Source organism: Temnothorax nylanderi, unplaced genomic scaffold, assembly GCF_030848795.1.
Source record: "Temnothorax nylanderi isolate EJ_2023f unplaced genomic scaffold, tnyl_v1.0 TNYL_tig0131_pilon, whole genome shotgun sequence".
Classification (NCBI taxonomy): Eukaryota; Metazoa; Arthropoda; class Insecta; order Hymenoptera; family Formicidae; genus Temnothorax; species Temnothorax nylanderi.
Genome location: NW_027249193.1, coordinates 380,973 through 515,667, shown reverse-complemented (window position 1 = coordinate 515,667; position 134,695 = coordinate 380,973). Strand labels below are relative to the sequence as shown.

Here is a 134,695-nt window from a genome sequence, read left to right as displayed (position 1 = left end):
GAAAAAAAATGAAGGGAGAAGGCGGGAGATATTCGTATTTTAATGATAAATTTTGGCTCTTTGATCAGGTGAATAAGCCAAAAGCTCATGAAATGAATAGTCTGGCCAAAAGTGTAACAAAGTAAATGCAAAATATTTTCAGCAGTAAAATAATATGCCGTTGCATAAGAGATCATTATTGTATCAAAAATTTCGTACATTGTAAACAGATAACCATTATGAAATATAATATGATGTGAAATCACAATACTGTCTATATCTATTATTTAATCAGTGAAAAATATCAAAAGATAATGACATTAGCTTGGAAAACAAAAATTACAAATCAAGAGACACGGTAGTGTCTCGTGCCAAGTACACGCGGAGCGAGACCGACCGTGACTCTTTTACGCGACGCGACGGGTTGCGAGTACCCAGATGTTGAGATCTCGATAACGAGTGAACGGATCAAGTTCTAAGTAGGCTTGATCGATAGCTTGGGGTCGACTTTGGGGGGGTATCTCCTATAATATTTTCCGCTACGTGCCCTACGAGCGGAGATATTGTGACGCAAAGTCCAAATGTGAAAATTTTTTATTAAGATACGTCTACGTCAACGCTCTCAATTCAATATATTATAACATACATGTAACAAACAGATAACAGAGAAATGTCGCTTTCACTTTTTCGACACTGGCGGCGCAGGTATCGCCAGTTTCGATATCGCGCGCGTATTTCGATCGATTATCTCGTAGGTCGGGTATATATTAATTCGATACTTGACTCTACGTTTCGCAGCTAGTAGGTAAATTAAATTAGGTCGATAGACTTATCGGTCAGGAGAAATATTTCTATTTAGGTAAATTAGGTATATATATATAATACATATTGAGTCAATTGCTTCATGTTTATCTGGAGAGATTTCGTATCCTTACATCGTATTACCACCGCTGCCGGAAAAGAAGGAACCCTACGCTTGGCAGAAAGTGCCGCTAGGGAATTTAAGTCGATTTTATGAATCAAGCTTGAATTCGATGTCTAGGTATCCTAGGTTGCCGATGACGAGGTCCAGATAGTGCGCTTCATAGTTTTCGGTGTCCAGGTGTAATAATACGTTGAATTCGATGTCTACGTGTCCCAGGTTGCCGATGACGAGGTCCACATAGTGCGCTCCGTAGTATTCGGTGTTTACGTGTATTAATACTTTGAATTTGATGTCCACGTGTCCCAGGTTGCCGATTGCGGGATCCAGATAGTGCGTTTCATAGTTTTCGGTGTCCAGGTGTAATCGTACGTTGAATTCGATGTCTAGGTGTTCCAGGTTGCCGATGACGAGGTCCACATAGTGCGCTCCGTAGTTTTCGGTGTCTACGTGTATTAATACCTTGAATTCGATGTCCACGTGTCCCAGGTTGCCGATGACGGGATCCAGATAGTGCGCTTCATAGTTTTCGGTGTCCAGGTGTAATCGTACGTTGAATTCGATGTCTAGGTGTCCCAGGTTGCCGATGACAAGGTCCACATAGTGCGCTTCGTAGTTTTCGGTGTCCAGGTGTAATAATACGTTGAATGCGATGTCTAGGTGTCCCAGGTTGCCGATGACGATGTCTAGATAGTGAGCTCCGTAGTTTTCGGTGTCTACGTGTTAATACCTTGAATTCGATGTCTAGGTGTCCCAGGTTGCCGATGACGAGGTCCACATAGTACGCTCCGTAGTTTTCGGTGTCTACGTGTATTAATACCTTGAAATTGATGTCTAGGTGTCCCAGGTTGCTGATGACGAGGTCCAGATAGCGCGCTCCGTAATTTTCGGTGTCTAGGTGTAATAATACCTCGAATTCGATGTCTACGTGTCCCAGGTTGCCGATGATGAGGTTCACATAGTGCGCTTTGTAGTTTTTGGTGTCTAGGTGTATTAATAACTTTAAATCTAAATGTAGGACACGTAGATATCGAATTCAAGGTATTAATACACGTAGACACCGAAAACTACGGAGCGCACTATGTGGACCTCGTCATCGGCAACGTGGGACACCTAGACATCGAATTCAACGTATTATTACACCTGGACACCGAAAACTATGGAGCGCACTATCTGGAACCCGTCATCGGCAACCTGGAACACGTGGACATCGAATTCAAGGTATTAATACACCTGGACACCGAAAACTATGGAGCGCACTATGTGGACTTCGTTATCGGCAACCTGGGACACCTAGACATCAATTCAAGCTTGATTCATAAGAATCGACTTAAAAATCCCTAGCGGCAGAATTAAATTATGTCATGACATAATAAAAATCCGCTGAATTAAAATTATGTCTAGACATAATAAAAATTGGACGAATAATAGTAACCTTTCGAAAGTAGAGGTTTTAAGCTTGAAATTTAAATTTAATTCATTTTTAACAAAGTTACCGCTGCTCGAGTTTTGCCTATTTTTAAAGATAATTTAGTGTTCCTTCATTTTGTTAGAAATGTTATTTACTTTACTTAAATATTATAATTTTTATGTATTTGTTGTTATTGCTATTTTGTGAATAATAAAAAATAAAAATAAAAATGTTTTGCAGATCCTTGCTTAACACTACAAAATAGGTGATATCAGTACAAAATTACCTTTTTAAAAAAGGTAAAAAAAAGTGCCAAGTACACGCAATGTATTTGTAAATTCAATCGAAAAATTATCTCACAAAATTGTCTCACAAAAATTGTCTCACAAAATTGTCTCACAAAAATTGTCTCACAAAATTATTAAATTACAAAATTGTTATTTATTCAATCCAAGTGATACCTCGAAAAAACCTAAATAACAGTGGTATATATTAAAAAAAAATACGTGAAATTATTTAATACTGCGCCAATTACAAAGAGAGAATATATATATATATATATATATAATATATATATATACCTTAACAAAATTATTTTTATATCACGAAATTGCGTTACCAAACTCAATCTAAGTGATATATACCTTAACAAAATTATATCACAAAATTGTTTTACCTAACTCAACCTAAGTGATATGTTATTTCAAAAAAATATATGAAATCTTTAAATTACGCCAACTACAAAGAGAATATATATATTGCTTGAAAATAATTGTAGTGCAACTACTCTTAAAAAATAAAACAAAATTGTGTTACCTAACTCAACCCAAGTGGTATGTATCTTTGTATTCCTGAGGATCTTTCTATCAACCCAAGTGGTAGTAGTTTTAATTCTCCTTGATAAAATTATAATATTACAAAGAATCATTTAATCATTTTAATCACAAAGAATTAAAGAGGTAACATTATAAAATAAAAATATTTAATTAGAAAAACAAAGAATTATTTGATTTTAGATAAATTCAGAAGTAAATAGTTTTCGTAAACTTGAAGTCAACCTTTCGCACCGCGCATACACAGTAAAAAATTTTGTGTCAATGGAAGTCCACTCTCAATTTTATGTTAAAATAACTCATTCATTGTGTTATTTTTGACATTTAGAAATGTTATATCGACATTTATAACATTTCTAAATGTCAAAAATAACACAATGAATGAGTTATTTTAACACAAAATTGAGAGTGGACTTCCATTGACACAAAATTTTTTACTGTGTAGACAAAGTTATAAAGATCGATAAATAGCACGGACGTTCAGAAAGATCTCAATCAAATGTCGAAACGTCGCACTGTCATTGTTCCACGATGCCCTTTGCCATGCTGAGACGATCGACAGAGAAGAACGCCACAAAGCTCGAGCCGGCTCCTTGTCGCGTTCCAGTGATTTCGAGGGTTCGTCGCCCGCGTTCCCCTCTCCCTCGTCCTCTTCTCTCCACTCTTATCCCGAAAGGAATTTAATCAGACTACCCTTCGAATCGAGTCGACTCGAACCGAATTGAATCGAATAGCTTGTAGCGGCAGGGGCGAGAATTTCTTGCGGCGAATGAAAAGACACCCTCACGAAATATTTGACGAGTTTGAGCGAAAATAGCGAACTACGCGGAAAAACATCGACGGAGAGAAAAAAAAATGAAGGGAGAAGGCGGGAGATATCGTATTTTTAATGATAAATTTTTGGCTCTTTGGATCAGTTGAGATAGCTCAAAAGCTCACTGAAATGAATATGTTGGCCAAAAGTGATAACAAAGTAAATGCAAAATATTTTCCTGCAGTAAAATTAATATGCCGTTGGATAAGAGGATCATTATTTGTCATCAAATAATTTCGTACATTGTAAACAGATAACCATTATGAAATATACATATGTATGTTAAATCACAAATAATGTCTATATCTATTATTTAATCAGTGAAAAATATCAAAAGATAATTGCACATTAGACTTGGAAAACAAAATTACAAATACTTAAAATACTTGTTATCCTTTGATAATGTTAACAATCTGTTAAAAGTCAATTTAATTGGGCAGCCAATTCAACTTTATAATTTAACGATAATTTAATTGGGCAGCTAATTCAACTTATTAATTTATAAAGTAATAAACTTTTTTTTGCGTTTTTATGTTAAGAATACATGACCTGGTACAAAACTAGAACGAGGTATTTTACGTAATTATTTCTCGATTAGTGTGTCGCCTTGAGCGCCGCTTATTTTCTCTTCTTTCCATAATGTTTCTCCCCTATCTCATGTTAATTTAAAATATCGTATTTTCTCAGGTTGAACAATGCTTTTCAAATATTAAAAAAATAAACAATCACCCATATTCTGTTATCATGCGACTCACAAAAATTCTGTTTCGAAATAAGATACGTAATTTCAGTAAAGTGGAGCTAATCAACGATAAGATATCGTACTCTAAATTTTGTTAAATTATCTTTATTACACAAAGCATCAAGAATTAAATAGACCATTTCTCGTCGATTAACATAAGTTCTCGTTGCCTAATATTGTACAATAAAGGAGAATTCCAAATCCTCTGGAGAAGATAAATCACATTGAAAATTGTAAAAAACGATGTTCTTCTTTTAAATTATTTTATCATATGTATGTGTATATATATATGCGTACGACTGAATATCGCAAACATAACTCGAAGAACTCAAATCTCGTGACAATTCTCTTAACTCTTTAAGATCTGACTTATTCGCGTGAGACCCGTGATTATTCGTCCAATATTCCGAATATTGTTTCCAATCAAGCGCGCTTTGTTCTATCACGTTTATTGCTGTCGACACGCCAAACCCGATTGCCGCGAATAAAAAATAACGACTTCACGGGCCTCGCGGCGCATTTTTGCGGGAAACGTCGCGCCGATGAGAGTGAAACGAAATTCCGTCACATAACTGCGAATCTTCGGTTGTTCCCGGTTTGGTTGTGTTGTGACATAATTCGATTTTACATCGCGCGAGAGAGACGCAAGCAGGGCATGATTGACATTGCATTCAGGAGACGCTTCGCAGGGCTCATTTCGATCGCCGGAAGAACGAAGCTTATAATTTCTCTCGTAAAAGCCCCTCTCTCTCTCTCTCTCTCTCTCTCTCTCTCTCTCTCTCTTCGTCATTGTCTCTCTTCCTCCCTTGTTTCCTCGAGCCTCCTCGGTTTCGGTCGCGCAACACAATAACGTGTAATTACGCGATACACATATACAATTACTGCAGTACGTTCAGCGCAAGCGGCACTGCGTAACCGCTGCTATTTCAAGCTGCGGCTAAATCGCTCCGGTTAGCCCCTGGGGGGGTTAGAACGATTCTCAGGGGAGAATATGCGCTGTTAACATTTTCTCTCTGCGCGAGTAACTTAACACTTTAAACCTGACGCTGCCGGCACCTTCGTGGCATTTCAATCGCCAACGAGCCGTGAATTTATCCTCTCACGTATTATATAATTTATGATTCTTCCAACGAGAGAGACCGTTTATGTTTATACCATCGCATCTTTGCTAAAAATAAATGCGTATACACACCTCTGCGATTAACGCGGATTCCTTTTCCTAAGACGTCTATCAAATTGTTTGGCATCTTCTTGAAAATGTTTCTGATAGATTTCTCTAAAATTTTGTAGTACAGACTATTACTCTGATCCACTCAGAAACTCTTTAAGAAATGCTTTAGTATGCTCTATAGCATACCACCTAGAAATTACCTGTTCCTCAACACATTCGCGCGATGCTTTTGTATAAGTGCATTCATGTGTTTCTAATTCTGATCAATATATGCAAAATTTAACCATTTGAAATATACTCGCGGAAAAAAATCATATATTTTAATACCGATATATAAATACTTTTTAGATACAATAAATAAATTCGCTTTTGCCTCCTTTGGTGTCTACAAAGTTTGTTCAATTTCCTGTTCAATATCATGTTCAATTCCTTGATTATAAAAAATATTTACAGTTTATTATTTTACGTCTTTTATTTTATTGTATACAAAACATTTTGAATTTTATCTACTTTAATATTTTTGTATTTTACTATAACATTCCATATTATAAACAACTGTATTCCTTTTTGATTTTGAATTTAAAATTTTTGCTTTATTAACCTTTAAATCAATTATATTAAAATATGCGATCACAGATATTTTTTCCGGTTATTCAATTACCTCGTTATTTCACATAAGAATATATGAATTTCTAATTTATTATACCAGAATTTCATTGTAAAATCAATTCTTTACGTAGAAGTGAGTTAATAAAAAGAATTGCGCGCATAATTTGTACTGAAGAGTTAAAGATATTCCCATTCACTGCGCCGCGAGCTATGCGATACTGCTGGTTCTCGATAGCTCGGGGTCACTTAACTGTGGTAGACTCATTGCGGAAAATTGCATTTCTGTCTGTGATAAATCGTCGAGGCGCGCTGCCGTGCTCGCGCGAACGGAAAACTCGATGTCTTGCTCTCTCTCACCGAATCCGACGACATTCTTAACGCTCAGATTAAGACCGTTCCAGACGACTCTTTTAATGCAGCGTTCTATCATCCGATGTGGCGTCCCAGACGCGAACGTCTCGGAAGCGATTCCGGAACAAAATTTCATTTCGCAAATTTTGAAAGAGAAGGTTTATTAACTTTCTGAGTTTCTGGCACGACGGGTGTGTAACAAGTTAATAAACGATTTGAAAAACACGGGATATTTGATTAAGGAATTCTATATATTTTTTTAGTATATACGTGAAATTTCTTGAAGCTTTTGACATGTTATTCGTATGTGCATACATATATGTAATCGATCCAAACGGTTAATATTTGCGCATAGCAATTCGCCGTATCAATTATCTAGAACGCTATGGTTCGAGCTATATCCCATATTTTCGAAGCATTTCTTTTCACTAAATCTCCTATGGAAGTATGAGCACAATCGTTAAAAGTACATGATTATAAATACTATATATAAATAAATAATGAAAAAAGCAAATTTAGGTTAGATAGATTTCCAGAAATCATATAAAAATTTAATGATCCTAACCGATATAAAATTATCAACCAATCAAAATATTTCAAATATCTCTGAAAACTAATACTCTTTAACTAATTCTAATGACGATCTTTCATCACTTAATTTTGTATACCTCTATGAATAATATATAGAATTGAATGAACCTTCATTCAAACAGGAATACTGTATTAATGAAGCTATTTTTAATTATAGTTGTCAAATTCACGAGCGAGAATAATAATCGAAAAATGTCGTAAAAATCGAAGATTAATGATCTCTGTAATTAAATATACTTAGAGAAACCTTTATTTTATATCAATAAATTTTAACTTTGCACAAAGTTATAAAATAATCCAGTTTATACATAATAATAAGAAATCATTGCTACTGCAGTATCCAATCTGTACACCTGAGTCAGAATTCGCGTGGCTCTTATCAAATTTTCAAGACGTTCTATCATCGTGTTGCGCGAATGGCTTTCAGACGTAAAGTATTTCCCATGATTTTACTTACTTCCCTTTCACACATCGGATCCCGCCCGGCGCGAGCACGATGCGAGCGCGTCGAAGAGAATCCGCCTTCCTTTCAAAACCAGCTCCATCCGTCTCCTCTATGGGGAACTAAATCCATTAGACATTCGTCTTCTTTTTTTTCCGCGAGATATAGGTACGAGTACGGCACGGCGCAAGCAGTAAAGCTGATACGAGAAAGACGCGAGAGACGCAACCGTCCCTTGGCGAAGCAAGACCGACTTATCGCGAGTATAATAACAGGATAAAAAGAGTACCCGGCAAATTAAAGTATCGAAAAGCCGCGTACGCTTTCTCGGATTCGATTTATTTATTTTCTTATCGATTTTTAAGAATACAAAAAGAGTACATAAAGAAACGTCTCTTTTCTTCGTGACTTTTCTTCGCTACTTGATATTAGTTTACTTTACGGATACAAGATTACTTCGTCTCTTCGATTGAATCCTTATGCGGATTAAGGGACAGGGCAAATTGCTCCCACAAGATTGACGCTAATTGCAGGTCGTGACGTGAGGGATGTTGTAGGTCGGGATGGCATACGAGAACAAGGAACTTTGCTAATACGACTACAAAGCATCCCGCGCTCGACATTACTGGACATTAAGATCAGTTTTTTTGCAACATCGATCTTGATTCACTAAAAAAGATGCTATTTTTATATTAAACAAAATGCTTGACTTCAAGCAAATAGAGAGGCAAGATATTTTAATGATACAAAAATATGTTAATTTAAAAAATAATGTTAATTTAGCTGTAAAACATTCTTTAAAAAGTGTTAATATTCTAAATTTTATATTTAAAAGAAACATAACAAATAGGTACAAAGCTCATTTATTATTCCATCTATTAAATTATCTTCCTTATCTAGCAAAAAATCTAGCTTTTTACAAGAAACTAATACTTTACATAAAAATTGATAGAAGTCTTTTTTGAGTTGAGAGGAAAGAACAATAGGTATATATTCAGTATCATATGTTATCAAAAGTAAAAGTAGAATATTTCATTGTTTTATTCCTTCTATAAAAAAAGGGAATCTGAAATAGTACTAAATTATTTTTGGTCTATTTCATTAAAACTATATCGCCGTCAAACAATGTATTTTAATAATCATAATATTGACGTTAATATTGTTAAGCGATATTCCTTAACTAAAATTTTATTTTGCAAACTCTGCGATGCAATAATCAATTACTCGACGAGAAATAATCGATCGGCACGAGGAAGCCCGCGAGAACGAAGGGCGGGAATATGGCAATCGAGGAAATGGCCGTCGACAGAAGCGGGAACGATTAGGGTGCTTCAAGGGCTCGAACGGAGGGGAGGTCGTATTTGTCACGGTTGTTCAACTCCGTGGAATCGTGCGCGTGTTGCGCGTTTCCTTCTATGGTGGACCACAACAGGCCTGGGAATGACAGCTCGTTACGAGGATTTTCGGGGAAACATGAGCGTTCGGATTGCGTTCGTTGCTAGAGGATCGCTTTTACACGTGGACCTAGGCTCGCCGTGATTATCGGTCAGTCCTAAAAAAACACTCTTTCTTGTTGCAAAAGCATTCCTTTTTTCAGAAAAAGAGCCTGTGCAAGATGCTTGTCGGCGACGCGGGAGGTATCTCGAACAAAAAGTTGTAAAAACGCAATATACCGTGACGAATTGAGATAGGCGTGAACGTCGTTTTTCAGAAACATTTTTCGTGTATAAAAACTTAAATCAGAGTTTTCGATTTCCACAATTTTTTAACAAGATATATAATTAAATATTATAAATAGTATCAAAAGTTCTTTTCTTCCTATTGTTACATCATTAATAAAAGAGAATTTTTACGTATTTATTTGACAATAAAGATTATATGCTGCGATACTGTAATATTACAAAACTCATTTTCTAAAATTGAGATAGCAACATGCTATCTTGTTTCGTTTATGTTTGTGGTTGTAATTGTATATGTTCACTGTAAATCCAAGTGTGTTATTTCTACACGCATAAACGTTTAAAAATGACACGTTTGACTGAAGCTCGTTTTACATGTTTTGTTGCGTATTAAATTAACACATTTAATCGTATTAATACGTTCAACCGTGTTAAATGACGTCATTTAAAACGGCAAGAAATGTGTAAAGAAGAGCTCCAGTTAAAATAACACACTTGGATTTGCAGTGTCGTGACTATAATAACATGATTACTTGCAGCGATATAGATGGATGAGTACCTATTGTAAAACAACCTATTGTAATTGGAAATTCAATACGCGTCGACTGCAAATAAAATTTCAAATGATTCATGTCTCTAGTAATATAATATTCTATGTCGAGAGATAAAGGGGAGAGAGAGAAGCGAAATTTTATTTCACGGATAGAAAGTCGTTTTCATTTAATTAGAGACGCAAGCTTGATGCACGTTAAACTAATGATACGGATTCCTTTTCAAGCATAGTAAAATTTATTTCAAATTCTCACTAATCTATTGTTCGTTGCATCTGCAGTGGTTCTACTATGGATATTCTGTTTCAGACAGTTTCTGACAGACGAATATACACGAGTATGTTTTTGCGAGCAAAACACGATTGTTGCAAACGATAAACCAGTCGATTATAAAAGAGACAAAAAAAGACAGACATAAAAATAGAAAATTTATTACGCAACGGCTGTTTGCAAGCCGCTAAATAAATAATGCTTTTCCATGAAAGCGAAAATTGTGATAAAAGCGTAAAGCTTTCGATCATAAAGACACAAACATTTCAAACTTTAATTCAGTTGAGAATTAACAATTAATTACATTAATTATTACAACATCAACGTTATTGGAATGAGCTCCATTACCGAGTTTTACAGAATTGGAATCAAAGTTGAAAATTTTTAATCAGTCTTTATCAAATAATCTTAACGTTTTTTTTTTTTAAATTATAGTAACCAAATAAAAAGTTAAACGATTAAAAATAAAAACAGTTTATACTTCTTTTCTTTTTCTAAACAAATCGTGAATTAAAAATTAGTGTATTACGCAAAATGAAATCGATTCAAGATATTTCTCGGCAAGAAATTACGATTAGAAAGGCTTCTCGCGAAAGAGAAGCCAAGCTCTACACGCAGTACTAGACGCCGCATCCTCTCGAGTTTGTTTCCACCCCTCGTTTGCCCCCAGGAGCCCTTGGCCTCGCTGGCTCCTGCCACCTGCTAACCCCTGGCTCGCCTGCGACACGTCAATATTCGCCATCCACCCTCCGAAAACCGCCGTCCCCACCATCGCTACCACCCCAGAGGCCTAAGGGGCGCAGGCGCTCTAGATAAACCAGACTACACGATGGAGCTGCTGGTACCGGAAAACAAAGTGCCGCGCTCGGATACGCTCGTAGCGCTTCGTACGAATCCCGTGCACTTAATAAAGTCTTCGTGTCGCGAATGCCAAATTCATTTACGAGCCATTATTTACAAGAGAACGTCTAGGTACAAATTTTGTATATAAACGCGATAAACTCTCAACTTTTCACGATTACGACTATATTATGTTTATACAATACAGAATTCCATTTAATCAAAAGTAAGAAACGGATGGATCAATTAATCATATATCGATAATTTGCGATAACTTGCTTAAATGCCCTATTAAAGTTTCATAGAATTCGATATAATTCGGTACGCTTCCAAAACGTTTCTATATAAGATTATATTTATTATTTACCGAGATAAATAAGGTAAAGCTTTTGATGCAATGCTACTATACAAATAATCCGTCTATTAATTTCCCTGAAGATGTAATTTCTCAACGTAATGAAATATATGTATGTCATTAGATGTATATAAAAATAAAAAATCGGTCAATAATTCTCCAAAAAATAATCGCAGTGAAATAAACAGAAAACAATAGCGTATTAAATTCCGCTTTACACATTCATAACAAATTCGCATTAAAGTGTTTACGACACATATGCGTCCACGTGTCAAGCAAATACAAAAGTCAATAAGCGGAGCGCATAATCGAATATGAGGAAGCGTTATCTGCAATCAAATTACAAGATCAAATGCAGCGCTTGTATGCATTTGATGTATCGAACTTTGGCGAATTCGGCCGCAGAGGCTGCGAATTCGATTAAACCTCGGTTTATAATTCACAAGACAGATGGAACTTAAGGGCACTCCATGTGCGCTTTAAATAAACATTATAATAAATGCGAAATAGCGGCAGCACGTGACGTTAATGTGCGCCGATACTCCACGTCAAGGTTGGGGCAAGCAATTATTTTAAAAACCGATCAGCTTCGCTATCGATCGTACAATCATCGATTTAATATCGCGTTGCTATTTCCGTGATTATTTTAAGCGAATCCTAACTCCCCGAATGATCGTTTTATAAAAAACGCAAGAACGATTCTTAGAAATGCCTTTATAATGAATAGATTAGCATCGAAAACAGACAGTGAGCCTCCCCTCCAGTCAACTCATCCTATTTGCATCTCATGTATCTGGCACGTGTTATACACGTTACATATCCATCACGCAATATCGCAATTTTTCCCGGCAAACTAAGCGTCGCATTTGGAATGTAATATCCTTGAAATAGCAAGTAATAGAATACACGCAATCTAAAAATCACGGAAAATCTAAAAAAAAACTCATTCTCTTTCAAAGGTATCATTTAATTTTAAAAAGACCTTTTCTCTTATAAGATAACGAATAAGAGAACGAATAACAAATGTAATCTTCGCCAAAAGTTCACGCACGTGTTAAAAGAACCTAAATGACCGAATTGTGCTATTTGGAATGAATGGAAATTGCTGCTCTACGCATGTGAATTGGAATTTTCGTTTCAGAAGATTACTCGCACTTTGCGATTCAACAGATCGTTTGCTATACTCTACTCCACTTTCATTGTACAATAAAATTCTATGATTTTTCCGGCGACGCGCACCGGAAGTCGAGAGGTCCGGTAAGTAAAGGTCCGTGGCGTGATCAATAAATATTTCGCGTATCGTGAAAAAGAAATAAAGGAAGTCATCTATATTAAGGAGCGCCGTGTGCGCCGTCCTTACATTCTCGTTCGAGCAATTCTTTACTAATGGAATTGGCACCGGGGAAAATTAGTTAATGCGAACCGGGCTGGCGGAAATTCTTTTCGTCGGAAGTGACCAGCCAACCGACCCGGCCGTTCACGCCACCTTCGAAACAAAAGCGACCGAAATAAATGGTAGGATCGGTATTTCTTAACGTTCAAACAATCTAGACTCCGTGTAACGCGCAGTTGGAGAAACGGCTCGCTTTTCACAATTAAATCGTCGGGGAAATTCTGTTAAAAATTAAAAATGACCTCGCCTTTAGTTGTTTCACGATCTTATGCAAAGCATTTAACGCTCATTTCTTTCTGACTCTAAAATATGTCAAGCAAAAAAGCAAAAATCGCCACGTCTATTCTGCCCGTAATCTATTTAATAATCTATCCAGCTACACCTTTGTTTAAAGCGATGATTAAAAAAAAATAGATATGAATCGAGGAAGCTGCGACGCTCGCAATCGAGAATATGTTCGAGCCGCACTTGTTCAACGGCGATCTCACACATGCAGAGTGGACCGAAGAAATCCCCGAAGGTTCACACGAGCGGTAAATATCGCGGGGGCGTGCGAACCTGCGCCCAGGTTCGCCTCACCTCACCTCACCTCCGCACCCTGCTCTCGCAGCGCCATTGCTAACCCCTCCTACGGCGGGGTTCCGCATCCCCGCCTCGCAAACGTCGCCTCGTCGACTGCTTCGTCGACTGGCGTCAGCGCCGTCAACGTCGTCGTCGGCGTCGTCGTCGTGGTGGTCCTCGCGTCGACGTAAGTTCCGGCGACCAGGCTCCCGCGAGCGAAGCTGCACGGCAAGAACGGCACGCAAATACGGCAAAATCCGCGATTATCCGCGCGCATCTCGCGCGCACTCGCGTGTACCGTGAAATCTCGCGCGCTCCGCTCCGTGAACCGGAAGTGCGGGAGGGAGAGAGAGAGAGAGAGAGAGAGAGAGAGAGAGAGAGAGCTCAGCACGTCGAGCGGTTTAGTGTTATTGTTCTACTGCTGTTAACGAGTGTTTTTCATTGTAGCGATAAGCGTTATCTGAGATCTAAAGCGATCTCCAACGAATTCCGAAGGAGATTTCTGGGACCCGGCGATAGTTTGCATCCTTGTCACGTGGCGAATGTGACGAAAACACGTCGTCGCATGGCTGACCCAAGGTAAAGGCACTTATGTTACATTTGTCACGGAAGATCCATATTTTGTACACACATTTATCATATCTTTTTATCTTTATTTTGCATATCTGATCTTAACGACGCTCTCTTGTTAATTTTCATCTATCTTCACGAAGAGAATTTGAAATCTATTTTTTTATTGATATTTTTATGAAGATTGACTGATGCTTTCGCGCGTAATAACATTTATATTAGAATTCTTAGCTCCATTAAACATTGTTTTAATGTCAATTTCCTAGAGGAATTCAAAGTCAATTTTTCTTTAGCAGAAATTTCCAAGACATTGTGTACGTATAAACAAAATCATAATTTATGAATTTAAATATATTACACAAACTACGTTATAAATAAATTACAGAAAGACTTAAAAAGCCATGAAAGATCATGATAGACGTCAGAAATTATCATACTTATACAGATATCATCATGGAATGTATCATGCGTCTAAATTTATATTCTTAAATTATATGTCTTTTTAAAAATTCATGAAAGTTTGATACATATCAGTATACGCGATATATATAGAAATAGGTAACATTACTAAAATATCAATAAGAAACTATAAAAAGACAGTTTGCCGAAGCAAACGACTCACTACAGGAAGTTCCTAAGAAGAATAATTTATGATTTTCTTTTTTTCATCAACTGGCTCGAGCTATTCAAAACTTTAGTACCATAAATATTATATTCACTCGTTTTCTTACTCGCATATCTTACGTCCGATACTTCTCTGCCTAAGCCCTCATCCTTGCTGGTATCTCGACGTAGTGTAACCAGATGCACTTGGGACGAGCTATTAATATGAGAACCCTATTTCGGTCTGTGGTGTGTTTACAAGCTCGAGCTTGCCCCGTGCGTGAAACGGAAGTACGGCGGATTCGCTCTTACATACGACGCGTTGGAAAGTCGCGTTTAACCCAAGTCCACGACTGCCCGTCGCAATTTCCCTGAATTAATTAGATCGCGTTCGTCATGTCAGCAAGCCCGGCAGCTACAAAGTTGTACATAGAAAGCGCATGCCAATCAACGTGTCGTTCACAGAAAGGAAAAGTACCATGAAAAAAAAATGCCGCGCTAAGAAAAGATCGTTCGCTATAATTAAGGTCGCTTCCTGATTTAGATAATGATTCGCGGCGAAAATGATATCCATTACCGTTTCTTCTCGCAGGAATTAAAGGCCGCGATTTGCGAATAGTGATGAAATAATTAACCTCGAACGAATGAATGTTTGCAAAATTGACATTAATTATTTCTCCAATGTAAAATACGCAAATGTACAAAGAACACGTATACTTCATAAGATTCACATATACTTTAAATTCTAATAAAAATTATGCAAATCAGACGTTTCCAAGTTACTTATGATTTAACATCACGTCACTGAGCTTTTATGAAAACAAAGACATAATTACAATTTTGCAAAATTTCCATATAACAGCTCGAATTTCAAAAATTAAAAACAAACCTAATAAATGTACGACGGATGGGAATTGTGTTCTAAATCTTTTATTTTATTCATTTTTGTCAACAATAATTTGTGGTTTTTCCATATAGTTTCTATTTAACTGAACACACATATACCCGCCTCGAATTTGTTTATACATCACAGCATTAGCAGCTGACGCTGTTTGTCTCACAACCCAATTCCCAGAACTTTGAAAACATCTCTCGTATTTCGATATTTCCTTCGCTATCAATAAAATGTTCCAATTTCTAAAAGATATTAAGACATTTCTCTAAAGATATTACAATTTCTATGTACAAGAATTATCCTTCAGCAACGAAGGAAAATCCGGAGCTTTGCCGATGGTTAAATATAGATAATCAGCAATGAGATATGAGTACAAAACCACATCGTCTCGTGTGTTTTTATGGAGACGATAAAACTTCATTACTGACCGTCTCCCAGAGTTCCTTTTCTCTTCGTTCTCTCTGTATTCGCGACCCAAAGATGCCGAGTACATGGTTGCGTAATGCTCAACGGAGGAGAAAGTCGGCCTTACGAGGACTGCGGAGTTCTGTTCGTACACGTGGAGTGCGCAGACGTTGGTTCTGTAACCGCGATCACCGAGCGTTACACAAAGCGCAGATTTCCATCGCACTTTCGACGGATAAAACACTCGCGCTCGGCCGCATTATCTCGCCCGCTTATCTCCACCGTCGAGTGCTCGGAAAATACGCGATCCACACTTTGACGTGCGCTTTGTTGATTTTCCTCGCGTAACTCGAAGTTTCGATCGTTAAAATAACAATCTCATTTTTGCGCCGCAGTTCCAAATAGATACTTTATTTGAATCGTATCGGAAAACTATGCTGTCATTGTCGCTAATTGTTTCACGCAAAAACATATTGATGAGAGTTTTAGAAATAAATTTATATATTTCTACTATAGAAAAATTAGATTATACTATATAATTTTATCTCTTTGCGGTTAGGCCAAGAAAATCTTGATTTAAATATTATTCAACCTATGATAAATCTGACTGAAGACACGCAATAATCACTATAGTCGTATTCACGGTATCGTAAAATAAGATAAAGTTAAAATCTTTTCTGGTATTAAGAATTACAAAAGGATTCCGTTAGCACAACATATGATTCCATACGTATGAGCAGAAATATAAGAATAAAAAATAATTGATGATGCCTTTATTCAGTGATGTCTTTATTCAAGACGCCTGCCACAACGATTAATCAAAACTTTCTCAGATCGGGATAGCCATCGATGGACGTTTCCGGAGAAATGTTAATGGAAAGGAAGAAGAACGCGCTTATTTGTTAAAGCAAGCTCGTCGACAGGGCGCTTTTGATTCAAAGACAAAGCTCACTTTGTCTTCGCGTAATCACCGCACCGATCCCGATACGAATGACGGTTGCAAGGAGACTGCGCTTTTCCCACGAAAGTACACTGCCAAGCGTGTCTTTTTACTGTCAGATATTCTCGCGGCCGTAACGATTCCCTTGCAAAGAAGTCTTCAGCTCGAGCGGGATAGCTCGTTATACTGTCGTGCAAAAGAAGAAACAGAAAGCGATAAAAAGTACATTTTTCAGCATAGCTTGTTCCGAATTCTAAAAAGGATATTTATCTTATGATATACGAGTTATGTCACAGTATCTCACCGAAATCATAAACTCTGTGGCTTCTTCATTAATTTACAAACTACAAATCTGACAGAGTCATGTAAACAGAATATGTAAATGTAATATGTAAATGTGTCCCATATTATTAAATTTGTAATTACTCCTACGTGTTAATATCGAGATTGCATCGCTCAATCAGAATTTACGCTTGTTTACATCTTTAGCCGGAATTCTCGCATCAAAAGAAACTCGATTTATGATTCAAAGTTATAAGTTTCTTCCGGAAAATAAACCGGGAACAGATCTATATAAAATAATGTTTTCTATCAAGTGCTGGTTTTTTGACAAATTCGGAGTCAATTTAAGACTATTTTAAAACAAAATCCATACGAAAAATCAATTATTTGTTCGTATTGCCAAACCTTAATGGACGTCGCAACGCTGCACGTTAATGATCTCTCAAGGTTTAGACGTCATCTTATATATTTAGCAAAATTTCTGCAAGGTTTAATTCGCGAATGCGCTAATACCTGCGAACAACTTGTTGCCTTTGTCTCAACGGTCTCAACGTCTCGTCTATCGGGAATAAGAGCGGCTGTTATAACACGGTGTCATAAGATCGTGCGGCAGGCCTCACAGGTAAAAATTGCATTTTCTCAAGAAAGTCGGATGAATCATGCCGCGGTGCACATCGTCAGCGCTGACGGCGCGCGGCGTAATTCCTACGGCCATCTTCTCTCCTCGAGGTCCTTACGGCTCCTGGCCTCTGGTTACGGAGCGGCATAATAAGATTTCGCCGTGTGTTTCGCTCGCTCGCTAGCGCGGTAAACTCGAGAGTCTCCTGAGAAAGGAGACCGCCCGCTCCGTAATTACGCTCTCGATGAGCCGCTAATTTGCCGTCGACCTTACGGCTAAAATTGTTTCAACAGCGAGCTTATGGCGGTCGAGACGACAGGATATTTAATCAGTATTGACTCAATGATTTCAGAAACGCATTAAGTCACGAATATTGGTCTTAAGGATAAGAACTTTCTTTCTCCCGCTCAAAAACATAATCGTCATTGTTTAGATTATTTAGAAAGCTCCAATCTCTGATACTGCCTCACTCGAAATTCGTTTTACAATTATCAAGCTTAGCATTCATTCAGACAAATTATTTAATGCTAATGAGATATGATACATATTCGACGAAGATGTATATTCAGATTAAATGTAAATTGTGTTGTTCCTACGACAGGAAACTGTTCGATTCATCTATACTTTCACTGTTTAAATCAGAATCTCACGATAGATGCTTTCCGTAAATCCAGTCTCGTGAGAACCCAACACAAACTCTGAGCTCTTAGAGCAAAAAGGTCGGCTACCGTAATATCGCCAGCGATTATATTTTCGAGACCATTGACTTTCGCAATTTGACGGTTCCTACGTTCGACAGCCGTCTTTGTGTTATGACGGAGGCTAAGTGAGAGGCTTCGAGGTCTCGACTATACTTTACGCTATCGTTTATTCGGGAAATAGCCTTGTGAGGAAGACACGCGATAAGACGACAACATAAAAGTGCTATCTCTACGAAACGCAACACCTCGATATCTACGCGCACGTAGTAGGTGTCGATGCGTTCTGCGGAAGGTGAGATCTCCTCTTTCTCCTCCTTCGCTTCTCCTATGTATCTTCTCCTCTTTCAACTTTCGATCGCATTCCATTTTATGCGTCGGCGAATCTAGGTTATCGCTTAGACGACCATCGTCGCGCGCGCCTATATCGGTTTCTGCACCTAAGATACGCGCAAACCGCCTTAAAATGCCTGGTAACGATATACGAGTTTCAATAAAATTTTAGAAACCTTCAAAAAATCGTTATATATTCGTTGTTTAAGCAGTTAATTATATACGTTTGAGCCGAATAATTAACGGAAAAATATACGTGCAGTAATATTCAGATAATTTTCCAATTAAGAGTACAATACGTCGCGTGATGGAGAAATTCTGCCGAAAAAGTTTGAAAATTCTCGCGACGCGAAGGTGGGACGAGAAGAACTCGGCAAAAGATTTCGCTCAATGAAGATGTCTTCGCTCTTTTACCTTCTCAGGTTTTTACTAGAATCGCCGTCGACGTCGACGTGCCTTTCGTACTTTACACAATCTTGCGAGATGCCTGTACGTGTCTGTCGTTTGGATACACTGATACGGATACGTTCGAGAAAACTTGATGCTCTGACAGAACGCTATTCCACTGACGGGCGGACTATTCTAACATTTTATTTAAACGTAAGAACACGTGAGAAGAGCATTGTAAAATTGTGCTGCCTTGTATAGAATCATCATGTATCGATATGTCTTTTTAACGTTGAACAATTTTTGGAGACAATTAAAAAATTATTTGAAAAATGAGAACGCTAATCGTAATGAAATTTTCGATAAAATTGTATTCTTTTATTTTTTTTTTAATAAATTTAATTAAATAAAATTCGGTTAATGCTAAATAAAAATATTTAACTGCCAAGGAAATGTTACATATGTTACAGATAACTATCTAGCTTTAAATTAATGTGTTCAAATAATTTAAATACATATTTGTTGTGCCTTGTTTAGTTGCACACTGTTTAAAGTAGTGGACGAATACAAAATCGATTATGATACAAAGATCTTGTCTAACTCAATAAATGCTTTTTCTCTTTCTAACACAATGACTCTCAGCTATATATTTATATCAGATTAATATCTCCACTTACTTTGAATCAAATTATTTGACCCGCCCGACATACAGTTCAACTGGCCGCGGATCTCTGGGATAGCGACGGCTAGTTACAGCGCAGTTGAAGCGGCGTGAAACGCGAGGCGCGAAGGCACGAGGAAACTTGAATTAATAAAGCAAAGCTTACGAGAGTGAGAAAGAAAGAGAGAGGGAGGGAGGGAGAGCACAGGCAGCGACCGCGCATGTATTTATAGATCATCTTGCAAGTAAGCCACTTCGGTCGCGTTCAATTACGCTTCTTCCGCGTCGTTCCGATATGCCCATTTTGGCCCAATCTCCGTTATCCATTAACTCGATCGTTCGACGGCTCAATTTAAATCGACGCGGTTATCGACCCGAGGAAAAAGAGTAGAAGACATTGCACGAGTGCACAAACGAAAAACAGGTGCATCCTTTTTATGAAACGTAATATACTCACAAGAACTTCGTGCCGAAAATGAGTGAGATCATAAAAACATTTCTAATGGTCTTGATGATAAGATACCCATTTTACGGACTGAATCAGAACTTTAAAAAATCTCTCTAAGATGTCGTTTATATTCTGAAATGATAACATTTCATAAAAGCATGATTTTAAGCGTGATACGTGATACGGGTATATTATTCGCGTTTACTGACTATAAGAAGAAGCAAAAACTTGTGTATCTTTGCGGATTAATGACGAAGACTGAGAACACTCGGCGAGGAAGATTTTTCATTAAATTGAGCTACAGCTCACAAGCATCTTTTTCAACCCAATCTACAGCCTAGATACAACGAACTTAATGTACTCGGTTACAACCGACGGTAGCCAGTAGCGTCAGTAGACTACTTGTAAACCGAGCAGCCGAAGTTTAAACTATCCGCTCCTTAGGGGCTCAAGTATCCGACCGTGTACTCAGCCAAGTGCCCATGGTGAGTGTATACTAGAAACGCAGAAAGGAAAACTTTGTTTTACGCCCTGGGCTTGTTGTTATAATTTAAAGTTCGTTCCCATATAGATCTCCAAGCGAGTTTGAACTTAAAAAAGGGATCCGTTAGCGCGTCGTAACAACACAAATGTAGAGCAATGTTTTGCTTCCTACATTACCTTGCAACCACTCCTACTGCTCTGCCTGCTTCTCGCAAAGCAGGCGAAAGATTGGGCGAGAGCGAAAGCTTGATGAACCATTTGGGAAAAGCTCAGAAACTATATCTACACGAAGGAAAAAACGGTCTTCCAGCCGAGTGCATGATTAATATCTGGCAAACTTAACAAACCGCCTCGCCACCGCCGACGTATATACATTTTGACGATGCAGCGTCAATGTAACACGAAGAACTTGCCGTTCAAACGACGGAAACAGCGCCGTTCAGACGAAACAGTTAAATCCGGCGCTACATTTTACCAATATAAAATTTAAAAGAGCTAACAGGAATTTCTGAACGTAGAAATTTCTTCTATTTACTCTGAGTATATTTAAACAATGTTGCAAATTCATGAAGGTAAATCATTTTATGAATCCAACTAATTAGCACTGTGCTTTTATCTTCTTTACATGTTTGTAAAATTGATTTATTTAATATTCGCGAATATATCTCTCTTTAATATTATTATAATATGGAAATATATTTCTGTTACAGGTATTATATGTATAAAATTCCATTATGTACTCTTTTTAGATATGTTCAGATAGAAGAAATTTACGATCGGTTTATTACATCAACGCTATAATCTTACGAGTTAAGAATTAATTATGACGGAACGTAGATTTCTACCATCTTTAATGACATGTTTAAAAAACATATAATTTATGACCGTCTAAAATAAAATTATACTCCTGCGGAGTTTCACCAAAACCTCATGGTGACGTGAAGATTTCTGGCACGACAACAAAACCAGCTGCCACCTGTGAGTCGTGCGAGGCGGGTAATATGATACACCGGTCATGATAAATTCGCGATTTAATGATAACAGCAAATGGCGGTTTATGTCACGATAAAAACCAATTAACTTCGCGGAACGTTGACTGAAACCGAGTAAACTGTCGTCGCTTGCAAAGGGCAACGGATATTAGTGCACGAAGCATTAATTAAATAATTCTGCAAAGGTCGGCTCCTTCATTCCGCCACGGTATCGTAATGTCGTTCTAAAAACGGCTATCTGAGATTTCACGATCGTGATCCCGATTCCACGTAGATTACGCAATTGATCCATTCCCTCGTAAAACGGAAAAAGGATTTTAATAGCAACTCATTGGCGTATATTAGATATCTATTGCGTGAATCGAACTTAATACGATGAAGAATCGAGATATTCTGTTTTTATTCCGCGAAGCTCACATCGCTCGTGGTTAAAGCTTCCAAGAAGTGAAACTCAGCGAGGCGCAATGTTCTTGCACTCCGTCGTGATTACTCTCGGCAAACGATGGCATTTAATCTTCACGCGAAATCGAAGAAGCTTGTAAAGCAAATCGCGTTCGAGGTCTTGCACGCGGGATACACTGCCTCGACGATTGATGGTCTCACGCGTGAAGGAGACGCGAGGGGAAAGAAAACAGCGGATAGACATTGACCCTTTCTATAGATCTAGGCTTTTACCCCCTTGGAAGTTTGCAATGTTGTCATTAAATGTACATTAAGAACTAATGCACCGCCCATGTTCAGTCACTTTCAATTTAATTCAGTTTTTCCCTTCTATTTGTGCAAAAAAAAAAAATATATATATATGGATCTATTCGTCAAAATCTTGAAACTTTGTTTCAAAGCAGTAAATAATTAAAAATATAAAAGATATTTCTATCGAGTATACGATATTTCGCGTACAGTGGCATTAACGAAATTAGAAAATACTGGACTTGGTTGGGCGCCAATATCGACTTCTAGAAATAAACGTCGGGTTATCGTGTTGTAGAAAAGCAATTAAAGAGAAGTAGCTACGAGACGGAGAACGGAGCTGTAAGAATGAAAGACGATGTGGAAGGCTGTGTCGAAGTCAAGTGGTAGGACGATTTATCGAAGGCTTTCGGAAAAGACGCAAAATAAAAAAATATTTAGTCACGCGGAATGTACCACATCCTTTTGTCGAAAATTCGGTTTTATTAATGACGTTTATATGAATCCAATTGTATAAAGAATTGTATAATTTAAGTCGAATATAAACACCACGTTAACTAAACTTTTTTATATGTTCGTCAAATTTAAATCCTTTGTTTCGTATCTATCATAATTAGTATCTAATTTATGATCAGATAAAAAATGGATTTTCTCATTCAGCAAGACAGTTGAACTGTCTAACAATATTTTTTAATATTGATTATTCGCCAATGCATTTGATCGTAATAAATGGATTTAACTCACCGATCTGCTTCAAGCTACCGAGTCGTCGTATGAGGTCGTTGCTGTAACATATCGCTGGAAGAATTTCGCAAATAAATACGAAATGTGCGGACAGATCTGTCGTAAGGTACGATCTGCAGAATTCCGGATCTCTGAGAAAGCTGCAGACGAAATTGCATTATGTCGTCCGAGAGACCGCATCCAACTTTCCGTCCCTCGAGGGCGTGGGAGACTCGTGCCGGAAAGACGGTGACGTTGCCAATTTAATATCCAATTACATGCGCCGCGTCTATGCCGTATTATCGACCGCGAATTATGTCCGCGGGGAACGCTGAAATCAAAATTAAAGCAAAAAATTAAGTCACGGAATTAAAAATACAAAATTAAATTATAAATTTTGCAATGCTCTCTCTATTGCGGGATACACTTCTTTTTATAAAAAAAAAAATATATATATATATATAAGGAGGGAGACATATATAAATATAATAAATAAATAAAAATACAAACGCATTAAAAAATGTAAAAATACATAGTTTAACATATATAAAATAGGATAATATTTTTATATTTATTTATATGTATACGCGATAGATTATATTGTCTGTTTTTCTCCATGCCGAGTTCGCCAATAACAGAATGCGTTAATTACAAATATAAAACCTTTGCATATTATTATGCATAATAATTTGATGTTATATCGAGAGCATAATACAAGAGACATAAAATATCATAATATTATCGCATAAATAAACGAAACATACTATATAGGATAACGCGTTTTGATATACATAATAGCTTAGTAGCATCGATATGGGACACGGCAGTATACTAATGGAGTAAAAACCAAATTAATTTAGTATTTTACGGTGAGTTGTTTATCTTTATTATCTCTGTTATGTCGAGAAATATTTCGAGAGTAATGCGGATGCTGTTTTCTTACTTTATTAACAGGCCAGCTTGTGTTTAAACCTATGAAACGTTATGTGCAATACTATATAAACAAGGTGCATAATGTAAACACGGACCACGATGTACACGACTTTTGCGGCACGGAGCGTGCTTGGTGTAAAGGTTGGCGATAAGCAGGCAGCGATAAACATTACTGGGATTATATGTATACGAATTTATACAATTCGCTCCTGATAATCGATTCTGTATGAAAGAGCTCATTTCCAAAAAAAGATATCAATCCGTTTAACCTTTTTTTTTATTCGAGTCCCGCGAGTTGCAACACGTAAAATATGAGGCATAAAATGACTCATTAATACTTACGTTATTATAAAACGCATTTACCTTAATTATCATTCAATTGGCGGAGCATTTTATTTGACATTTTATATATTCACACATAGGTGTTCACGCGGATCTTTTTGAAACTCGTATATTATTACAGAACATGAATTTTTGATCAAGAAATGTGTCATATTGTCTATTTCGTTTTTTTCTCGTTATATACGAAGATGTCTACGCGCAAATGTCGGATTACTTATACCCCGGAACAATGTGTAAAATGTAAGCTGGACGCGAAGTACGAGCATGTAAGTCCCGTTCACATCGCGCATCGTAAACACATCGCGGTATGGCGCAGGTGGACGCTACACGTGCGTCCGAATGATGTCATTACTATGCTTACTCTACCAGTGATCTTTCCATGTTTGGTCTTTTGCAATGGCAAACGTACCCGCGGGATAGATAAGTAGCCTCGTGTCGACGTCAATTCGCGAATAATGGCAATCTTTTATCATAAACTTAAAAGATATGTATCTATGACTCGTCTCGCCCGAGGTACAACGTGTATTTTCAATTCATGCTTATGGTTAATTAAAGAATTTATTTATAGCCATACCTCGTCATTTCGTATAATTTCTATGATGATAAGTTCAGTTAAAGTTCTTAAGTATCATGATTTATTCAAACCAGAGATTTAAAATCTAAATCGACGCTTCCTTAGCAAGAGAAACTAATTATTCTCAGTTAATTTAATTTACAGTGAACATTGTCTCAACGAAAACTTAATGCAGGATAAAAAAAATAGCATGAAAGCGGATTAGTTGTTAAAACAGACATAATTCTAAACTTTTTTAAAAATAAAATTTTAAACTCTAAAATAGAGAAAGAGATATTTAGGACGCCACATATATGTACTTCGCATCGTAATCCACACGGATCGACGTGTCGCTCGTATAAGTTTTAACGTATGCGTTATAGGACCATGAAGCAAAGTTCCAAATCCGCAAAAAATGGTGAAAAACGTTCTGGAAACCATATCGAATACGTGGACGGGATTACGATTTATGCTATAGTCCGAGATACAGGAAGAGGCCCGACAAATCCCGCGCATTCTTCGAGATCGTATATCATCGCCGCTATCAAAAATCCATCGCGATTTATGGATGTGACGTATCCGCCAGACGGATACGGTATAGACGCGTATAGAGGTGTGCATAGATCTCTTTTTTTTTTGCTCCGTAAGCAAAAGCATGCGCAAGCAGTTGATTTATTCAGCGGCTATACCCATTGCCGCGCGTTTGCGTCCATGACACGAAAATCCATCGTCGCGTTGGATCGCGGACGATGCGTTCAAATTATGAGGAATGCCGTGGTCCATCCTATTGGGATTCCGAACTTAACCATATCCTCCTCTCGAGAGGAGAACGTTCCCCACTCCTCGTTTCTCAAAGCTGGACAGGCGCTTTCGGGATAGCCGCATCGATCCCTTTTCGCGATGCACAATCATGAAATTTCCTAATAGGCTCACGAGTGTTCGGCCCGATATGGATGATGAACTGATACAGAGCTGATACGTGCCAAAATACATCAGACTAAAATACGAGATATCGCGTAGGTAGAATATTCAATTGTTCGATAAGCGGCAACCAGCGATCGGCGATGGTCAGTATACTTTTCGCTTGCGCTCACGTACCTATCGATGCCTGCGGCGTGTGGCGGACTGTCGTGTCGCGTCGCGTCGTGTCGTCTCGCGGCCAGGGTCAACCACTTGTAGAATCCTGGCAAGCGCCTATGTAGCTCGCGGCATTCGACCGGATGCCGTGCCAAAATCTCGCGCGATTATAGCCTTTGTTCTATCATCAAAGACCCTTTGAAGCTACCGCTAGTGACGCTGTCGCGTTACCACAGCGATCTTATCCGGTGGATGCCGCAAATGTCATTAAATAGGGCTGTTAATTTGCTCGCTGTGTGTTAACACTTTAACTGTCTCATCACCTATATTTGGGTGACAGATGAGTTTCCTAAGGACTCCTATATATTTATTTATTCAATTAGAAATAATTTTACACACAAAATAATTACATATTTATGGATGTTGATTGAAACCAATAAAAAATATCACTTGTATGATATAAATAATATAATGTGCGCTTATCGTGGCACGAAGAAAGAGATAGGTCTACTTGAGCGATCAACAATGTGTCTCTGCATACTTTACATATGCGGTCATTCTCGACTTTGGACCTCCCAATAGTCAAGCAATGAAGCTAATCTGTCATCATACCATTAAGCCGACGATAATCATTTTAGCTCTATACATAGAGAAACGATACGGGATATTTAATACAAATGTTCACATCTGTGACTACCTAAGCGCCAAAATGACAATTTAAAAGATTCTATGAACATAGTGAGGATAAAAGAATATTATGAATGGGTTTCCTGTAATATTCGCAAAACACATTATTTACGCCAGATCATAATACCGACGGGAATCATTGCCGAATCGTTTCGATAGGCCACACGGTAATTACAGAAATAGGCATCGTTCCCGATTGTTATAGTCGACCCAGGGCACGCACGCCTCATCGTGCGTAATGTGCGTGCGTGCCGTGTGGCATGTGTGCACAGATGCATGTGTGTACGAGTGCCACGATGATATACACGCAAGACTAAACAACGTGAGCGCCGCATTGCGGAAATTCCAGGATCGCATATATTACTGATGTTAATTCATTCCCTTTATACGTATTCGGCCATGTGTGCATTTACGTGCATTTACATGTGCCGTACACAAAAAGGGTCTCGTGTATCCACCACTTTCAACTATGGATTCTCCGTTGAAACCGAGGTCAACGTGTTCTTAATAAAATTTAACGCTAAATATTATATCGAAAGTACATCAACTTTCGAAAAAGATATTTTTTAATTTTAGGAATTTTCAGAGATTATATATTAATCGCGAAACGAAATAATAAAGCACAAACTGGTAATTAGCTTTCTTTTGATACTTTGATAGCACATATATCACTGTCGCTATAAGCGAAAAATAAATCGAGTATCGTTGCATCGGTGATTAGCGACACGGCGATATTCTTCAAACATCGGGTTTTCGCACTTTCATCATGATGCAATTAATCCCTCCTTCAGTAGATTACGATCGCGTAATTGAACCACGCGCGGAGATCATGTTCGCGAGCAATAGATATACCGCGCCGGTATAATTAGTTGTGTGCAAATCACGTGGGTAGATTTTATAACCGTGAATAAGCAACAGGCTTCAATTTCAAGATCCGTCGGAAAGTCTTTACGAGCAATAGAGAACGGGAAGCTTCTCTGTCTCTCATAGAATAATCCAGAACGATAAGTCCTCGATAAAGAAGGGAAAATCTTGAGAATTCTCTTTGTTCTCAAAGAAACAAGGTTTTCACTTCCTTCTCTTCTTCCTTCTGCACTTTTCTTCAAATAATTAAAATCTATAAACTCTTTAGTGGGATTTAATGAGTTAAATATGCAAGTGTCGATTAAATCAACGTCATCTCTAGCCTTGCACAAACTTGTAAAGAATCTTGTAAATTCATACTTAAATACAAGATTAATTAGTATGTAGAAAAAGTACTGTCACTTGTTGTCGAATCGATGATTACTACATTAGCTCATTAGCAATGCAGGACACTTTACCTGTGAGTAATGCGGATCAATTCGATTAATTGAACTGATCTACAATTATAATTATATGCATAATATCCGGATATTAACTATACATTTAATATACGATTCATTCGCATTATTTAAATAACTTAATAGAATTATAAATATATTGCATATCTTTTCTCGTCTTATTGTTAGATATTTTATAATTTAAGAAATATTACAGTTAATTAGAGAAGATGCCAATTTCGATCGGGCTGGTTCTTGGTAGCCTAATACTACTCGTAATATTTAAGTGTGAATTTTATATATTTTTTTGAATTCAGTAAACTGCGCGTCAACCATTTGTCGGTCTTAAAACACAGTTTTTTGTTAGATCAGTAAATACACATAGGTAATATTTAAATCGATTTAACTTTTGATGCTAATAAACTAAGAAATATTATATTCATTATTAATCGTAATATCAATATTCTTATAACAAATTTTAATTACTGTCTGATATCTGTTGTCAATTGAAATTAATGATAAATTAAATCATTACTTAAAATAATAATAGAAAATGCGCGAAATTATGTCATTGACAGTTTTATAACAAGAGACATTATACACGTATACAATTATACATTGTACACGTATATACATGTACAATGCTCATATTACGAGAAAACTAGATATCCAAAACTTGCAATCTATTTCAATCTCATCAAAAAAGATCAATAAAAAAAAGATAAAAAAAAGAAAAGGAAACGAGTGTGCATCATTAAACACGGTTAACAACTGACGTTTTGTGTTACCGATAAATCTTAATAAATTTCTGGAAGAATGTTTGAAGCTAATGCAAGTTATACTGTTATTAATAATACAATACCGTAGGCGATGTTCACATATTTCTGTAGCGATCTGTTGCTAATAACAGTTTACAAAATTTCAAATTCTTCCGATATATAAAAAGTTTCTTATTTATTGCGAATTTCTTGTGGTACTTAAAAATGTCTATTCTTTTTATATTGAAAGGTTTATAAATTATAAGAAAGATTAGTAAAAAATATCATCCACAACTTTTACTTCTTCATAAAATTGATTGGAAACGTATTCAGAAAATTCTCGCATGTCAAGATACTAATTTTTAGGTGACTTCGTAAATATCTTTATTGTCATGACTTGGCAATTTGAAAACCGCTTGCAGGTATTCGAGATCTCATCTAAAATTGCTCAGAGATTAAAGGATAAAATATTCGACTCGATGCTATGTCCGATATTAGAAATTCCAGCGCGCAGGCGCCCCTAGATAACATCATTTATGTGCCCTCCTCTGCATGTATTCCCATTTGGAATCACAACCGAGCCATCGGAAGAAATTCCCGTTACAATGTTTCCCGTCCTAAGTTGCAATTTAAATGCGCGTTCTCGGTTACCACGCAGCTCCCGCGAAAAAACTCTACACGAAAATTCTAAATTCTGGCGAGACAGCGAGAAGTGCAAGAGAGAAACAGAATGTATTGCAAAGATATCGTCTCTATTACCGTCTTATCAGGCTACGTTTGCATTATCGTCGTAGCTAAATAAGTTCGTAAAGATAGCTAAAATTTTCAAGGGAAGGTTTATATTTGAAATTGGAAATCTCATGTTGCAACACGTTCTATCGCAGAAAGCATAAAGACGCAACCAGTGCCATTATATAAGACTAACCATTCCCCGATTTAAATTCTCCCGGATAATATCGGATAACGAATTATTCTCATATTTTGTGGAATTTGGGTGGTCGGTGAAAAATGAGCGAGAATTACGAAGAACTCCAGTCGATTATTGTCGCTCTCTCCTGAAAAGAGAGAAAGAGAGAGAGACGCTCGCACTGCTGCGTCTTTGCATTCTTCGCCGTTCCATCGCCACGGAACCGCCACGTCCGGAGAAAAGAGAGGACGACGAAGAAGGTGGCAGGTAAACCAGTTTCTCCGAGCCCCGGCGGGACCCTCGGCTCGGGTCGAGGTCCCTCAAGATGCCCTTCGTTCAAGAATTCCCAGGCCAAGATTCAGTCCGGTGTACCTTGCTCTGCACCGCGTCTAACGGTCTGTCTATTGTCCTCTTTGGGGTCCATGGCTCGGGGCCTAAGGCCCCAAATCGCGATCTGGGCGCCCCGAGATCCATGCACCCTCTTTCCTCTCTTTTCCATCTTTTCAATCATTCGGATCATTGGCAAGACACAAATGTAAAAATTTTTTCTTCGAATGATATGGGGTGACGAAGTGAATATGTAATAAATGGCGAAAAATAATTATTCTTATGTTAATTCTTTATCTCGGAAAATTTTTCTTTGAATTCTTAGCCGTGAAATAAATTGGAAAACATCGTAATCGAAATTAATACATTAAGCAACTAATGGCTATACTAATTATGATACAAAACTTTTATTTCAGTATAAAACAATAGTATGAACTTAGCTAATGGCTTTTTCAAATCGGTCCGTGACGGATTCGACCTTTCCAGAAAAGAGGTTCTCAGTTACAAGATGGGTTGTCTATACTTTGGATATATTTACGAATAAGTTGTACCTACATCGATTTGAATACACCGATAACGCGATAAAAAAATTCAAAATTATTAACACACTGACACGCGTATGATCAGGTTTATATAGAAACTGCTTGGCAAGTAACTGAGGGAAGACTACTTGGAACTAGGAAAGCTCCTTCTTCGAATTGCGACTATCAAAAGACGCATTCGTCCGAGGCAGTTCGAACGGAATGCAGTCGACGGGATGCAACGTTGCACGGTCGCAGTTGCTACAGGCGGCGAGACGTATCGCGAGGTATATAATGGTTGCCCCGGCCGGGAAAGAAGGCGGATGGAAACGATGGAGAAGGCGAAACTGGATGGGTAGCGAGAGAGGTGCAGCGTGAGATGAAAGGGAAATGACAGGTATAAATGGCAGATATGCTGATACAAGAAATTCCATAGGCCATAAGAGATCAAAAAATCGTAATATACGGTGATAAAGAGGAATCGTAAAATAATAAGAAATCTAAGCGGAAGGAAATATAGATCGTATAGCAACAGTAGAGTTTGCGACGAAAATCTAGATAGGGATTAGTCTAAAGAAATTTTAAAAACATTTTCGACAGTTTCGAGATGAAAAAATCACAGGATAAACGATAAAATAAAAGTATACAAGAAAAGCAAAAGTTCACAGATAGCGACGCAGACAGAATATATCGACAGTAATTACAAGCGGAAGGAGCAACCTCGTAGAGAGAATCATGACTACAGGAAGAAGAGACAAGCAAAAGGAAACTACGCGAGGCGGAAAGGAGTAGAAGGACACTGTGATGTGAGAAGAGAAGAAAGGCGACCGTATGATCCGAGAGGAACGGAGAGCAGGATGGCTCGAACGTCTTCTCCGTTCCAGCGAAAAGGACGAAAAGGATAAGTGGAAGCGCAAACGTGCGCGTTGGTAGGAGAAGAACGACGAATGGCAAAGGAAGGTGAACGAGGGAAAGGAGACGACGGGAAGGGGGGAGAGGAAGAAAAAGGAAAGAGGACGGCTCGTTGGCTCCCCCGCGTCCCTGCGAGACTTCCACGAAGAAGGACTTACGCGATCTTGCAGTCTTCGTCTTCACGAGCTTCCTCCGCTCTCGGCACGGAGACCTGAGGAGAGAGTATGAGAGCGCAGGCCTGGCATGGGTATTGCGGACTCTAACTTCATATTATTATACGCCTTATACGGCGGTGCACCATACATCACGACGGTGAGTCGCTCCGTCTTGCCGAGAATCAGGACTCAATCTCGGCCAGGGGATTCGACACTGTCGTTCACTTTCAAAACACGTGTCCGTGGCTGAATTCAATTGAACGCGCGGACTTGAGGACGAAAATTGCTCGAAGTTCAGAGAGATAGATAGCGTATTAATCGTTTGTCTTGCTAATCCTATATAATTCTGGGTATTATTGAATTTTTCGGTATAATTGATGGCGCATGACACAAGAAATGTGAATATGATATTTAATTCACTTGATCCGTGGATTGTATAGTGAAAAATATGATTAAACATGTGAGATTTTCTCTCACGACTTTATGATAATGTAATTTTAACAATTTTTGTCATAAATTACATATAACATTTTATAATTATTATGAGACAAATTGTTAATTAAAAGCAAAGGGCTCATTATGCCGTAAAATCATTAATGTTTGTAGTATCTACATTATATCCAAAAAATGAAGACAAAGTCAAATACGTGATGAAATCTCTTTCCCTTTCAAACAAAGTTGAATGATTACTAGAATTCACTTTTGAATATTTCATGTTCATTGTATTACTCGTTATGCCGATTAATATTCATTAACGTTCATTATTCAGGACGTTCCAGTTCTACCGGTGCTACTCTTTAATTACAACGAATTTAATTTATATTATGTAACCATCGTTACATAGAATAAGGTTACAGTGAAAAATCATTTACAGCAACATCTACATGTACTACGTGTTTATTATTTCAGTAGAGATTAACGCTTCACGTCATGAAAATTTTCACATTGGTAACACAATTTAATATTTCAAGCGACATAAATAAAGCCGATGCATAAACATTTGTTTATTCATAAACTTTCGCTGTCCTTTTTTTCGCTGATTTTGTTGAATATTTATTTCGTCGTTCATGCTTCTCCATCCCGTATTTTTTTATCGATGGAGACGTAACTCTTATAGGATGAAGAATGCGCTGCGATCTTAACGTTCCATTGCGTAGTCGCAGCGAGGCTATCTTCGCCAAGGTCGAAACCAGTTTGGCCATCTTCCGAAAGAAAACAGCATCGTCAGAGCAAGGCTTTTCCATAACCAGTTTCACTTGGCCCAGATATTCGTGCCAATATATGTCGTTTCCGATCTAGATCGCGCGAGCCTTTTAAGAATTCATCCTCGCGACTTACTTAGAAATTACTTTATCGCAAGAAACGAATGAATTTAGACTCGGACAAATATCGAACTCTTCAAATAGTTTTCAAATAGAAACGTTCAAATTTTAAATTCGATTCGTTCATAATAAAACGAGGAATCGAACTGTTGGATTGCTTCGCTATCTAACGAATATCTGAAGATTCTATAAAACAGTTCATAATAGACATTTATGCAAGATTTATGCAATTTTTTTGAAAATATAAATGATTAACTTTCACCTTTTTCCATCTCGCGATATATCACCTGACTTTACTCTGCCATTTTATCTAACTCAGATTTAAAATCTTTCAAGTCCGAAATATGCAAACAATTTAAGATTCAAATTGTTTGATCACGAATTCCGAGTTCCAATATAAATCGAAAAAAACAATTGTAAACCGCTTTGTAGATATCGATAAAGTTATTTCTCTTTTATTTTTCATCATTTATGCCAGACAGATTGCGTCTATATTGCATTACACGATTGATTTTGTCATTTATCTACCTTCACTCTTCACCCTCGCAATTTGTCAATCTGTCACTGGGAAACAAATGTCCCGTTAATTTTCGCGGATCAAAGGGAAATAGACAATTCATTAATATCTCGCCCGTCTATCGTATATAAATGTTTCGGATGAAAAATTACGCCGACTTTATTGCGACTCCACCTCGCGCCTTCTGTCAGAGTCTCAAAGGATTGATTACGGACGAGGTGTCACCACGCGGCGTGACCTCATTCGCGCCGACCACCGGTTGCTTCGGAAGTCATTCGCGAGATGAAGGAGACAATCCTTGCGCCTTTCAGAGCGCACGAAGGAAAAATTCTCATCTAACCGGGATATCGAGCGAACACTCGGAACAATTCTCGACTCGTTCGAGTCGCAGAGTGCTCGCCAGCTCGCACGCGATCACTTTCACGATCGGCTCGGGCCGATAGTTACGTTTCGGTCGTTTCGCCTACGATTTCCGGGGTCAGGAATTTTACGTACGGGAACGGCTTCCGGCATCTTACGCCTGGCGCGTGTCATTTCCGGCCTGGGAGGAACGTTAAACCGGAACGCCGTGTGTCGCGTGCGGAAGGAAATTCAGCGTCGGCGCGGCGACAGGATGCAACCTGATGCACGGCGTACTAAAATATCCGCGCGCGAGAAAGGGCGGGGAGACCTTCGATTGGATACCGGTTTTACGGGAAACTATTAACTGTGCAAATCACACGACGACACGCGCGCCCGTTCATTAATTACGCGCGTACGTTCAACCCCGTTATTTATTAGCGTAACAGAGCACTATGTAATAGTTTACAGGAGTTTACAGGAGTGGGCTTTCCTTGCCCTCTAATCGACATGCGCTACATCTAATGATGTCGTAATTTAGATCCATTCACGTTTGAAAAACCTTTTTATTACATCGTTTATCTATGCGATTTTATTAAATATTAAGTTATAACTCTTAATTTCCGGATTGTTTCGTTGCAAGATTGTTTTTCCCTACGCCGAAACCACAAGAATCGGCGTAAAAATTTTTTACCCGATATCGGAGCACTCGACAATTACGTTAACGGTTGCATTTCCAAAAAAGATTTGTAAAAAAAATTGATCCTGAATAGGACACGAGAAACGACTCAAATGAGATTAGATCGATCGACGTAATCTCCACGTCTATCTGCGAAGATCAGTCCGTTCATGCTATTTTTACGTCGACGTTTCGTGGATTAAATTTTAATCGTCTTACGGAGGCGACAGCGCACTTAACTCTTGCGCAATCAATCGATCGGCCTTAAAGCGAATAACGTAGAGGAGTAGGTCGCTAATTAAATGAAATACAAACTTGTTGAAATAGCGAAATCGTTATTTCCGCTGCAGCGCGAAGTTTTGTAATTTGTCGAACGTTATATAACTTCTTAACTCCTTCGAAGTTATTTATTTAGTCTTCTTTTTCGCAAGTTGTTTCATTATGAAGGAACCTTACTTTATGTGCTTAAATCTTCGAGGAGTATTAAAAAGCGTTTCGATTAATAAAAAAATCTTTTTAATCAAACGATGCAAAATTTCGTGCATTCGAGAAACGCTGGTATGATTTCGCACGGTAGCGTTTTCGTTTCCAACCTCTTTTATCCGTCGCCGTACCTTTCACCGCGAGAATGCCAATTCGGATTATGATACGCGGTCATATTTATGACATCACGAGGCTGCCGGGCCGGGAATAAACGAAAGTTGCAGGATTACTCTCACTCTCGTCGTGCTCCGAACGAGGACTCGTTTCTTGTAACAACAAGAAAGCGGGAACGTAAATACCTTAAGCTACTTTTTCATCTCGCAGCGTTTTATCGCTCGTCTCACGTCTTTTTGCAGATGCACACGATATCAGCGTTTCTCGAAGAAACTTATTCATCGTTATTTTATTGCGATACAGCGCGAGGCTATGCAACTTTTGTATATTCTACTAGCTCGCAACCTTGCACCAACTAGTTTCGGCGCAAAAAGATGTTTTTTATAATTACACAATATCCTTTCTTTGCAGTAGATATCCGGATATCATTGTAACCAGTTATATGTTATCACCGGTTATACATGAGATTAGCAACATCGAGAATATTATAAAACTATTTATAGCAAAAACTTATATTTATAGCCCAACTATTTACAGCAATAACATTCGTCGACAACGTCGACTGAAGTTATAAATCTTTAATTTGGTTATGCCTAAATAAATCTTATTTTTCTATCTGGATTATAGCTTATTAAGAGGAAAGAGAATTGCTAAGCACAGTTAATGAACCGAGGGAATGCCAGTGATATTAAATTGGCTCTTTGTGTTTGTCGGGATTAAACGCGAAATGAAAGAAGGCATAAAGCGCTTCAGATAACTTTTGCAAAAAAGAGTGCGCATTAGTGAGAGTACGCCGTAAAAAATTAACGTAAAGTTAAGCCTCTTTGGTTACACTCAAAACAGGTCAGGTTAAGTGCGACCATCAAATTTTCAGACTAAAACCATCGTGCATTATTATACAGAATGTGTTCGTGCAAAATAGAATATATCTCGACTTTTCTCCCGTGAAGGAGTTCTCACGAAGAATAAATTTTCAACTTGATAATGCATCCTAAAGTTTATCCCGCGTGTAACTTTGGAAATATCTACTAGCTCAGATTTTTCTATTTCGTATACTTTTCCATATACTTATCAGATTACACTTTTAGTAAGAGAGACATGAGCTCCTCGAAACCAGACTGCTCAACTCTATTTTTTTTGCAAATTTTCTAATTTTAAGCGTGATTGGTTTTTAAATTACTCCGTTTTTTATTGCAGTTTGATTTTTGAGGCTCATAAAGAGTCGATTGTTTTAAATTTAAATAACGCGAGGCAATTTCCGAACTTAATTTCACCAATAATTTCAGGCCACACCCTCATGGACAATATATGTAAAAGCAAAGGTCATATCGACGCGTTAATATCTCACGGTCGGCATAGGTAGCCGCGCGGTATTTCGCGGACTCCACATGAAATACCGGGGTACATAATGCGTTTACATGATTGCGCTGCGAATGTATCGTCCATCGCACGCAATTTTATCGATCTATACCACCGGCGCATAAAAGGCTGTCGAAATGTCTGGCATTCCGGGCTCACGTGCGCGTCGATCATACGTGCGTACAGAGGGGGAGTGAAGTATCTTTCTACGTGCAATGGACCATAATATGCTGCCAATGCGCTCGCCCGGTATGTCCGCGAGTGCGTAATATTTAAACGAACCGTGGAAAGTCCGGGGACTCGATCGAGCGTTAAACCGTCGCGCGTCGCGTCGCGGCAATGCGACCTCGACGAGGAGTCCTTGGAGAAAAGCCATCGACGAATTAAATCATCAACTGACGTGGCATTCGAGTGTTCTCGATTGATCGCTCATGAATTTATTTTATTTATTTTTTTTATTTTTTTTATTTTCTTTAAACGGGATTACGTCGCGTGAGGATATTTTACGGACGGATCGTGCTGAATCCCACAATACGTGGACGTTTACATAAATGCGTCATTTACATTCGGATTTTATTGGAAAAACCTTTAAAAAGTATTACAATTTTATTTATTCGGAGGTTGATATATCACTGAATCGATCAATAATAAAGATTATGGAATTTATACGAATTAGACTTAATAAAGATAGCTATGCAAATAAGAAAGAAATTTCGAGTTAATACACAATAAGCTATCTCGGATATTAAATTTTATTTCATTCTCGAATTGAAAATCTATGAAGAATAAAAATCTCTCGGGTGATATCGTTAAACAAAATTCAATTCTAAATTTCTTTAAGTACATATCGCAAATAATTAGCTATCAGCAATTATTTGATATGTACTTAAATGTACTTAAAAATGTATTTGCAATTATTTAGACGTGCGAATAATAAGAACTAAAAATAAAGATTACGGAATTTATACGAATTAGACTTGATGAAGATAGCCAAATAAAGAAACAGAATTTTCGAGAATGTTAATACACAATAAACTTTATCTCTGATATTAAATTTCGTAAAGTTTCCTTAGATTAAAAATCTAAGATATCATTGTTAAACAAAATTCAATTCCACATTTCTTTAAGTATATACATATCAAACAATTAGTCATTTGGTATTTGTAATTGTTTAGAAATGCGTGCGATAAGGACAAACTTACCCGACTTGATAAGATGTTAGACGATGATATTGAAAGCAGTTTACGTTTCGAATCAGAAGACTCTTGGTACTGCTGGATAGGTGTAAATAGCGCGAGTCTATTCTAACGCGCACCTCGGAAGCTCGTTCGGTTTGAACGAGCGATGCGCGCGAATCCCGCAGGCGAAGCGATGCGAGGTGGTATGCACGAAGGAGACCTCTGCGTGTCGACCTGCATGAGCACAGAGATCGAAAGTCAGGAGTCTCGCATGGATCGCGAACTCGCATTTCAAACGCCGCGGCCGTCTCTCGCTACTGTCGAATCGGAGGATCTCGTTACGCGTTACGCAAACAAATAAATACATTTCCCTTGCGCTGCGCTCGACTCTTTGCAGACGCGAATGTCCTCCATCTTAGAATTTAAAACGCGATCGACTCGTATAGACGAGATCGCTCCTCTTTCTTCGTGGCGAGAGGCGCCACGACGGCGCGGCGTCGCCGCTGCCGGCCTGCCGGCTGAATCGGGCCGAGATTCGAGAGAACCGATAGGATTAGAGAACGAGAGATTTCTACAATCGGCTTACCGAAAAGGTTGCATGCAAATGAGCATCGTTCTTCCGCTCGAAAGAATTGACTCGCCGGGACGCGCGCCGGCCGCCTACGCGATTATTATACACGACGATCGGGCGGCTCGGGCCGTTGGCGCGAGCCGGGCCGAGCGCGGCCGAGGCCGGCCGAGCTCGGCGGGAGGCGGGACTGGCGGGAGGACGTGCGAGCGGTGCGAGCGGCGTCGGGTGTGTACGAAGCGAAGCGCGCGCGCGCCGGTATGTAGTGAGCGATCGTTGTTCGAAAAAAGTCAAATTTCTCGTGTACCCGGAGTCGTCGAGGAGTCGCGTAGCGGGTGTGTATGTGTGTGCACGTGTGTCGCGCGGATTCGCACGCCAGGACGGTCGATAAGCCGTCCGTCGTCGGGATCGCGTCTTCCGGGAACGAGACGCGGATCGTCGGGAAGCCCGGCACGTGCCGGCACCGTTCCCTCGAGCTACAAGCCGGCGAAAACCTAACCTGCAAAGCAAACGGAGACGCCTCGAGCCTACGCTTCGAGAGGTAAGCGAACGAAATTTTGCGACGCTACAACGGCCTTCGGTTTCTCTCGCGGATCGCCTCGCTCCGAATTCTCGGCCGGACGACGCGACGCGTTGATCGACGGGAGTGCGCCGCGAATACGGTTTTTCTGCGTCGTGCGTCGTGCGTTTTTCAACGATGACGTTCAACGGCGCGCCTGTGTGTATACGGTTGTCCGCGCGTTGCAAAACCCTCGAGGCATGAGACCTCCTTTTTTTTTTTTTTTTCGCGCGCCAAGTTTTACGCCGTCGGAATGCCGGGCCGCGTATACGCGATCGGTTATCCTCGCGCGGTGAAAATATTTAGATTCCCCTTTACGGCGCTTCTTTCATCCGGCGGTTCTTAGATTCGTAAGAACACCACCGCGTGTGAACGCCGTTCCGAGAAGAGGAGCTCTCCGGCGTTTAATATTCCTCCCACCTCGGACGATTCCGCGAACTGTTGGTATATAGAAAAATTCAGGGACTCCTAGACACGGGCATCTCGCACGCACGTACGCACGAACACATAAATCGCGATTTTCAAGCACGTCGTCGGCGCTCGCTATCAACCGTGTTGATATTACTCGTCGATCCAAGCGTGTTCAAACTTCAGTATCAGTCCAAAGACTTCGCGGCGCAGCGTATTGACAAAGACCTGTCTGTCGTTTATAGGTACGTAATCTCGAAGTTCCCATCCGGTTCGGATCCCGAAGCCTCGCCGACGGCGCGGACGATCGCCAGCGACAGCCGTGCTGGTGAGTACGCAAGTGAATAATACACCGAGAGCGAGCGAAACTTTCCGTCGGTCGACGAATTTCGAGGATACGAGGAAGAGCGTTTCTAGGGGCCTCTCGGCGTCCCGGGAACGACGAGGACGATCTCGAACGTCCGGCTCGGCTCGCAGCCGAGGAAACCGGGCAAAAAGTCTTAATCTCTTCAGCATGTGCGCGGGAGGTGACGGATCGTAGGCGATAAACGCTTCTCTCTCGTCGTCCTCGTTCTTGCATGCACCCGTGTGTGTGCGTGCCTGTGCGTGCGGGCGCGCACGCAGCCGGCGCGTACACGAAAAAACCGCCTCGGTTACGCTCGGACTGCGTCTCCGGCGCGCGCTTTTACGGCCGTGGCGGGAGGTTCGGTGTAAAATCGGTCGAGACAGCCGGCTGCTCAGGCTGCTGTCGGTCGGTCGGTCGCGGCAGACTCTGAAGAAATTACGGGTCGAGAGACATTCGCGGGAGGAGACGGAGATCCTGGAAATTATCATTTTTTAGTACGGTTTTTTCGTCGGATGCGCTTTAGAACGAAAGCAGATACGGGGAAAAGAGTCTCCCGTGGGCTGGCGATAAGCTCATTGTACAGGGTGTCCAGTAATCTGCGGTAAAATCAGCGAGGTAATTTCTCGGAAAAAAAATAGAGTGAAAGGAATAGAGAGCGAGTTCTTATCGATCGTGTGAGAGAAGCGATTATGAAAACTGTTGAGTTTTCGAGCGTACAAATCTATTTATCTTTGCATTAACATTGTACGCCGTAATAATTAGATTACTGCTGAAGCACTCTGCCGTGAACTTCTAATTCTAAAAGTGTATCAGCGTATCCGCGATTGCTGTATCTTGGTATTTTGAGAGGTTAGCGAACTAACAACGTTATCAGTACCGCAGCATGATTGTTGCGCATTGTCATGTAAACAAATTCTAAGGTTAGGCGAGTATTTTGCCAGTCAATAGACAACAAGTGTTAGCCAAAACTATAAAATTATTTTCTAGATTATTTTTCCCGAGGGGACTACGCAACCAATCGGGAAACTTATTCTATATTTTTTACTTTGTTTTTCACGTTGGAGATCATTTCTTTAACGTGATTTATTGGGCACCGCACACATGTGTTTATCTTTATTTATAATCTTTGCAAACTTTGGGGCAAGCAAAGTTGCTAGATTTATACGATAATTTATCAGCAAGTCGTTTCTTTTTTAAATTTTGTGTTAAAGAGTGCAGGCGATCAAATTATTTATATAGGTGAATTCCGAGTAAATTCACGAGCCGCCGAACGATTAACGATCACACGTCCATCTGATTTTCGTCACTCGTGTTACGTAAAGACGGCCGTTTTTTCGTGCGATGTGATTTTCGATGTAATGAGTTGCACGAGAAATCGGCGCCCGAGGCGCGAGACGCAACAAAGCCACGTAACCTTGGTACGTTTCTGTGGCGAGAAAAATCGTCAAAAGCAGCGGGGCCGCTTTCGCTCTCGCCGATACGTCACAATCTCCCTTTTACTTCTTTTTTTTTTCTCGCGAAACTCTTCCTGAGACTGGCTACGACCTTGGAGGAAGACCATTCGAATCAAAACGGTCGTTTTCGCTCGCTTGTAAGACGTACAAATATTTAACAACAATGGATTGTTTAAATAGTTGCCGCGCTCGATACTCCCATTTTTTAATTAATAATTATTTTGTTTTAAGAGTGTAATATTAGACTTAGTATATATTCTCCCTCGTTCCTTGATTTTAAAAATTGTTTTTTCTTATTTTATACTGCCATAAGTTCCATCGATTGATTAAATCACGATATATTTTTACGTGAAGTAAAATAATCACAATTCGTACTTGAAATATGTTTATATAATTAAATTATTGCGGAGGGAGACCTGAATTATGTCATTTAGCTTAATTATTTAACATCTATACGAAAATAGTAATTTTTATTGGCAATCATGTCAGGAAGATACATTTAACTGGTGTAAGAATTTAACGAATTAATTTGTAGTCACGTAAGGCGTGCAACGATTATTATTTACGCCTCGAAAATTTTCGTTTCGGCTAATCGTAAATTGTCAACGCAATTTAATCGTTGACGTTTCTCAGTGAACACAATCTCGCTATGAATTTCTTCAGCGACAGTTTAATTTGAAACCTCTATTTATGTTAACATTACAAACTTTCGGGATTAAGTCTATAAGTAATCGAGTCTGAAGTAAAATTTTCGTTAAGCAGTCTGCCATCCAATTTATTGAAATCAATTACTGTTTGCCATACAAATTGCTGAAAACAATTTGTGTTACTCGTTAAAGCTTATAATCGATACTTCGTTATAACATTGAAAAAATTCACTAATTATAATCTCTCGAATTCGCAAAAACAAAATTGAATTAAAGAATTATAGAAAGAATTAAATTTAATTGGCGGGACATTCGTGAAACATTTTCCACGTTAAGTTTAGGAATATTTATAGATTTTATAAGAAAAATTTTCGATATATATATAAAATTGATAGTTTTTTATGCGCCCATGCATGTGTGTGCATTATATATGCAATATATATAATAATAATAAAACATTTGTGTTATTTAAAGTTGTTACTTAATTGTGATAGACGAATTTGATGAAATCATTTAGATGACTTAAAAGTACTTGCAAATCAAACAGACGACTCGGGCAAACGATAATTGATTATCTATTCTTGTGGATCGCGTCGTCATCTCGTACTTTCCGTGCCATCGCAAATTGGAAAGCTTTCGGGCGAGTTGCCGAGACGATTAAAGTTTGTCGTTCGCATTAAATTTGAGAAAAGCTCAGACGAGGATGGAGACGCGCATAAAATGTACCGAGAACTTCCGTGTTTTTATCGGAGTCTGAATCAAAAGCTCGGTAAAGCTTATTGCGCGCGGTTGGAATAGATTGGACTTCGTGGGAATCGAGTATAAATTAATAACTCTTCAAAACAGGATTTTATTCATTCGCGTGTATCGCACGCCTGATCTGCTAAATTTGTTTAAACTTTCGTGCCACGTGCTAATGATAAATTACTCGATAAATTTATAAAAAGTTCTTTTATAAATATTTAATGGATTGTAATTTTTAACTTTTGATATTCGATATACTTTCTACATAAATTTTTATTGATCGAAAAATTTGTTGAAAATAAGTATTCTAATTGGTGGAAACTTTTTATTTATGTATTCAAATATATTATCTTCGAGCAAGGAATTAGAACTAATTACGATGGGCTTTGGTAGTTTCTAAACAATTTTTTTGTACACGTTTATCAAATAATTATATTTAAAAAAGTGCAGGTGTACTTGCAGGTGTACTTGCACTTTTGACATTTCAGTTAATTTATCACATTCTCTGTGTCGGTATATCAAGGGAATTGATTTAGTTGACTATTATAAGACGATATTACTGTAAAATCTGCACAATTTTCCAGCCATTCAGCCGCATAATTTTGCGTTCATTCGTCAGCACGTTCTACTTCTTCGATACGTTCATTCTGCTCCATTCACTCGCGAACCTATGCGTGAATAAATCCCGCGATTCTTTCAGACGGCGGGACGCGCCGACGCGAGAAGATATTCGAAGAGGAGCGAAGCGCGGGTCAGATTAATCGCTCTCATTTTCTTGCTTGAGCGTTTTCTCGGAATTCCCGAGAGAGTCTCATTTTAATTGCATGATTACGTCAGACGATGGTGAACTCGACGCGGCCGTGTCGATGCTCAACTGCGCCGGGTCGACTCTCCCCAACTCTTTGATCGTCGACCTGTCTATAACGAGCCTACGCGCTAATTCTATGCGAAACGAAAACGTATCTGCAGCATTATCGGTGGCGTGCGTATTAGTTACCTATAAATGAGCAAGGTCGCGATATTAACGAGCTTTCAGCTGGAAACTTTCCAGCAAATTTTCCGGTTGGAAAACTTGTCGCGCGCCATATTGATGATTCGAGTGAGTATCGCTCGACCGAATGTGATCCATTCCCGTCTCCGATTTTTCAGATTGATTTTAAATATCAACTTGCTGTTTTACCCTCATTAATCAATGCCAAGTCACGAGAGATTAATTTACGATCGATTTAGCACGACGCAAAATTCTTCTGGGACGAGTCGGTTATCGCGCCGATTTCGATGCTTTGTATTGAGCACCAAAGGCAGACTTCTTTCGTATTCAGGAGGTATCCATGCACACGGTAGCAACAAACGGGTGCAAGTTTTTTTATGGCCTTTACCGCTGGGCCGTAAGTCTACTTTCCATTACTCGTAATACCGCGGGAGGTAATGGACCGGCGGTAAATTCCGGCTCTTTCTTTCGCAGTTAAATGTACTCGGGAAAATAACCCGATGAAGCATCACGCAGAAATAACGATTGAAAGTGGGAAATTCTTGTAATTGTCGCTGACAGGCGATAGTACTTGTTTCGCGCATCTTTAATAGCGCCCAACGCATTTCTTCGCCGCACGTATAATTCTTACAGTACATAACTCGCGGAGGTAATATCTAGGCTTAATTGGCGATACTCAACGTGTTGTTTATTAAATTATGCTCCAATTACCTTGATGTTATCGCAATCCATGGGTGCTGCTTATTATATCTCATGTTAACGCAATGTGCTGTAATTTATCTTATTAAAATTATAGATTTCTTAACGATAATTTGATTCCCCTGTAACAATCATAGATTACAGTATCCAGTATCTGAGGAGATTTCCTTTACATCCTTCGACGCTATACTTGGCCGTAACGAAATAATATCGAATTCAATTGCAACAACAGGAAATTTGAACAATTGCGTATAGGTTACAGATGTTTGGAACACCGTAATATTCTTTCGTTCGTCTTATCGTTTCTCGTTAGTTATTATAGTTTTTTTTATCAAACAGCAATTCGAGGTTGTCTCAGGCGTATAATTACATTGAAACGAACTCCGGCGCGCTTAGTTATGAGCCGATAAAGGGTACACCCGGTATAAGGAACGCAGACGGCTCTTGCCCATGGACTGGCCGACCAGCTGCTCCTTCAACGAAAAAGTACAAGTCAGCTGTTTTCCGGCGTGGCGCGCGCCGCGCCGGTTTCAAGCGTCCCGACGGCATCCGTGAGCGGAAAGGCGGATTTGAGGGGATGCGACGCGTCCGAGTCTGCCTTTCATTTTGCAAGGCCAATTCCAAAAGTAAAGTCGATATAAACGCGACAGACAGATCTTTATCGCGTCCGTCGAAACCTTCGTGCTTTCTTGTTACACGCTTCTTGAAATTGAAACTTTCCAATGAACGCGTGGCTTTTTAATGTCACACGCGTCAAGTAATAATTTGTAGGTAATGACTGGTTATGGTAACTGCCATTAAACGTAGAGAAGCTTTCGAAGGGAAAGGCTTGTCCGGAGTCGTGCGAACAAGCAAATATCACCTAGGAAGCAGCTGCTTTCCCGAAAAGTCAGCTGTTTCCTGACATTCGTATCGGTTCGTAGCACACGCCGATTACGATGTGATAAAAAGAATATCGATAAAGAGAGCCAGACAAAGGTCTCCCACCGATTTCAAAAGTGTGATGGTGAAGAGCAATAAAATTACAAAGTAAAAGGTCGAAGGCCATCAAAATTAAGTTTTCAACAACGAAGAAAGTGCATTTTTTTCATAATCATGTAGTACCACACTTATAATCGTGAAAAACCAAGTACGTTGATGAAATTGCAAATGATGTAATTAGACAGATTATAGCATAGATTATTAGATTATTAGATTATAGACAGACCAGGTTTCGTATTTAAAAAATATTTTTGTCTCGTGATTTTTCAACCCGCAATTTCTTTTACGCTATTTTTCCACGTGACGCCCTTCGACGGTTAAGGACGACGGGTTGAGAACCACTGTTCTTTGTACCCGTTTGCCTGGAACGAAACGGAATGTAACCGACCAGAGAAAATACGTAGGGTATGTTCGTTGCGTGTAACGTCTTTCGGATCCGGAGCAGGTGCCCCTCGCTGTGCTCGACCGGGACTCAGAGCCGTAAGCCATTCCGATCGTGGCAAAAACTCGTTACGAGTGTCATAATTTAACGCCCGGGCAATCGGGTAGTTTGCGATGTTCCTTCACAACTATAACCGTATATATCTTGTGACATTTGAAACATCTCACCGTGTCTTGATAGAGGAAAATTTTCGAATTAGAGGGAACGTTTTGCGGAACGAAAAGTTTCAATTGACGTTCTAGCCCCGTGGCAAAACTTTTTTCGATTTACGACGTTCCTTTTTTCTTTCGCAGTCAAATATTCTCGTTGGGGATCGAATGTATAACGTCAATAATTTTGTAGTATTATCAAATTATAAGTAAATTGTAAAATTTCGGCGTTAACAGGTTTACGACAAAAATTCGTTGAAATTGTAGAAATTTCTTCTCACTCGGAGAAAGCGCGCGGAATGATATTTCAGAAGTCCACTAAATTCACTGACGTGTCCTTAATACGGACACGCCGAGGCGCCGATCGGCGAATATTATCGATATTTATCGCCAATGCAATCGCAATGTCGATAAAATTTATGATGACTTTCAAAGTACCTGGCAATTTACAAAGAAAGAGTTTGGAGTCACAAAGAAGACATTTTGGGACCAACTTCCGCTGCGAAAATTAGTCTCTGAAGTGATCGATGTAAAAGAAATGTAAAAAAGTATACAAAGATCTTCAATTTATTGAGAACTTTTTCAAAGAGAAACAAACGAAAAAAATACCGAACCATTTATTTTGCCTTTTCACATCAGTGGATCTCTCTCCTCACAAAGTTACCTCTCTTCAGAGTCCTTGGAGTATTCTTTTGGAACCGGGGCTCGACATTCGAGATTCCGTCCCAGGAACGAACCCCGTCGATCCTTTTGTACTTTTTCTGATTGTGAGATGAACAAAGTGTGCACACAACGAGAAGAAACAGAGCAATATCTTTGATGATATTCAATATATAACAATGCTTATCTATCCGATTTTGTTCATTCTTTGTATTATTCCATTCAATTAAATTATTAACAGCTGTAGTTTGACTTATTTCCGTCATATTTAATTTTTTTTCATATTTTATTTTTATTTATTGATTTGTAACAACATTGAAGATAACGCATGGAAATGTGATTTGTAATTAAAAAATGCGGAATATGTGTATTAGTATATATGTTTCCAAACGGTTTTGCATATAGTTGTGGTTTTTTTTTTTACAACGATACGTGTACATATACGTATTATTTCGATTAACGTGTAATTTGAAAAGGAACGACACGATGTAAAGGTACGTGTTCACACAACTGAATTGTTATTATACTCTTAAGAATATTGAAGTATATCTTGAGTAATAAGTACTGTCGCATCATCGTGAAGCGGTTAATCGGTCCTCTTCTGTGCATACCAATGAAAGAAACTCGTAATTATATGCGTATGCAATGCTCACAACTAAATGAAAAGGCCACAGCTCGTAAAAGTGTTTAATGGTTGGAATGTTTCTATCTATCTTGGCGATTCTTGGCATTAACCGGTAGTGATTGGAAAGTCGAGCGCGTGACGAAAGTTAATGACAACTCATCTACCTGTCACGCGAATTTGGAATTTTTAATACACACAATACTCTTTAGAAAGCAAAGATGCTTTTTCAGACGTACGAAATCACTGACATCCTGTTTTTCCGACAGCTCAAGAATTGAAATACAAAGAATGTCAACGGTTGATCAATAACGAGCAAATTATGAAGAGTTATTAAACTATTTTTCGTTAATGAAGAGACATTTTTGCGTAAATGTAAATAATACGCGACTTATCAGAATAACGCAATGACACGATGGGGATCCTTTTCGCTTCCTGCGCAAATACCGCTGGAGTCCTTTAATTTTATGTCCCTCGAATAAAGAAGGTGTCAGCTTTCATTCGTCATCGCCCTTTCGTCGTTCCGCCGTTACATTTGCCCGGGCATTTTTGCCGCCGATTCATTTGCGACTGTGTTACGCGGATTTTCGTCCCCGTGTAATTGATTCGCCTCATTTCGAGCGACGCTCCTCGCAACTGCCGCGCGATAACCGACCCCTCAAACCCGTGAAAAAGAAACCCGGGCTGTTTGTCTCCCCCGGCTACCTCGAGGCTGTTTTCTCATGAGTGTCAGCCTTGTGAAATATTCTCCCTTCCGTGAAGTAATCTACCTACCTGTCTTGATGGTATTTTCTTATTCTACGAAATAATATCCGGACTCCAAAGCGCATACGAAAGTTCCCCTGAAAAATCGTACCGCGCGAAAAACTTTTCGTTTCGTACAAAAATTCACTGCGTGATGTAATAGATTTTACGTAGTGGGATGTACTTACAATTAGATTCCTGCGAGCACGTGCGCACATTTTACGCAAGATAAATTTAACCGCGTATTTTACCGTGTTACGTCCGCTGTGAATACGTTTACTTTGATTTCTAGCAAAAGCTCTCTTCCTACATGGTAATCTTTACATAACGAACTGGTGCAAAATGTTTTCTTTAATTTATGTTCGACGCGTGCACAAAGCGATTCCGCGGTATTTCTTATCTCGTAACCGTGCCCGCAGCTCATTACCTTTCAGTTATGTAACGTTTTTAATTAGATCACGTTTTTCGCTACATACGAGTAACGATGCTTTTTACGATTTAAGCGACACAGAGAATGTAGATTCGAGTTATATATTAAGGTTGAGTCGCGGTATACGATGATATGCAGTATATGAGCGTATATATAGAATAGGAGAGCATAAACGTCGTTATGAACGCCCAATGAAAAGCAAAGCCGTGATCTCCACACAAACGGAAAAACCGCGGCGCGCAGGAAATTTTCCCACGGATGTAAAACATTCCCTCCCTCGCAACGACCGGCATACTTTTCCTCATTATCTCTTATCCTCACCTGGCGTTCACGTCCTCGAGGTTTTCATGCTTATTGTTTCTTTTTTTTTTCAGCATGTGCATACGTACTGCAGATAAATGATTCACATTTCCAATTACTGACGCTGTAAAAAAAAACTCTATTTTAATTAATTTACTTCAGTATGTTACTTAATCTTCTCTTCATGTAAAATTTAATGAGAGAAAGAAAAAATAATACTATTTAGAATAATAAGATAAAGTTTTTCTACATTTCGTGCACGTAGTAAAATTGAGGAAATGGAAATTTGGAATTTTATCACATGTGTGTGCGAAATCGCCTTGGTCCCCAATTAATTAACGAGTTAAATATGTAGTAAATTATATAATTAATTATATTTTTGCATCTCCCTTCGAAAAACTACGACTTTTGAACAATTATACCTCATACATTTCGTGAAAGGGAGCTATAATAGTATTTTGGATTAAAACTTCTGTTTCGGAAAATAAAATATCACGCGGATTTGACTGCGTCGAATGCGATTCGAGGAACGAAAATAGCTCTGGGAAACAATATAAATGATAAGGGGCGTTACGGTTTTACTGTCATAATAGATAGATGTTTTATTGATTCGTCGCAAACTACAGTGCATCATAGATAGGTTATAGTATGAAACCTGTGTTCGGCTGTAATTGGTTACGGTTTTACGTCCAATTGTCCCAGCTGCCGCTTCGGCTTTGCATTATTTATCACGAGACGTCGCGCAAAATGTACTTGCAGCATATATTTATCGAATAAGGAGCGATAATGTCGATTCTACCAGCTTATTACGAGGCAATTATTCTCTCGTAGAAAAAGAAATATTTTATTGTCTATATTTTATATTCTATCTATTAATTTTTGCAGTCTATTACGTGCGTATAGTTGACGCAGTCCGATTCAAGCTTTTCGCGTGATGAGAAAGAGACGCGTTTCTAACTGCATCGCAAATCTTCCGACTCACATCTAACGCACGTCTGATTCTCTATCTCTAATGTTAATCCGGTGGCGTGTAATACGGCGATAACGCCGAAATTTACGGATCAAGATCAAGGTTATCGTCCGCGAAGGCGTCGCGTCGCCGTTCGCGGCGACCGATCGATCGTGCGGACCATCAGCGGACTTGTTTCGATCGGGCCACCCGTTATGACGCCAACGGGCGCCGAGTCGCGCCGGGTTGATGCCGCGAGGGTGTTGCGCGCCAGCCGGGAGGGCAGCCGGAGCGGTGGAAGGGAAAGGGGAGGAACACCACCGGTGATGGCGGTGGCGGCGGCGGGCGACGGTGGCGTCGGCGTCGGCGTCGGCGTCGGCGTCGGCGTCGGCGACCAACGATGGTGGTAATACAGTAGTGGTGGTGGTTGTGTTCGAAAGCCCTCCCCCCCACCATTCACCACGGCGTCTCGACGCCGTGGTTCAACTCGGACTCCACCGTTAGAGCGTCGTTTCAGTTACCAACAGACCGCGCGATCGTTCGCATCGCCGACGCGAAGCAAGAGGGGGAGAGAGCGAGAGAGAGAGAGAGAGAGAGAGAGCGAGAGAGAGAGAGAGAGAGAGAGCGCGAGAGAGAACGAGTGAAAGGAAGAGAGAGAGAGAAAGGAGTGCGCGAGTGTCGGCGTTGTACATACGCGCGCAAAAGGGAGCGAAAGAGAAGGATCAAAATAATACGAGAGAAAGGCGCATCGGGGGAGGAGAAGAGAGAGAACGAGAAGAAGAAGAAGAAGAAGAAGAGCGAACTATGTTACGAGTAGTCCTCTCCGTCGTCGTGCCGCTCGGTCTCGCCTGAACAAAGGAAGGTTCTTCTCCCTCGGCTCTCCGCGTCGAGGGTCGTTTCCGATCGACGAACCGTCGGGATCTTTCCTCGGGTGTCTTCGGCGCGGCTCGTGTGCGTCGGGCGCGCACGAAGCGGTCAGTCACGTAGCAGCGGCCGAGACGTGAGGAACAAAGGACGGCGGCAGGATCTGCGCGCGCGTGACGAGAAGGAGACGAGCGCACGGTGCGGGGTAGCCAGAACGCGAGCGTTGTTACAGCGGCGGCCGTGCGCATTTCTCCCGGCGATACTGTTGACACTCACGGTCGAGAAGCGGCCGGTGTAAACTCGATCGATCGAGATCTCCTTCTCAAATCGAGAAAGAGAAAGAGAGATAGAGAGACTCCTCGCTCCGCGCTCCGAACAACGCGAGTCGCGTACACCGGTGTTTTTTTCCGAAAGACAGACGCGTCGCCAACTCGATCCGTCGGACCTGTGCATTGTGCGTTGTTTTTTTGCTTTTTTTATACTTTTCTATCCTGACGACATCCCAGTGCGACGATCCCGGAGTAAGGAGGAGAGAGAGAGAGAGAGAGGAAGGAAGGAAGAAAGAAAGAAAGAAAGGAAGGAGCGTACCTGCCCGTCGGATATCCTCCTTATACCGAAAGGGACACGATTTGTGAGCGAGAAAGAGAGAAACCGACTGCACTAGAGTGAGAGAAGAAGGAAGAGAACGAGACCCAGGATTTTTTGGCCTGCCTTGCCTGCCTGCCTGCCTGCCTGCTTGCCTGCGCGACGAACCGGCGACCTAACCTAACGACAACGACGACGGTCGAAGAAGTGCGCGCGAGAATCGGAGAGAAGGAGGGAAAATCTCGTTGTGCGAGGGTACAGGGGAGAGCGGGAGGCGAAAGGACGAAAGTGAAAAGGTAAAATCGGATCTCCGGAGCGCGTTCCTCCGTTCCTCCGCTCCGGCGTCCGTTTTACGACGTCGTGAGGGTTTTTTTTTTTTTCGTGTGTCATGTTCATGTGCCCCAGAGTGTACCGCGACTGAAGGGAGACTCGAACGGAGAGCCCAAACGTTTATTCGGCAGCGCACGGATTATCCTCGTGTTTACGGTGAGTTTTTCTCAGTCAGGTAAAAAAAAAAAAAGAAGAACGTAGGTTATGCCGACGAGTTTTCAAGAACTCGACTGCGGAGCGACTTCCGGTTTTGAGTGATTTCTGATTGTTCGAGGGTATCCTTCAGTTTTTGGGGACGGCATACTTTGCGGGGTTTCAACTGTTTTTCCTTTCTCGGGGGAAAAAATTCTTTCTCTATAAGCGAATAATGGAACAATGAACAGTGGTGAGATAGGATAAATGGAAACGAGCACAATGGAAAGAAGATTAGATAGATCTTTGGAGCGGTCGGACCGCAAGAACAGTAGACAATTTTTCAACTTCATCCTGAGCTTTTTATACTTTCAATTTCCGTCGTTAAAGTGAGAGACACGTTTTAAAAACGCGTCGGTGAAATGGTTACGGCGAGTACGGTTTGCGCGATTTGCAATTCCGAATCGCGTCCGCGTTAAGTAGAATTATGGTCGTGCGTCACTACTCTCGTCAGCACTCAATCGAGACACCGTGTCGAGCTGTATTTTTTTCCATGCGTTAACTCGGGGGGGCCGGGGCCGGGGCTGGGGCCCCTCCGCCGTTTGTTCGAATCTCTCGCTTTCCCGTTCGCTCCCATGGCGACTCCTCAATGACGAAATTCCAAGACTCGGCGTCGCTTTTGATCGCTGAAGAATTCCCGGGAACAATGACACGCTCGGATCCTTCCTTTCCCTCCATCTCCGTTTCCCCCGGCCTCCCGCTGCTGGTATGGTTACGGATGTAATCACGTTTTCCACGCGGCACGACGGTCTCGAGCGCGCGCGCGCCTGAAAGGGAATTCCACGAAGCTTCCAGAACAACGTTGTCGTGACGGTGCCTCGAAGGGGCGAAGGCGAGCACAAGTTGTCGGCGATGTTTGTACGTCTCCCGCTCCTGTTTATTGTCCTCTCGACGGTAAACAGAAGCATTTGCGCGATCGGCGCCGCCGGGAAACGCGACATCGTGGTATACGCGATCGTAAACGAGCGATCCGGAGCCATTCGGAGAGAAATCATTCCTCTCGCGAACGACTCGAGTATCAACCGCTCCAAAATTCTCTCGATGAATAATTCTTGTTTTCTGGACCGCATGTTCAGGGTAGCGATCGTGTAACTTTATCCCTATGGGGCGGAAATGTGAAAACCAAAAATTTTCACTTTTCACATTTCCGCCCTAGGGATAAAGTTACATGATAGACTAAAAGGACCGTTGCAGTTAGAAATCGCTCCTTCATTGTAACATACAATTTTTTTTCTTACTAATGACACAGCTCGTCTCACTGGAAATAACGCAGATGCATAGGTGAATAGAAAAAAGAAACTGAATTCATTTATCCTGAAAGTTTACGTATCTGACGGAGACTGTCGGTTTCCGTCGCGCTTCTCGATGCATTTATGGCAACGTGACTCGGACGGCCACATTTAGACCTAAATGCGCGTCAAGGGTCACCGGGCCTTTGAGAATCGCCGCGTCGCGTCGCGACAAAGTTAAAACCGCGTTTGTCGGCGGGGACGCGTTCGCGGAGTACCGAGGAGAGCTTAATTAGACACCCGTTCGAGAGAGCGACGTTTCCCCGCGCTTCGCCGTTGACAGTAGTTAATTATTCAAAAGCATGCGTGTCGACGCGATACCTCGAAATTGCCGCTTCCGGCAGCTCGTAACTTCGTCGATGACAGGAGAGAACAACGTATATTGCGCAAGACGTGAGCGAAGAAAGCGGCGCGCACTCACAATCAGTGCCTACTTTGTGTAATCCGTCGAGCGCGGCATGGAAACAAGAGAAACTTTTTTTTTACACTTGAAATTTGATTGAAAAAATATTTAAATGCTGAAAACCGAAGAGGTGGAATAAATTCTCCCGACAATCACTCGCGCTGCCTCTGTAAAAATAGAATAAAACAATCTCCGCGACGATGCAGTTATATAAATACATATATACGTTTTTATGAAACATTCTTCAAAATTTTCGTGCTTCGGCTGTCGGCGAAGCAAAATGAAACGCACGTCGTGTACGGACCATTGATTTCTCGTAACGCGGCGTTTTCATCGATGAATGTCAATGAAAAATGAGAGGACAATGCGCGGATCGCGCCGGAAAACGGGAGGAAAGGGAGAGAGACGGAATGGAGGAACATCAATTTTCTGTAGGACAAGCGAGTAATTAAAATTCTGTCCCGCCCGCGCTAGCCTCGGAAATCAAATCGGCCCGCCATTTATAGCCTGCGTGATATCCTGCATTTTCATTTTCGTTCTCCGCCTGATAACACGAGAAAGAGTGAGATAGAGAGAAAGAGAGCCTCGATACCGAATCAGCAGTCGAACACATCTCATACGTGTGATTTATGACGGCAGTTGAAATTAGGTTACTGTAATTACCAGCTTCCGTTCTAGCACTAATTGCTGAAACTTATCTTTCAAAAGATTGCGTTTCTGTCCAAGTGAATGTCCGGGTCTTAATAATGACTGATAGAACTGTGTTCCTTGAAATCTGGCTGTTTGAAGATAAGTTCTTTATAAGTTGGAGAAAGTTTTGTTATTGGAAAGCATGGGAGTTGGGTAACTTTGATAAGCTTAAAAGTGCAAAAGTTTCTTTAATTTGGCATAATGAAGTACGTGGTTATCGTTTATTGATAATAATCAGAGTGATGTAATAACGTACTAAAATAATGAAATGCATATATCTATAATTATTATTTTCTTTAGCGATATTTATTACATTATTCTGCTCGTCCAATAAATTTATTCCTCTTGTTGCTATAATAATCAACGCTCTTTTCAATATAAACTGATCGAAAATTCATTTCAATGATGAACTGAGCTTTGCGTCTGACGCGTTCGACGAGAACAAAGAATTTACGCGAGATTCTCGAGCGCTCGCAAAGGTGAAATCGTCAATCTAACCGAATAAAAGGTTGAAAAATAAAACTTTTAAAAATATAACAATTTATCTACGTTATTGTACTCCACGTCGATCGACATGCTATAAAATGTAAGTAATTTCAGCTATTGTGTAAAGTTTGTGACGTTTGAAATCGGAAATTTCCATCGTAAAATTTTCTTTTATTTGTGTCTAAGGTAATGATTGACAGTGAATCCTATAGCTACGAAAAGTAGCGATCAACGTCTTATATTTGATTTGAGAATACAACATAACTAACAAAATTCTTGATAACAGTTCTTAGCTTATTAACAGTTAGAGAATTCTTTGCGTGCCAGCGAAATGATTCAAACAGTTTATACTTGCTCTTATCTAGAGTCATGTCATGATCGTCAAATGCAGGACGCTTATGACCAGTCTTTGAGACGTTTATACTATGTGATTCAGAATTATCATTTTTTTTCTTTTTTTTTTAACATGTAGAAATAGAAGAGATTATATTTCTCTCGAGATATTCTCGTTCAAATAATACTATCGTCTTTAAACTATCTTATCTTGTTACAATATGTATATTGTAATATTAACGGTACCTTTGCATTGAAAATATCTTTTTTTTTAAGTAGATAAATACTTTTAGAGATACACTAATTTAATGCAAAGACGACATGCGATCTGTATTCTAAATATTTTTATTATTTGATTAGATGACTCGCTCTGTACACGCGTTCAAAGATTAGAAAGCTGAACTCCTAACCAAACAAGAACATATTGTGTTACATTGTCGTTTGTTAAACGTGACGTAAAGCCATGTAACAGATGCAAATTTGCATTTGAATAATCTAGTACAATTAAATTTTAAGCGACATAGCTTATTGTGTAGATTCTAAATTGCTCAAATAGTCACTCATACCTAGTCACGTGTATTTTTACACACATTTTACTTTATAAGAATTGTAATTATTAATTCTCATTAATTTTTATTATATCGTAAAAATAATTGCTAACGAACGATTAGCGCAATTATCATTCAACTCCGGATTCAATATTCTATTTTTTTATGATTAAACTTGAAGTTCGGTAAAACGAAGGCTTCTTTAAAAAAAAATCCGTATTTGTTTCTCGCCGTTTTTTGATCTTTTTTTTATGAACTTACGATTTTAACGCGCCCGCGGCTGTGTTTAGGTGGGAACAGGTTCACGCAGCCGTTAATATTTGCACCGCGATAAATCCGACGCATAAATACCCACGTCCTCCCCGGTATTAAAGTGTCATTGCGATTAATGCGTCATCGCCGGCGTACGCGCGAGACCGCGCGTAATCGCTTTCCGTTACATCAAAGTTTCAGCGGAACGCCGGACGAGGAGACGACTCCACCGCTACCTGATGAAAACATTGGAGGATAGTAGACCCCGGTCGCATTTTTCATGAACCGCACCGTTTATTGGAAAAATGAGGTAAAAAAGGATATCGGAGAAAACGATCGCGCAAACCTCGAGTCCGCGAAATATGGATTCGATTCCTGAAGGACCGAGTAAACAAGACGTACGATGAAATCTGGTTCAGACAGAATTACTCAAGTTATTTCGTTTCGTGACTTTATTATTGTACGAATATATAACGCTCCTTTTTTAAATGTAAATTGCACAGACGATATTTTAATGATCAGGGGAATGTTATTGTACTGTTTGTTACTTGCTGAAATAATCGATTAAATATAGCTTGCACCTTCAAAGCGTCGCGCGTTGTTATTATTGTATTAATATATCGCGTTCGCGTATAAATATCTCAAATTAGTTTATCAACGTTGAAACAAGAAAACTGTTGAAACAAGCAAACCAAATATATAGATTCGTACTTTGTTCGATGTCCCCCGGAAACGTTGATAATCGGTTTGCGTTTGTAATGATCGGTTCGACGAAATAGTTGTGATAATTAGTTTTTCATTCATTGTGAACGCAAGCCACCTAATTGCTCATCGATTGGCTTTATCTCGCGGCGACAGCTGTTTAAATCAGTCGCAGTGTATACCCTGCTGTCTGTGGTGTTAGTTTGGTGACATCTCTTTTTTTTTCCTCGGAATTGATATTGATTAACCTCTGGCACGAATAGTAAATAAAATTAAAAAATACAGATTATTTAAAAATCCATTTTATTTTATCAATTGACAGATTATCGAGATATATCGTGACATTATTAATTTGATATCATACATTTAACGAAAAATTTAGAGGAAAGTAATTTGATTATTTCTGCAAAATTATCAGTTTCCTCGTTTTTTGAGACGCTATGTACAATTTGTGAAGACGCAATGCTGTAAATTCCTGCATTGTAGGATGTTACGTTATTTCGAAAAATGAAATCACGTCTAATGAAGGGGATTCCCTGCGCGAGGTGCAATTCTCGTGCCGCTTATTCAGAGTAAAAAATGTGTGGATGTGTCTTAAACAGCGAAAGTAAACGGCCCGCGCTCGAGCTCCCGCGAGTTCTCGCGAGTTCTATCGACGTGGAGACGAAAGCGTATCTCGCGTATATAGGAGTAGACGATGACCGCTTGCATGTTACATAATTACATAGTAGGAAACTCTCTGATCTGGGCAGTCGAGCGCAATAATGGCGTAAGTCTACTTACATTGTTATTGCATCAAAAGGCCTTTCTAAATTCGAGATTTATTTATCTTCATGCAATTATCCATCTGTTGCTGTTCTCTTTTCAAGAATTACACAAACCACATGTCATACAAAAGATTTTATTATTTATAGAATAATGATTTATGTATGACAATATTAACCAAACTCTGTGTGTTGAGGACCTAATGCTATTGGCATAGTAAATATTTAAAGGAAGGTAGTCTTCGCTATCTTTATTGCGAAATAGTAACGAAAATCGTTCAATTTAATAAAGTATTAAGATTTATTTAATTGTGTGTGTGTGTGTGTGTGTGTGTGTGTGTGTGTGTGTGTGTGTGTGTGTGTGTGTGTGTGTGTGTGTGTGTGTGTGTGTGTGTGTGTGTGTGTGTGTGTGTGTGTGTGTGTGTGTGTGTGTGTGTGTGTGTGTGTGTGTGTGTGTGTGTGTGTGTGTGTGTGTGTGTGTGTGTACACGATTATTGTGATCCATTATAAATATTAAAATATGTTATGCCGTATTATACATAAATTTTGTTCTCTAAAATAAGAGAAATAAGAGAGTTGTAAATGTTATCGAAATTACTTACTTTAACGAACTTATTTCTCTCGGAGAAATATCAACTACTCGTATTTTGCATCGCTTAATGATCGTGTGCTAAACTACCTATCCAGCGTGAATTTTACTATGCCAAGTATGCATATGTTTGACGTAAACGAAGGCTCAGGGCAACCGCGTTTAGCATTAAATCCAAGTCCAGCTCGCGAAGATAAACGTGCGCAAATCGCGGGAAATTTCTGGTGAGTATCGGACAAATTTTCGATACAGAGGCCGGACAGCCTTATTATAAATCTGCCATTGTCATCTGTTGTTTTCAGCGAAAATAGCTTAACAGTTAACAGCATCGAAAATGAGACGCGCAATTGCATCATGTGTCCACCGAGGCGCGTCGTGTCCGTTCGAAAAATCACGAAAATAAAGGTGGCCGTTTCATTGAATATTATCTTTCAACCGTAAAATGCACTAAATATCCAAATATTCGTGAAATATAAAATTTATTTAATTTATCTACACGTAATCGCATTTATCTAAGCAAGATTATTTCCAAAATTATATATTTGTTATTTACCTTTATCGAAACTTCGATGCAGTATTGATTCGTTCGAAAAAATGAGATTTTGTTTATAAAGATAATATGAGAAAATCGAAAGAAAAATATACATCATTATCTTTTTACTTACTTTGGCTTTATCTGTGCAGTATAAACATTAATTAAAAGATTCCATTATACTAATCACATAATTGTCGTGACTCGAGAGAATACACGTGACGGATAGTAGCTAGCTGATAAATAGCATATGGATAACTTGTGATTACCGTTAAGTCTAAGCTTTTTTTTTTTCATTACGTTGCATAAGTAGATGTAGAGCATAACCTTCTTGACGTGCATTTATCGTGCGTTATTATCAACACGTACTTGTTAGAAGCTGCTGACTTATTAATGTTTTAGAGTAAGGTACCGTTGGTAAGGTCCTTAACTAAATCACTTTTCTCTGCGTATGTTATTACACGGAATGTGATTTGCAAATGTGGCTAGGGGTTCGCACAATGACTATGTTCTACAAGTTTGTCGGTATAACTGTATCACTGCATCTAACGATGATAAATCCTTCTTTCCACTCTATATAGTACTTCCCCTTAACATTACCGTCATCAATCTATCTCGATCAATCGATGTTAGAAAGTTAATCGGTAGATTACACCGAGCCTATCATGTACGAAGAGCTGTAGGAAAATATATAGAAATCACCCGTAATTAGCTATTTATCAACTACAAAACTATTGCAAGATTAATAAAGAGGAGGAGATTTGTTGTGCTTACGTGAGAACGAGAGTCTCGGATTTAGACGAATGACGTCACGAACATTATGAAAATCACCGGGCTTATCCGCAGTCTCGTGTTCCGTGTATTTCGATACTTTAGCCTTTCTAATAGTTGATCTTTCACGAGACAGCCTTGCTTTTCGTCGCGAACGCGACACACGAAAGCAATTCAACGCGGATATAGACCCACGCGCGTATATATCGGTTGGCGCAAATCGATATTTTAGAAGCGGACCAAAAACCGTGAACGCGCGCAAAAAAGGTTAAAAATAAATCATTCTAACGTTGTGTCCTTTAAAATAAATTGTTCACAACTACACGGCTTTGATTAATTTAATTATAGTTTCCGTTTATTTATATATAAATTTATTTATAAACACATTTTGTTTATAAGGAAAACTGATTATTTCAGGCAAAACAGACTGACATAAGAATTGATTCCCGCATTTTAATTAAGCGATATTCATATGCGATTATGAAATACCTAAGTGCGGTTGCATAGTTCGTTAAAATGTAACGGAAAGATTGACAGAATAAGAATATTCAGCGATAGATGCGACAACAGCAGCTTTATTTGCTCCATTTTGACGTAATCGTATGCGACTTTTCCACTGTCACTTTTTACACTTTCGCTCGCTGTCGTCGACTCGTGCCATCTCGACAGCTTCTCGATCTCGCGAGAGTGAAATGCCAAAGTGAAAGGGTATGTCTGCCCGTGCGTGCTGTTACCTCACAACTCGTCGCGCCGGCTGTAACTGCGATTCGAGAGGAAGTTGTTAAGCCGCATACACATCGCGTATCCGCCCTGTCGAAATGCTAGTGCCACAGCACAGCATCTTTCTCGATCTGCTCGGTTTATCACTCGCGTTACTACCTATAAACTTTTGAGAACTGAAGCACTGCAAAGAATATATATCTTAAAGAGATACAAATGCTTTGTAGCTCAAACACTTTGACGTTAAAGGTTGAGTTTTTCTTTAATAATAAATCCGATAATTTTGATTAACGTATTTCTATAACACTCACTAATATATGTTAATGACGAGATATGGGAGCATCTTGCAGAGGAAATGCAACATTTCAAAAAACATTCCTTTCTCTTGCTTTCTCTTGCGCACAGTTACATAGTATTATGCAACAAGAAGATAAATCATCGTATATTTCAAGCTAGTAGCATAAGAGTTCGTTACGTCTCATTAAAGAGACTTTCGCGTAATTTTATTCAGTTTTTTCAAATTTCTAAAAATAAATATTTTTTTCCCCTTGATCCATGATGTCACGTAATAAGCCTTTTGATGACTTCAGGGGTTCGGAATCGCGAAGTTAATGTCACACATAAATTGCATGATGTGCATCGTACAATGCAACTGCGCATAAATGTTAAATGTCGAGAGTTACATAGTTCGTTGATCGGCCTGACTGATCGTCCCTCGCTAGATCGACTCGGCTCGTCCCAGAGTGTTCGTAATATCGCGTGCGCGTTGGCGTGAAAAGGGGTCTTGCGTTTAGTCGCCCGTCGAGGGCACGCTGCTCCACGCGTGTTCCACATCGGCCACGTGACGTGTGCGGAGCCGATTCGCTCGGCGCGAGATCGATATCACACGCACGACTCGCGTTTGCATGGCGGTCTTTAACCCTCAGCAGCGGCACGAATCGCTTTAACTAAAAGGTTAATAAAACCGCAGCTTCCGGCGCGACATATAGAACCGCGTGGAATTTGCGAGTTACGTTTTTCTTTTCAAAATTTATATATTTTTAGCAATAACGAGTATTTTTAGTTTTATATTTTTAATATTAAAACTAACAGTGAGCAATGTAACGCAGAATTTATAAGAAAATGTTAGAGAAATTATGGAGAGAGGAGTACATTTATCTTTAAAGCTAATTTCAAAACTGAGAGAAATATATAAATACATACATATGTGTTATTTCATAAATTATATTACATGCCTATTTTTATTTTAAAAAACTAGGTTTGAAGCATTCAGTATATTCAGTATGACGCATTTATCGTTCCGCGGACTTTTACGCGGGTATGTGTAGTGTCATAAACGAGTAATTTATCAGACACATACGCGATAAGACTGGAAGGGACTTTACTAATAGCGTGACGAGCGAGATTGCGATGCAACGCTATATCTGTCGTCCAGATATTCTAGGATAGTAACGATAGCTGAATTTATGACGGGGTTGATTCGCGCAGACAAGAACGATCGAAGTGCTTGCCGAGAACGCCTGTCACTTTATTATGTTCACCGTACTTTTTATATGCTACCATTTTCTTAAGCTTTTTATACGCTAATTTCACTTGCCGCACAAATGGACGTAACTTTTTCCGCCTCGCGAAAATATATGCGTAGTTGGTTTTTCATAAAAACCAAGATTGTGATCGAGTTACTCCAGATGCATCGATATTGCGCAATATGTAAATGTTAACGTTATGCATTTGAATACATACCGCGCTCTCGAGAGCAACTCTCGATGACTGAGAACACTCTTCAATGAATAGAGTTGAGAATGACTCTCAATGAGAGGATAAAAAAGTTGGAAGTCTATAGAAATAAGAACGACTCTCTTAATGAGTGTACGCTCGAGGATTTTGCCGTGTAAGTATGATTCTTAACAGTGAAATTCTCGAGTGAACACGAAGTTAAGAACTGTCTTCAATAGCTGTGTGCTTTTGAATCGTTGAGAATGGCTGTCAATATATATAGTAGCGGTCTCAAAGGAAGCGTCTAGTTTTGTTCTTATTATATCTTTGAGAATTTTATTTTGTAAGTAACTTTTTATAACAATTCTCTCTTTTTTTTTTACAATAAGGAAAGGTCTTAACCATGTCTTTCAATAAACATCTATTTGAAAGTTTATTCTTTAGAAGCAATCCCGTCTTTAAATATACTTTATTATGAAAAAAGATATCCGTAAACATATTTGCGTTATTAAAGCAAAGCTTTTTAATTTTTGTAAAGTTTACGCGTATAATTACGTGACGCCCACACTGGTTGACTTTCATTTTTTCCTCGCGTAACTTCGAGATTGGTTAGACAATCCCTGTAGCAGCAGTAGATGTCAAGAGTGAAAGTATAAAAGGCATTCCAGCCTCCTATGTCTTTCCTTCTTTCAAATTCCTGTAACCGACTTCGCTTTCGTAGATCTACTCTTGGCCGCGACGAGGGATCGTATTATAGTCACTCAATATTTAATTTTAAATAAGATATTCTGTTTAATCTTTAATTTATATTGAAATATTATTTTATATATGTCACATCTTTGGAATCAATATCTAAAATTAGACATCTGTCTGCGAGTTTTGTTCTCCAAATGTAGGTACATGATAGGGCGAACTAACAAAATTCTTATGTATGCCACATCTATAAAAGAGTATATGAAAGATCGATGTATCATAGCTATTATCACTGATTTATTAATGTTACGCTTTTAAGTGGATCAGGATCTCTTATTAGGAATCTCGGCGAATCTCGAGGAACGACAGATCGCGATTTTATGGTTGCGAAAACTGGGTTAAGAATGAACGCATCGAGAATCGATCGGCTAAGTCAGCCGATTAATCGCGAACCGATCCTTTTTAGTCGTCCGGCGAGGCCACTGCGGATAAAAGGTGTTCACGCGCGTGTAGGATTTACGCGCCCCATGATCCTATGAATGTATCGCGAGAACTGGAATAGCAGACTATTCCCGAAGACTATCAAACCAGTCAAGCACGGCCCGTCATTTTTAACAGTTAGCGTCTGGAGCAATTTAAATTCTCCGCCGGTTGCCGGGCTAACGTTTTACGCATGTGGAAGAAAAATGGTACCTTGGCCTCTAAAATAAGAAGCTCCGATCGATAGTTATATAGTCTTCTTACAATAAGAGCTTGATTCCCGTAATACGTGTAACGCGGTATTGCTATCCTCGACGGCTAAATAACTTTCTTAATTCTTATCTGATCAATCATAATGAATGAATATGCCAAGGATTTTAATAAAACTTTTAATGAATAAATCGCTATCGTGGATATAATTGCTCTCATATTATTAATTATTCTAAAAAAGAGAAGTAAATCAGGGAGTTTTAGAACTTGGCACAATTTCATGATATTAAATCAGAATTACGTTTTTATTGAAATACAGGATTCTATTGAAGATATTTAAGTTAAAAAGGATTAAATATCAAAAGCACTAAACTACTGCACTAAATTACTGCATCTTAAAATATTAATGAGCTTTAATAAATATCTGTAAAGAGACTGCGTTTGAGCACGATAATAATGTAATAATAAATAATAATATGCAGAGATATTGTGCGTCACTTTTATTCAATATTCGTAAAACTACAAGTATTCTAAATAACATTTTACTGCACATTGATGTTCTCGGAGAAAAAGTACATTTCTTCTTCCTAACAACTGCTGCTCTACTTTCGAAACGTCAAATATTGTTAAATGCACAAAATACTTTGTCTTCACAGCCGTAGCTTTTCTTCGCGCAGGTAAACGTATGCCAGGAGAATGCGTATCCAATTCTTGATTTGTTGAGAAAGGAACGCGCTTTGTGTTAACAATCTTAATGTAGAACGTTTCTGAAAGGACTCGAGCCAAGGAAACGGAGATTAAAGCGCTCGCGGCATTGTATCTCCTTGCTCTATTTTACTTTGTATATAAAACTTCACTCTTTTACTCCATTCGGGCATTTTACTTTCCAGTTGTCAAGTGTAAAGGAAGTAAACTATTTTCCTGCAGCAATTTACAGGATATTTTGATTTTATAAATGGGAGATTCGCGCGTAGCAGTTATTCGTTCGCGATTGTCTCGATAGATCATTCGTCACAATACTTGCTAGACCTTCACGCTTCGATATGCGACCTTGACACGCTTTCTCTTTCTCTTATAGAGTATCTGCCCTTTCGCACTTTTCAACCTGAAATGAAATTTCTACTTTAACATGCTGTCGCATTGAAGATTTAGCATCAAATGATGACATTTTAACTTTAAAGTAGACAGTCTGAAATTGTAATTTATTTAATTCTTTTATATCATGAAATATCGTATACTGCGCTGTTGTAATATACGAAAGCACTTTAATTAAAGCAAATGAAAGTTGAAGGTCGGTAGTTAATTATATAATTTTTGTAAAAATGCGACGAGGAATAATCAATGATAAAGGAAAAAGTAAACTAATCGGATAAACATCTTTTTTTATTGCACGCATCTGCGCTCTCGTGACCGGCCTTTATTTTTCTTTTATCCAATATGGTGCTGGTGTATAATAAGTCGTCGAAGTTTGCTCTCATTGATGTTTTTCATCGCTGCCGTTGCTGCTGACGATAAATCGGATGAAGCACAACGGCTTTCGGAACAGAAAATAGCAGCGTTGACCAATTTGAAGTTATTGCGATACGCGATACGAGTATTGTTTTAGAATTTTGACGCAGTTGCGGCGCACTCTCCTTCACAATATTTGAACACTGGTACCTTTTTTTGTTTTATATGTATTTACTATATGTAAATACCACGTGAAACAAAAGTATTATCGAACAATCGTGATTTTATACATTGTTTTGCTAAATACAATTCTCATGCATTACAGCTAGTTTTCATGATTGATATTTGCTAGATTACGTTACATATTTTATATAGTATATATGCTTTTTTTCTAGTTTAACTTATTTTAAGCAATCTCATTTATTACATTGCAAATTGGCAACTGTCACTAATTTCTGCAGCAAAGATCACTGAATTTTGTAATCTATTAATTATGTTACATTACATCCTTTTGCAATTTTATATGATTTACGTAATAACTGCACATAATAAAACTACACTGAGAAAAAAAATTGTTAATCCCAAGAAATATTTAGTCCGATACGTTCAACTAAACATTTTAGTTAGTTAACTAAACATTAGTTGTTTCAACCATTTATTTAGTTTCTTTAATCAAGAATTAATTAATTTAACTAATGTTTAGTTAACTAACTAAAATGTTTAGTTGAACGTATTAAATATTTCTTGGGATTAACAAATTTTTTTTCTTAGTGTATTATATATATTAATGATGTTAAGTGTAATATTAAAGTCGCCAATGACATTAAGCAAGAAATTAATTCTCAAAGCAAATGTTGATTATTTGGATAAGTTAAATTCTCTCTCTTCTGACGTCATTGCGTCATAATATTTTTGTTTACTCGAAAATGATCGAAGAGCCCATGCGTCACATATTTCTCATATAATTACAATATGTTGATTTTATCAATAAACAAAATTTTTTTACGAACAGTTATTCAAGAGAGAATGACATTTAATTTTTTATTTTTTCCTGTGACATAATTTGATTCTCTTTCTCGATTACGGCAATAGAGTAATTTTAATATTATCATTGAGAGATAAGAAAAATAACGTTTCAACAAATCTCGAGAGCGATTTTGGCGCGTGTAAGAATCGATAGCAGTTCAATCTCTGTGTAAATAGTGTCCGCGCACAAAATGCGAAAGGAAACGCGATTTGAAAAATGTCCACGAAATGTCAGAAACACTCGCTTCACCGCGGATGAAAATTTAAACTATCCTGCGGCTGTAACTCGAGGTTACGGACAATTACATGTGGAATTCTCGTTCCACTAACACACACGGAAAGTCTGCGAACACGTCATCACGTCATACTAACAGTGAACGGGTCAACCTCTTACTATACAGCGTGCAATATACAGGGTGTTTCACGCGCCTTTCACTCTCTGCATTGTGTTGCACGATGTGCGGATTTTTCCCACGCAAATATACTACTACATAAATTTTTAATTCACTCTTTCAACTTTTTTAATTAAATATCTCGATAACGAGATTTTGCTAGCATAAAGTCTAAGGTCCGTATTTATAAGTCGGTTCTTATATTTAAGACCGTCTTAAGTAATGTCTTAAGATGCTAATACGACTCTGTGATTGGTTCATAACACCTTAATATTGTACTTAAGACGGTCTTAAATATAAGATCCGACTATGAATACCGGCCTAAGACTTTCCATGTTATTTCTTTCGTGTTACATCATTGTTTCGCTCGTCAACTATTATTCTAGCAACGAAGTATCGACGATTTGGGTTAAAACATATTTTAGTGACATGATGAAGTTGGAAATATAGAAGGGAATATAGTAGGAATATAACATCACGTCTCCTCTCTCTCTCTCTCTCTCTTTCCATCTTTCGATTCTAAATAGAAAACGCGTGTCGCGTTCATCCGGCGCGACACGCCGCTCCAGGTGGCCGATATATCGACAGAAGTGTCGATTTAATTCCCATCGTTATTCTTTATCTAGCATCACCCCGGTAGATAAGTGTGTGCGCGCTCGATACAGATTTATCTCTTGTGAGTTTCTTTTTCATCGCAACAAACGATGATCGTTAAAAGTAATAAACCGACAACGCCGGCTCTGCGCGCAGTCAGACGCGAATTTATCGCCGGAAATGGCCTCCACATTTCCCGAGTCCTTGAGTGCGGCTTTATCATTTGGGCCACGCACGCAGAGAAAGAACGTTCCTGTCATTTGCCACGCAACACGACTATAAAGTAACCATTATTCAAGCTTATTCTTTAAATTAAAAAGTTTTAATGCGAAAGTCGAGCAGTGATTTGACAAATACTGAAATAAAATTTTATTGTGGGGTACGTATATATGCATAGTTGAGTAATTTAGTATAATGGATAAAATTTTAACATGTTTTAATACGCTTTTAATACGCTTTAATATGTTTTAATACGCTCTGAAAATTCTAAATTGATGAAATTGTCTATCTAAAGGGTTTTTAACAACATTATGATAATATAATAATATATACAAAATGTAGCAATATAGACAGAATTTTGATTATCGCGATTCGGTTACTTCCAACGGCAAGATATGGGAAATTCGTCTGGCTTATAATTCATGTTAGCAGAAAATTGATATTCTCAAAGACGCGCAAAGCCGTAGACGTTACAAAAAATCGACTGTAGGAAATTTTTTACGAGTCTCTCGGGACATCGGAATATATCCTTACAACACGGACGTCACGAGATTGGAATTTAAATCGCCACACGAGCGCCTCGATGAGATATTTCGTGTCATGGAGCCGCGAATGTGTGGCGGCTCATTAATGCGGAAGGCCGTAGACGAGTTGATATCTCGTTTTAACATTCGGAGGATGTTCTCACGTTTCCGGTTAACCAAAAGTGACGACTACCAAACGTTTCCTCGAACGGATAGCGGCCTCTCTGTCCCTTTCATTCTCTCGCTCTTCCTCCTTCGCGCGAGTCGATTGATCGAAGACACACGCGTTCGCTAACGTCATGGAGGAAGTTTGTACAATTGCAATTTCAACTTCCGTGAACGCGATTACGTTGGAGTTGCGTCTTACATTTGAAACAATACGTGCTCCGAACATTTAACCCTTAGATGCGTTTTGCATCAGTGTGAAGAACATTCTGAATAATTAGCGTTGTTAAACTAAAAACTTTGATATTATTTCTATATTATTATAAAATTAAACTTCCGTTTCTTATTCTTAGTTTTCTTAATGTGCTACATAGACATAATTATTGCCATTCGGCAAAATGATATATTTAAAGGTTTAATTCTCACATTTTGACAGAAATCTAATTTAAAGTTCGATAGCCAGGAAGTTCAGTATTTGAAGATAGACTTTTCGAAAAGATAATAATATATTACTCAATTGTCGTTAGAAGAGAAGCTCACTCGGCTTACAAAATCTAAGATATGACCGGAAGCGTATCCGCTGATGGTGATGGTAGAATATTAAGACGTAAAACGTGACGATTCGATCGGGGACTCTTGGATCTTGTGGTGCAACGAGATGCAATCAGGTCGGGGAGCACGACGCAGATTTCGAAGAACCGGTCGGTCGAATTCCCGGCAACCCCAATCGCGATCCTAATCCCTGGTGCACTTCGCTCTTGACGCAGCTCTTGGTGCTCGAGCTGCCATCCTTAATCGAATCCCAACCGAGAGATGCTCTCACAGCCCGTAATCTCTCCGATGGGGCTAGCGCGGCAACGCGTAAACATGAGCGCACTGGCCCGGGATATACCTGCTCTCGAATATGCAATAGTTAGCCCCGCTCGTCGTTACACGCCCGCGTCTTGTATTCGGCTGCCCGTAACAGCCTCCTTGAGATGCCTAACTTCTCCCGGCTCGATAATCGCCGGCAATCCCACTGGTTATCGCGTGTTCGTGGAGAAACCGTCGTACGACTAATGGCGCGTGAAATAATCCTCGGCAAAAATATTCGTAAAAGAAGTTCAAAGTTCGGCGTAAGGGAGGGAAAATTTGTATACTTGAATTGCCCTTTGTCGCATAACCTAGCGATCAAGTTTTTCAACCTGAACGTTCCATGATAACAACAATTTTGTTCACATACATAGTTGTAGATAACTGTATCGTATATTTTGTTATTTATTTTATTTATTAATTTTGTACCTTTATGCGTATTTCTTTTTTCTAACACAAGACATAACTTCTTCACATAACAATTAATATATTTTTAATTTCATCGAAGTGATAATAAAGATAACTATAAAGATAAAGAAAAGTTTATCATTAACTGAAATTACAGATTTATTTTTGGACTTTTCTGGCGTTTTTATTCGTCGTTTATTAAACAGACTCTTGAAGCATTATATAAATATAACTACAATCGAAAAATTATATTTGCTTGAAATTCTGTATTTGTACAAAGACCCAAATTGTCTTTAAATTCACACATTACTACGTTCCTCTTACCGTTCTTACTAAGAGGCGGTTTCGACTCTACATTCTACTGGGTTTAATCAGTGAATGTGACCCATTGCCGATCGTGAGAACCGAGGTGGAGATCGGCGTTCGCGGCACATGTCGTGCGGTCCTTTCCAACGACTTCTAATTTGTGGCCATATATATATATATACTCGTATGGATAAAGTCTTGCATTGCTCAGAAGCAACACCTGTCTGTCGTTCTTTTTCCGTTTTTTTCCTTTTCTTTTTTGAAACCTGGGAAAGAACGAAGTGAAGTAACGGTGCTTTTAAAGCCACTTCCGCTTTACGACATCAGCTGCAAATTTCTTTCTCGTGACGTAACATATAACACAGAAAAAAACGGGATTAATACAAAAATATGATGAAATGCAACTATAACTTTGGCAAAAATTATTCGCGAAATTATATTGATATGATAATTCTATGAAAGAGATGTGAAAAAGAAAAGATATTCGACAATAAGATATTCGCCGCTCGGAAATTAAAACTTTAGGGAACTTGCAGAAAAAGTCCGTAAATAGCTTCGCGTGAATGAAAATTGCGATGATATCTCTGTACTATATCAGAAATGCCTCTGTTGCTATCGTAAGAATAAGCGAACAAAAGCGGTAGCGCTCAACGATAATTTCGTACCACTCTAGGACCAAAAGGACTGAAACTTAATGGCATCATAAATTTCAATCTCCGAGCGGATGTTGCTATTAAATATCTCTTCTTTTCGAGACATCTCCTTCTTGCGATCGGGAGCACAATTTTGCAGACCTTCTGTACAAGAAGGATTTTATTGCATCATATTTCTATATTATTCTAAACTTAAGGCTCTTTCTGAGAATTTAACTGATGTATTTTTTTCCCTTTATCTTGGCCGTCCGATGCGATTTCGAATACTGGGTAATCCTCTAAATATCGTGGAAAATCGAAGACTGTGACGATTTGTGGCGCGAATAATACACACGCAAAGAGACGCGCGTTTCTCTAATGAATGAGGGCGATATTCCCACGTCGCCGGTTATCGCTGTTTCGTTTAGGGGTCGTCCTATCGAGCTGCGAAGGAAAGTCACCGGCGGCATATGATAAGAGCATTGCGAAATCAATGGCAGAAATGGGGGACGGTGAGGAAGGGCGAAAGGGCGCTCACATCGTCGACGTCGAGGTAGGTCGAGAGGTCACTGGCTTCGTGAGAATTTTCGCGCGACCGATGCGCGATGCGAGCCGAGATCGCATTGTCGTCGTCTCGAAGAACATAATCGAGCGTGTTTGAGATATTATCCAATCTCCGGCGTGCTGAAATTTACACAATTCTAAGCGCGTCGATTTAATTTACGCTCAGTCGTGAATATAATACATATTACGATGGCAATCTTTAATTGCAACAATCAAATATACTTTATATTTGGAATCATTGGGGAAATCAGTTCTGTTAAACCAACTAGTGCACTTGGAATTTCACCGTTATTCATTAATATTTAATTAAATTGATTAGAGAATTCTGTGACAGTTATAAAAAAAACTATATTGTATAGAAATCAGTGCAATTTGGCGTAATTCACAGGCAGCATTTCAGCGAGCGGTGGGATGAAAAAAACATTAGCGCATACAGTTGATCATGGAATTGGAAAGAACTTGATAGATCGGCAAAATGCCGTTCGAGCGACGATACATTTGCCGCATTAATTTCTAACGAACTGGTGAAAATGATCACGCGAAGGTCAACAGCGCGCGTTAGGCGACAAAAAAATACAAAAAAAGAGCAAATCTCGCCTTCGTGAATTATTCAGCGGACATGATTTTACGCATTAACTCCCGCTCGTAACTCTCACTAACACGATCGATCGAATTGTCGCTTTTTGTGCTGCTCGATTCTCGAGCGGCGTAAAGCCGACGGCACACCGCACCAGCCTTGTCAAACAATTTGCAGCATGGGATGCGGAATATTCATGCGTTGCATCGGATCGATGCGAAACGAAAATCGAGTCCTACCTGATCGACATAACTTTTAATTAGCTCGTAATAACAATGACTGATCGCCCATAATATCGCTCGATCGCATGGCTGCTGTCGAGAATGTTGCAGCATATTGCCGCTCGATCTGTTTTTCGTCCGTGTAAGCGTAATCCGCATATTACACATTAACGAAATTCTAATTGAATTGGGAGAGAGAGAGAGAGTGCGCACGCGCGCATGTTTGTGTGTTCGATATCATGTTAATTATAATATAAACTCTTGTAGCGAAAATTAATTTTGAGAATTGCGCGATGACGTAAATTCTCAAATTTATAGTGAAATTGCGTAATTCGCGTAATCAACATTAGCGGGATTGTCGAGCAGTCAGTTCAATGAATAAATACATTTTATAGGTATTACAAGACGGTCTCATTAAGACGAACGTATATTTCTCGAGAAGAAATGATCATTCTCGCTGAATCATCACAATGCGGCTTGTTGTTAGAAACTTGCTCATTCTCGTTTAATTTCACGAGACATCCTTGTTACCAAGTACGTTTTTAAAATTTTAATTTTAAATTAAAGAGAACCCAACATACAGAAGCAGCGTAACTATTTCTCGTATGAAAATTAAGGAATTAAATATATGATTACCTACATACAATTTCTTCTTAAAAAAGTGAATTTTGCCATTATCGCAGTAATTTCGGTCGTTAATTTTTTTTACAGTTATGCTTTTTATCGCAATTTTTTAAATAGATCTAGGGATTTCGATAATTTTGTTTCTATCCTCGCGGATTCCACAGTGGTATGTGACCTTGGCTTACTGCCAGACCATGTCGCGTCGTTTCTAAATTCCCTATTGAATCGATCACGATGCGCGATTGTTTTACGACTGCGATGTACGTCTCCCTTCCTCTCACTCTCTTGTGCCAGGTGCGTCAAGTAAATTGATGGGAATGACGACGATTAACTTACGCAACGTTCCCCCATTTGCTCGCCCTTTCAGAAGTTTCGACTCCACCGTTACACATTCCATCGTCACGATCGACGGGATCGTTTGGCTGGGAAAGAATGTCGCTCGGTTTGCTCATAAAAACTTTTCTCGCTTGAAAGTATTATATAAGTGTGTGAATAATGTGTGAATGGAAGAAATTACAAAATAATGTGGGTAATTTATTCCATTGCGCATTATATTTTTAGATGCTGCGGGGAAGATCTACTATTTTTGCACCCTTTTTGTTGATGCCAGTACCTGGTGAGATGATAATATATCGCGGCAGAAAAGTCGCTAAATCACTGCTAAAATTACCGAGAATGGAAATAACAAGAGAGGGGGAGGGGACGCTCGTTAAAATACCGACAAATTGTTTCGTACTCGTTGGTCGTTTGCATAAATGTATTAACATCGGCTCGCGAAGCAATTTTGCACGATTGCGTCGTATTTCTGCCGCGTGTTACTTCACCGCTTAATAGTATCCTCGTCGCGAACGCGTATCGACCGCGGTGAGTTCTTGTGCGGTTTTGTTGCGCACACCGCGTATGCCACATGGGTGTCGGTTTCGCCGGAAGTTTCGCTTCGTTGCGTGTTTCCGGCTATCTGTTGAGATCCGACAATGGGTATTGCGCGATGCAAAACATTTCGTCCCTGTCCCTCCTCCTTATTTCTTTCGCTTTTCGCGCATACATTTAGATCAGAAGTCATTAACGCTGCGGGAAAGGCCAACGAAAGGCGCGGGAAGAAATTAGTTTAGCGATATCAGGAACAATGGTCTTTTTAGAAAAAATAACATTTTTTTATCACTTAAAAATTTTTTTTTTTACAATTTTCGATGTAACTTAGAATTATAGTTTTTTGGGGTATACAGGCAATAATTTTGACAATATTTCCATTAGTCCGTGAATTCGCAACTTTGCTGTTCTCGTTTCTCATCGCACGCACGACTTCCCCCATGCACAAAGCTGTTTTTCTGGCGGCCGGAAAAACCTTACCAATTCGCACCTTTTGCGAATTTATGTCAGAAGATAACGTATTAAATGGAAAAGTTCTTTGAAGGACAAGAAAGCTCATTATACATCCTTTCGGGCGTCATTGATCCAGCCGCCATTGTAACGTCGATCGTGTGTCACGCGGGCATCGATTATTCAACTCTCGTTTTTCGTCTTTGCAATATCTCTTGAAATAGGTATTATGTATTTTTCAGCATGTGTCGGGAAAAATGATATTCGCCAAAAACAAGCATCTTTTCTGATAGAAATTCGTTGTAGATGATTCGTCAATATTTCTCTTTTCCCTCGAGCGATTCTTTAGTCATTTGATTATTTTTACACGAGGCATCTTTAACAGCAAGATATTTATTTATTATTCTACTTATTGGGAAAAGTACATTTTGCTTGTCTCAAAAACAATTGCTGACAAGTTTACAAAACATTATTTTATTGTGCAATATTTGCAGAATAAAGAATAACTATGATTTTTTTTATAATTTTATTTTTTATCTCTCTCTTGTTTCTATATTTTTTAAGCACGAAACATTCCGTGTGATAAACGTTACGGTAAACAATGCTGCAATTATTTTGAGATGTACGATATTAAAGCTTCTATCGCGAATGTTGTTAATCTAGTAATTTATATCTTTGTACTAAACGAAATTTTCTTTTTCTGCTTTCAGGTGAGTATTGTGGTGTCCCCGGCAGCGTACCGTGGAGAAGTCATAAATTTTGCGAGTACGAGATTACCGAGTATTATACCTAGAAGGTAACGTATAGGCTTTTACGCTACTTGTCAGTACGAGCTTATTCTTTATGACTTTGCATCATAATCTCGAAGAATATGCTACAATTTCTCTAAGAGCAACCTGAGAAAGCTTTATAAACACCATTCTCGTTCTGTACATTGTAATAATGTTTATATTGCGAGATATCGCTTTTATGTTAGAGAAAAAAATTATTCCTACATTTCTCGCAATTCAATATTCCGATTTAGCTTACATTACAGTCCGATCGTGAGAAATATTTCAATAAAGGAAAGGAAAATATATTCCAGACAAACAACAAGAGAAAATTGTCATAATGATCATTGTTTGCTTGTTTGCAATATTGTCGCGAGATTATAACACGAGTCAGTAAAGGACAACTAATTACTTAGATTTGCATTGACTTACCACAACTTATTGTTCCGCATCCTATATAAAAGGAGAATTTTGTATGTTCTTATAAAAGAAGTTTTCAATCGCGAAGATCGGACATTTGGAGTTTTATACGAAAGTTTATTACTCATTTCTATAAAGCTAGCATTCCATTTTCAAAATTGCGTGATAATTAATAGAATCTAGTCGCTAATAGATAATTCTACGCAGATTAAATATAAAAAAAAATGAAAATATTATAAAAACATTCATATTCTTATTACAAATATATGATAGACTTCCAAAGCTACACTTTTACAAAAAATTTTATAATAATTACAACTATATATATAATCCTACTCTGCCTTTCTACTGACATATCTGCACGTCATAGAGGGCAATTAATCTCGCAATTAATACCGCGCACGTTATCCGCCGTAGGGGTTATCCAAGGGGTTATCCTTCAGGAAAATAACGCCGTTAGATAGATCTCTAACGAGCATCTTCGGCGATATGGCAGACAGGGATATGTTAATAAATTCACTGGCAATACTGTAATCCCGCGCGCGACGTGAGCTTCAAGTAATTTATCGCATCCCTCGAAGTACCTGTAACATGTAGATTTTTATGTATCAAAACGGTCTTTCGAACATTAAGTGTACGGTCGTAATCCAGTTCAACGCATCGAGCTGAAGATTTTATGACGCTCGCTGTGTTTGAGAACCACCGCGATATAAACGCGGCGCCAATCGAATCGACTACTAATTTAAGAAATCGTAAATGACGGGAGCTGCTGCGATGCTGCCTTTCTACGAGGCGTGTAAGATCGCGGAATAGCGCTGCCGTTCGTGTTCGACGCGTGTGGTTAGAATCAAGCTATTATTTCCCTCGCAGATCTTCCGGAATCCGAATAACTCCGATCTATTCATCGGGAACCCACCTTTCCGCGAGGCTCGCGCGGCTACGTATGTATTATAACTTATTACCGATCGGCGTTACTCGAGTGACTCACGCGATCCCTCGCGTCGTCCGGCGATAATTCATCGCTACGAGTTGTCGGTTGCAAGGTGCATGCCTTCTCCCGCAGGCGCATAAATACGTAAATCGCCGCGCTGCTGCAGTATTTCCGGATTAATCTCGCGCTCGACGGTTAATACACGCTTAGGATATACCATGGCGAATGCGGCCCGCGGGCTGTTCTTTACACAAATTATACGATAACGCAGAAAAGTGAATGGAAGAGCTGACGGACGCCCCGAAGATGAAAAACTTCGAAAAGTTCTTTCCTTCTTGCTGTACAAAGACTTACGTGCGAAATAAGAAGAGGCGACTCGGTCGATCTCTTTCGCAATTCGAATATAAATATTTTATTAAAATTTATACATATAGCATCGGCTCGTATTTGCATATCATTAAATTTGTAACGTTTGAAAAATTAATTTTATATTACTTTAAAATTATATTACGTGATCCTTTCTTGTTGTGTCTTATTACTTTTAGTTTAGCGAAGAAATTAGATTGCATAACAGTGTTTCCTCTCCTTAATATGTCCATCGTTCACCGTTATCGAGTCAAGATAACCAGATGGAACAGGAAATTCGCGCGTGGGTTTCTCAATGCGGTAAATTTTCTCACGGCGGTTTTCGTGATCAAGAGGTCCGTAGGCGGGCGGGGAATAAAGAAAATCGAAGGTCGCGTAGGGAGGCGAATATATGTCTCCGAACACGAGAGTGGCATGTGTACAGGGAAAGCAGCACCTACGCGATACGTGCCGACGTTCTAAAAATACGGGCTTATTTTAGCGAGGAGAGGGATGTACCCGCGTGAGAACGACATGCAGCGGCCGAGTATACGGGCTGCTGCTTAAGCAGGAAGGTCACAAGAGCGAGCTGCGAGATTGCGCTTTCATCCGAAAGAAAGCACGAACACGAAAGATATTGCCTGTCAATGAAGAGATTACATCTCGTGTAGACTTGACGAGCGCGATGCATCGTAAGCAGAACGTCACGAGTTTATTAGATGCGCTTCTCTCATGTTTGAGGATTTTTGAATGTTATCTTTAAATTTAGAACTTTATCGATTAGCGTGACTTGTCAATTCTTTTCGAGTTATTCAACTAAAAACTAAAAAACATTTCCTAATAGAATTATGTTTTATCTTTGCAAAGAAACTAATGTCTAGGAGAGATTTAGAGGCTATCACAGCCGCCGGTATCACAACCATCTCTCCGAGTCCGACGATACTCGCTGACAATGATATCGATCGTGTGGATCGCGTGCGTTGCGCGATTCTCTTGTCCCCGCGTAGGGTAGGGACATTTGTCAGCGCGTGTGGCGCCGGGCGTCGGGCGCCGCGACGCCCCCTCCGACAGACGATGAAGAAAGAAATAATAGAAAGGATACGAGCGCGTCGCAACGTTTAATTATTTCTACCACGGTCCCAGACGTGAGCGACCGCAAAAAATTAAAATTTTCCCCGACAGCGCATGGCTGTCCTCTGTAATAAACGTGATAGGCCGAGGGTAAAATTTTCGTTTTCCAACATAATTACATTTCTAGCAATAAGAGAAAGGAGACGTAAGTTTTGCCGAAAAATATTTATGCTGATTTTGCTTATTTGTTTACAAACTTAAAGCTCAACTCAATTAGCTTTATTAAAAGAAGACATTAAAACCTGTATATTATTTTGTTATATATATTCTTGTAACGCAATATATAAATTTTTTATAGGAAATCTATAAAATCTATTTTTTATTTTTTATTTTTTATTTAGAGACACAAACGAACCATCCAATTGCGCAAAGAACTTTTCGAAAGTACGGTATAACTGCTCATCCAATTTTCGATCGTCGGAATCCCGTGCTGTTAACGGACGCTGATCTCGTTTCCGGCTGTTCAGCTTTCTCACCAATCAGTACGTCAAGCTAATTTTAGCCTCTATCGATTCCCACCTGGTAGAATTCGGGCTGGCCTTTCGTCCAAACGCGATGGATGATACCGCATTTAATATTGGCGAATGAATTGTGCATCGCGGAAAATCGGCTAGGGCGAGGAACATAATTGCATTATGAATACTTCTCTCGAAAATGGAACATTCTCTTGGTGACAGTATCCTTACTGTAAGAATACTGTCGATATATTGATTGACAATTAGAAATTATTGTAGTACGCAAAATTAGCGCACATTATTTTCTACGGAATACAAGCTTAAGAATGCATGAATTCTCGTGCAATATAACAGATGCTGTAAAGAGCAACGTATGCTTACATCTTATACAAGTACGAAATTCTAGAATATTAAATCGTAAATAAATCGCGATTGCATCCTGGAGTCTTGGAATTTTCGAATTTTGAAATTTTAATATGAATCTTGTATCTTGGAAACTGTGGAACTTTGGAACTTCACAAAAGCTTGGTACTTCAATAGGTTTCAAAGGTTACGGCACTTTAAACTAAACCTTTGAAACGATGTTCGGGACAATACTAACTTTACAATTTCGAAATTTTCGATATAGCGCATTCCGCGTATGTAACAAAGAAACAAGATGTTTCTTTCGATAAAAGGGATAAATTGCATTATCAATTTTTGCTAAGAAAGTCATCCCAAATTTGAAAATGATACATTTTTTTCTTCAGTTTGTAATACTCGGCGCTTAGAAAAATAATCCAATGTTATCGAATCTTTTTTTAGTAATAAATATTGTGTATAATATAATCAGCATTTCTGCAACGGATTGCGTTAGCGTTAATAGTTGCTTGCGGAAAAGGACGTGTTCGTTGCAGTAACGTCATTTTCACGGTGAAAACCGTCTCGTCGCACGAGCAATCTAGAACATTGCGTAACGCTATAAATAAACAAGCTGGACTCTCGTTTAACATTATAAATATCGTAGGTACCCGGTATATCGATCGATGTCTCTGACACAACGTGCGTCGTTGTAAACAACCTCGCAGCAGTGAAACGAGTCAGAAATAATTTCCTCTCTTTTCACGACGCTTTAGAAAGCTGAATATCATAAATAGCACATCAGCGTGTTGCTCGCTAATATGTGACTAGTATTGCTTGAATTGCCGATGATTGATCGCAGTGTTGGCGATTGTCGTTATAATGCGATTTTGTTTTTATGAGATGCCATAAATTAAATTAGTTACAACAAAGCAAAAAAGTTAATTGAAGATAATAATTCTTATTTCAAGTAAAATATGTATCGTTCTATGACACGCTTGTCGTTTCCAATGTTTTACCATAGCCTGAAGACAATTTTTTTAGTATCTCTAAGATGAAGCTAAATATAAACTAATCTTGAAAATTTACTTGTGTATACAAAATAGTATCGTGATAAAGATTCTCTTTATTATTCTCTATATTTAGCGCAAGTCATCTTACGGCAAACTGCATCGACTATAGTACCATTACATACATAACGATTATACCGCTAATGCATAAATAAGTAGTTAGACACTTCGATACCTCCCCGTCACGTGGACAAGGTAATTAAGAAAGTTCTAACGGGGAGGTTTCCTGCGCTTTAAAATAGCTCCGGGCGCGATCTCCCGTCTTCAATAAGTGGAACGAGCTTCCATAAATTAATAAACCTTTGGAATTCAGCACGGAGAAGCGCAGCGGCGCCGCGCCGTGCGCAGCATGTCTCCTCATTAAAATTGCATCCCATGTTTATGTTCCCGCAACCGTTTATGTTCGCCCCGTTTCGTTACGTTCCGTTTTACATTGTAGCCGATGGTGTGTAACGTAACACGAAAGTAAATTTCAGGGGCCGCCGGCCATCGCTGAAAGATTGATCGCAAGGCCGAGAGAGCTTCGACGTAGCATTTCCTACTCGCGGCTCGCCGCAACCATAAATTTCTCACCGCGTTCGCAAAATGCGCCTCGTGTCGTGAAACGAGAAAAATGCTCCGGAATTCTCGTCAGTGAGAAATAATACGTGATAAATGTAATAAAAATGCTAATAAATGTGTCTGTCAGTCCTACTAACGGTTGGGACGGAAGAAACAAGAAACTGTCTGAGCGCTTAAAATGGAAAACGTGAATTATAAGAGCTAGGAAATGAAAAAGGGAAGTTAATGACGAGAAAATATATGTCTTGCAAGGATATTTTAAGATCATTCTTACCGCATTTAGTCTCTTGTTTTATTTTCAGTCTTCAATTCTTTCTTCTCTCATTTACGCCAACCACTGAAGCTGAAGCCATTTACTTGTTTTTGCCACATTTAATCGAATTTCTTTATAAGAATTTTTAACTGGAATCGCGTTAAAATATAACCGATTCAAAATAAAAGGGAGAATAAATTGGAATAGAGAAATAGAAAGGGTTTTGCTCGCAACGTTTGGCATATTAATCAAGAAATAATCGATAAACTCTTGTCAAAGGCTTCATTATCGTTTGGCTCGTTTATTCCTTTATGTGGCAAATCGTATGATTCGCGAGTAGTTCATATAAACTCCGCCCTTAGGCTTTCCTCCGAACTGGCTGCAGACAGTATAATGCAGGTAATCCTAAATGCGAAGTGTACGGATCGCTCTTTACTACTTCACCGTGAGAAACTGTTCGCGCAACGAACCGCATTACAATTAGCAATTAACATTGCGGCGGCCGTATGTTAATTGGAGTAATAATCATGATACGCTCGGCTTACTCCGAAGTCGGAGCACCTTAATCGCGTTTCACGACCCGGAAAAATATGCATGATGATAAAACTTGTTATTGTTATCTTCAGCGAGAGAATTGCTGTTATGGGCGAGCATTAAAATTCTCTGCAATTGCATTAATTATAGAATCATGCTGCGCATTACGTAGTATCATTTTTATTACTGTCTCTCTCTTTCTCCCTTTTTCCGCTCTCTCTCCTCACATGTCTATCACTGAACGTGCTGAAATTGTAAAAGCGAGTTTTTAATTGTGTTATATAAAATACACAAAGGAAATATGCGATAGAACAAACGTGCATAAAAATATTTTATTCGTGATTTTTATTCAGTGATACACGTGGAACACAATATTTAGAAAACAGATAATAATTCTTTGAATAAAAAATGTAATTATATTACATGTACATATATATACTTACAAACTTTAGGACTATATGAATTTAATTTTATTTGAAAATAGATTACAAATTTAGATAAAGATGATAAAAGAGATATATCGTATACAAATATATTCTTTAAAGTTAAAATTAAAAATAATATCTTAAAGTTATCTCTATACGAATTAGTAGATGCATTGTACGATTAATTTCTTTATATTTAATACAGATTAGCAGAAACGTAAAAACGTATTTATCGTGTTTCGATTATTCTACACTCGGGTTCGTGGTTCTGCGGGTCGCATTGTATAAGATCTTCGAGAGTCTCTTCAAGACTCTCGAACACTCTCGATCATATGGTACAAACATAAGATGACGCATGCGGGCGACAGCACAATGTTGCCTGATGCTTCCGTTAGACGTAATTGTTTCTACAGCTATTAAGGAGGCCTCGGGTATCCTCTTCCCTTCTCGTATTTCACGAAGCATTAGAGAGTGGAGCTTAATGTTCCACAGAGATTTCGTTGTAAAACATTATAAAGTTATACTAAATTAGAATGATGAAAATTTTATGGAGCCTTAAAGATGTAGTTTTAGTGCGCTATAAGATGCTTCATTTTATACTTCGAGGAACGAAATTAAATGTATGTACAAGTGCATCTCATATGTAAGCTCTGCAATCTGCATATATTACTTACATAACGATTTGTGATTTTATATATTTTTTTATTACAAGTAGGAAAGACGTTGATAATATATTCAAATTATAGTTTTTATTTTCTAAAGCGTTAATTAAGTCAATTATGTGTTCTTGCGTGCTACGCAATTCGTATGAATTAATCTTTATTTCGATTGTCTTAGAAATCGATTTAGAATACCATGTATTAATAACTTGTTCCAGGAACAAATTAATACAACTCATCGTTGTTCAAGACTTCGCGAGTAAGGTTTAATCTTTGTCGCTTATAATCATTAGCGTTCTACAGGTGTGCGCTTTTTGCGATGCCTCTTGTGAAGCTTCACATCTCTTATTTGTTCTCTTAAAACGCCTATCCTTGTGTAAAGCTTTCACGTGTTAAAACACAACGTCCTAAAATGCCATTCTGCCGTAAATTCGCATACGAACGAGTCGAACGAGCAAAATTGGAATCCACTCTGCTGCATCTCTATGTACTTTCGGATGGCTATTATTCGTCGTTTATCTCATTCATGACAAATGTCAACGTCGAAATATTTAACGTTATGTGTGTTATCTCAGAAATGATACATGTGTATTATTTTTGCTCATCGAAGAATAATTTATAGAAGCTAATTTTAAAGAAATTAAGATTTTAATAACTACAAACTAGTTTGAAAAAAGCAGTACTACCTGATTTCTTACATTTGAGAAAGCCTGAAATTCTTTTACCTACGTAGCATTTTAATGTAATTATATTATTGATATATCTATTTTAACATTGTTATTATCAAAATTCTATTTACTTTATTTTCAAAAAAGTTACTGCAGCTTTAGCTTTTCACCAATTTTCTATTTCCTTTCGCGTAAACAGCGCGTTGTTTGCATCTATATAAAAACAATGGAAACAAAAACATTCACGTAATTACAATGGCATTTTAAATAATCTTGTTTGGTATATCCAATATAAACAGTTGCTAATTTAATAAGTTTCTCATCTATTTAATGGTTGCAGTTTTCTGATCTATCTCGAACACGTGCATCTAACTTAATCGTTGTACACATATATCTAGCGAGCATCGACTTGCGTGCTCCTTGAGAAAGTGTCGCGTAAAGCAGATATATCCGCCTTTCTTCTTCCTCATTTAAATGGGTGCCAAACCAAGCATATCGATTCCTCAATTATGACACGATATTATGTAAATAGTTCCGCGTTAAGCGTAAGAATCGTCGATGATTACATGTAACTAATTTCCACGTTCCGTAATGGCACGATGCGTTTTTACAAACGTACTCTAGCTGGTAAATGCGATTGCTTGGAGGATTAACGAAACGCTACGCGTACAACGGAACTGATTATCTGTAAAATGTCCATAGAAAGTAATGTCTCCTACACATTACGCACACCGACGTGGAGACTAATCCTCCCTTAATTAATGCAAATTATTCCACATACCTGAAAATAGGATTCCCGGAACGCCATTTATATAATAAGCTTAAAATGTAGAAATGTATGTATTTTTAAAAAATGATGTTTTGTTACCTAATAGCGATAGTGAACTACGCGACACACTAACCGTTAACCGGTTGAGACCGATCCGAGACTTTTAAAGTAACATTAATTACTTGATGGTCTTAATTGAAATCTTACTTAAGAGGAGAGCACTTCGGGCTTGTTTTTGAAATTAGTGGCTTCCGTTCTCCCACGTCATACATTCACATATCACCCCAATGTCGTCACAATGATCGATATAACACTATTGCATATTTTGGAATGTTTATTCATCGCATGAGTTAGGTCAACAGATAAATCATTCATCGAGACAATCTATCACGTATATCCTAAATATTCCGCAATGTCTAAAAGCATCTCGCAGGGACACATATTTCGTAAATTCGTCAATATATAGGTACAATGACTTTATTTGTATTATATAAATTCTTTCTTCGATAAAAATACGATAACGATCTGATAACGATAATTATAATGATTCAGAGTGAAAAAACTTGGAACTATTATTTACTTCTTTTTTTATTTATGAATTTTTTCAAAATCAAATTTTTAAAAACTGAGAAGAGGGGGGTGGAAACGAACGAATTCTTTTAATCGGTCTGGGAAAGTTTGTGTCCAGTTGTGTTTATATATTGTTAATGATACATCGAAGAAAAGGTTGACCAAAGTTTCAAGAGCAAGGCCATGTGATCACGGTGAGAAAAATCGTGACCAATTCCGATCTCAAGCGTTGTTTCGCCGCGCGCGAAAACAATTTTGCGAATGTAGCTCTCCTTAGACCTACGATTTATCCGACCCACCCACATTGCCGTGCGATTTAACGAGCCATCGTGTAACGGTCGCTTAACGATGATTCAGAGACCGGTCAAATGGTGCTTGAACCTCTCCTCCACTCATCCTCCCTTCCGCTCTTTCTCTCCTTTCCTCTCTTTCTCTCCTCGCCTTTGATATACACGTCACTCGCTTGTTTCCACTCTCCGGCCTCCTCTAGGTACACCGCTCTCGAGCGCTGGTCTCACCAACTAAGAACTTCGAGAACGATGCTACTGGCGAGAAATGACTGTAGCGACTTCCTTGCTTTTTCACGTTCGATAACCAATGTCCCTCCGTCACGTCGTTTCTTTCTCAGACGTGTTTGCGAATAGAAACAAAAGTGCTTTGATAAAAGAAATTATGCATTAAAATTGAAAATTGATTATTTTATTTATTACTGCACTTTGACGCACGTTAATACATAGATTTTTTTGTATGCAAATAAAAGCAGCAGTTGTTTCATTTTTATATTACTTATAGATATGCATATAGATAAGTACTGAAATTATTGTTCAAGTAGGATAAAATATTTATCAGAAACATTGCTCTTTAGTATTTTCACGTGACAGATGATATAAAGTTGCTTATGCGTTTTCACAAAAATATTCCTTCACGTTACAAGACCGCTTAATAAATACAATTACGTCATTTCTTATGCTGCTGATAGAATAAGATTCATTTCATACTTGCGCGGAGTACTGACATATTTTCATATTTTGTTCACTTGTCGACATTCTACCTCGCTGTATAATAGAGGTCGTTCACCCTTCTTCATTGTTGCGAGATTTAAGTGCATTTCGCGAATGCACTCTGATGGAATTGTCAGGATGTCAACGCTCATATACAAAATCGATCTCACGATTCGCGCGACCTTCTGCCGACGGGAGGTTAGGTTCGCAAGTGCAGTGACCTCCTCCTACGTATTCCGCATGCGGAACGGAACGTCGCCCGCGTGGCGTCATAACCACTCCGCGCTCGTAAACCACCGGCAGCGAAACGACCGGCACTTCCGGAAAGCGTGACGCTGCGATGCACTTTAACGTTCAAAATGCACCGGCGGATTTAAGTCGCGACAGCGAAGAGGATTCGACGCTTCCACTCGTCAAAAGTACTCCCTCGATTTAACGTTTAACAGAAATATCATCGCGCTCAAACACACATTCCACTTTGTGAATTGCTGACAATCGAAGCCGATAAAATGTCAGACGACACAACCAATATAATTTATTTTTTCAGCATTATATGAATTATTGATTTCGCATGTGTTTCCATCAATGCGTGTGTATGTTTGTCATGTATTATTAATTTCAATAACATTAGTTGATGAATTACAAAGCTTAATAGATTAATACTGTTTTATAAATTATCAATTATACGAAGATATAGATTCTTCTATTATATAATTTTATTAGATACCTACCTAATCTTAAAATATTACATATTAGTGATGGTAGCTAAAAAGTTGCAATATTTTTTTTTAACATTAAAGATTAAAAATAAAAATTGTATGAAAATCCATTTGACAGAATTTTAAAACGAAAATTTTCCACTCGTTAGAAATCCTTCGGCGTATTGGGACCTAAACGATCTCGTTACAACCATTTTCGTTTCCTTTGTCGATGCCGGCACGCAGACGCGATCGATCTGACGTCTGGCAGGCTTCCGTTTCACTCTATATCCTTCTCTCGAGTCTGGAATATTTTCTCCCTTTAGGAATAAAATATTCTATTCCGTTTAAAGTACACACACACACACACGTACACGTACACGCACACACATGAAAACTTTATATCTTTCGTATATTTTTTATGTTACACACACATATATAATTTATATTATAATTTTGATTATTTTGTTATAAGTATTTTGTGCTTTTCTCTCATTTATATATTTGATATTGTTAACTTACTGTTTTGACTGAGGTCAAAATAATCAATAATCAACACACACATCCGCGCACGCGTGTTGTGTCTCTCTCTCTCTCTCTCTCTCTCTCTCTCTCTCTATATATATATATATATATATATATATATATATATATATATATATTATATACTATATAATTAAAAGAGTAGAAATTAAATAAAAAGCAAAAAATTAGACACTAACAATGAGAGTCGATGTGCGTTGCGTTGTCAAATGAAAATGCCCTTATTCCGAAGCGGAGTATCAGCGAGAGACGAACGTTTGGACATAAAACGAATAGATCCGTGTCTGTATTTCTTTGGTTGTTGTCATGTGCATCGCGCGTTAATATTGTTAAATATATATATATAGCCCGGGGAGCCTCGGGGGGGGGGCTTCAAGGTATAATAAATTTCTCCCTTCCTATCCGTCCATCACGCTCGCTTCGCGTTCGCTCGCCTACCTTTCCCATAACCGCAGCGCCGCAGCCGTTACCAATCCGTCTGCGGCGCAGGCCGATGGCCTTTTCGCTCGGCTCCGTCTGTCTCATCTCGTTCCTCGTTCCTTGTTCCTCGGCTCGCAAACGTGACTACACCGCCGCTGCCGCCGCCGCCGCCGCCGCCGCCGCCGCCGCCGCCGCCGCCGCCGCCGCCACCGCCACCCGCCACCGCCACCCGCCACCGCCGCGCCGTGTATCGATCGCGGTCGATGCTCGCCCGTCGAGCAAAATAACGTTAATCAAACGAGAGAGGGTGGAGGGGGCAGGTGGCGACCGCTCCCCTCGTTTGGGGCTGAAGAAACATCCGGCAGTGACATTGAAATTACCGGCCGGAGTACATACACGCGAGACTGTACGCTCCGCGTTGTACATTCGATGCGAATCTTGCTGATATTACGGACATCTTTGACATTTAATGTTTGGTGAGCGTAGATTTTCGATTGGCGTGGATAGTTCGATTAATTTGAAAGCGATTTTTTAAAAATGTTTATCGAGACTATATATTCTAAAGTTGTAAAGTTTTAAGAAGAGTTAAGCTCTTGGAATATTAAAGTCGAGAGAGAAGAGAGCGCCAACTCTCAAACTTGTAAATAAATTTACGAAGCATTACTTATTAAGTTGCCATCGAGAAACGATCCAACAAAAAAAATCTGTAAAAGTGTACATTGTTCAGCAAGCGCTGTAGAATGCGTTTTTACAAAGAATATTACAACCCCAATCTTTAAATTATCGATAATCGATATATACATCGTTAAATCTTAGCTGTATCAATAATTATTGCCGTGGGAAATCGGAAAACTTTGCTAAAGTCCTCTTTTTCTAATCGTATTTCGCGATTACTCCCGTATATCCTGGGAAGGTTCTTTTCGATCACCCCGTAGTGAAGCACGCACTACCGCTGCGTCGAAGGGCGATGCACCAACGGTTACCGTTCCCGAAGGGCGGTTGCCATCCCCCTTGGTTCCCGCCGCACCACCGTCGTTACTACCACCACCATCACGAGCGGCAACGGACTCGACCCTCGTCGGAATAACTCCGGTTCGAAGGGTTGGGGCGGTCGATGCAGCGTTACCATGGAAACCAGACGCGCCGTCCGCCATCCCTTCCCACGGTGCATTCAACCGTGGGGTTGCGATCCGCGTTCGCGAAAATGCAACAGTGGGGTTGCAGTGCTTCGATAACGGGAATTATCCTCGCCAAGGACACGTTCCTGCATCCGTTTCTCCCCGCGATCCCCGTCGCATTTTTTATTCAGACGCTTCATCCCCCTCGCGGGCGAGAAAGAATTAACTCCTCCCGCTTCCTCCCTCGTTATATCCCGTCGCGATGTGTGATTTGTCATATGTATACGATCGTTGGAAACGTTCTCTATTCTTTCCTCGACGATTCCCGACAATTGAGAAGTGCATATTCAAAGACAGATGTTAAGATGAAATGAAGGAGAAAACTGCGTAATGCATAAAGTAATAAATTCTCATATAAAGTCATAAATTTTTCTACGTATTTCAGATTTTATTTCAAAAACCAAACACAAATGAATAAACGGAAAACGTGATCGTTATTTTCATAGCTCACCAGTTTGAATTATATATAATGGCTATTGAATTGCATTCAATATATAATATACGAACAGATTTAACTTCAATATTTCATAAAATATTTTAGCAATTTGCCTCTTTCATTGTATACTTCACATTGGCTTCTGACCAAAGTTATCCATGATTATTTTTGTTAATAAAATTGTATCTTGATCGATAAATCTTGTCTAAAATCTACTTCTATCTTGCAGCTTCAATGGAAAGTTAAAAGAGCTGACTGTGTACATCAACGCAAATAATTTGTCTTATAAAATACGCGTATTTAGGACATTCTTTGCGTGAAGTTATTCAGCTGGAAGATATACATATACATACATATATTGTGCGTATATGTATGTGTATGTATACACATACACACGATTTTTATACGTAAACTACACAATGGCGTGAATTCTCGCTTTCGGTGAGTTCACCACGCGTTCCCCGCGACTTCCTTGGCCTCGGTATGTTAAACACGGCTTTCCGGCGACCTCGGGCTCCACGGACACTTCCCTCAGGAGCGTTCACCTTTTATCTCGGGAGTTAATCGAAATTCTTGCACGAAGACGGCGCGGCGCGCCCGGTCGCGCTAGCGAGCGAGGACTCGCTGGTGCAGTAACTTCAGAAGCGTTTCCTGGAGCGCGCGAGCAGATGCTCTTTGTTCTCTTCGCCTCTGCGGTTTCCTCTCTCTTTCTCTCTTCCTATGCGGCTTTACTATCTTGTTTCTATTCTCCCACGCTGGCTCATTTCTAATAACGTCGTTTAGTTTTTGATTGCTCATTTAAATTAAGAAATATGAAACGACCCGAATAAAGGCGATTTTAAAGAAAAAGAAAATCTCAACGTCATTTTCTTTATTAAATCTTTCTGCGTCGATGGAACAGAATAATGTCAGCCGGTTGAAGCATGAAACTTCTGAAAAATGATATTTTCACTTAGCACGTTGAAAGACTTTTTTCCTCTTTCTCTTTTTCCATTCGTTCTCTCTTTTTCTTCCTCGACGTTACCTCTTACTCTTTGCTCCTCCTCTTCCTCCTCCTTCCGAGCGTGGAAAAGCGAGTGTCGTCGCACGGTATCCGATAAATTCGCTCGACCGGGTGGGAGAGAAGTACGATAACCTTCGCATTCATGACCTTGGACTCGCGGTCTATACCAGTCCTCCCTCGTTCTTCCTTTTCCTTTGCCGCCGGCGCGCGTCGTTCCCTTTCCTCCGGCCGATCTCTCTCCTCTTCTGACTGCCAGGTGAAACATGGCCGTCCGGCTCGAGCGATTTAATTAGAGGGACCGAAGCCTCCTGCTCGTCGCGCGAGCCGCGCGAATAACCGCTGCGCCTCAGGGGTGCAGAGGAGAAAAGGTGGAGAGATAGCCAGACGTGCGCGTGGGAATTGCAATAAAAGAGACCTTTAAGATAGGAAACGCCGTAATAACGATTAATCGCAACGACAACGGCGGCTCACTCGAGGAACAGCCGACGAGAGCGCGTGATAGTTGAACGTTACGATTATTATATTATACTGTTATTACAGTAGATACTATTACCAATGAGACGCATAATGTTATGATATTCTTTCGTTATCACGAACTCTATCGTGGATGAGATGAAATGTACGGATAAATTCGCTTATTACTTTTAACAAAGCGCCATTATTAAAATTTCATTTTATATAAGCGTGCTTTACATAATAGGAAAAAATATAGATACATTGATTATATCATTATGTTGATGCGGTGTTAATAATTGATGATTTTAATAAGGGTTGATCATCAATTTGGTGGAAAATTATAAGTTATAAGAAAAAGAGTCACATAAACGTAAATAGAAAAATATTTATTTAAAGTGAACACATAATTGTCGAAATCCTTCAAATAGCGACAGTGAATTTTTATCGTTGAAAAAATAATTTACAATGTTACGACGTTCTACGAAACAAAATGTAGTAATACATGATATAAATATTGGTTATTTTCTGCTTGCAGGGATGCCGGTTGATTGAAGATGGCCTCGCCGACACCCTCACTGGAATCGCGCGCAAATTCCCTCGGGTCCCCGGTCTCGCTGTCCCCAGTAACGGTGAGCGGCAGCTCGCCGCCTGCTAGCGACTCGGCGATCTGCGACGTCGACAGCTGCGACTTGTGCCTCGACGCACCAAAGTCGGGCGAAGATCCGTGCCCGCGCTGCCGGCTAGGTAGCACGAGTGGCACTCCCATTCACATCCGTTGCACCGGCTGCAAATCCGCTGAAGGCGTTGTAGCTGGCGCTGTATCGCGTTGTTACGATTGTGATCAGTTTCTCTGTCCAAATTGCGTGATGGCACATCAATACATGCTCTGTTTCGAAGGCCACCGGTTATTGAACTTGGCCGACTCCAAGCTGGAGACCGTCGGCAGCGGTGGTGGCGGCGGCGGTGGCGGCGGCGGCGGAAATGGTGGTGGTGGAGGAGGTGGCGGCGGTAACACGATCACCGCGACAACAGAACTGCCTAAAAGCGCCTGTAACGGTAGCAGCGGCGGCGGCGGAGGTGGCAACAGTCTGGTTATCAACGGCACCGGGAACAGCAACAACGGAGGCAACGGGGAGAAGATACACTTTTGTGGACGACACAAGCAGGAGATAATCAAGTATTTCTGCCGGAGCTGCAACGTGCCGATTTGCAAGGAGTGCACGTTGACAGAACACGCAGGACCGCTACATGACTGTGCCCACGTCTCGGAGGTAGGCACACAACAACTGGAGGCGTTGTCGCGGATCGTTCAGGAGTGTCGCTCGAAAGCGGCGGACGCGCGTGCGGCGGTCAAAGCGACGGACCATAACACCGCGATACTACAGGTGCAGTATCACAAGGCGCAAAATGAGATCAACGATACCTTCCAGTTCTATCGATCGATGCTAGATGAGCGCAAACAGGAGCTGCTGAAAGAACTCGACTCAGTGTTCTCGACGAAGCAAATCTCCTTGAACGTGCTCTCCCAACGAGCCAACGAGATGGCGGACAAGATGATGCAAACCTGCGATTTTGTCGAGCGTGTAACCAAGGTCACCACCATTACTGATTTCCTCATGGTCAAGAAGATCCTTGAAGCCAAACTCCAAACGTTGCTCAGTAACATACCAAACACGGATATAGCCAGTCAGACCGCGGATCTCGAATTCGTCAGCAATTACCAGGCGATACAGGTAGGAGTGAGAAACACTTTCGGCTACGTTCGGAGTAACAGTAACAGCGAAAACAACGCCGGTTCGATCGGCAAGCAGCCACCTATCGCGCGACCTACCGCTCTGTCGAGCAACGGCATTGGCAGCGGCGGCGGCAGCAACATGAGCAACGGACTCGGAAGCGGAGCCGGTCCTTTGGGCGGTCTTCTCTTAGAACGGACTTACAGTAACGGCCTGATCTCCTCCAGTATGAATTGCGGCTCGTCGTCATCACCTTCCTCGATCGACACTGTCAGTAGCGTGATCTCAAAACGTTTCAGTTCAGCTAACAGTCTCGGCCCGTTCTCCACGACGATCAGCGACGTGAATCTGAATGGCATGAATGCCAATCCGTACGAGAAATGGAGCAACGGCGGTAGTGACACTTATCCGGTCGTGACGACGAATGACCATTTCGCGATGCCGTCGGTAGCCGTAGCGACGAACGCCGCACCGGGCGATTCCGTCCTTGACTTGACTTCGAAACTGATGTCCGCCACCGCGATATTCCCGCCCAAGTCGCAGATCAAACGGCAGAAGATGATTTACCATTGTAAGTTTGGTGAGTTTGGCGTGATGGAGGGTCAGTTCACCGAACCATCTGGCGTCGCGGTGAACGCACAGAACGACATCATCGTTGCCGACACGAATAATCATCGCATCCAGATCTTCGACAAGGAAGGCAGGTTCAAGTTTCAATTCGGCGAGTGCGGCAAACGCGACGGCCAATTGCTCTATCCAAACCGCGTCGCCGTCGTGAAGACGTCCGGTGACATTATCGTTACGGAACGTTCGCCGACCCATCAGATACAGATTTACAATCAATACGGTCAATTTGTACGCAAGTTCGGCGCAAACATCCTCCAGCATCCACGCGGCGTCACCGTCGACTCGAAGGGACGGATCGTTGTCGTGGAGTGCAAAGTGATGCGCGTCATCATCTTCGATCAGACCGGCAACGTTCTACAAAAGTTCGGCTGCTCGAAACACCTCGAGTTCCCGAACGGCGTAGTGGTGAACGATAAACAGGAGATCTTCATCAGCGACAATCGCGCCCATTGTGTCAAGGTTTTTAACTACGAGGGCGCTTATTTACGGCAGATAGGCGGTGAGGGTATCACCAATTATCCGATCGGCGTGGGCATCAATACGCATGGCGAGATACTAATAGCGGACAATCATAATAATTTCAATCTGACCATCTTCACGCAGGATGGCCAATTGGTCTCGGCCCTTGAGAGCAAGGTGAAGCACGCGCAGTGTTTCGACGTGGCGCTAATGGACGACGGTTCGGTCGTATTGGCCAGTAAGGATTATCGGCTGTACATATACCGCTATGTACAGGTACCGCCGATCGGCATGTAGAGCAGCGACGCGTCACGACGACGACGATGATCGTCGTGCGCCAAATGTCAACATTTTTCATCGTGTCATTATCGCCATCATCAATGCCGCTCTTCGTCGTGCGACGATCGCGGGACCACCGCGATCTCATCGATCTTTCCTCTCACCTACGTTCGCCTGTCTTCTATCGCTTCACCGCCAACGCTCGCGCGCTCAACTCACCACCTCCGTCATCATCAACTCATCACCTTCTTCACTCGCCCCACCTATGAGACGTTTCACGGAGAACCGCCGACCATGAGAAAAGAAGCGCACCATTTATTGCTCCATACACGACTCTCAAAGAGATTGACACCCGAGCGAGTGTCGTTCACGCGGCAAGAATTTGGGAGTCCCCTCGCCGGAACTTTCCCGAGGCGCTCCTCTTGTGGACTCTGCCGAACGACGGATATCATCGACGGTATGCGAGAAAGCACGCGCGCGCTTCCCTCGATAATCCTCCTTGCGTTTCCGCGAGCCCTCTTCGTCCCGCGTGGACGAGCGGAAAGAAAGAGGAGAAACGCGTGATGCTTTGTGTGTATGGCCCTCGCGACGCTGGGCTGTCGAGGACCCGTAAACAAGAGAAAGAGAGTGAGAGAGGGAGAGAAAGAGAATGAGAGAGGACGTAAATCAACCCTGCCCCGACAAATTCGCGCGCGCTCCTTTCTTCGCGCGTACGCGCCGTATATACGCGTGCGCGTACACGATAACTTACTTGTTAATGTTGTTATAATACTGAAAATACTGTTGTTGTTGTTTAGTTGTAGAGCTCGCCGCCGCTAGTCACTTCCCCCCCTCGCCTTCCACTCTCCGCTCCTATTCCTTCACGCCCGTTACCACTCTCCTACTCCCTCATCCCCATTGTCCACACTAACCAACGGTCCTCTCTGAGACCTCGTCCGACGATCACATCAGGAAACGTGTTTCCACTCGTCACGACGACATATGGTCTACACTTAACTAACACAATGCATCGGGTCGTTACGCGTGCCCAAATTCACGCGCGTTCACCACATTTTCATTACTCTCTTCGACGGTGGTCGATCGCGGCCGTCGCGCTCGGGTCACTTCCGGTCATCGCGCTTCAAAATATCTCCCCCCAAATGCCGTGCGAGGTTCGCGAGGAAGGTCCGTTTCGTTGACAACTCGTGAGAGGATCCATTTCGAGATCCACGCGAAATCCAACGATTTTGCGCAAATCGCCTTCAACAGGTTTGATCTTGTCCCACGGGACTCGAGACTGATTACCGTGAGTATTATATGGGCTTATTACTCCGGTAAGCTTCGAACTAGTTCGTACATTGTCAACACATCTTATCTGCGGTCTTCGTTAAACGATTTTGTTTCCCAAATTGTTTGTACTTTATGGATCTCTATGGACAATTGTTTGATCTTACTGCGTAAGACGTCAGATTGATCCATGTGTTGTCAATGCGTTTGCAGAAATGGTTTCAGAAATAGTTGGAGAAATTAATAATTTCGTCATTATATTTCGATACAATGTAATATAATACGTCGACATATTTGGGTAACAGACTCGCCGAAGATTGTTGAGGCATGTATGGGCGCACTTGGGACTGTGCTGATTATCCGAGATCAATTGATCCAATATCATTCGTGAAACGCGAGAATCGTCCCGCGGATTCTAAGTCACCGGACGACAGGACATTTTATATGTTGCGGATAGATCGGATCCCGTTGTTGAATTTGTCCTTCAATTCCGTCTCTCCCCTTCGTTTTGTAACGGTTATCGACAATTCCTACGGAAACTCATTCTGAGGTGCATTTAGTAATTATGACAGCGTTTCGTTGCACGGTCATCGGGCGCGTTTATTTTTTTTTTGTCTCTTCAATTATATTATTATTGATTAGTTTTACTTAATTAATTTCCGCACCTCTTTCCCAGGACATTCGTCTCACTCATTTTGTCGCTAAATCGCGTCGACCCATGTTAACTTTTCGGTCGTTACAGCAAAATTACTTTTCTCACTCGATTTACGTGATAAATTTAATTACCACCTTTATCGGCGAGTATGTGCTGAGTGCTTATCGACGGTATCGTTATTCATTATGTTTAAATATAATGTCGCGATATGTTTCGGAGTATTAGCGAGGAACCATTGTACCAAGTAACATTAACGCTTAAATACGAAATAAATTCATTTATAGATAACGTAAATAATTTTAATAGGGATTAAAGATTGTTTCACTCACGGAGACACGCAAGAGAATCGCAAGAGAATTTATAAAGACCTGAATATAGTATTATAAGAGATGAATCTCAAGGAAAAAAATAGGATGCTTAGCGTTTGATCCAGGCGTAAAAAAAGCCGATTGCGTATATCGGTGTGTTAAGATCGTCGAAGCTAATTCTCGGCTTTCATAGCAAAATAACGCAATCGTTTTAACGTAACCACTATCCTCATCAACGATTACGAAAGCAGAGGACGAATTTTGTCATCGTCTTCTCCAATTTTCCATTTTACGGCAAAAACCCTCTTCCTTTTTCTTTCTATTAGCGTAGTTAGTATTGTAGCGCATATAGTAGTTATTAGCCGTTTTTAGCGATCGTATAAGACTTTCCTTTTTGCTCTGTATCTCGTTCTCTCGATAGTTACGTTGTCACAGCCTGATGCAACTTTTGTTCTTCTCTCTTTTTCATTTGTGTCGCTGCGCTTAAAAAAAAAAACAGAATGCGTTGTTGCTGCTGCTTACATTCTTATAGATTTTGACGAAACCACCGTCTATCCCAACCACCAGCGATGAGAATTATCACCACTACCATCACCCTCCGATTTCTACCCGACTGCCACGCTGCCGTTTTAGGTTAGCGTTGGCATCTTTTTCACTCGAAACAAAAAACTTATAGTATTAATAATATATTTTGTTGGATGGATCGTCAATCGCGGAAGTCGTCACAAGTCTCCGCCGCGCGACTCCGTGCATGTTTGCTATTATTATATTTTTTATTAATATTATTCTATTATTATTCTATTATATATTATTAACGTGTTGCGACTTTCGATTGTCGATGCGAGACGTCATCCAACGCCCTCCGTATTGTGAAGAGAAAAAGGCTAGCTGGCATACCCTAACGACCCTAATTACTACGGTCACGAAGATTCGTGGATTATGTCAGGATCTTCGGTCGTCGATTGCTTCGCTCGCGCGAACATCGATTCGATTCTAGAAACTCCTTGGGCTGATTTAGTTTTCTCGCGCTCAATCGCTCGGGAAAAAAAATTATCACGCCACTTAGAGAATATTAAGAGTTTTACACATGGAATAATTAGTAAAATTCTTTTAAAGATTGATTCTTCACGATTCGATCGAGTATTGAATATTATTTCAACTCAATGACAGATTTTTAAATAAAATAGTAAATTAAGGTAGTAGTATAATGATCGATCAACAGTTGACTTTCCGCAATTCTATTGGACAAGTGATAACTAAAATTCAATGTTTCCGCATCTTCGAACAGTTTCGTCATCGATCGTAATCGAAGATCCTGGGATAATTCGCGATGATTGCTTGATTTGGTAGTCGAATCTAATTGCACGTTTAGTTCAGCAACGTGCTGACATTTACGAAGTCGGATTGAAGATTCATGACATCTGATTAAGGACTTATGATTTGATTTGAATATGTTTGATCCTTCGATCAATCTACTGCGAATTAAGTGTTCGAGAAACACGAGTTGTGATCTAAACATTTTGTACCTCCTGCAGTTCGTTATTAAGAAATATAAAATGCGAAAAGAGAAAGGGAGCTGTAATCAAAAAGTTTCCATGACGATTATGTGAATGTTGCGAATCTTATAACCGACGTTTGTAAATTAGTGAGTATTTAGGTAGAGACACGCGAATTATGATGCACGACAAACGCTCTGTATCATGCGACAAGTGTGTTATGATTTGACAGATACGGGCACTAAAATAAATGTTGAATCGTGAATCCTTTAATTTTTGCGCGCTTAAAGAGTTGCAATTAAAGACTACTGAACCAGGTGATCGTCGTTGAATTACGTCCTTGTTCGTCCGAGGTAATTCCATAGACATTCCGTAAACATTTCCGATCTTCCTTCGAGTCGCGCAAACGCTCTCAGAATCATATCACGGATCACTTATGCGCACATGTCGTTTGCCGTCTCGAATAGAGGATTCGATATTATTTTTTACCACAAATTCTGGACATTTTCCGATTGGAATGTCCTCGTTACGAAGACAAACTCTAAGGACGGACAAGGAGGATGGAAATTAATTAACAGGGTACCCGGAATAAAAATAAACACAGCTCATCGAGAATTATTTGGATCATTCTCATTTTTCTTCATATCGCGGTTTTGTTTCGATGTTTTTGTTTTAATCTTTCGATTAAGCGCCATTCTTCCGCATCGACTCAGGCAAACTGTCAAGCTTTTTTTTTCAACTTCTTGATTCGTCAAGCTATTTCAACTTTAGTCGATCGCGCTTCCGCGCCTTTAATTTTTTAAATAACTTGACAAAGACGGAATGCCAAGAGAACGACGTGAATGGATTATTTGTAAAAATTCGAAATCTTCTCTAGGAAGGGGAGGGGGGGTATTAATTTTGGGAGAGAAAGGGGGTGCACGAAGAAAGTTGCACCGTCGAGACGGCATCACAAGGTATCTGTCCATTAGTATTTATATCACATAAGCATGTGTTGATCCCTAATTAACATTACTGTCATTATTATCATTATTATTGCTATTATTAATTAGTTATTATTGATATTTAGTTACTATTATTATTATTACAATATTCTTATTAATCAGTTATTATATCGATATTGTATCGTATTAACGCGTTTGACGCGAGAACCTAGGAGAGACGATGCGCCGCCTTGCCAGCTAGCCATCACTACCACTTCGCCGCTCTCATTGTCAATAATAATCGGCCGTGAGGCGCGCGCACACAAGACAAGAGATTAAATTCCATTCCTACGCATTACTCCCAAAGTAAAAGCCCGCGAGATGTATGTACATGCGTGTGTGTATGTGTATATGTTACTACTGTGCCTGCGTGTGTTTTATATATGCGTGCGCGCTCGCATTGCTCGCGTTATCACCGAGAATGAGACGCTCCGCGATGCGCGCGAGAGATGAGAACGAAATACCGTTTCGACACTGTCACTTTTCTTCTCGCTGTCAGCCACTCTTTTTTCCTCTTTTTTTTGTACTGGTTTGTTATGTTATTATTATTAATATTATTATAATATTATTGTATTATTATTTTTAGATGATACAACTCGATTGTTCTTAATTTAATTGTAAATCGTATTTTTGTTTGTTTTTTAGTTATTTTTTGTTGTAAAATGCTTTTTAATAATATTTTCAGTTCACATTACGAATGAGCCGCTGGTCTTATTTTTATTTTCTACATCTCTTGCCTGCTGTTCCCCGACAACGATGGCCCGGTTCGGAAAATCAATATCTCCCTTTTGAGGAAAGTCCATTTTGAAGCATCGAATCTAAATGCAACTTTTAAGAAAAGTCCACTGTCAAATGGAAATGTAATTACTGATATACAAAATTTGGGAACTACTATTTTTTCTTGTTACACATAGATTAAACTTTTTCGCATACTCGTATCACAATACGACGGTGCGAATTGAGATTCAATTTTTATTATTTATTATATAAATGATAAAGAAATAATAATATTTTTAAAACACTGGTATAGCAATCGAAATAATATGATTATTCATTGTTCCAATGATTTTTCTTGGTTTTTTCTTATCAAATATTAACATTATCTCGAAGCAACATTTTTCGAACCGGTTCGTCGATATTTTTTTGCCGAGCAATCGGATTTTCATTTACGTATTATTTTCATCCTTATAGGCGTATCATATCCGCGCTTTAACGCAAGTATAATCGACGAGAGAACCTGCCCCCAATGAAGCTTCCTCGCCGATGGTGATCAGTACATTCCACTATAACGTGTGCGTTACGTAGCACTATGTTCCTGTTTGATTATAGATGATGCAGTATAGTCTCTATAGATCTCTTAGCGTAGCTAGTTGTTTGTTGTCCACCAACACGGTGTCCTCGTTACGTAGCGTAACCGCTGGGCTTTCTCAAGCAATTTAAAATTACATGAAAACAGGAAACGCTGTCAAAAACATAATCGAATTTTATCCTTTATTTAAATCGACTATTTGAATTATTTTATGTACTATTTCTTGATTTGTTTTAATTGTTAAAAATTATTAACTGATTACTAATTAATTTATATTATTTTACGGTGATTTTCAGTATCTGCCATTTCTTCAATTTGGCCTGTAAAAAAGTAGGTGCTTGTGTTTTTTTCTTTTCATTTTCAATATTTTTATTTTAAATTCGAAAATCGTTTGAGAAAGATAAAATTATTCTATATTGTGACAAATGCCAAAGATGATAAGCAGAAGTGATGTTGACAAGTGATAAATTAATAGGAATCTTGAAAAGGACATTTAGCCAACACCTTATCGATCGATATATTCAAGTCGAGGAATGACCAAGCCAATTGTATTCTCTCGAGTTGTTAAATTTTACTTAACTTGTTCTTAGCACACGTATTCCTCTTGATATCTTAAGTGCGAAAATGTAACGTGAGACGAAAAACTCGATCAGTTCTTGACCTAATCCCCGGTATCGAGTATCCAGGCTTTTCCCGACAGTTCCCTTTCCGCGCGACGATCTCCTTGTGACGGACGATCAGCAAGATAAAGAAACGAAATTGAGAACGACGAAACGAGGTCTCGCGAACGGGGAAATTCCCGCGGGCGAGCGCAAGGCCCTTCGGCGGCACTCGGCGTGACGTCGTGATCGCCGGTGAATTAATAATAATGAGAAAAAAAAGAGACGAGTTTTTAGAAACCTATAGCGGATTATAGATGTCACATATATATTTTTGTACGTTCGCAACGCGCGTTAATTGTGTGCCGACCACGCCGAGCGCCACCGACTAAACGCATGCAGAACACCTGTTTCCTTTGAATCGAGAACACGAGGAGGGATGGGCCTGCCCTAAATCACCTTGGCTTGCCGCAATTTTTGCGGCAACGTGAAATCATCTGTGTTGCGAGTAATTCGATCTCCGGTCGAGGGTCAGAGGAAACTTTCCCCATGTGGAAGAAGAGGAGAGGAGACGAGATCGAAAGCTTAACGACAAAAACGATATCCGTGCATTTCGAAAGGAGGGGGAACCTTTTTTTAACTATCCACACGACGCCACACACTTGAGACACAAAAGCAAAGACAGCGGCGCGCGGCGACTCTGTGTAACTTTCGCGAGAAAGGGAGAGAGCGAGAGAGAGAGAAAAAAAAGAAGAAGAAAAGTTACATTCTTCCCGGGCCCAAGTAATGTTACTTAACGAGTAAACAAAAAAAGAGCAACTGTGAAAGTGAGATGATGAGAGAGTGTGAGAGAGAGAGAGAGACACTTTGGGGAGAAAGGGTATGAGAGGAGGAGAGAAAGAGAGATTGAATGGCTGATCGCTATTTTTAACTCGAGAAAAAAAATACCACTCCAAGTATTGTTGCATGCCTAGTTATATATTGTACTTGCTGCCGAGCTGCAGTCTCTCTGACACCACACGATGGATATTACGATGCTGTAAACGAAACGCCGTGGAGAATCGGCGCGTCGCAACGTCGGGCTCGGTAGCACCGAATCGGCTGGCTCCGGTCGATCGTACTTTCGTCCTCTACACAGCTAGGTTATTGTAATTTAGCGAGGCCGCCGGATCGCGCTGACCGGAGTCGATCGTGGTGCGACCGTGGGCCCTTGGGCGACATACGCGATCGCGAATTTCCTAGTCCGTAAGCGATATACGCGAATTAATTATTATTATCGTACGCATATATCACTAGCATGATTAAACGTGGTGTATACGTATCCGCGCGTGACGTGCGCCAATCGACGACGATACGGATTACAAGGAGGTCCACGAATCGAAAACGAGCGTGCGCTATTAACCATCAAGTTTCGAATTTCTTCGAAGATCGAGAAATTCGAAGGGGAGAAATTCACGAGATCGTTAACGTTATCGAGATAAATTCAGCTCGAGAAACTCGGTCACGTGTTCGGTGCTCGAGTCTCTCGACATGATCTCATTGTTCTCGACTATGCAACTCTGGAAAAGTACGGTTCGAAGAAAAAGATCACGGGAAGGTTTCGTTGAAAAATCCATTTCAAAACATTTCCCGATAAAAAGAAAATCATTACAGGGGACTCGCCTGCCGTTGACCGTCCTTATGAAATCAATTCAAGTCTTGGTTTTGCAATCGTGATCAAAACGGTGATCTGGAAATGAGAGAGTAGCGAAGTACGCAAGCGCGGAAAATGACGCGAATTGCTCCATAATGCGAGTTATAGGTATGAAGAAAAGGGGTACGGAGAGGAAAAAAGGAAGTTGATGCGTACGTTCGAAGTACAAAGATGGCGAAAGGTTCTTTATTATTATAGCCTGATCGACGAACAAATTATCAGGCCGGTCGCGTCGTTCTCCTCTGGAATTTAAGTAGATCTTAAGACGTTACTCGATGTTGAATGGCTAGTTATCGTTAATCGTTGAACCGCCCTTGCTGCTTACTTACCTTGGGAAAAGTTTTTAATGGATTGTCCGTATGTTGAAGCGTGAAGGTGAAACGACGCGACCGGCACTCCGCGTTTCCATTAAGAGAATATCTCTTCACGTCTTTTTTCTCCTTGAAGAATCGCTATTCCGATCTTCCGATACGCCACTCAAGTCTTCTCTTTTTTTTTACCCTGAGTTCTATGTATAAGATTTTCAAATCTACGTTATCAAGCCCTTTGTTCTTTACATATGGAATCTTTATCTTTACTCTTATGTACATACTGCTCATTCGATATCATTTTATCCGTTTTGTAACATGCGATTTAGAACCGAGATGTCATTTCTAATTCAATTCTTATTAGATTACCGAAGACAAATTAATTTATGTCAAATAATAGCACAATCTTAAATTGAATCTTTCATAAGAACGTGTCCCAATTTGTCGTACTTCGTGGTATTTCCAGAGTTGTGAGTTCCGTAATAAAATGGTACACAATCGCGGAACGCAGAATCAATTTTCAGCCCTCATTTCGAGCAGGGAGAAAAGAAAACACTCGTGAATTTCGACGTACTTTAATGTACGTCGTTTGAAGTACTAGGTTCGACGTACTTCACCTTCCGGTGAAGAGATGTAATCGGAAAGTATCGTATAATTGTAAGTGCGACGCAGATTTCGCGTGGACCCACTTGTACGATTAACTAATACATTCCATTACGAGGAGCTTATCAGAAGGGGCGCGCGGCCCAACCGCGTACCGGTTTCCTTTTCTCAACGAACCGCCACTTTTTTGCGGGAAAAGGAAGGAAGAAAAGGAGGTGAGAGAGGCGGGAGGAGTGAAAATGATCGAACTGTAATCGATCAGCTGACAGCCGTTGATTGGGCACAGCACGTGGTACGGTATGTGTTGTAATTTAAGATACGTTTTTCTAGACTTAGCTCTCGCGTGTTTTTAAGGTTTAACTCTAGCGAACGAAAATAAGAGAGAGAAAGAGAAGGGTGTACGTGCATGTGGGCGAGATAATAAGGTTTTTGCTATGTGGTGTATAGATAAGAAGCCTCCAGTATTCCAGAATGTCTGTCATGTAATCGTGAATCGTTTACTCTCTTAATTTTTACCGTCGAGCGAGAAAAGGTGGGAGAAAAGGAGCGCCGAGCATCTCCTTGAAGCGACGAAGGAGTTAAATACTGAAAGTAAGATAGCGCGTTAAATGAAGTGGACGAGAGAGAGGAGAGGGGAGGAGGGACAGGGAGGGTGTGAGGGTGGAGAGACAGGGGAGACGGATGAGCAGAACTTATATGTATATTACGTGTATGGGATATATTAATTAAGTCGAGTGTGTTTTATTCGTCGGCCATTTTTCCGGTGCCGCCCGCCATCTTGTTATTACTATTGTAAGTCGTATGACAAGAAACTTATACGATTGAATGTCTAGTCATGGCCTCTCGATAACCTTTGCTACTTTGCATCGCGTGTAAAGCAAGTTAAACACTCAGCGTATGTAATAATTAACACTATTAGCCGGTAAGGTAACACGTACACGCACGTATATATAAATATATATACGTACGAGACACGGAGATATACGCGCATGACACACACGTACACTCGAGGAAGGACACGTGCGCGGAGCACAGGGATAATTACTATTATTATCGCTATTACTATTATAATTATTACATTATTATTATTACTATTATCATTCTATTATTATTGCTATTATTATATTTATTATTAAAAAGGGGATTTAATAAGGCTTTCCTACATTTTCTACTCGTACTCGTCGTCGTGATGTCAGTCACATTATTATTATCATTGATTACTATTGGCATACGACAATTATTATCCCCGCCATCGAATCTGTTGCCAAATGCGCGCGTTCGTCATTTATTATCGAATCATTACGACACTATATGCCATTTTACATTTGCTTTGTGGAATTATATATATATATATATATATATATATATCTTGGCGTCTATTCGTTATTGCGGTTTATCGAATTTATCGAATATTATTTATGATCGCCGACTCTTTTATCATTGTCTTTGCACAAGCATCGCGGCACAACTCTAGTCGCCAATTATTAATCTCCGCGATGCGATTTTACTATTGCAATCGCTATTTATTATTAATCGATCATTATTATTTATTATTACCATTACCATTATTATTATTACTCTAATATTATTTTTATTATTATGATTATGATTATTATTGTCATTATTATTGATAAATGATTGCCCAACCTAACATTACGCATCATTATATTCCATATAAATCCTATTCATATCTCTATATTCGCTAATCGAGCATAGTACAGACACATAATATACGCATAATACATTACATTATAAATATATATGACGTATATATATGCATATATATTTAAATTAACTATTATTATTACTTAGATTGGTAGGATTTTATTAAGGAAGTTAACACGAGCAAAGAAAAAGAGAGAAAGAGAGAGAGAGAGAAAGGGAAGCACGGAGCGGGAGAAGCGTTATTTGACAAGTTGAACAAAAAGAAAAAAAAAGAAAGAGAGACTAAGAAAAGTAAATAGTTAGACCGCGCCCGTTGCGATGCGCGTGTCTGGTTGAGAGTATATATGTATTTTTTTAAATTTTGAAATTAACAAAGAACACAAAAAATTGTGTGTGCATGAGTGTGAGAGGGAGGCGCGATGAATAAATAAATCTGGGAACAGTACTCTACTTGTAGGTTATTAATTAACGACTATATATTTAGCCGTGCGACGTCACGGTGACACTCGCGTTGATAACGCGCCGTTGATAACGACAGGAGGCGATGGGAGAACGTAGAGAGATACGGAAGATAAAGGGTGACAATGAGGCACGGGGGAATGGTGGAAGGAGGAGAAATAAACTGAGATTCGGTGGAGCGGGCTTGGATGGACTCTCTTTTCGTTTAGACGATAGCACATTAGCTCGTTATCGACGTAATTGTATGTTCGCGAATTATCGAGTAACACTTCCGCGTAATTTCGCGACTCTTCTCTCTCGTAGCTATGTACGTACGTACGCGGCACTTGGACTTTTCTCTCGCAACGATCCCGGATTACGGTAATCGATAGCTCGTAACGCTCTTCCGGCGAACGAGAAACGCGGATCTAGAACGAACAAACGAACGAACGAATAAAACGAACTCGCACAGATTTCACGCGCGATAAAGTGTTACAATAACGACTGGAAATTTGCGGAAAAATCCGCAATGACGCTTGACACTCCGCGTGTTTCAATTCTTGTACTTTCAGAGCCAGATGAGCATGTATCCAGCCATTCCTGGTGTCCATCGCAATACTTTCTAGGCCGAATATCTTATCTATCACAAATTTTTACGGATATTGAACTAAGAATTTTTCTTTAGGTAGATACTAACTACAGTGGTATTTAAAAAGCCAGTAAATTTCTGATTGTGGATCAGCTTCCACTCTGGAGCAAGCACCTCTCTTGGATATTCTGGTAGTACAATAATTAAGAAACAATATAACAGAAAGGGGGAGGAATATTTGAAGTCTTTCTTTAACACGTACACATATAGACACCGCGATCGTTGTTGTCTTCTTTTTCAAAACGTTTACTTGTGGGATAGGACAGGGGAGAGTTGGTGGAAATGATATGCGGAGGATTCGAGTTACATCCGTTAAAAAAGAAAAAAGAAAACTACTTTTGTAAAATATATATATATATATATATACTATTGTTTGTTATATCTGTCGTCGGCAGCTTGAATATGATAATATTTTAAATATCGATGAACAAGAGTGTAATATCAAGTATATTAATTTTTGTCTCTTCGCTCTACCAACTCTCCTCTCCACACGAGCTAATCGATAACGCAAACTGGGAGAGACGGCGTTTAGCGGTGGAAATTTTATATATCTCCGGAAGCTTGTTGCCTCCCACGATAAAAATTTCTCTTTTTATATTTTATTAAAAAATAATCCTTTTAATATCGATGGAGAAATATACAATTTCTCAAATACTTTGTATGATTTTTCGTCGCGTTAAGGATATATAAAGAAATCGAGGATTTTGTGGACCAGTACAAGGTTTCATCCTTTCTTGCAAAATATTCAAGACGTATTAAGCCTGATCATTTTATAGCCGAACTTCTTGCACGGTTCATCTTTTCCCCTTTTCTTTTCACGTTGGAGAGAAAAGGAGAAAAGATGAACTGTGTGCAAGAAGTTCAGCTAAAACGAACAAGCCTATTTGATGATTCTGTATCAACGCTTTTCACAATGTCGATTTCTATCGCTGGGCGAGCGCGTCGAGTCGCGAGAAAACGGAATTGAGTGAGAAACAAAAAGGGGGGAGGGAGTTGAGCCGTTCAGCGGAAAAGAGATATAAACTATAAGTATCTTCACATGTCAATTACTCTAGGGAACATCAAAGCCACGGGTGAAACGTAACCTTTGCGAACCATCAAAGGAACTTTTTATCCCGCGAAAATCTTTTTTCTACCATCCTAACGTATGTACTTTTTAATGGTTATCGACCGATTCGTCCACCGCTTCCGCTTCTTCTTGACACACCATTCAATTTCGATGCACGCTGATGCGAGAGGAACAAACAAAACGTATGAACAAAAGAAGAGCGGAACCACACTGACCATGCGATAGGCACCATTCGCAGCTTGGAATCCGCGATTCACACGAAATAAAAAAAAACAGAAAGAGAGAGGGAAATAGAGAAAAACTCGAACAGGTTTCGGACGGGGACGTCCGATTCTTTCTCGGAAATTATGGCAACGGCACCGAAGGTTGTTTTGAAGGTGTATCGTTACGACATACAATTTTGCATGAGATAAAAGAGAAAAAAAATAGAGATGAGGAAGGAATGAAGAAGCGCGAAGTGTCGTATTCTCGCTGGCTTGATCAGTGAACGATTGATAGCGCTCAGTTGACAAATGCCGACGATCGTTGATCGAGAATATCAGAGTTGTTCTTTGGAAATTTTATTTTTGCAAGGCAAACCGATAATGTAGATCCGCTATATAGAATATAGCGACTGCCAAGAGAAAGGTGACAGTCTAATAAGATACGTATTATTCGTATTGTTATAATTCCCAATACGAAAGAATAAACGTTCCCTCCGAGCTGATCGACAGACTAAATAAAAAAAAAGGAAAGAAAAGAAGCGTAAGGGAGTCAAACGAGATAAATGGGAAAAAACGTGGAAGAGCAAGGCGATCAGTTTTTCACAGACAACACACGCGAACTTTTATACGACTTACAATCCTTTTTCAGGGCACTTTTTTACCACATTGACTAAAAGCATATCTTTCATTAATACATCTGTAAAGTTATTCTCCTACATTAAAAATTGTTATTATTTAATAAATTAAAGGCAAAAAGGGGAAAATAAGTTTTACATATCGATTTCGAAAAGTTCTTTAACTTTACTTTCCGAAATAATCTCCTCGCCAATACTTTTCTATAAGAACCTTTATAGAATTCAATCCCGAGCCTCAAAACATATTTTCAGACACAAATTCTCCGAAAATCTTGAAAGGCTGAAAGATCTTCGTATAGCCGCGATCACGAAAAGCAGCGAATACTCAATTTGAAAACTGTCGACTAAATTTTTCAACCGGACGGTTGAATCGAAACCGGACTGTGACGCGCGAGGGAATTCATTCAACAAGTCTGATTGTTATAGGTGTTTTAAAGTTAAACGAACGGAGTTTACAATCATTACAATTACGTTGTTGGCGCATGACACTTTTATCGACTAATTCCATTTCGATAATCATATGTAGATTCGTTAGAATTAGAAATTAGTTATATTTTTAACGTAACAACGTAGAGACCAGACTGTACAATTGTTTGAAGAATTATAGAACAACGCGGAAAAGAATTTTTTATGGAATGCAGAGGACGTAGTATCGATCGTTGACGCAAAGATGGATGTTTTTTATTGTTACCTAGGGGAAAGCCTCGAGCACATGTGATTCTGTTTTCGATTGGGGAAGCGTTCTGATAGATTAAACGATGATTAATTTACAGACAATCTTGTTTCTAACTACAATAGTAAGATAACAGTATCGATTTTCGTGTACTGAGATATTATTCTCCCGAAGTGGACATTCGAAGTGGACACTAGTGTACATTCGATAAAGATAATAGATTAATATTTCATACGAATGTGTGTAAAACAAAAAAAAATAATCTCACATCGAATTATTGATAAATTTAGATCGAGACTTCGCTTGCTCGTGATATTCTCCTTCACGTTCCGCACTTATAAATAATCTTTTGCGCGATAAACTCGCGAGATTTCTACACCAAGTGCTCAAAGGAAACTCGTTTCGTTCGAATCGGAGAAAAAAATTCGCGGAACGTATTTCTCTAACGAGGAAATCTGGAGCGATTGTTAATTATTTTGGTCAAATTTCTTTCCGCTAACCGCTAACGAATGCGAAACGTGCGCAAATTTTCGTCACGATCAGTCACTTCATCCTATAGAGCTAGTGTTTCGTGATTCAAAGAGAAGTTACAACCGAACTACTTGATTTTATCGTTCAGTGTTCTCATTGCTCGACCAGGCATGATCTGGATCCGGCCTACGATATCGATATATCGATGGATTTAAGCTCCATCTCCACGTGATGCGATAGCATGGTTTTATTAATCTCCGGTGTTGGATATTTATTCGATGTTCGTTGAATTTGGCCGCGTGGGGACGGATCTTAAGCAGATTGATAGAGGATGTCTCGCTCGCTCAAACAAACTGAATCCCTGAGGATGTAGTTCGCCAGGGACCGAGTCGTTGAATCGTTAAAAGAGATGACCGATAGATTTTAAAAGAAATACGCGCAGCGAGAGAAAGAGGAAGGAATGGGAAAGAGTGGGGGGAGAGAGAAAGATTTTTAGAGTATTATTTTGTCATGGTGTAGGGTTTATCATATTTATAGGTATATACATACGCATTAGAGAGCCAATGTATCGATTAATAGTTAACAATATACGCGCATATTTAACGTACATATACGTATAGCTATTTTAGAAAACGCACTATGGCTAATTATCGAACTATATGATATTAACAATTTATCGGATATGTTATATAACATGTTTGTACGTAATTTTTAATTATTGATTAACTGCGTTTTGCTCATGTTGCGGGGGGAATTTTCACCGTATGAAACATTCGTATTATCGTATTCGCAGATACGTATGGGGGCGAAGTGTGAAAAGTCGCACGGTTTCTGGACGTGTTCTGGATAATTTTATAAACATTTGAGTGTGCGGTACTTTTTTAATAGTGTACTTTTAGTGGTCCCTTCTGACACCAATTTTTCTCGAAAGGCACTTACAATATTCGCGATCCAGCGAATGCACGTGGAAATCATTTCAAACTCACTTTTATTTCTAAACAGAAATAATTCGTTTTAGGATATTCCCAAAAATATAGAACGCCGCGTTAACAGAAACGACATAAGTGATTTTTAGAATCCAGAAGAGAGCGACGATGAGTAGTATAAATGAAGCGATGTTGTTAACAGCCTAAGAAGAAAAGAAAGAGGAAGAAAATGCAGCTAGTCTACTGCGAACGGTTATTGATAATAGTACGACTGTACTATTTGTACAATTACGATCATTGGCACGATTGCTATTAAATCGCTATGACATTATTATTACGACAGTTACTATTACGACGCATAATATCACTATAATGTATATGTATGCCATCACTGTTAGTACCATCGATCTCGATGTTCTTTGATTCCCGATCGAGCGCTCGGTCGAGCGACGTAACCTCGATCGTCCGCGCGATCGAGCGCTCGGTCGCTTGATTAACATCACGTAGAAAGTAACTAATCGGACCTTAGGTATTCTTATCGAAGGGGTCCCGTGTAAATATGGGCCGTGTGTATGTACGACGTTACAAATCGTACACCACAGGACCGTCGTTTGTACTAATGACCGTACGTTGTGCTAATTCCCCATTCTATCTACGCAAAGTAATGCCGCTACCTATTTAAGTATCACGGCGTTAAGCGCTTGCCAGGGTGTTATAATGTATAGTTCGCTTTGCTAACTAACCTCCCGCGAGCGAGAACATACGGAAAAGTAACGATAAACTGTAACTGAACACCAATACCGTAACAATATCAATCCCAACCCCCCCCCCCACTCCCTTTTAACCGCGTTAGAGTTAACCCCTACCCTCCCCCCCCCGTCCGTTTCTATACGCCCCAAACTTATCGAATTAACCCTCGAGACTGTAGCGTGGCTTTAATTGGCCTGTGTTACGCAATCGAGCGACATTCTGTCGATCGGATTTCGCATGAACGTCGAGAAGAGAAGACTCCACGTTTTTCCGCAAAATCCTATGGTATCGTTTTACTCGATTCGTGGCAAATATGTATATTAATTTTGCACTTCGCGTTACGCTCGAATTGAGAGCTTTGAACGTAGACGATTAACCGTAACGATCATACGGGCGGTGAATAATCAAAGAATAATCCGTGGTGTTTTGCTGAATATTGCATAAAAGCACTGCATATTACTATTTTGCATCGTAACAATAATCCGCTGTTATTGTTGCGAGACGGACAAACCAAATTATCTTTAATAACTTACAAATCGAAGATTAATATTGCATATTTGAAACAAGCAGTCGTGAATTATGTAATTACCATATATAATTTCCACAAAAAGAGCCAATATCAATCTTAATTTTTCCATTGACTGTATAATTCGCGTAATGTGATATTATCGCAATTGAAACAGTCTCATGCGAAGGTTTTGTGTGATTCTATTTCCGAAGGAAATCTTTGATCTCGTTTCAAATATCTTTAAAAGCGGTATTACATTGCACGTACATGAGAGATATACTTGCGTGAGCTTAAACGTTGCTAACGCGTTTTGCTCGTACATTGTTAGTCCAACGATATGTATTAATCCTTTTCTGCGACAATGGCCTCATATTAAAGTTCATAGATACAGCAGAGATCTCTTTACTAACGAGTTTATTACAATGTCTACTGCTTTTCTAAACGTTGGCTGTTGAGGTATCGTTCATAACGAAATTTTACGGTCTTATCTTATTTTAGCAGAATTTCGCTGCTCATTATGCCTAGATATACGGCACCGCTTTATCGCGGTAATGTCAATAGATCGATACCGGCAATCGGCTCAAAGCATATTCTGCGTGTTTATATTAGGCGTTCGATAGCGTGCATATGTTGTCTTCAATTTCCGCAAATCCCCGAAATCCGCAATATTGCAATTAATGTGTAACATGTGACTATATGTAACGTGCAGTCTCTCTCTAACTAACTAACCCTCTAATTTAACGTGCATCGTGAATGCATTCACGGTGGCCCATTCACGATGGTCTGACGAAGTAATATCCGCAATTTTACACGTATTTACCTCACGCAATTACCAAATTGTGCGTGTACGTGCAATGTGCCTGCTAAATCGTTCAAAAATACATTAAACGTGTTTTGCTTTATTTCCGAAGTACGAAAAGCTTACGGTCATTGCGGAAGAAGAATAATCGTAACGCTCGCGTGCAATAATTCGTGCCCTCGATGTATACGCGAGAGAGGAATGGCGGAATTAAATCTCTCGCGTATAGCTCGAGGTAGATCTCTTTTAAAAAAAGGCATAAATCCCGATACGATTTCGCAATGAGTTGAGAATTTTATTCAAACGGTCCAAGCACAGAACTCGGTAACGGAAAGCACGGAAGAGATTCTTCTGAGCGAAATATTTCTTCCTCGCGTTTACGCTGGTTTCCTAGGCGATTTACCTGTGTAGTATCTCGTATTTTTTTATCGACATCGAAACTTTTCAGAGACTGTTTTTTAATCCGTCGTAATGTTTGAACATTAGACAAGCGGCGATATCCATTTGTTGCAAGTTATCGCCGGTGTGCTGTTACAAGTTGCTTTGTACAGTAATCGACTGTGAATCGAAGGCAACATGTTTCGATATAATCTTATCGATACGCTGATAGCCGTGCTGTTCAATAGAAGAGTGTATTATTGAAACCGCGATATGAAGCAACGTGTTGACAGCCGTAGGCTGTCGCAGGCAACACGGAAAGAATGTACTATTTGTTGCTGAAATGTTTATTGTCCTCTATTAAGCGATAATTATTAACGTGCGGCGCGTAAAGCGTGTGCCCTTGTAAAAATTCGTTGACCATTCCCCTGACTAGAATATTTTTCTGCAACACAAATTATTTTTTTACCGGGAGAATACGGGAGAGTTAAGGGATTAACGCGATGACGCGAGTGCTGACTAATCGAGTTAATGTTGCGTGATCCCCGTTTTACCGATAGTTATCTCGGACATTGTTCGATCAATACATATATGTATATTCGTCGTTTCTCGTTTTTTAATCTTACCACGCACAATAAACATTTATATCGTACGGCATATAGCACTAGTAGAGGTAACTTTGTCTTATAACATATAGGGAAAAAAAACAAGATACCAATGCGATCAATCGATATCAAAAGAAGTAATCGACAAATAATATCACGCCAGTGTCCAAATTGGAACCAATTGCTTTGATGTTAAATAATATTACAATCCTTGTATTTACCGAAAGTGCGAAGTTATCTCCGCTGGCTTATACGATCTAATATTATTTCGCCCTAGTTTGGGGGGTGTAGAATTAACTCGTGCACAAGACTTCGCGATTCGCCAAGAAGTCTAATGCAATTTGCAATCGGGATCTAAATGTCTCTCGAGAAAATACAGCGCTCTGTGTTTTCTTCGCCGTGTTTTAGCGCTGAATGCGGCTTCTAATCTAAGCTTCATTTGTTTACTAACGTATAAGGATTCACGTTCAAAATTATCAAGACAAAAGAATCAAACGGTATAACTGTGCGATGAGAATTCCTAAATGCAACACCATCTAATGACATGGAAAAAGAACTCGGAAAAAATACTCTTTCCGAAGCTATCGAAAATTAAGTATTCGCAAATAAGCTTTAATAATGAAATTCCTGTAATAAAACTTTGTTTTCTTAAGCTTAGTAAAATATTTAACGGAAGTTAACGAGCGAATAAATGAATAAGTGATAATTAACAAAATTAATAATTTCGCAAGCTTGGAGCCGTCGGCAAATTTAAGTCTTCTACGCAGGAAGAATCGAACGGCCGAATGTATTTAGCGCTAAAAGGCGTGCCGAGAACGCGGGGGGCTGTTATCTCGTAACAACGCGATCGAATCGATAACTATTTTCCTTCGGCGACGTTACGATCGCGCGTACACCTTCGTATAGGATTTAGGCCAGTCGTGTTAGTAAATCGCGCTCGTAGTAAGCCACGTAGTCGAGTACTCCGCGCCAGGGAGTACCCGTTGTAGAGATCTCTTTATTAAGTAAGGACTTTAAGGTAGCCACTCGGTTTTTCTCTTCTTGTCGATAGGTATTATAGGCGGGGTCCACCTCAGGGTCGACCGCAGTCACGCGTGTAGATTAGCAATAGTGAGTCGTAGCGTAGCGATTATTTCGACGCACCTATTATTATAACCCTTCGCGCGCGGATATGAGAGAGAGAGAGAGAGAGAATGGCCCTCTGGATTCAAAGCGTGGATACGTATCGTTCCCCACGTATACACCCCTCTCGTTCGGTCGTGAGTCCCTCGTCAAAGGTGGTCGCCGAAGGGCCAACGGAGAGAAAAGGGGTCTCGTATTTTTGTCTCGTTGAACGTTGGTCTTACCGGTACGCGGGTTGCTTCTTAACGCGCGCCAAATATTTCAGGGATGATTTTGGAAAACCCCCAAACACGAGAGCGGAATATGTCCATATGAACCGCGTTTTTATCCTACTTTTTTTATATTCGACAAAAAACATGGATTATATCTGACATCTGGTGATATAAATATTTTATTAAATGTAATACGGACATGACCGAAGATCGTTTCGCAACGGTTCGTACGCAATACCGGGAACATAAAATGTTATGAGGAGAATTGTTATGAGCGATGAAAGGAAATAATGAAATTGACCCTGCAGTGTAATGGCACGTATTAAGAAATACCTCGTAGTATCATCATTATTAAACGTTTGAGAAAATTTATTTTTCTACTGACATACATCGCGCGTCATCGTGTCGCACAACAGCGAGCACATCTTCGTTTTGCGGATTCTCTCGTGATTCTCGCGATGGTTTTCGAGCCGCGGTTCGGAAGATCGAAGATTGTTAACACTAGAACACCCGGAGGTGGACAGTCTGTTCACCGACGATTTCATTTAACTCGGCATATCTCGGGGAGAGATTATTGTAAAAGTAATACGTGTCTCTCAGCGCTAAGTGTGTTTTCTTTGTAGATGTATTCGGAGGCAAATTGAGCATCCTCTGTCGGAAACTCCATGTGCAAAAGCGTCACTTTCATCCTCGATCTTGAGAGAAAATTTCTTTTTCCTCTTCTTTTTTTTGCATACGGCGGATTTTGAGGGAACACGTCACGTGTGCAGCGCGGTGTACATAGCATCCACGAATGTGGCGCGTGTCAAGCCGCGAAGTTGTTGCTCTTTCCTATACATTATTCAGCACTCGCGACTCGGTTTCCGATTTGATTGCGTACGGCGAGTTTCTGGAAGAGCCGCGGCGTTCGATCGAGGAGAGAGAGAGAGAACGGCCGGACGTTCTAGTGTTAAGCAAACACAGATAGGAATCTTTCTGCGGAGAGGCGTCGTGAAGAGCGAGGGGTGGTTAAAGGCAAGACTGAAATCCGCTGACTCGACAGAACCGGAAGATTCGAGAAGAAAGGGAAGAAAGAGAGAGAGAGGGAGGGAGGGAGTAATCGGACATTTCTCTCCGACATTTAGACCGAGGACTCGCGACAACGCACACATATTTTACGCACACGAGAACAGAGGGCGGGTGAAAAAGGGAGGGCGGGGGGGAAAGTGAGAGAGAAAGGATTAACGTAAGCAGCACATACAGTGAAAGAAACACGTACACGTATCGATTATGCTATACGCGCACAACATTCAACACGATCACACATTTATAACCGTTGTATAAAGAAATCGCCGTTAGCGTAACTTACTACCTTCGCAGGGAGATTGTGTAAAGAACATTTCGCATGCACATTGTCACACGCACCGTTTATACTCTCCCCGCGGCATTAGTATTCCTCTTTTGCGTCTCTGCGCTCTTCGCCATTATCACCAGATGAGAATAATCGACGGGGGGAGTTACTGACAAAACGATTGTGATCGGAAAGAGAAAGAGAGAGAGAGAGAGAGAGAAATCGTACGCTTCCTCGAAGAAAATAGATTCACCTCGCGAGAACTTGGTCGCGCGAGAGTTACTTTTCTTGTATAATTTTGCATATCCAAAAATATCCACTGGATATTCATACGAGGTGATATATCTGCGAAAGTTAGTACTGGTACAAAGAAATGTCGCTTCGGGCGAGAGAGAGAGAGAGAGAGAGAGAGAGAGAGAGAGAGAGAGAGAGAGAGAGAGAGAGAGAGAGAGAGAGAGAGAGAGAGAGAGAGAGAGAGAGAAATGAAAAAAAGGGAAAATTCGAGAGAATCGCCGTGGGGAAGGTCGCATCTCTTGGGAATCGCACTACCACCTTGCACGTCTTCTTATCCATCCTTTAAGACTGAATGATTCTTCATATGTACTCGCGTGACTTCTGAAAGAGACGTGACAAGCGTACAGGATTCTCGTTTCTTAAGAAAAAGAGAGAAAAAAAGAGAGGAGACACGAGGAAATTGTGTTTCATGAGGATATGTGCGCACGAGGCGAACGGATACGTGAGGAATGCTACGCGCGAACGAGATGGAGATGATTGGACGACAGAAAACGGTGGAGAATCTGTACATTTTTTCAAATACAATGCCACTCGAGTGTGTTTTTCGTCGCGTGAGTTTGACGCTTCGGCGTAAGGGCCGGGTGTGCGCAGCCGAGAGAGTTTTGCCTTCGCGAGGAGAAGTGAGTTTTCCTCTCGTAGGGACGTACGTTCGAAAGTTTACTCGCAGAAAGTAAAACTCCCGGAAAGTGAACGTTATACGAGAAATGGACGGGAAAGGGCGCGGGACGGAGAGTAGGGATATTATCGAGGCGCAATCGATAAAAAAAAAGGTGGGAAAAAAAAGAAAAAAAAGACATAATAACGATTGATTCTAACTCTATCTCTATATTCTTCTACCAATTATATTTTTCTAATTATATTTGTACGTTGACTCGTAAGCTAATCGACCAAGCGATGTTTCGTGCTTGTGGTAGAACGAGGAGGAGATAAAACGCGACAAAATTATAAAAAAAAAAAGGAAAAAGAGGAAAAGAAGATATGGAAAACGGAAGAGGAAGATAGAGACGCGCGCGTTGCTGGGTTAAAAGGGAGAGCGGGATGAAAGCAGCGAGGCTCGCATATTGCACTTCGTGATGACCACGTATACCTACGATAAACTGCGCCGCTCGTTTTCGCGTAGACGATTCGGTCTATCTTTTTTATTCCCTATGATCGGCCCTTTATTCTTACCGCTGTGGTCTACAAGACTATATACACGTGATAAAACACCCGCGGGATTTCGGTCAATCAATGTAATTTCGGTAAGTTCGAATCCCGGCGTTTTTCACGGAAAAGGCGGAAAGCAACCCCTACGCTCGTTCGTCGCAATGGAAAGAACGAGGGCGAGGCATCTTCTTCCCTTAGCCACGATATCTAAGAAATTGAACTTATCGAAATTATGCGGATTTCAATTTTTCGCGCACATACCACTTCGGGTCGCGTTTCAAGAAGAATTTAATATCGTTCTCGCGACGCGATCGCGATAATATTCCATTCGCAGGCAGAGCTGGGCTTGCTTCGACGTTAAAAATACAAGGATAATCGGCTACCCATTTCGCGAAATTTATCGTCCGTACAATTGAGAAATAAAAAGAAAGAAAATTGTCGTTCGAGTGAAATGAAGCTAATTGCGCTTGTTAATCGAGATTCGCTCGGAAATCTCCAAGAAAGACAGAGGCTTTATCGTAAACTCACAAAGACGACCTCTTCTTTTAAGCTCTGTACCGTTCATTCATTAGCTTGAATAAGCGAAAGGGAAGAATTCGCATTGCGTTTGAAATTCCCTTTTCAGGCTAGTCGAGTTGTAATGTATTCCTTTGCGTTTCGCTCAGCTCTGCGCGCAGAAAAATGTGGATGCACTTAAAAACTCTAGAATACGTATGCACAAAAATCCGTATCAGATCGAATTCATTAGGCCGATTTCACGCTCGTATGCCGCGCCTGGTCCCCAATAACAGCCTTTCGGTTGAAAAGAGTGAAAGAAATAAAAAAAAGAATGGGAGAGAGGAGAGAGGTACGTCTGCTCGATCTGACTCGGTATCGGCTCTACAGAAATATTTTATCGCGATCTCCAAAAGCGCTATTCGGAATTTTTCGTGCGGTACGGCGAAGAAATTTCACTAAGACTAAAGCAATCTATTAGAATTTATTTTTATACTGCAAAAGAATCCTTGTTCGATGCGAAATATTGCATTATCGCATTCGTACGAATGTCAAGCGGATCATTAAACTCTATCAGGTTTTCCTACGGACCTTCCGCGTCAAACAAGGTCAGTCCGATCGGACGACGGTGAACTAATACTTACTTACTACCAAGCTGCTACATACAATAAAATGTTATAATAATTAATCAATTCTTACTAACAATATTGTAATGCGACCACGGTTTCCGCCGAGCGGTATTTAGGCTGGATTTATACGGTGGATTAAACGATCCCCGTGGCTTTCATCGCGATCAAGATGATGTTTGCTCTCATTAAATCAAAAATAAACAAGTCTCTCTCTGCGAATCCACAGAAGTTCGTATTTTTGTGTATAATAGAGCGAGATGGTGCACACCGCCGCGTTCTCCACAGAGCCATGGCACTTGTTACGACTAATTTCGCACGAGACACACGTACAGTGATTCGCGAGGAGGGGGGAGGGGGAGGGTGGAGTGAGAGAAGGGAAGAAAGGGGGGAGCGCAGTGGCTCGAGATCGCGCGGGAAAACAAAACGGGGGAGGGGGGAGGGGGCGAGAGCGACGTCGGGCCCGGGGCGCGGCACTCTTTCTTCGTGAGCGGGGCGCACCAGACACAAAAAGAAAAAAAAACTTGATTATTAATCAATGTGCAAAATAATAAACTCGAAGTTCAGTCTCGAACGGCGCGGACAATTCTTTTATATCGCGTTTATCCGGCGTTGTTAAGTCTTAGCATTAATGATCGGCCAAAGGAAATGCACACCAACACGCGACGTGGCATACACGCGTGTATATGAAAACACACACACACGTACACATGTACACACGCATAAAAGTACACGATACACAAGTAAGCGCGACATTTCGTTCGTTAGAAACAACATACGCGTACATATACACACAAGGACTCCTTATTTTCTCACCGCTCCTTCCGGGTGTAGAAACAACGAGAGTCGAAAAGACACACTAGTTTCATCCGCCATCGGCGATCGGCCCGTTCGCACATTCCACACATCGATCGAGCGACTGAGAGCCGCCGATGTCCTGCACACAACAATACAAATAACCCGTAACAATACAACTAACCCATACTCACAAACACACGTACACACATACGCGTACGAATCTCGCGAGGATCCGCGAGTTCGTACGAATAGTATCTGCATAATTAATTGCGTACGTATATACACGTATATTAATCACGAACACGAATATCTATACGTACACGTTTGTAATATGTATATACATGTATTATCAAAAGAGGTGAAGTAGAACGTAAGCTGATCGCGGCTACTTCGAGAAATCAAATTTGCGTGTGCGCGGACGATGTTGTGAGGAACGTGTGAGAAACCGAGAGAATGAGAGCGAGAGAGCGGACGGGCGGAGGGGGAGGAAAAATGATGAAGATAAGATAAATAATAATAATTGACGATGACTGTAAACGGTTAAACAAGCGCCGCGGGGGGCGCGGGGTGTGCGCGCGTGGTCGATATCCTTGAATGTTCGCGCGTGAGGGAATCGAGGGTACAGCGTTCATCGGAGTGGGCTCGGTAATGGGTGAGCTGGTAAATGTAATTTTCCCTAACGATAATTACATATAATCGACATACTGAATCCGATGCGACTAATTGCGACGCGCTAAAGTCACAAAGTTCGCAAGTAAGCACGAAAACTGAAAAATGCGCCAGGGCCTTTTATAACTTTTTATTTTGCAACTGCATTTTTCGGCAAAACATTCTTTAACAAATTGAAGGAACTCAATTTGTAATTTGTAAGGATTCGCAAAAATTTGCGAAGACATTTTAACAAAAATTACGACTTTATGCAAAGATGCATCTTGCAGTATGCATTTCGCGGATAGTGCTTTTACGTAAAGTACACGAGAAGACTGTTGTCTCTTTTTTTTTTACTGGAAATACGAGACGACATTGCGTTTATCCCATTACAATCACTCCGATGAAGCTCGTGACGATAACGTCGGTGCTCCTTCGGCGAGCTTCCTGTTTGATAACGTCATAAATGGGGAAACGGTATTCGTGACGATTCGGTGATTACACCGGCTTTAAAATCGCGAAGCGGCGTTACGTCTCGTTCTGCATAATAAATCGATGAAAAAACGGCTGTAAATCTGTATAAAGGGTTTTCCAGTTGAAATAATTATTTTATTAACTTGGTCGTTTGTACGTGTGCGGTTTTTGCGATGTAACGAGGAGAGAGTAATATATTCGGGGGCGATAATATATATGTATACGTGTACGTGCGCGCTTTTGGAATTGGCTCAATTCTTCCTCAATCGCGAGATCGACCGCCCTCAAATGTATTTTTGTTACTGACGATGTTAGGCGTACACCTGAGAGAGAAAGAGAGAGGTAGAGAGAAAGAAAGTGAGAGCCTATAAATATATATTTTTCTCTCAAAGAGGTAAAACTCCCTGCGTGGTCGCTTTCGATAAGTATGTCGGGCAATTTTGATGCGTGAAAGAGATCTTTGTTGAGATTCAATTTTACGCCGACTGAGGACTTTCAATACTGGAGAGAAGCAGCTATCGGGGATTAAAAAACGCTGCGAATCTTCGCCAAAGATTACTCTGAATCTCGTATCTATCAGGACATGAGAAATTTTTCTCTCTAAAAAAACCCAAGAAAGAAAAAAAACAAGAAGCAAAAAAACAAAACTCTCAAGTGTACGTTTGCTCGTGCATGCGACGGTGACGTTGTTGGTAGAACGGATTCGCATTACGGTACGTGCTCGCGTGTATACGGTTTTGAACGAGAAGAGGAAACAGATTTTCGATATCGCGGATACGGCACGTCGAGAAGGTTGAGAAGGGTATATTTCGTGACGGTGACGCAAAACGGATCGGCGCAACGTCCGCAACCCCTCGTTCGCAAAGCCCCCCCCCCCTCGGTCGCCGATTCACGTTTGTTTGGTTTTTATTGTCAGAAGTTTCTATTTTTCCATAATATAATAAGGGACGATAATATTTACTACTGATATATATGTATGTGTGTATATGCGTGTATGAGTGTAAGCGGCAGCGTCCGGTCGAGAAAACGTAAGAGAGAAAGAGAGAGGACGAAAGAGAGAAAGAGAGAGAGAGAGAGAGAGAGAGAGAGAGCGCAACCAGATCGAAGCAAGTTTTATAATGACACGGTTTGTTAAGTATTGAAAGGAGGCCACACATGTTTGCGGAAGGTACTTTAACAGTGCCCATCATCGGGGCTCGAAAATTGCGTTTTATATTAAAAGAGAGTTGTTGCTATTAAGAGAAGCTTAATTGAAACCGATAAGATTTCTAAGGAAAAATAAAAGTTCAAGATCGTATCTCTTGTCTGATTGCTTTTTTTCTTTCTTCCTTTCTTTATGATTTTCGAGCCCCGTATCTGTTATTACCTGTGACGAAAGATACGAGAGAGGTGTAGCAGTGAGAAGATAAAGCAAGAAATATTGCAAAGTTACCCGAGTTGAAGCGATAAAGATGCGGTAAGGGGGACGGCGGAGTGAAGGCGAATCGGATACGAGTGAGTGCGAGCGAGAGGGAGAGATAATTTTTTTCTTGTTATGAACTAAGTGTGCCTAGTCAATAGAGAATATATCTCGTCAATTTTAATATTATATATATTATATATATTATATATATATTACTACGATTATATGATTTAAACTTGATACTCTCTGTAATATTAACGATGTGAAAACCTATCGGACGTGTGAGAGAAAAAGGGGAGAAAACGGAAAAAAAAGGAGAAAAAAAAACGTAATGAGATGCGACAATGATTGTGCTGTGTTGTACTACGAAATGTTGGCCTGTGACTTATATTTGTAGCGATTATACGTACGTACCCGTACCCCCGCATAAAATGAAAAAAAAAGAAGGAGAGACGGTAACAACCAGAATACAAAACAATGAGGTAATAACGATACGCAAGTCACACACACACACACACACACACACATACGTACATATATATACGTGTCTATATATGTAGGTTGTGCGACTTTTTTCAGTCGGGAGAGTCGGACCCCTCGAAGAGAATCGCGAACGAGTCGATTACAATCGATGAAACTGAAATACGACCTCCCGCAGAATGTCGAATCTCTAATTTTGTTTCATCGAACGTGTCTTTTTTTCTTTTAAGAAAAGCAATAATTCTGTTTTATCGGGAGGTGCTTGAAAGGAAAAGGCGCAAGCTCGAAAATCAGTTGAGTCGCGTCAAGACCGCAGCTCGCTGCGATCAAAAGTTGTCGATTTTTGCGAATTACTCGGAATCGAAATTGTCAAGAATGTTAAGAAGCTTCGCGATTCTCATCCTTCAGTTACGCAAGCATGAGGGCCAAAAGCTCGTTGATAATAGTCGAGTGACGAGAGCAGCTCTCATGCGTGCTTCGACTCGTATTGAGGATGGAAAACTTGAGAGAGTCACGAGAACGAGAAAGGAATACGAAAGAATTTTGAGTATGGCAAACGGTAAAGTGGATCAACGATAAATTTCTACGGCTCTTCGTTGCTCTCTCTCATTTTCTCCTGCCCATCTCTCTCTTTCTCTCCCCCCCCCCCCGCTCCCCCCTCTCTCTCTTTCTTGTGCATTCCGCGTGTTGGAAATGTGGAACACAATTTGTAAGCGTACGGCACGGAAAGCCGAGTAGCGATACCGAAAAATAATAAAAAATCATGCATGTGAGAGCGCGAGTACGTATGTGTGTGTATGTGTGTGTATGCATACGAAAGAAAGACACCGAGCGAGAAATATTTTTTCTAATAAAGACTCGTCCCAGTCATGGCAAACGCAACCCCCTATCTTGTTACGTGCGAAACTGATTCGCTATTAATGATTAATTCGTTGTAAAAGCAGATGTTGGACCGTGAATGAGAGAAGTATAGAGGGAGGGAGAGAAAGAGAGAAAGAGGGGAGAGAAAGAAAGATGATTTCTCTTAAAACCAAAGGTAGCGTGAGAAAAGAATAAAGAGAGAGAGAGAGAGAGGGGGGGGAGAAAGAGAGGGAAAAGCCAGAGGCAGATATTAAAGGGTCATATCAAGATTGGTTATGGAATAAGAGGGCTATTTATTTAGGATATAACTAAATGGTCTGTTTTAATGTGTCACGGGCTACACGTACTGTACTATAATATCTAACAATAAAGTATTTTGTTTGCTTCAAGAAATTTCGCGCTTTATTTATCCTCATCGTTGTCTTACGTGAAAATTTTATATTTCAGAAAGAAGTTAGTATAGAGAAATAATTAGTGTTAAATCTGCTTTTAACACGTGAATGTACAAATAATCAAACCGACATTGACGTCGAAACTGACGTTTACTCGTACTACTATCAATTGTAACTGTCCGGCAAGTAGAAAAAACACTGCTTAATGCGACGTGAAGACATTTAAATCGAGAATATTTTGCAAAATAATTATTATATTACATTCTGGAAATTCTTATTATTATTTTAATAATTTTGAGAAAGTTTTAAATAGAAAGTTTTAAATAATCCATATATAATCGATATTGCATCGTATTAATTAAATAATATATGTTAACATTACAATGTTATAAATACCTGACAATACAATAAAATACATTGTATAAATGCGGCACATTTGAATTTATCAAACATTTGATGAACTAATGTATTGGACGCTAATTTTAATCATTTATAATTAATATATTTATTTAATATGCTTATTTATAATTAATGTATTTATATCAATACTTTTGTTATATATAGTACACGATTGTTTTATCCTAGTACAATATATTAAGCGTATTATACTTTTTAATCGATTACCTCTATTCTCTGTTAACATTTTTAATTTAGCTTGTATTTAATGAAACAAAAATTCTAAAGAAAATTTAATGCGCAGAAGTATTATTTCCTCTGTAGATATTTTAACTTTTTTTAGGTTTTTATCATAGATTTTCTGCGCTCTTAAAATGAAATGAATATACCCTCCTTTAGTATAGAGATAAAAGAAAAATAATAAACGTAGGGTATATATATACATATAATAATAACGTGAAAGAAAAATAAATAATTCCCCCCCCCCCTCCCGTTTATATCGAAGACCGTCCATGCTGTGTGAGCATCGTCCGAGAGAAACATACTGGATCACGAAAGGGGCAAGATATATAGTCGGGAGGTAAGTACATAACTATTTCTCTACATTACGACTGAAAGTATAGAACTTTTCCAATCGAGCGCTGCTGCTTCTTCGCAGGCATCCGTCGGTGCTTCCAAAGCGTTCTTATCTTACGTATAAGCGGAGTCTCGTAAAAGATTTCTACGCCGACGGATTAGCCGGATTACTATCTTAGAACTACTTCATCGCTGCGTACGCGTATTAACGAACGGAGAATGTTCAACTTTTTTTATCGACAGATATTCTGGAGCGCGTATCCTTCGGTAAATTCGTTGTCTGCTCTTTTTTACGTTTTACATGGTTTTAACATCGTTGTCTTTCCATTGAAAGTTTTCTTGAAAATGGTTCTCAACTACGCTTATGCTTGAGGAATAAAGAAACGTTGTATACCTATGACAACTTTTCTTTCTTATTTTCTTTTTCGTAGAAGTTACCATTTATAACGGGTTATTTATTTCGCGCTTACTGTAGACATCTCATATATGCATTAAATTCCAATTCGTGTAACAAACAATACCAATATGAAAGTAAATTGCATAAGAAATTGCATTCTCTTGTTTTGTGGGCATATATCTCTTTTCACGACACTCGCAAATGCGTTAATTTTACAATGTGATTAGGTGAATTAATCGTTAAGTCTGAAGACGTGAACTTGATAGCCTTTATCTGAAGAGAAGCGTGGGATACATATCACAGTTTCTATTTCATTTGCTAAAGATTCCACTTCTCTCTTTCTCTCTCTCTCTCTCTCTCTCTCTCTCTCCCTCCCTCTTCCCCTCCCCGCCCCTCTCATCTCCTCCTTCTTCCACCCACGTGTCCCGTTAATCTCTTATCTTAAGGTCAATCTCTTATCTTAGCGTATTGTCGGCAACTCTCCTTTACTTCGCCGCGCCGGCAAGTATATCAACCCCTGTAGACGCGCTTCGCAGGGGCAAACACCGCTGTCGGAGGGGGCTATCCCACTCCTGTTCTCCCTCGTCTCCCTCGCTCTCTTTCTCGACCCTACGGTCCCTCGCGACCGACACGATCGATGGAGCGTCGCCCGCGGTGAGTAACCGGTCGACGCGACGCAACGCCACAGACTCGACGTACGTGAGCTTTGAAAAAAAATTCCATAAACGTATGTCCAATTTATATTCTTAGAACATTGAAAAAATTAAAATTTTGCCGCGTATACGATACAACAATAATTAGATCCCTAGGCGTGAATAACGCGAGGGTAATCGTGGAGCAAGGCGGCGCGGAAATTCTGAATCTCTGAAATTTAGGCGCCGCCGCGTCGAAACAAATTGGCGCTCCGCGCTTTAATCACGCGTATTTTTCGCGAGCAGGAGTAACTAGGGTACTTCGTTACTCGCTCGTTCAGCTTGTTGGTAGACGAATTGCAAGCGTAAACGCGAATGGCCAATTTCGTGAAATAAAGTTAAACGAGCAGCGCGATGAGTTCAAGCTCAGCACGAAAATAATTAACCCCTAGGTATCGGATAAGTTAAACGCTGGTTCGTAGTAGTTAGAGGTAAATATATTGCGCCCTGCAGGAGTATTCTTCGGATTAACTTCAGCTTCGTGTTCTGTGCTTGCTCACGCAGCGAACGAAAGAAAAAGAGCGAACAAATTAGGCTAAAATGGAACGGAGCAGCAAAGATAATATAACTGCACTGACGTTCCTTTTAATAATAATGGTGTTGAAAAAAGAAACGAAGCAGTTTCGCGAATGTACTATTATACGAAAGAAAATAATATTACAATATTAAAATTTCCTTTTAGTGAGTTTTAATTAATATTTTCCTCGTTGTGCATGGAATTAGTTTGAAAAATTCAAAAAGATATCTTATCTTTTCGTATTAAAATTTTTCCTATTATTTTTCATTTGTGCAAATTTTTTTTGCAGAATTATTAAATAATACATAAATGTAATATCGTGACATTCTTTTGTGAAAGATTTTTTTCTATTAAGACTAAATTGAGTTAAGAACGGCGGCTTTAAGACTCTAAAACTTACTTTATGTAATAAATTAACTTCTAAAGCTTAAATATAATAAATTATTTTATAAGAATAAATAATTGTTTTCATTGATAAAGTGCTAGGACTACATTTTGAAGAGAGACATTTTATTTCGTGTATAATATACATAAACTGAATTTTATACGTTCTACGGAAAGAGATACGCGTATATGATTGTGCAATTATATACGTGAGTCAGTGTCGAGTCAGTACACGTGCAAACGACAATTACGCGTTAATCCATGTTGGATTGAGCATAACCTTTAGCGAAGGTTTTCTGGTCGCAGAAAACGTGATTCATGCGGTGTTCTCACGGCGCTGAATCACTACGCGTCACTGGAGAGAACGTCAACTACTCCGGCTACAACTCTACAAGTGCATGCAAAATAGAAGTTACGAAATCCACACGAGTGAGGCAGGTTACACATAATACCTGGCGTGTTTTGTTTTGCGAAGATATATACGATAACATAAAGCACGAAATATCCTAAATTTATTCAACAAACCGCTATGGGAGTAGAGCTTTATATCAATAAATTGATGTACGAAAAAACTTCCTAAGCATTTTTTTTATTACTCCAGAACTGACATAATTTTAAAGTTATACACTACATACGTAAAATGCGATTTAGAATATTGTTTAATCGCATATCATGTCAGCTTCGTTTTAATAAAAATTTTTTCTCCCGACTGCTGCCAACCTTCGGTTGGCGAAGACGAGGGAGTATGCGTTTCACTGGGGCCGAACCTTTGTTACCTTAGTTCTCGATAACTACAACATACTATGATATGTGCTTCCGTATATAAGTTTCTTATTGATCAAGCAAGGTTTATAGCTTATAATTATTAATTATGCAGAGTGTAACTAAAATAAGAGGACAAACTTCGGGGGTGAGCTTCTCACACCAAAATATGAAAAAAAGTTAATATCAACATATATCCACAAATCTACTGTTATTGAGATACAGCCCAAACAAATATTAATGGAAAATAAAAAAGTAATATTCATTATTATTTAATATTATTTCTTTTCAATTTTTAATTACAACAAATGTTCAAAGTGTCTCCTATTTGATTCAATACACGCATAGACATGTCGGACTGTCGCACTCTTTCAAAGATTCCGGGGCGGTTGCAAATGGTTTCATTATTTCGAGAATACATGAATCCATATGTGTGTATATATATATATATATATATATATATGCATATACACATATAAATATGTATGTATGTATGTATGTACAATACATATGATGTCGAGTTACGTTGCCCGCACATACAGCGAGAGTCATCTAGGAATCAGAACGTAAAACGGGATATGTTCAACGAACGGCAACGTGCCATACGAAGGTGCACTTACGTTGCCTACAGATGCTACAGACTCTCATGGTACAATTTCTGATATTATATATCTTACGATCAACTTTCCGCATATTATCTTATCCACAAGAATATTTAAGCGTTATGATATTATTTTTAGGACATATCTTATCATTTCAATTACAAAAAGAAATACATAAAAATGCAATAAAAAGCTTTAGAAATTTTCAATATAAGCCTATACATACATATGCATATTATTAACAATAAAATAATATTATTATTATAATAAATTGCAACTATTGAGAACATCTAAAACTCTATTGCATTTCTAGGAACTTCTTTTTGTATTAATAAAAAAATAGTTAGGATTTTACCACAAAGATGACACCAACCGAGATAATATTAAAGATCATCGACTCTGGATAAATTTCGTGACTATTATCAATGAGAGGTATCTGGAAATAATTGAGAAGTATTAATATTATCGACTATTGATGTAAAATTTTCGACCGCCGACAAAGATATCTGAACAATTCTGATTTACGCAATATTAAACTAATAATTTTTTATACTAATGCTTCATAAATAAGCATACATATTTACAATGCAATAATATCATACATATTGTCGCGAAACTGCGTTTGTTATCTCACAGTTATCTCACGGATAATCAAACACAGCACAGGGTTGTGCCATAAATTTCGAGATTACATCTACATGGATTGTTTACGCATTGTTTATGTTATGTGTACACAAATTTTTTTCATATAGACAACATGAACAATGTAAATTATTATAAAGTAAATGATTAATTGATTAATTGATTTATTTTTTTTAACTGTATTTTTGCAGAGTCTTACAAAAATAGTTTTAGACTAGGTCAGATTAGTTTTAATTTATTTACTAACTGTAGAATGGCATAAAAGTCATAAAAGATAAATGATATTGATATAGAAACATTATTATTTACACACACACACGTTGATCTCATATAAACTTTTAAACAAAAAACAGTATATTGTTTAGCTTACAGTTGCAACACATACAAAATACACGCGACAATGTTTATTTTCTTTTTTCACAGGTATAAAATCAAAATTTTTTAAATTATTGTTAACTTTTTTTTGATATTCTAAAAATTGTACCCAAGTTAAATAATAGGTAACATTGAAAATAAAATTGCAAACAAAATATATTAATATTTTTGATATTTATGATGAAATATAAAACTTCGATGATCCTTTCCATAGATTACATTATTTAAATAGATAACACGTTAAACATAGTTTACCCTTTTAGTGACACAAGTCGACACAAACATCGTTCTATCCTTCTTGGCATTCAATGAATAACAAAGACAGAACGACACTTGTGTCGACTTGTGTCACTAAAAGGAATTGGCCTATTGTACACACGTAGATATAGATTATTATATTTTACGCGTAAACGCCCAACTCTGCACAGTTATCTCACGGGTAATCAAACACACGAATGATAAAAATAAAAATACAGTTTTAAATAAAAATCAGACATTATGGAGTCGTAGTTGAATCATTACTCTGTTTTATTAAAATTTATACACGTTTTAAAATTAATTAAAAAGAAGTTTAAATTAATTTCATAGATTTTTAAAACTTGAAGACTTTTAAACTAAATTTTTTCCTTTAATATATATTTTAAATTAATTTAATATTCTAATAAGTTTATCTAAATTTATTTAATTATTTTTAAAAGGTAGATTAATTTGTTATTAATTATTAACATAATTTTATTTTAAACTTATATTAATTTTATCAAAAACGTAAAATAGTCTATTCGTTAATTATATTTTAAATATTGTAATATTAAAAAATTTTTATTATTATGCAATAATCGACATGTTAGTAATTATACTTGCAAAATGATAAAAATAAAGCGAAGAATTTTTGAAAATATATGCAATTATAAGATGGAAATATAAATTGTGTAATAAAAATAGAAGAAAAGTGAAAATATTTTTCATAAATATGAAAGAAAAATACAGTAAAATAATCTCTCGTTTTTATACAATTTGTTCCATAAATAGATTGCTAAATGCTAATAAATTATTAATATCACCAAAACAAAAAATCTCTCTTATGTCTCATAAGATCAATTTTTTATAGAATTTAAATTAATTGGAGCATATAAATTTATACCCATTTTTTACAGTTTAATGAGTATTATATGCCTTTTCCTCATCATGCCTTTGTTTTTTTTTTTAAATTATGCATATTATTAGGAAAATGAAATAAGTAATCTCTAATTGAGACATTTCTCTCTAATTAATAGCGTTTGTAAAGTTACATTGATTAATCCACGAGTTGAATGTTGAAACGGCCGGACGCCAACGCAATTCCCTGGACGCGTGGCGTCGACTAGTCGCGACTTCCCCTTCCCGATCTGAAAGCGTTACAATTTATGCGCGGAGAGCTGCGGGATTTCACGACGACGAAATACGTGGCAATGACGAGTGGTCGCCGCTAGCTAGAAGATAATAATTTCATGATTATTTCATAAGGGGGAGGGAGGATAGGGAGGTGTAGGGGAGGTACTCGAAAGAGGGATTTCCAGTATAGATAGACCAGAAGAGAGACGAACGAGGAGATACTGGTCTCTTTGAATATGTATTCAATGAAATTTATAGCCGATAAGGGTAGGGTAATTGTAAAGTACCCCTGAGTGTTTCGGAGGGGAAAGAGCAAAGAGCTGAGCTGACCGGTAGCCCTTGAATATGTAAAGATCGCGCACGCACCCCTTGCAGCCATAATAGAACCAAAACATCCAGCAGGGCCGAACGAAGGGCCTTAATTACGTTTTACTGCCGCTCTAACAACCGTTACTGCGAGATTTTCGTTTCTCTATCAATCTCCCTTTTTCTCCGCACAGCAGGGTTGTAATCCTGGTTTTGCTGCAACAGGCGGCCGTGCCGAATTTTCCCCAATGCTTCATATACGTATACTCATACATTCGCCGGTAGAAAACAAACCAAGAAACTGGTATATAATATACTGGATGTAACGTGAAATAGAGATTCCGATAGTATCAGAACGCTCTTATAAAGCAAATTTCCTTTGATAATCACATATTAACTCGCGTTAAAATAATATTTGACGATACTAGTATTTTGTATAAAATGTGTTTTTATTTCAGTAAAATGCAATTGTTCGAGTTACCTACTTGGAAAAAATTAGAAATTTTTTATAATGTTACTACGTGATTTTTGTCGGATATGATATTATAGGAAAAGTTTATGATATAAATTATATTCAAGAGGAATCACATTAACATGAAAGAAGCAGACGTGAAAGAAAAAGAGAATATTAGAAAATGACACAGCGGAGAAATTTTTGACGCCCCGAGGAAAATGTAGTTCGGTATCTTAATAACAAGTTACATTACGATAACGGAATAAAGAACGTGAATCATAAATAGCTTGGTTGGATAAAATAGCGGGTTGGCGCTGCAATGGGAGCGAACGTAAGAAAAACGCGACGTTGCACTACAGAACTTTCAGTAAGTCACATTTCTGCTACAACGTCGTAAGCGCGTTCTTTCAACCCCATTCCTCCATTCCTCCCCAACCACTTTCACCTGCCTGTCCACTTTGGTTTTAAGATTAAATGAAAGTTTCACGAGACTTAGAGTCAAAAATAATCTACGAGATCTCACAAGAAGAAAGATAGTTTACAAATAGTGAAAGAAAACTGATTTGAATGAGTAGGACGAAAATTCAGGAAATTAAAAAAAAGTTTTAAAGAACCAAATATTATGATGACATTAAAACTCTCACTTTAAGATTATATTTTCCAAGATTTAAAGATTATTGAATTAGTTGAAAATTGTAAATCATGAAGATTTACCGCGTTTTATAGAAAATTAAGAAATATCTGTGAGAAGAATATTTTGCTTTGAATCAAGAAGTGAGAAAACGACGATAAATTGACCGCATAGTAACTTGGATGCAAATTTCTATGTAGAACGTATTTTGAAATTAGTGTCATAAAACAAACTTGAATCTGTTGAAAAAATTATGTAAAGAAAATTATGTAGAGAATCATAAATAATACACCATCCATTTTTTCAATATAAGACATTATTTTGCTAATTTTATTTTCAAAAATAGAATATCTAAGAGTAGAAAAAATAAAAAATAAAAAATATTTATTTGCAATTTTATTTATAATACCCCGTTCTTAAACTTTATATATTAATATCGATTTTTTTCTAGTGTTAATATATGTGTTTATAAATGGAATTTTTTATTAAACATATTATATTTTTTATAAATTTACTAATTTTTTCTGTATTTCTAAAAATTATTCGTTTTTTGAAAAATTGCAAACATTTTTTTAAAACTAAGGCATACTTTTGTTAAAAATCATATTACTTTAACGTGACATGTAATATTCGATTGTCAAAAGACATTTACATTAGAACATTTTCATGCAAAAATAATCCAAGGTGACGAAAATGCGCGTACCGTCCATTTGCTTTAGATGCAAGATATCCTAAATCGCATCTCGCGGGATTTGTATCGTTTACTGAATTTCTTTCTTTTCCATTCTTTTTTTATCTCTATAGCATGCGCTCCTTCCTTTATTCACAAGACGCTCGAGGCGAATCTGACACTTGCTCTCTCTTTAGAAACTATGTTTATCTCGTCTGACATCGGACATTAAGTAAAGGCTTCTGACCATGTTTATTTGATCTTGCGAAATGTTCTCGCGAATTATTCAGACGCAAGTACTCATGGGGGGCACTTTACATAAATGCGTAGTACACTTAAATGCTGTTACTATTTATTCAAATTATTACTTTTTTACATACATTTTATGATTTTATTTTTAATTATAACATTATATTTACTGCTATATGTTTACTATTATATTTACGTACTAATAATTTTTATTTCAAGAAAATATTAATAAATATTATTTAATTAATTATGATTATTTTAAATTATTTTCAAAAAATACACACTTATAAAAATTAAATTTTTTTCCCATTTTTAAACAAAATAATTTTTTTTTAAACTGAATGTATTCTTCTTTTTACAAGATTCTTTTACAATTAACTTGTTTTTCTATTGTTATTTTAAAACAAGTTATGTTTAATAGAAATACATATATATATAATATGTATATATGTTCTACTAGTTATACTTTCTCACACTTTTTAAAATAAAAAAACATAGAAGAGAGAAGAAAGGAAGTAAAATATAGAAGCGCAAATAAACTTAATATATTGTACCATTTTTCAAAGAGTCCCATCGAGATGTTTATTTTTTTTTTCCATTTCTAGCCTCGACGTTTGAGTGACGGAATTTAGCGATAGCCCGTACGAGATCTGATTCACAGCACGTGCAGGTCCTCATGGATCAGAAGGAATGGCCTGGTGAACAGCGGCGATGCATCTCCCGACCAATACGTGGTGTTTTTGGTGATGAAAGCCACAGGAATCGATACTAATGGGTGTTCAAATGTCAGAGAGGAGAGAAACTACCACGCCAACGGAGAAACCAACGCGGTTGCATTGCAGAGACAGGAAGAGAGAAAGACAGAGGGAGGAAGGAGGGGAGGGAGGAGACCAATCGGTGAAAATGCAAATTCCGAGTGACACCGAGTGAGAAATGACATAAATATTATCTAGAATGAACGGATCCTTCATCTTCATCCATCAGATAGTGAGGAGTTAGTTGATTTGGGAATCCCTTTGTGGCTTCGAAATTGGCTGAACTTTGATACCTGGCATTCCAGAGTCAAAGCGAAATTCGGCCTTCCTTTAGCGTGCATGCACGTGCCGGGATCCAATAATCCCGTAGCTACTGATCAAAACAATATGATAGAATGTTTATGAAAGGAAATCTTTTTATTTGCGAATATAATCCGATGAAATATTGCGTATTTAATTTTGGAGATAATTAGATTTGTTTCAAAAGCAGAAGTTATTTATTCAATGTAGATACTTAATACTCATTACGCAAACTTGAGAGAAAGATTCATTCTGAAGAATATAATTAATCTTTGGAAGCAACGGGCAAGTTACATCATTAACATAAAAGTACGTAGATTAAACAGACTCTAATACATAGCTAATTTTTCCTTCTTCTTTCCTGTGCGCTTGCTAAGGGAAAAAGCAATATCGGAATAATCGTTGCATATGAGAAAACGTGCTGGAGATCACAGCAAAAGAGTATACGGAACAGAACAAGAGGGGAAGATTTATAGGATTTTGTGCAGTGGAATTTCTCTCCGCGTGTGAAGACGATACGGGGGCGCGTACAATCTGTGGCGACTCCTGGGGCAAACTGCTGCACGGACAGACAGACGGGAATCGCGGCACGTCTTCGCCAGTGTTGAGAACAGATGTTCTCTTTTGGATTTACGAACTAATTTGAGCAATCTTGCGGGAGACGTAGCCGGAGACGTACGCCGGAGCTAACCAATCAATTCGTATTGAAAGTTTCAGCAGTCTCTTGACAATTGTGCCGTAACGAATTTCTACTCACAATTAGATATATTCACAAACACCGATGGCTTCGAATGGGTGAATTGTTCAATGAGCAATTGGGCGATTAACATTCACATGAATTTATTAGATATTTTGTATTTAATTTGTTTCTTATAGAAAAAAAAAACAGAGATATTTTCTATATACACACATCATTCTCCATATATAAATTTCAACAACAACGAAATATAATTTATATAATTATATAATCAAGATTTTATTTCAACGACGTGCAACATTTGCTTAATTAATTACTGAACATTCGTCGTTTTCTTTGACTTTAATTATAAAAAAGTTACACAATACATTGCGAAGAGAACGTGGTTTCTTAGGAGAACTGCATTTCGCTCATTCTCGTGCATGCAACATACAACAGCGTAAGAACTCAATATTATATTTGGTATGTGCAAAATAACTCTCTCGAAGTAAAAGATTTATTAATACATCACGCATGTATACATTATGTATACATGCATAATATAATTTTAGAAACTTAGAAATGTAAGAAAATGTATATAATAATGTAAAAATATATTTTATTATTAATAGAAATATTCAAATAAATATTTAATATAGTAACTGCATTGTAATTTTAATAAATATAATTTACTAAAAATTACAATTTTTTCCAAAGTATTCTTAATCTATTTTCGCACGTTATATGTTTCCATTGCACATTAGTGCTTGTGCTAGAAGCTGTACGTTATAAGCAAAAACTTAATCATTCAGTTTTTATCTTATAAATAAGAGGTACGTCCTGCCTCATCGAAGAAGATCGCCATTCGCGCTTTGGAAATATCCTTTGAGGATATAATGCCGCGAGGTCGGTGAAAAATGCAAAAACGACTTTGTCTGCTCTTCCCCCGAAGACCGAATGCGCGTATATATCGGATATACAACCACTCCGTCGCTCCGTGTTGAATAATTGACAATGCAATTTGCTCGAGCGGTGGTAAAAGAGGAGTACTTCGTATCTTTGCGCGAAAACGTCTTCGGTTTCAAGCCGCAGTGCGGTTTTCTTCGTGCATCCTTCGTTGTAAAATGTGATGTTTTCCCAATGTGACAGGACAAAGATATTCCGCCTGATTGTATGCAAACATTATGCATTTTCTTTCAGATTAATTATTTATTCTTAGATTTGATATATTATATCTAAGTTAGAAATTCAAGGCAAATAAGTAGAATCAAACAGAAATCTCTTTAAGCGACATGCTATTATACTAACAATTTCTCATGTATCGATTTGGAGTAATATTTAGTCTTGAAGCTCTTGGATGTCAAACTGCTTCCAACAGTTGAATTACATGTACCATTACATGTACCATTTGATTCTGCGTAGAAAGCCTAATAGTGACACGCAGACATAACGTGGTTGCGAAGGTCGAAGGGCTTTCAGGAAGGGGTGTTACCGGTAGAGAGACAGACTACCACGCCCCGTCCCTAAAATTTCATCCCCTGAATGATTAAAACCTAATATTAGGGACACGCCTACTTGGGGTCCTCCGAAACCCTCGTTGCAATGTACCGTCTCGATTTTGTTATCCCTTATCCTCTACGGCCTACGCAATCTACTGCAACTCGATATCTGTCTTTCTTCAATCGCAGAATCTAATAATCCAATATTTTTATTATATGATATTACTCCCATTTTTCTTCTTTATCTTTCTCAGAATGGTTCCATCAATAACAATTATCCTTTTATCGCCGAAATTTGCTTATGAGAATCTGAAAAGTGTGTAATACACTTACAAATAAATTAATAAATTATAAATACATAGTCAGTTTGTATTGTCAAAGTATGGAGATTGCTTTTCATAAGATATTAAATTTGCACTTCTCTATTGTAACTTTGAAGTGTTACCATAAATTTTATATGACGATTTCCTTGGAGATAATTTTTTAAATAAAAATCTATCAAAGAAGAGCCTTTATTATTTTGCGAGTCATTGAACTAAATATTTAGAATTAATAATTTCTATAGTAATGCTGTTTTGTACCAAATTAAAACTGTACATCTGTTAAATCTGCGAAAAAATTTTCTTTCCATTTAGAAGTTGAAAAGAGAGAAAAATGTTTCTATTTAAAAACTGTGAGAAAAAAATTTGTTCTATTGAATTTTGAAACTGTGAAGAGAAATTCTTTCCATACTTGTATTGTGAAAAAGCTCTTTTTAATACTAACATAAGTTATCATTTACATTTTTCCCTTTTTTCTTTCATCTTCTTTTTCCTCTTTTCTATGATATTTTGATTTCTTCTCTCTTATTAATTATTATTTTAACATTTTCAAGAATCTATCATATTTCATACATCACATCCACACTTTCTGCTTTCATTTTCTTCGTTTCGTAATTTCTGGACAAGCACAGTACTCTCTCGCAGTATAGATAGTACAAATCCATGCGGGATTTTTGCAGTTATAGTTCAATTTCCTGTCAGCGGTTTACTTTTACGAATTTAGTTCGAAGTAATTCGATAGATTGAACAAGAGAAAGGGAGAAAGTCAGGGAAAGGGAAAAAAGGAAAAGAGAAAAAAAAGAACAATAGATAACAATAGAGGAAAAAAGAGAGAAATAGGAAAGAGGGAAAAGATAGAAGAAATAAAGGGGGAGACAAAATGAAAGAAAGAGATAGTTGGAAAGCGATGAAAGGGATAAATTTCGAAGACCGCGGTCTATCGAATTGGAGAAATATTATCGTTATAAGATATTCAGCACTGACCTGTAATAAACATATCAAATGAAGACGTGACAGTTCTTGTAGCCCGTTTTAAAATTCGACACACGTTTGTACGAGATAAAACTTTTACAGTTAGAGGGAAAAGAGGATTCCAAGAATGACGCGTCGTGACGTCCCATCCGTGTTTTTGCTACGTTCTTCCGCAGGGCTCTCCATGTCGACTTTGTCACTCTGTAATGCCATAACTTATTGTTAGACGTTTCTAACGTTAGAAGTTTCTTATTGCTTGAAAGCTGCAGAATCATAGCTCCAGCTGTTACGAATATTAAAGCAAAGTATTTATGTTGAACCGCAAATTTTAAAATACTGATTAGTAATTACTAGCTTAGTAATTAATTGTAAGACATGAATTTAAGTGAAAAAACTACATACGTATAAATTTTTATTAGAAATATTTATTTTCATTACAATTGGCTCGAGATAAGTCATTATCTAATTCAAGATAGGTAAAATAATCAATTTTATCGAACCAATAATGTAACTTACGATTTATTTCTTGCAAGCAATGTTCGAATTAATATCGTATATTTGGTCCAAGAATAATGTAAAATTTTATAATTGCTAAAAGCAATATATTTCCCATATGTTTCCCATGATTTTCTTTTTTTTTGTATAGTAATGTTGTTACTATGATGTTAGAATATTTTCTTCATCATTATAATAAGTCGTATGACTCCAATAATAAGTTATACTAA

The 134,695-nt window shown here is 39.1% G+C and overlaps 1 protein-coding gene and 1 long non-coding RNA gene across 8 annotated transcripts; one reads left to right on the top strand and one right to left on the bottom strand.

Moving 5' to 3' along the window:
- The first annotated feature begins 13,650 nt into the window (after positions 1-13,650).
- Brat (brain tumor) lies at positions 13,651-120,425 on the top strand. Of its 7 annotated transcripts, none has more exons than XM_071713903.1 (3): positions 13,651-13,701; positions 13,962-14,093; positions 88,593-120,425. In XM_071713903.1, exon 3 carries the CDS (start codon positions 88,612-88,614, stop codon positions 91,171-91,173), a length of 2,562 nt encoding a protein of 853 aa, XP_071570004.1. In that variant the 5' UTR covers positions 13,651-13,701; positions 13,962-14,093; positions 88,593-88,611; the 3' UTR covers positions 91,174-120,425. The 7 variants fall into 7 exon arrangements, with proteins under 7 accessions (XP_071570004.1, XP_071570003.1, XP_071570002.1 ...); XM_071713901.1 differs by lacking the exons at positions 13,651-13,701; positions 13,962-14,093 and adding exons at positions 38,518-38,816; positions 39,488-39,570; XM_071713902.1 differs by having other exon boundaries at positions 13,663-14,093.
- LOC139776893 (uncharacterized) lies at positions 23,050-38,364 on the bottom strand. The gene is made up of 3 exons (XR_011719221.1): positions 38,294-38,364; positions 37,732-37,941; positions 23,050-23,574 (listed from the first exon to the last, which is right to left on the bottom strand). It is a non-coding gene; the product is annotated as an uncharacterized lncRNA (long non-coding RNA).
- Positions 120,426-134,695: the final 14,270 nt, after the last annotated feature.

What these genes read in the sequence shown, in the direction of transcription:
- Brat (XM_071713903.1), top strand. Translation starts at nt 88,612, where the DNA reads ATGGCCTCGCCGACACCCTCACTGGAATCGCGCGCAAATTCCCTCGGG.